At 44.5% G+C, this 121,896-nt stretch overlaps 1 protein-coding gene across 1 annotated transcript; it reads left to right on the top strand.

Moving 5' to 3' along the window:
• The first annotated feature begins 378 nt into the window (after positions 1-378).
• On the top strand, positions 379-86,329 carry PTPN11 (protein tyrosine phosphatase non-receptor type 11). Its single transcript, XM_066370870.1, has 16 exons — positions 379-605; positions 19,437-19,559; positions 23,268-23,462; positions 25,570-25,762; positions 27,650-27,766; positions 28,406-28,519; positions 43,474-43,570; positions 45,903-45,982; positions 46,106-46,264; positions 51,248-51,379; positions 54,799-54,953; positions 56,292-56,359; positions 56,874-57,025; positions 79,429-79,541; positions 81,459-81,558; positions 82,274-86,329. Exons 1-15 carry the CDS (start codon positions 592-594, stop codon positions 81,526-81,528), a joined length of 1,782 nt encoding a protein of 593 aa, XP_066226967.1. The 5' UTR covers positions 379-591; the 3' UTR covers positions 81,529-81,558; positions 82,274-86,329.
• The last annotated feature ends 35,567 nt before the right edge of the window (positions 86,330-121,896 follow it).

Below are 121,896 nucleotides of genomic sequence, written 5' to 3'. Positions count from 1 at the left end.
CATTTTAAAGAAATGAAAGAATGAAGGAAATCGAGGCTCAGAGAAATTAAGCAACTTTCCAAAGGTTATATAGCTCCTTGAGCAGAGTGGCGATTTGTGGGAATGAAATGAATGAAATTACTGGATTTGGCAGTGGGCGCAGGGATGGAAATTGACATGATGGGAGCGGAAGCGATGGGTTCCTGGCAGTGAGGACAAAAGTGAGCACGTCCTGCAGCCAAGGTCTAAAGGAGGACGTGAGGTGCTTTGGGGACTGGGAGGTGGCGGCTCCACCGAGACACCAAACTCCCATTATTAGCCGTCGGTCGGTACCCGACGACTGGAAGCAGGAAGTTGCGGGCGACGCGCGGGTGACGTCACGATGGCGCCGGCGACGAAGGGCGGGGGAGGAGGAGGAGCGAACGGGGTTTGGGGGGCGGCTGCACAGTCTCCGGGAACCCCAGGCCTGGAGGGGGGTCTGCGCGCGGCCGGCTGGCTCTGCCCCGCGACCGGTCCCGAGCGGGCCTCCCTCGGGCCATCCCGATGGTGACCGGGCCCAGAGGAGCCTGAGCAAGGAGCGGGTCCGTCGCGGAGCCGGAGGGCGGGAGGAACATGACATCGCGGAGGTGAGGAGCCCCGGGGGGCTCGGCGCGGGCCTCGGCCCGGCCCCTGTCGCGTTCGGCCAGCCCTGCCCGGGAGGGGGCGCCCCGGCCGGGCTTCAGCCGCTCGCCTAGGGGACAGGGCAGGCTTCCTCCCAACCTCCTTGCTCTCCCGGGGCCGGGGCCCGGGCCCGGCCCCACCGCGCCCCCACCCCTTTGGTCCCCATTCATTTCCTGCCTCCCCGAGTTCCGGCTCCAGCAGCCCTGGAGATGCCGGTCCGGACGGAGGCAGGTAGAACCGCCGCGGGAACGGCGGACGCCAGCAGCCCGGCTCGGCGCCGCATTCCTGACCCATTGCCTCATGAGAATTGCCTCATGGTGATTCCGAAATAACCCCGCTCACTCGGGGAGGCTCCTGGCCCCGGTACACGGGAGGGGAGAGGGGGTGTTGCGCGAGACCGGGCCCCCGACGCTGGAGCTGCTCGAGGTCACTGCCTCTCTCGCTCGCCTGGGGGCTTCACTCAGAATCCCTGACCCCTCTCTATGCGTCTTTGCATCACGCCCATCCCCCGTTTCACGTGCCAGAAATGGAAAAACTGACTGTATCTGCAGCTATTAGAAGTATTTCCTTCCTCTGCGATCTTCGCTTTGAGAAATGGAAGGGAAAGGAGCTGTGTCTCGAGTTATTTAATCCTTCAAGACAACCTTAAAAGTTAGGTAACATTAATCAACCTCCGTTTTACGAATGTGGAAACTGAGGCTCAGACGTAACATGCTAATAAATGACAGGATCTGAACCTACGAGTCAGAAGGAGAATTTGTGAATTAATGAAATCCTTTGGAAGTTCAGGGTAATACTAATAGCTAACGTTTATTAAGCTGTTTTTGTAAGCCAAACATATTTAGTCTTCACTATAACCCTATGAGCTAGGTACTATGATCTCCTTTTTAAAGATGAGTAAACTGAGTTTCAGAAGTTAGGCAACTTGCCTAAGGTCACTCAGCCAGTAAGTGGTGGAGCCAGAATCCCCACTCTTAATCACCGTGTTCCTCTTATTATTGTATAACTATTGCTAATCATTTTTAAGCCATAATTCTGTTGTTAAACAGTTGTGTGACCTGTTTTCAGATGATGATCCTGCTATTGTGGATAGCCACTCTTTACATACAATTCACGTATAGGACTCATTGTTTAGTCTTGATTGTCCTGGTATGGTCAACAGCTTAGACATTTGAAAAACTGTTTCAAGCTGTTGTGGTTATTTGAATGAGAAACTTTTCAAAATGTTAGGAATGTTTTCTCAAAATACACCTGCACATTATTCATTGGTGGATCTGGAACGAAAACTAGAAACTTAGGAAGTGACTTGGACAGATCTGGTTGGCAAGTGCTTACAGATCTAGGTTGTATATAACTGCATTTCAATAGAACTGTGTATAGACCCAAATGTTGTAAATCTTTAGGGAGGTTTTAAAGAAAGTAGTTGCCTATTCTTTAATCTGTCAAATAGTCATTGAGCCTTTTGTTCCTTGTGTCTGCTTTTTAGGCAAGTGAGGATCTGCTTCTTTAAAGATTTTTTTTTTTTTTTTTTTTTTTTTACAGGGACAGAGAGAGAGTCAGAGGGATAGACAGGGACAGACAGGAATGGAGAGAGATGAGAAGCATCAATCATCAGTGTCTTGTTGCGACACCTTAGTTGTTCATTGATTGCTTTCTCATATGTGCCTTGACCGTGGGCCTTCAGCAGACCGAGTGACCCCTTGCTCAGGGACCTTAGGTCCAAGCTGCTGAGTTTTTTTTGCTCAACCCAGATGAGCTCGTGCTCAAGCTGGCAACTTCGGGGTCTCGAACCTGGGTCTTCCGCATCCCAGTCTGACACTCTATCCACTGCGCCACCGCCTGGCCAGGCTAAAGATTATTATTTTTTTAAAGACTTTATTTATTCAATTTTCAGAGAGGAGAGAGAAAGAGAGGGAGGAGGAACAGGAAGCATCAACTTCCCATATATGCCTTGACCAGGCAAGCCCAGGGTTTCGAACCGGCGACCTCAGTGTTCCATCCAGATCGAGGCTTTATCCCACTGCACCACCACAGGTCAGGCAGGATCTGCTTCTTTAGGAGACAAAATGACTGGGGACTGTGGCAGGGTAGTAATAGACCCTATGTTGTCCAACTTGTTAGTCTAGATAAAAGCAGGGAAGTATCGGTATAGCCAAAGCAGCAAGTGATAAAGATGACAGTTTGAAATGGAGTAATTCCTCCTCTCTTCCAGCCTTCCCTGACTCACCTGTTCTAAAAAAGAAATGCCTGACCCTGACCAGATAGTTGGTTAGAGTGTTGACCTGATGTGCAGAGGTTGCGGGTTTGGTTCCCGGTCAAGGCACATAAAGGAACAGATCGATGTTTATGTCTCTCTCTCTAAAAAAAACCAAAAACAAACAATAAATAAATTTAAAAAATATATTTGCCATCTAAAAAGGCAAATTATGAACATAACACACATAATTGGGAATTATCTTTTTTCAGATTGTACGTCTGTTTTATTATTTTTAACCAGCTTTATTGAGGTGTAAATGACATGTAATAAATTGCATCTATTTAAGTGTACAATTTGATACATTTTGACATATGTATACACTTGTAAAACCATCCCCACAATCAAGATAACGAACTTATCCATCACTGTTTGAGATTGTTCCTGTGACCTTTATAATCCTTTCCTTGTCAGGCAGCCACTGTCTGCTTCATGTCCCTACACATTAGTTTGCATTCCCTAGAATTTTATATTAACAGAATTTTGTATGTGGCTTTTTATGCTCAGCATAGTTATGTTGAGATTTATCCATATTATAGTATGAGTCAAATAGTTCATTACTTGATTTTATTGCTTAGCAATATGACATTGTATGGACATACCACCAATTGTTTATCCATCCACCTGTTGATGGACATTTGGGTTGTTTTCCGAGTTTGGCTATCACTAATCTGCTTTGATCAATCATGTACAAGAGTTTATATGAACATATCAGTGAACACCTATCAGTGGTATGGCTGTGTCATATATATAATAGATGTATATTTCACTTTTCCGTAAATTGCCAAACTTTTTCAAAGTGGTATACCATTTACATGCCCACCAGCAGTATATATGAGTTACAGTTCTTCCACATACTAGTCAGCACTTGGTATGATCAGTTTTTAAATTTTAGCCATTTTAATGGGTGTGTCATGATATCTTACTGTGGTTTTAATTTGTATTTTCCTTGGTGACTAATCATGTTGATCATTTTTTCATGTGCTTATTTACTGTCTATACTATCTTCTTTGGTATGTGGTTAGTTGATCAAATATTTTCCCTTTTTTAAATTTAATTGTTTTCGTAGCATTGAGATTTGAGAGTTCTTTATTCTGGATACAAGTCCTTTATCAGCATTGCAAATATTTTCTCTTAGGCTGTGGCTTGTCTTTTCACTTTTTTTAAACAGTGTCTTTTGAAGAACAGGTTTATAATTTGGATGAGGTCCAATGTATCCAATGGATAGTACTTTTGGTGTCATTACTAAAAAATCTTTGCTTAACCCAAGGTCTCAAATGTTTTCTACGAGTGTTAATAGTTTTAGGTTTCTGATTGACTTTGAGTTGATTTTTATATGTGGTATGAGGTATGGATGCATGTTCTCTTTTTGACGTATGGATATCCAGTTGTTCAGCACCATTTGTTGAAAAGACTGCCTTTGTTGAAAAGCAGTTGTCCATTTATATGTGGGTCTATTTCTGCACTCTATTCTGTTACATTGATCTATTTGTCTATCCTTATGCTAATACCATATGGTCTTGGTTAGTGTAGCTTTATAACAAGTCTTGAAGTCAGAGTGTTCGTCTTCCAACTTCATCCTTCTTTTTCAAATTATTATTTTTTAAAAATATTTTTTACTTATTAATTTTTAGAGGGAGGAGAGAGAGAGAGAGACAGAAAGAGAAGCAAGAGTGGGGAGGAACGGGAAGCATCAACTCGTAGAAGTTGCTTCTTAAATGTGCCTGGACCGGGCAAGTTCGGGGTTTCTAACTGGCAACCTCAGCATTCCAGGTTGATGCTTTATCCACTGCGCTACCGCAGGTCAGGCTTCTTTCCAAATTATTTTTAACCTTCGTACTAATTCATTCAACAAGTAGTTATTCAACCAGGCAGATTGAAACAATAAAGTGGGCAAAGCTTGCTATTCTTACAGCTGGGAGAGAAAGTAGACAAACACATGAATAAGTAAGACAGTTTCAGGTCGTAAGTAAAAACTACTGGCCGGGGAAAAAATAAACCAGAAATGGGGAGAATGTGGTTAGTTTTGATAAGAGGTTTAGGAAGAGTCTTGCTGAAGAAATGATCTTAGGAACTGACTCCTGAATGACAGGTATTATTCTGAATTTGTTTTGCTTAATTATTAATTTTTATTAATTGATTGATTTTTAGAGAGAGAGAAAGAGAGAGAGAAAGTAACATCAATTTGTTCCACTTATTTTTGCATTCATTGGCTGATTCTTATATGTGCCCTGACTGGGGGTCAAACCTGCAACCTTGGCATACCAGGAGGGTGCTCTAGTCAACTGAGCTACCTGGGCAGGGCTAAAATAATTCTTTTTGGTTAGCATGTTTAGGGTTTAGATTTTGTACACATTCAGTAATTAAAATGTCAGTGTATTCAGTAAACTGATAACTCTCAACATCATAGGTACAGAAAGGAAGACACTGAGAAATTAAATGACATTTCCCCAGATAACTCAGCGATTGTCGTACCGAATTTAGATTTTTTTTTATTTATTTTTTTTATTCATTTTAGAGGGGAGAGAGAGAGACAGAGAGGGAGAGAGAGAGGAAAGAGAAACAGAGAGAGAAGGTGGGGAGGAGCTGGAAGCATCAACTCCCATATGTGCCTTGACCAGGCAAGGCCAGGGTTTCGAACCGGCAACCTCAGCATTTCCAGGTCGACGCTTTATCCACTGCGCCACCACAGGTCAGGCCCGAATTTAGATTTTGAGATTACTTGTCTGCCCTCCTCCGCCTTGTTAAGCTGACAACCCTGGCTGTATTTTCCATCTTCCTTCAGCACGTGCCACATCCTTGACATTTGATTTTGTTCCATGGAAGGATGTAATGTACTATGACTTGAGCTGAGTGGAGCAGAAAATTTAGCTTGTCCTGGGACTCTTGGCTTTTGGTTTATCTATTGCAGGTCAAGTACGTCTTGTCCCAGGCTCTCCCTGGTGGCCATGTTTGTTTATCTCCTATGGGAATAAATAAACTTGCCTTGCTGGAAAATAACAGTTCTGTGTCTTCCCCGTTGAAACGTGTTTGTCTTTATTCTAATGTTGCGACCCGCTGTAAGTGCAGGGTTTTGGCCAGAACTGCTCAAGTGCAAGGGCCACCGCTAAGATTACTTACCCTTCCTGCACATGGTCAATGTGGAGACTGTTAGTGAGGCGGGCAGGATCCTGGGAAAGCAGAGCCAGCTCCTGTTGTATTTGTTACTCAACAGAACAATAGAGGACACTGTGCTTATTCCTCTTTCCCTTTGGGAAAAACAGACAGCCCTTGCCATTCAGTGTTGACCTTTTTAAGGAAAGGAAAGACAAATAAGGCGAGTAAAGGCGAATAGAAAATAAATTGATTCACTTGAAGGATGGTGTTGGAGGAAAGCTCTGGGGACGCACTGGGCAGCCAGAAAGATGAAGGAGTAGGTCTGAGAGCAAATTAGGCCTGAAACATCGCTAGAGGCACAAGTGACAAAACTGAAGCCGTCCTCCTTCTAGCACATGATGAGAAGGGAGGGTTCTTTGGAAAGGACAATAATGCTGGGGAAAATAGAAGGCAGCGGGAAAGGAGGGAGACCGAATATGAGATGGATTGACTCCATAAAAGAAGAAGCCGGAGGCGTGAGCCCGCAGGAGCTGAGCAAGGGCTGTTGAAGACAGACCTTGGGGACATCACTCATTCGTAGGATCGCCAGGAGTTTGGCCGACTCAGCTGTGGCGGGGAGTACACAAAGTCAAATGCTGATGTTTGGCAGGTTCTGTGTGAGGTGTAGATGGCAACCAAGGGTTTGAGACCCCAGAGATGGATTCAAACACACTAAAATGCAGCCCTGTTCATTACCGGGTATTGGACGGGTTGGCGTGTATTTAGCACACTTGTCTGTGCTGTGATTCCAGGCAACACTGAAATGTGAAATACAGTTCATGTTTGCACAGACCATTGAATTTAGAGAGGGAGACAGGCTTTGCATGCAGGCCTCAAATGAGTTTTATGAAGGTAGCACCAAACTGAAATGGAAATTTGTCAATATATCAATAGAATATTACTGTTCAGACTATACAAATGTTACAAATACTTGTATCTGATATATACATGCAGACACACTGTTTATATTTGTCTGTTTATACACATATGCATATACATATACACCCATGCAACATGTTTATTTTAAAGATAAAGGACTATAGATTCAAGTCTTGATTATCCCATTGACCCACTTTAATGAAACATGGATCCATTCATTCAAGAACTATTGAGTGTGGGATCGCGAAGCACCAGGCAGTGTGTGTAGTAGGCGGTGGGTATTCCAGGTGTTAGGAAACAGCAAATGAGAAAGTGTTGAGGTGGGGGAAGTCCTTGGAGTGCTTGAAGAACAGAAGGGAGCACATGCAGGAGCCATGAGACTGAGGACATAGGTGGCGACTAGACCACACAGGGAATGTTAAGGTCCTCAGTATCCTGTGGATCACAGAGAGTAGTAGGGATTGTATTTTAAGAGCAGTGCAGAATCACGGAAGGATGTGATCAGGAGAGTAGCATGGGCTGATCTGTGTAAAAGCATCGCTTTGGCTGATGTGAGGCGTAGTAGGAGGCCGGAGTGGACTCTGAGAGCAGACAGGCGAGAGAGAGGCCTTGAACTAAGTGAGAAGCCATTTGTGGAAAGACTTTTGGAGGCACCTTCCCTTTATTGTCTTGTCAACAGGGCAGAGATGCTGACTAGTGAAACTCCATGAGAAGGTTATTATTTAAAAGACATAGCTGTCCAGTACCATTAAAAAGCTGCCTTGCCTGACCTGTGGTGGTGCAGTGGATAAAGCGTCGACCTGGAAATGCTGAGGTCGCCGGTTCAAAACCCTGGGCTTGCCTGGTCAAGGCACATATGAGTTGATGCTTCCAGCTCCTCCCCCCTGTCTCTCTCTCTGTCTCTCTCTCTCTCTCCTCTCTAAAATAAAAAAAAATAAAATAATTAAAAAAAAAAAAAAAGAACAAAAAGCTGCCTTAACTAACAGCTTTTTTCCCTAGCCTCTGCTACTTAGAACGCTTGTCTCTATTGGCCGCCCCTTTCTTCATGACTTATCCTTTTCCTATAGAATATTGAATTTTAATCAGAAATGATGAAAATTCTTATAATTTGCAGAAACAAACTCTAAACTTTCTTCCCGAGGACAAAGATAATGATGGTTCTGGAGCTATGAGTAAGAAAGATATACCCAGTGTCACTTTATATTGAGGCAAGAAACTGAAATTAGACTTTGGGTCTCTGGTTTAAACTCCCTTCTAGGCATAGCTGCCTTGAGAATAAGTTCCTGAAATTATTGGCCTGCTTGACTGTTTCCCCACATTACTGGGGGAAGGGAGGGCATAGATAAAACAAAATATTCAGCGTCATTATATTTTATTTTTGGTCCATCAGCATTTTTTTAAAGGACTCACTTGATATAAGTAAGTTCCTAGCTTCAGAGAGCTCAGTCTTTGCAGAATCTGCATTCGCTAATGAGTGAATTTGATTTCTGATGTGATTTCCTGGCAAACGGTTTGGGTTTATAAACTCTTGCAGGCAGGAATTCTGTCTCGTTTCTTCAAGCCCACTCAGCACAGAGCTCATGTGTTTTAGACGTTTTGTTTAGACATTGATTTGAGGCTCTTTTTTCACAAGTGGTGGTGGTGGTGGTGGTGAGTGTGCTTTCAGCGCTTTCTGTGAGCTGAGTGTTACCCACCTGCAGCATGTTACAACCCGAGATCCTTACTAATGAGACAATGACCAGAGTATGACTGGTCGGGAGGAAGGGTCAGGCTGGCAGGTTTGCAGATAGATGTTAAAAGCCTGCAAGAGGAGGATGCGGTCCCTCCCCTCCCCTGTCTCCATGTGACTTTTTCTCCTCCCTACCTCCACCTCTCAGTGTTTTAGCCTACCTGGTTTTTCTTCACTTCCCACAAATGTATTCATTCAACAGCTCTTCAACAAGCACCTATTGTATACATGTGGGGAGAGGGACACTGGACATTTATGTTTCTTCTCGTCCTGTCAGGACACACTGTATTAATCACCTTGTTAAAGTCAAATGGAGCCATGCTAATTTGCCTTTCCCTCTTCTTTCAGGTAATACAGGTTCATTTACATACCCCCCATCTCTGTTCTTTGCATTCACATTAGATGGGAGATGGAGTGGGGCTTAGAGAGGTGTGGCCTTCATACCCAATATTGCAAATGTTTATAACCCTGGAGGCCAGCGCTGTAATGTAATATTAATTCTGTTAATCCCACTGTTCTTGACCTTCACTGCAGTCTCAGGGGTTGAATGTGCTCTATCTGCTCCTTATTAAGTCACAGGCATACTATAATTCACAAAATTGTCAGTGATTAGACATGAATATTAAATGTATAATTGGGAAAGAAAATTTTAAAAAATTTTTCTGTAGTGAGAAGTGGGGAGACAGAGAGACTCCCGCATGCGCCTGACCACCTGGCATGCCCACTAGGGGCCGATGCTCTGCCCATCTGGAGCATTGCTCCTTTGCAACCGGAGCCATTCTAGCGCCTGAGGTGGAGGCCATGGAGCTGTCCTCAGCGCCCAGGCCAACTTTGCTCCAATGGAGCCTTGTCTGTGAGAGGGGAAGAGAGAGAGAGAGAGAGAGAGAGAGAGAGAGAGAGAGAAGAGAGAAGGGGAAGGGTGGAGAAGGAGATGGGTGCTTCTCCTGTGTGCCCTGGCCGGGAATCAAACCTGGGACTTCCACACACCAGGCTGACGCTCTTCCGCTGAGCCAACCCGTCAGGGCCGAGAAACAATTTTAGATAATTATAAATGCTTTTTGAAAAAAAATCTAAGGAAGGAGAATTTATACTCTATCAAAGTTCAAGTAGATGGGTTATGGAATAGAACTTTTAATTTAAAAAAAAATATTTTTTTATTTTTTGACAGGGACAGAGAGAGGGACAGATAGGGACAGACAGACAGGAAGGGAGAGATATAAGAAGCATCAACTCTTTGTTGAGGCACCTTAGTTTTTCTATTTTTTATTATTTTTTTCAAAATTTATTTTATTTATTCATTTTAGATAGGAGAGAGAGGGGGGGGGAGAGAGAGAGAGAGAGAGAGAGAGAGAGAGAGAGAGAGAAGGGGAGGAGGAGCAGGAAGCATCAACTCCCATATGTGCCTTGACCAGGCAAGCCCAGGGTTTCGAACCGCGACCTCAGCATTTCCAGGTCGACGCTTTATCCACTGTGCTACCACAGGTCAGGCCGAGGCACCTTAGTTTTTCAATGATTGCTTTCTCATATGTGCCTTGACTGGGGGGCTACAGCAGAGTGTGCTACCCTTTGCTCAAGTCAGTGACCTTGGGATCAAGCCAGCGACGTTGGGCTTCAAGCCAGTGACCATGGGGTCATGTTCATGATCCCATACTCAAGCTGGTGAGCCCATGCTCAAGCTGAATGACCCTGCGTTCAAGCCAGTGACTTCAGGATTTCAAACCTGGGTCCTCTGCATCCCAGTCCAACACTCCATCCACTGCGCCACAGCCTGATCAGGCTAGAACATTTAATTTTTAATTCTTTGCCCTTTGAAATAATGTAGGGCCTGGCCTGTAATGGTGCAGTGGCTAAAGCATCAACTTGGACCGCTGAGGTTGCTGGTTTGAAACCCTGGACTTAGCCGGTCAACAAACACGTGGGAGTTAATGCTTCCTGTTCCTCCCCCCTTCTCTTTTCCTTATCTCTCCCTCTCTCTTCTCTAAAATGAATAAATAAAATCTAAAAAAAGAAAAGAAAAGGCTTCCTTTTAAGCATAACTTGTGGTGGCGCAGGAGGTAAAATGACAACCTGGAACCAGATTTCTGGTTCAAAACTCTGGCCTTGCCTGGTCAAGGCACATACAGGAAGCAACTACTATGAGTTGATGCTTCCTGTTCCTCCCCCGCCTTTCTCTATCTCCTCTCTCTAAAATCAATAAATAAAATCTTTAAAATTTTTTTTTAAAGAAATAATGTGGGGACAGCCCCTGAAGCTATGAAGTTAAGTTTATGAAAAGGCAGTGTAATTAATGTAAATGGTACCTATGTCAAAATGGCCTATGTGAAACTCACATAATTATGCAGGAGAAGAATCTGTCCTGCGTGTCTTCTACCAAAAATAATAGTGATGACAACAGTGATAACAAATGTTTATTAAGCCCTTCCTCTGTCCAGCCTCTGTGCTAAGTACTGGTTACCAAGTTGCCCCTGTAAACATCACGCACACGCACCTCTGTTCACTCTTAATAGCATGATAGGTATAATTATACGTTGTAGATGAAATAATAGAATTTATTTAATAAATGGGTGAAGAGACCACCCTTTCCTTAGCTCCCGTTGCCAGTTGCTGATGGTGTAAGTAGTTAGTTGGTCACTGCCTCTCCTTTCAACGTCATTATTTCTGGAACTCAGTCGCTCTTACCCGATTGGTGGTGCCGAGGAGGAGATCCCCTTATCTGTAGGCTACTAATTCCAGTAATTTTAATAAGAATTTTCAAAGTGAATGTGTAAGGCACCCGAAGAAAAGCCAGAAAGTTGTCCCAGAGCCTTCCCAGGCATTTTGAATCACCAAATATTGATGTTTTAATTGAGAAGAGAGCCTTGGCCAGCTGACGTCTGTGCCTCTTCCTGCCTGTGCAGGAGTCCTCCTGGGGCATCATCCAGGTCAGGTGGGGAACCACGTGGATGCGGGAGAGAGCCGTGGTGGGGTTCAGTCCGAGGCTGCTCGCTCCCTCCCTTCCAGCCACAGACATTTAATAAGGACTAACGTGCTGACGTGACTCCCATGCCAGGGGCTGGAGGCACACGCTGGGAGAGAGCTGGAGAGCTTCTCTGCCCCCTGGAGCTGCCTGTCTTGGTGGTAACCTGGCATATGTGGAACTGTGTGGTTGGAAGCCATGTTGGTGCCGTCCAGCGAAGCTGGTGGTGCACAGAGAAGGTGGGGTGTGGGGGGGATCGGAACGTGGGGAAGAGGAAGAGTAAAGGCCACGTGTTGCACGTTTGAGGGAAACAGAAAGGTCACCAGGACAGAAGAGTCAAGTAGGGGCCAGACCTTGCAGGTGCTGTTAACATCCGTGACTTTATTGTATTTTTCCCTGAGTAAAAATGAAATCTCTAGTTCCTAAGGTGAAATTTACAGGCTGGCTGTGTACTATGCATTTATGCATGGTAATTTATTTCTGTTGCACTGCAGTGCTGTGAGTTAAGTTTTTCTGAGCACAACCGGAAGGGGAGAATCTGCTCACTTGAATCACGCCCAGGTGAATTTCTGTGGGGAGAAGGATACCACAGGCAGAATAAAAGGGCATAAGCCTAAGGCAGATTTGCCACACATGTAATAGAGGATTGTTTTCTGGTTATATCAAGAGCTCCTATAAATCAGTAACAAAAACATCCAATAGAAAACGAGCAGTGACCACTGGGAGCTCCAGAAAAGGGGGGGAAAAGTAGACTGAAATCATGAAAAAGTGCTTAGTTGTACATATAATTCCAAACCAGAACAGGACCATTTTCTGTGAAGGATAGGCAGAGATGAGAGAGTTTGGTAACGTGTAGTACTGGCAAAAGGGAGAGAAAGCAGGGACTTTCACACACAATTTGTAAAAGTCGAAATTGGTGTCTTCCATTGAGCGCAGTTTAGCAAATTGGTCAAAGTATAAAAAAAATAAAGTCTTGACAAAGCAATTTTATTTCTAAAAACTTAATTTAGAAATTCACTTGTAAAAGTGTGTAAAGATAATTGGGAAGGATGAGTTTGTGTTATTTGTAATAACAAAAACCTAGAAATAATATTAATGTCCTAGAATAGAAATTAAATTATGGATGCTGTCTTCATAGTATGGAACATTGTGTAGGTATGAAAAAGAATGTACTGAGCTAGAAAGATCTTCAAGTTGTAGTAAGTAAAAAAAAAACTGGGGTGTAGATCAGGAGGATTCCGTGTGTGTATTTCACACAAGTGGGCCTGGAGGCAGTAGTGTGTTTGCACACATGCGCACATAGATAAGTATGTACCATATGTGTGTATGCATGAGACATTTCTTTAAAAATTTTTTAAAATTTATTGATTTTAGAGAGAAAGAAACATCCATTGCCTGACCAGGCGGTGGCGCAGTGGATAGAGTGTTGGACTGGGATGCGGAGGACCCAGGTTCGAGACCCCGAGGTCGCCAGCTTGAGCGCGGGCTCATCTGGTTTGAGCAAGGCTCACCAGCTTGGACCCAAGGTCACTGGCTCGAGCAAGGGGTTACTCGGTCTGCTGAAGGCCCACGGTCAAGGCACATATGAGAAAGCAATCAATGAACCACTAAGGTGTCGCAACGAAAAACTGATGATTGATGCTTCTCATCTCTCTCCATTCCTGTCTGTCTGTCCCTATCTATCCCTCTCTCTGACTCTCTCTCTGTTTCTGTAAAAAAAAAAAAGAAAGAAAAAAGAATCATCGATTTATTTACACATTCATTTGGTTGAATGTTGTATGTCCCCTGACTGGGGATCGAACCCACAATCTTGGTGTATTGGAATGATGCTCTAACCAACAGAGATATCCGGCCAGGGCTATCATCAGAGCTGGGCTTTGTCTGGCTCCAGAGTCTGTACTCCCATCCATAAAGCTTTGCCACCACATGTCACACGTGCTAGTGATTTCTAACCTTTTCATCCTGAGGAATCTTTTTAATTCTTTTTACCCTAAATCTAATATTTAGAAAAATTTTATTTCCAAACCTGTATTTGTTATATAATAGTTTTCCCATTCTTTTTTCTTGGTAGATGACGACATATGTGCCACTTAGCTTCAGACTACTACCTAAGTAACATAATTGTTTTGCAGCCAAAAGCAAAAGAGATTTGACATTTTAATTAGCTTATGTAGATAGACAAATTGAGAGTTAATGTAAGATTTCAATTATACTTTTTGAAAAGTTATAAATAACTGGAAGCTCTCTGTTACCACTTTTTGATTCCCCAGGGCTGTAGGGAGTTAGGTGGGAACTATCAATCAAAGAAGCTGTGGACAAGATTTTTTTTTAAAAGTGGATATTAAATGATCACACCGGATGCCAAAGTGTTGGGTGCTGGAATGATAGGTATCATATAAATGTAGGTTGAGTTTTCCCTGGGCAAAATTCTGTCTTGATCTGACAAGCTCTCAGAGGCAATCAAAAGCAAACATTTTTTCTTTTTGATCTTGGCCTGATGATTTCTTGAGGACAATCAGAAAGATGTTTAGAAACTCTCTCCCCTCCAAACTTTAGTAAGATGCTATAGGAAAAATTAAAAATGAAATAAATTTCAGTTTATATAAACAATAGGGATGTCAACAGGGACTAGATTTTTGTTTTGTTTAACACCAAATCCAACATTTGATTTCTCTCTCCCCACCTTTTCCACGTCTGCATACGTGGTACTTCCACCCTAGTTGCGTAGGCCCAAAACCTAGGAGTCATTCTTGCTTTTTCTTTCTTTCCCATCCTACGTGTCGTCCATTAGGAAATTCTGTTGGCTACCCTTCAAGTCTTCCTATTTATCACGACTGCTGCCACATTGTCACCATCATTTCTTGCCTGATCACAGTAGCTTTAACTGATCTGTGTGCTTCCCTTGCATGGTAGCTTGAAAGATGATTTTAAAATGTCAGATAATGTTGCTCCTCTGCTGAAAACCTCCCATCTTTTCCCATTTCACAAAATAATAAAGGCTGAAGTTTTATAGTGTCATCCTAGGGCCTGCGTCATCTGGCTTTTTATTACTTCATTGACTCGCATCCTGTCCCTCTGTCCCTTGCTAGTTCCGCTCCAACCACACCGGCCTCTTGTGGATGTGAGCATGTCATCTATGTCCATCCCTGCGTCCTTGGTCTTGCCCCTCTCCTTGCCTGGTCTGCTTCTCGCCTATGTGTCTGCATGTTGCTGCCTCGCTTCTTGCAGATCTGATCAAATGTTACTTAATTGCTGAACCCCCCCAACCACTCTATATAAATATCCACCATGCTGTCTCTCTATTCCTCTCCAGCTGCTTTATTCTTCTTTGTAGCATTTATCACCATCTGACTTTTTTTTTTTTTACAGAGACAGAGAGAGAGTCAGAGAGAGGGATAGACAGGGACAGACAGGCAGAATGGAGAGCGATGAGAAGCATCAATCATCAGTTTTTCGTTGCAACACCTTAGTTGTTCATTGATTGCTTTCTCATATGTGCCTTGACTGCAGGCCTTCAGCAGACCAAGCAACTTCTTGCTCGAGCCAGTGACCCTGGGTCCAAGCTAGCGAGCCCCCTGCTCAAACCAGATGAGCCCGCGCTCAAGCCGGCGACCTCTGGGTCTCGAACCTGGGTCCTCTGCATCCCAGTCCGATGCTCTATCCACTGTGCCACCGCCTGGTCAGGCCCATCTGACATTTTATTAATTTTAATTTTTATTTAGTTTTAAGTACCAACTCATAGTTGCGTCACTTTAGTTGTTCATTGGTTGCTTGTCACATGTGCTTTGACCCGGTAAGCCTAGGGTTTCGAACTAGTGACCTAAGCATTACCGGTCCATGATCTATTTACTGCGCCACCACAGTCCAGGCTATTTTTATTTCTTAAGTGTCTCCTCCAGTATAAAGCTTGAGGGTAGGGCTGTTATTCTTACTGCTATGTCCTCAGTACTTAGATGCCATGCCTGGGATAGGCACTCAGTAAAGATTTGTTGAATAAATAAATTTAATAAGCCTTCTCTTTTATTATCCCAGTTTATTCTTTTTTTATTTTTTAAAAACCGCTTTAATGAGATATAATTCACATATCATGCAGTTAATTCATTTAACATATACAGTTCAGTGTTTTTAGTATATGCACATACTGCAATGATCACTACAATTATAGGATGTCTTTTTCACCTCAAAAAGGAACCCTGGTTAGCTTTTTCCCCCACTGCATCCCACCCCATGCAAGCACTAATCTACTTTCTGTCTCCACGGACTTGCTTATTTTGGACGTTTCACATCAATGGAATCACATAACGTGTGGCCTTTTTGTGTCTAGCTTTTTTTTTTTTTAACTAATACACTTTATTTTATTTATGTTTTTTACAGAGACAGAGAGAGAGTCAGAGAGAGGGATAGATAGGGACAGACAGACAGGAAGGGAGAGAGATGAGAAGCATCAATCATTAGTTTTTCATTGCGACACCTTAGTTGTTCATTGATTACTTCTCATACGTGCCTTGACCGCAGGTTTTCAACAGACCAAGTAACCCCTTGCTCGAGCCAGCGACCTTGGGTCCAAGCTGGTGAGCTTTTGCTCAAGCCAGTTGATCCCGCACTCAAACTGGTGACCTCTCGGGGTCTCGAACCTGGGTTCGATGCTCTATCCACTGTGCCACCACTGGGTTAGGCTGTCTAGCTTTTATTTAGCATGATTTTGAGGTTCATCTCAACTGTAGCATGTATCAGTACTTCATTCTTTTTGATGGCTAAATAATGTTCTAGGGTATGGATTCTCATTGTAGTCTTAAAATGAACCTACGAACAATCATTTCCATTTTGCAGAGGAGGAATGTGAGGGGAAAAGAACCAAGTCACAGAGCTAGTAAGGGGTAGAGCTCAGATGTGCACCCATCTGTGTGATCCGAGTCCTAATCCGAACGCGGCAGGACTCGTCCTCCGCACGATTTATGACAGCCCTTCACCCTGGTGCCCTCGTCTCCTTTACGGTTGTAAAACACTTTAATTGGACTGTTATTTGTTGAGCAGTCTCTTAAAAGTTCACTTGATTTTTAAAAGGTACCAGGACTCTACCTTTAATATTGACTTATGTTCCTGGGAGCATTGAATTAGCCTATAAAGGTCCAGGATATTTGGACTTTAGAAATTACTCTTGTTAACACGGATCTTGGTGACTTTTGGAGTCTGTGAAGGAAACCTTTCTGGAAACTAGAGAGGAAGTTTTTGAAGCGGATGCCGTTTGAACTATTTGAGAGTAAGTTGCAGACTTGATGCCTAATTATTCTAAAAGTCTTCTCTGTCGATTTCCTAAAAACAAGGGCACTCACACATCATCACCCTATGCTCATCAAAATCAGGGACATTTACATTTTAACAGTACTATCATCGAATTCCTATCCCCCTTTCAAATGGCTTTTGTAAAGTCCTTTATAGCAAAGGACAAAACAACAGTAACCCTTCCTTTCCCTTGTCTCCCTTTCCTCTGCTCCAGGACGCAGATCAGAATGAGCCCTGCATTGTGTTACTTGTGTGTGGTTATTGGCCTGTAATCTGACCACCCAGCCTTCGTTCACGGTTTTCACATTTTCGAAGAGTACATGCCAGTTAGTAGAATGCCACTCACTCAGGGTTTGTCTGAGGTGCCTCATAATTAGATTAGGTAACGCATTTTTGTCAGGAAAATCACACAAGTGACACTATTCTCCTCAGTGCGTGTCAGGAGACATGTGATGTCAGAACTGGTGATGTTAACTTTCACCAGTTGATGAAGATAGTATCTATCAAATTCTCTACTGTGAACTTTGTTAGTGTATTTTACTTGTTTATTAACATGTAATTAATAAGCATTTCGTGGGGATTGCTGTAAATATTTTACCTCTCCTGAAATGTTCAATGTTAGTTTAAACATTTATTGGTGATTCTTGCCTGAACTATTACTATGATGGTTGCCAAATGTTACTTGTCCTATACTTAATGTGTGATTCTTTGTGATTCTACTGCAGAGAGCTTTCTCTTTCTCCATGTATCTTTTTAAAAATTATGGTTAAATGTACATAACATAAAATGATCATTTTAACCATTTAAAATTTTTAAATCACATTTTGTTATTTTTATTTTATTTATTTTTAAATTTATTTTTAATGGTTTTATAATTTATTTTTTTATTATTACATTTTAACTTTTTTTTTTTAATTCAGCAAGAGGAGGGGAGGCAGAGACTTGACTCCCGCATGTGCTCTGACTGAGATCCACCTGGCCAACCCACTAGGAGGCAATGCTCTGCCCATTTGGGGTGTTGCTCCAGTGCTCAGTAACCAAGCTCTTAGTGCCTGAGGCAGAGGCAATGGAGCCTTAGTGCCTGGGGCCAACTCAGTCATTCTGATCAAGCCATGCATGCCTGCAGGAGAGGAAAAGGAGAGAGAGAGAGAGAAGAGAGAGGGGGAGAAGTGGAGTAGCAGATGGTCACCTCTCCTGGGTGCCCTGACCAGGAATTGAACCTGGAACATCTACACGCTGGGCCAACGTTCTACCACTGAGCAAAACAGCCAGGGCCATATTTTAATTATTTTTAAGAGTATAGTTTATTGGTATTAAGTACATTCACAGTGCTGTGCAGCCATCACCACCACCATCTCCAGAATTTTTTTTTTTTTTTCCATTTTTCTGAAGCTGGAAACAGGGAGAGACAGTCAGACAGACTCCCGCATGCGCCCGACCGGGATCCACCCGGCACGCCCACCAGGGGCGACGCTCTGCCCACCAGGGGGCGATGCTCTGCCCATCCTGGGCGTCGCCATGTTGTGACCAGAGCCACTCTAGCGCCTGGGGCAGAGGCCACAGAGCCATCCCCAGCGCCTGGGCCATCTTTGCTCCAATGGAGCCTTGGCTGCAGGAGGGGAAGAGAGAGACAGAGAGGGAAAGTGCGGCGGAGGGGTGGAGAAGCAAATGGGCGCTTCTCCTGTGTGCCCTGGCCGGGAATCGAACCCGGGTCCTCCGCACGCTAGGCCGACGCTCTACCGCTGAGCCAACCGGCCAGGGCCAGAATTTTTTCATCTTCCCAAACTGCAATTCTGTCCCATCAAATGCTAACTACCCCTTTCCCCTCCCTGTAGCCCCTGGCAACCACCATTCTGTTTTCTGTCTCAGTGAAGTTGGCTACTCCAGGTACCTCGTATGAAGTACAATCATACAGTATTTGTCTTCTGTGACTAGTGTATTTCACTTAGCTTGATGTTTCCAAGGTTCTCCCATGTAGTAGTGTGTGACAGAACTTCCGTTTTAAGGCTGACTAAGATTCTCTTGATGTGTGTAATTCACATCTTTATTCCTGTATCGGTAGCTCTATCTCCATATGTATATTAAAAACTAGAGTTTGCATTGATACCTTCAATTCCTAACTAACACCATAGGGTTGATTATGGCTTTCTTCCTTCCCAAATTTGTATCTCCCTTTCCAACACCGAGAAACTTGGATCCCACTGTCTTTGATATATTTACTTATTTGTTAAGTAGCTTATTTATTTATTTACTTATTTATTTAGTTTCTCTCCCTTTGTTCAATCTTCTGACCATGTGGACTGTCATTTTGGGCTTGGTCCACTGACTGACTGGCTTAATACCCATGTTCCCAGCCTTGCCTACTGTGCTAGCAGGCTCTTAGCCCTTACCAAGAGAAGGCAAGGAGGGGGCAGTGACCAAGGAGAAAAAGGGGACAGGGCAGGGGAGGTTTTGACTTGTTTTTCATTAGCCACTCAACTTGGGCATTTCAGCGGTGACAGGGTAGAATGTCGTGCTGACAGAATGCATTGTTCATTGTTCTCTTTCTCTTCTCTCTCAAGATGGTTTCACCCAAATATCACTGGCGTGGAGGCCGAAAACCTACTGTTGACCAGAGGAGTTGATGGCAGTTTTCTGGCAAGGCCCAGTAAAAGCAACCCTGGAGACTTCACACTTTCCGTTAGGTAAGTGGAAGGGGCAGAGAGACTCTCGAGCTGTGTTCCAGGCAGGAAGTGTCCAGACCGCACTTGGACTACTTGCTGCCCTTGTTTCAAGTTTGAAGGCTGCCGGCTGGCCTGTGCTGAGGCCTGGCCCGTAGGTCGGACCTGATTCAAGGCTGCTTGTGGGCTCAGAACATAGCCTCCTGAGAGGGAGAGCCTGAGAATTCAACAGAAGGTGGGGGATGACAGCCATTTCTTGTCCCCTGAGAGACTGCTGAAGATGAGTTAGTTAGAGCACAGTATAACCAGTTGCTAAGCCACCCCCTGCTTGATTTCTCTCATCCTGAACCTGGCTTCTTGCATTTTGCCCTCTCTTCCATTGATATCTTAGTGGGAAAAATATTTCTAAAGAGTTTCTTCAGATCATTTGTCTTTTTCAAGAAATAAGACAGCACTGAGGAAGTTGTGGTCCCATGTGTTCCCCTGCCCAATCCCGTTCCCCTCCCTCTTTCCCCCGGGGAAACCGTCAAGAGCTTGGCACGTCTCCTTCCTGCCCGTGGTTTTATACTTGTACTGTATGTGAACACTGTCAGATGGGTGTGTTTTTAGAATTCACATCCATGGCTTTATAATGTATATATTATTCTGCCACTTTAAAAAATTTTCAAGTTCTGTGCTGGTACCTATAGACCTAATTATTAATCTTAATGGCTCTATAATATTTGAATGGTGTGAACACATCACATTTTTTCCAGTCCCCTATTGTTGGATATTGGGTTGCTTTTAGTTTGTTTAAAAGGTGTTTTGTTTTGTTTTTAGCACACAAGAGAGACAGATAGACAGGGACAGATAAGAAGGGAGATAAGAAGCATCATCTCATAGTTGCAACACCTTAGTTGTTCATTGATTGCTTTCTCATATGTGTCTTGACCGAGGTGGGGCCCCAGCCAACCCAGTGACCCCTTGCTCAAGCCAGCAACCTTAGGCTTCAAGCCAGCAACCATGAGGTCATGTCTATGATCCCACACTCAGGCCAGCCACCCTGCATTCAAGCTGGTAAGCCCGCGCTCAAGTCAGTGACCTTAGGGTTTCGAACCTGGGTCCTCAGTGTCCCAGGCCGATGCTCTGTCCACTGTACCACTGCCTGGTCAGGTGATGATGATCTTGATGATAGCAACCATTATTGAGGACTTGACATATTCTAGGCTGTCGTGCTAAGCACTCTACCCACATCATTTTATTTAATTTTCCCAATAATCTATGAATAAGTACCACTATTATCTTCATCCTATAGGTAAGCTCAACACAGAGGTTAAGTTAGTAAGCTAGTCTTATGGCTTGTAAGTAGCAGACCCAAGACTATAGAATTAGTGGCTTTTTTTCCCTCCACTTTTTTTTTTTTTTTTTTGTAGCAGAGACAGAGAGAGTCAGAGAGGGACAGAGAGGGACAGAGAGGGACAGAGAGGGACAGACAGGAAGGGAGATGAGAAACATCAGTTCTTCATTGTGGCTCCTTAGTTGTTCATTGATTGGTTTCTTATATGTGCCTTGACCGGGGGGCTACAGCAGACCAAGTGACCTCTTGCTTGAGCCAACGACCTTGGGCTCAAGCTGGTGAGCCTTGCTCAAACCAGATGAGCCCGTGCTCAAGCTGGCGACCTCGGGGTCTCAAACCTGGGTCCTCTGCATCCCAGTCCGACGCTCTATCCACTGTGCCACTGCCTGGTCAGGCTTTCTTCTACTTTTTGTTTTGAGAAATTTCAGACCTATAAAGAAGTTCATAGATGAAAACAATAAACACCCCCATTCCCTTTACCTGTTGCCATTTTGCCATGTTTTCTCTTTCTCTTTATGGGTGTGTGTTTGTGTGTATTATTTACTTTTATCTCCTGAACCACTTGAAAGTTAGTTGTAGATACCAGGACACTGACTTTTACCTCTAAATACTTAAGTGTGCAAGTTCTAGGAAGAAGGACATTTCATATAACTACAATATCATTATATATGAGATAATTTAACACTGATTCAATAATATTATCTCACATATATAGTCCATACTCAAATTTCTCTGATTGGTTAATACAGGCTTTGGAAGCCATCCAATTATTTGCCACCGGGAAGCACGTAATATCTGTTTGCTCCATCTTTTGGTGTTTATGCCCCTGAGGGTCATTGCTCCTAGGCCCTTACAGCAGACAGAGCGGGAAATAAATATTTACATATTGAAAACCGAATGTTCATACTGATAGTTCCAGTTCAACTCAACTTCCTCACCTTTTCCCATTCCATAGTTGTGTTTCTCTTGAGTAGAACCCTGTTCCACAACCACATCACCATATGACCTCATGTGCCCAAGCCTAAGGACACAAAAATAGACTCAGAATGGCTATATCATTGTCATTCCTAAAACCCCTTAAGTAAAGTTCATGACTTCTTTGGAGTGTGTTTGTTCTTAGAATACACTCATTAAGGGTGTACAATCAGCACAGTGTTCAAAGTCACAGGAATTCATTTTTCTGTGTAGTTATGAACTTACTACAAAGTTAGATTAATTTCCTTGTGTTCAGTTTTTTTTTTAATCTTTGTCAATTTAATTTTATTTTTTGACTGTGAAACATTTACAAGATATAAAAGTCACACTGGATAAAAAGGTGTCTTCTGCAAGAATTTAGTTTAAGTATTTTACAACGCTATCTAATGCTGCAGTGACTAGGTAATGTTTTGCATGTGTTTTGTGCTTTTGGAAATGTATCTTCAGGGTGAGTTTCTGGGAGTGAGATGCTTGGAGCAGAGAGGAAATGTATCCATAGTCTAGCTTTTCCAAACTCCCCTCCTGGTGATGGTGCCGTTTGCACGCCCGCCGGCAGTGCGTGAGAGTGTGTTTCCCATAGCGTCACTAGTTGAGTGTGGTTGTGTTTTTCATTTTCACCAGTATGATAGGTGAGAAATGGTATCTTGGGGACTTTTAATATTCATTTCTCTTATGATTGAAGCTGAACGTCTTTTCATAAGTTTAAAGGCCACTTAAATATCTTTTTTGTGAACTGTCTTAGAACCAGTTATTTTGAACAACTCTGCAGTACTACCAAGTTTCACTTTTTATGGTTCCTCATATATAATAATGGTATAGACACTCTTTTGTGCCCTCATATATGATATATGGTTTAGACTTATATAGGTACATGGTATACGGTATATACGTGTGTGTGTGTGTGCAACGTCTGTGTATTCGTGCGCACGTGCATGTGTGACATGTTCGTTATCTGGTTCTCTGTAGGCAGTCTAACCTTTTTGTTATGCACCCATGCTAAAAAGTTGATGATTATGGTGCCTTATATTCATTTATTCATAGGAGATCCTCCTTTTTTAATTTTGAGGAAAAAATACAGAAGTACACCAAAATGTATGTGTACTCATCCATGTTGTATTTATTGCCAATTTTTCTTTAAAATAAAATATAAAATAAAGCAAAATTTCCCTTTACTTGCCATCCTTGCTCTTGTTTTTCCCATTGTCCCAGAGGCAGCTAGTATCATGACTTTCTGTCTAGTTCATAGGAAAATGTATCTATTTATAATATAATATGTAAATATCTATAATGAAATATACACATAAAGTCATTTCTTGGGTTTGTTGTAATGCTTAGGTGACATCTGATTATGGAGATGGCATCCATTTTTACCAGTGTAGCGCTTTATTTGTTTCCTCCCCCTTTCTAATGGACTATTTTAGAAGAAATGGCGCTGTCACCCACATCAAGATTCAGAACACTGGTGATTACTATGACCTGTATGGAGGGGAGAAGTTTGCCACGTTGGCTGAGTTGGTTCAATACTACATGGAACATCACGGGCAATTAAAAGAGAAGAATGGAGACGTTATTGAGCTCAAATATCCTTTGAACTGTGCAGATCCTACCTCTGAAAGGTCAGTAGCGTTTCATAACTGTGGGGCCTCTGCATCTCTCCTGTACCATAGGGGCCATAGGGGTTATGTGAATGTGTTATCAGGGTTTAGCTTGCACTTGTTTCTCAAGCTGCAGTCTGCTTTTGAAAACTAAAAACAATGTTTTCAATTACAGTTGACATTCAATATTGTATTAGTTTCAGATGTGCAGCATAGTGGTTAGACATTTATAGAACTTAAGAGGTGATCCCAACAATGTCTTGCATTCACCCGATACCGTGTATAGTTATTACAATGTTACCGACTGCATTCCCTAAAGCTGTACTTGAAGTTCCTGTAACTATTTTGGAACTGCCAATTTATGCATCTTCATCCCTTTGCTTGTTTCACCCCAAGCTGCAGTCTAAAGTTTTATTAAAATAAGAATAATAGGATCAGATTATTCTCAGAGGGTACTTTCCTTGCAAAAGCTTCAGTCATTGTTACTTACACACATTCTAGGGGGATCTCAGACTAGTCCTGTACATCCTTAGTACGTGCATTTTATTTATTTTTAATTTTATTTATTGATTTGAGCGGGAGAAACTTTGATTTGTTGTTCCATATGTGCCCTGTTGGGATGAGACCCGCAACCTTGGTTTCTCAGGATACTGCTCTCACTAACTGAGCTACCCAGCCAGGGCTGCAGTAGTTTCCAGTTATTGAATTCCAGCTGATAATCTTTGAGAATGATGAGAGGAAAACAAATGATAACGGCGACAGCAAAGTCGCAGCTGTTCTGGGGAGCAGCTCCTGACCAGTTATTCCGCAGTGCCACCAACAGATGTCAGTTTAAGCTCAGAAGTGGAAAAGCAGAGAACCCCAAGGGTCTGATGTTTCAGCAGCTTATTTTCATCAGGTCCACAGATGTGTGAGGATGACCTTGTATTGCGGGGATCGTATTATTTCAGAGCTCTCCCTCGCCCGCCTCCCCCTCCCCCCATCGCTGTGTTGGAACTCAGCTGATGTAAGCTGGGACTTGACTTAATTTGTATTGATTTTATGGCTTTTCCGCATTCCCAGTCTCCTCTGACTCAGTACAAATTCAGGGTCTCTTAATTAGGTTTGTGTCTGCTCAGGTAGTTCTCTTCAACTTGCACATCTGAGTCAATGCTATTATAGGCTGATAATTTGTTTCTCCACCTGCCTCTCTACCTTCGAGCAAAAGGCTGTCTGCCAGCGCTGTGTGGTTTATTTCTACATTTTACTCTGTTCAGTTGAGGGCGGATGAAAAATAACTCAACGCATATTCTTTTAGTGATGAGCCATTAGCATCATCTGCCATGAGAGTGCTTGTTTTCTTACCAGATCCAGAGGGAAAAGCCACCTTAGCAGCATGAGTCTGTTAAGCTTTTCCTATAGTATGTATCACAAAGTCTGTCCTTGATGGCCTATGTCAGGACTCTGGCCTGCTGGTTACAAATGCAGATTGCTGGGCCCCATTCAGTGGTCTATTGGTATCTCTGGTTGTAAGCAATGGGAATTCACATTTTTAGCAAAATCCCTCAGCCCTATTGTAAGTTTGATAGGCATTAAAATTTGAAATGATAACCCAACATTACAGCCCAAAGATGTTGAGGGCAAACTTGGAGGCTGTGTACGTATAGGTTGGAAATATGGAAACACTTGAAATGCTTGAATTGATTTATAATGAAGATCTATTTTGCATACTGTTCACCTGCAAGAGCAAGGGCAAACACTTACATCATGCTCTGTCTCTACCATAACTTTCTGTGGTAATTTCTTTAAATGGCTATGATGAAATAGTTGGTCCTTTTAATGTTGGGCTTGGAGAACTGACAAATTATATTTTTAAAAGGCAGGAGATGGAAAAGAAAATATGAAAGATTGAGGACATTTGTTCCCAGGCGACTGGGGGAGCATTTTAGAAGTTTAATTGTCATTCTTGACACCTTTGTCATGCCTCCTGCCTGCCTGGGCGGCAAATTCTGATGTGCTATGGCTCCATCTCTTAGAGGTGTGTGTTTGTTTTTTAATCGTGTTCAGGAGAGCTGACTAAATATGGTGGTTCTGGGAAAGGGTATTATGATCCCGTGGCAGAATTCAATTTTTTCTTTTCAAAATTTAGGTGGTTTCATGGGCACCTCTCTGGGAAAGAAGCAGAGAAGTTACTCACTGAGAAGGGAAAACATGGTAGCTTTCTGGTGCGAGAGAGCCAGAGTCACCCCGGGGACTTTGTCCTGTCCGTCCGCACTGGCGACGACAAGGGGGAGAGCAACGACGGCAAGTCCAAAGTGACCCATGTCATGATCCGCTGTCAGGTAAAGCCTCACTTGACCCTGGGTCTGGCAAAATGTCATCTTTGGGTGACTTTTCTGCTTGGAGAAGACAAGACGCCATTACTACTTCCAACCTCAGATGTTCTTTGCCCACTTAGCCAAGGGCTTCTATACTTTATTAATTCTAATCATTTCACCATTTCAGAATTTTATTAAATTATTTATTTCTAGTCTCTCTGGCAGATCAAGTCATGCCTCTGCATCCCCTTCTGCCCTTCAGTATCTAGCCTAATTGAGTTTCTGATTGATTGTAGTTGGTATTGGCATCAGTCTCTATCTCTGAAGTAATAATGGTCTCAGTTCTGCCTTACAATTGGCCCAGTCTAGCCTGTGACTGCATGTGCCTTCGTATCACACAGAGTTCCTCCATTAAGCATGGGAGACTTGAACTCAGTATTTCCTACTTTTAATGTGGTGATGGGACCAAGGACATTGATTCTTGGTCAACTACATCACATTCTGTTTTGGCATAGTTTTCTGAATAGAAACTGTCTATTCACTATTGCTTTAGTTTTTAAATTAAATTAAAAAAAAAATCCCTATTGAGATGTCATCCACACACCATACAATTTACACTTTAAGAGTGGACAATTTAATGGTTTTTAGTATATTCACGGATTATACAACCTCCAATACTATCTAATTTCAGAACATTTCATCACCACAGAAAGAAACCCTGTGTTCATTACCACTTACCCCACCCCAACTCTTGGCAGCCACCAGTCTACTTTTTGTTTCTATGGATTTGTCTGTTTTAGATACTTCATATAGATAGAATTGTATAAAATCTGGCCTTGTGTGTCTGGCTTCTTTTACTTAGCATAACCTTTTCAAGGTTTATCTGTGTTCTAGCACAGATCATTAAACTCTTTGTATTGTCAAATAAAAGATCGTGCCCACATATCTTCATATATATTATTTCTAGTGTTTTATGTTTTTCTGAGTCCAACCATTTTCCTGTTGTTTCCCTTAAATAGCCTATTCTGTTCTCCTTATTAGAAAAAGTTTTCTGGTCTCTGTTTATAATTTTCTCTAGTAGATGAAAGTAAGACATGCATATTGGGCTTCTGCACTGCCTCGCTGGCCTTGGAACTCGGTGTGTTTCAGAGAGTTACCTTCTATTCAGCGCCTTATGTATTGTTGTGTAGCCTACAATATAAGTAGAGAATGAAAAATACTGTTTTTCATTTTTTCTTTCTTTCTTTCTTTTTTTTGTATTTTTCTGAAGCTGGAAATGGGAAGAGACAGTCAGACAGACTCCCGCATGCGCCCGACCGGGATCCACCCGGCACGCCCACCAGGGGGCGACGCTCTGCCCCTCTGCCCCTCCGGGGCGTCGCTCTGTCACCACCAGAGCCACTCTAGCGCCTGGGGCAGAGGCCAAGGAGCCATCCCCAGCGCCCGGGCCATCTTTGCTCCAATGGAGCCTCGGCTGCGGGAGGGGAAGAGAGAGACAGAGAGGAAGGAGAGGGGGAGGGGTGGAGAATCAGATGGGCACTTCTCCTGTGTGCCCTGGCCGGGAATCGAACCCGGGTCCCCCACACGCCAGGCCAACGCTCTACCGCTGAGCCAACCGGCCAGGGCCCTGTTTTTCATTTTTAAAAAACTAGTTAACTTATGAATGAGAAACTTGCTTGTGGCCTAGTTGGTGTTAGATACTTGCTCTTGAGTCTCATGCCTCACAATGAACTCTGGGGCAGCCATTCTGTTCTCACCATCCTTACTGCATCCTCTCCTTGGTATGATCACAGCTGTTCCATCCTTCCATTATTGGGTGTCGGGGGTGGGGCAGGGTGGGCGGAGTTTGTCCCTGCTCTTCAGCTGGGAAAATATGATTTAACATAAACGTAATTTTTTGTGTATTGAAAGGAACTGAAATATGATGTTGGTGGAGGAGAACGGTTCGACTCTTTGACAGATCTCGTGGAGCATTACAAGAAGAATCCCATGGTGGAAACATTGGGCACAGTTCTGCAACTCAAGCAGGTGAGTGTGTTAGAAAGCTAAAGCTCCATCTCCTTATAGAGTTGAAAACCCCCCCAGTATAGGGTATTCCAAATATACAGGAGTAGGACTGACATCATGGACCTCTGTGTACCCGTCACCCAGCTTCAGTTATGATCACCGGTCAGATCTAACTGTGTTTATTACTCCACTCACTGCCCGTCTCCTGTGGTATTTGGGAACAAATTCCAGATGTCATATCATTTCCATGACTCTCTAAAAGGCCTTCAGACTTCCTAAAGCAAGTTTTCATTGTAGGTGCGCCTTTGGTGATCATACTTACTCATTTTGGAGTTATTGCTATGTCAGACTTCACTCTTATCACTTAGTGGTAAATTATATTATCTCTAATATTTTGGTCAACTTATAAAGAAAAAAAAGATGCAATTTATAACAGCAAAGAGTGTGTAGAGATTGGAGAAATGTATTTTTTTGTCAGAACAGAAAAGAAAGTGAAACTGTATTTGAAAATGTTTATTGAGAATGACTATGTCCTGTGAACTTCCTGTCATTTGCCTTCATGAAGACCAAAATAGATGTCCTCTTTGTTGTTTTTTTGCATTAACACTTTTTTTTCTGTAATACCTTCTTTATTTCTCGCCAATGGCTGAATTTGGTTAGCCCCTCAACACAACTCGGATCAATGCCGCCGAGATTGAGAGCCGGGTTCGAGAACTGAGCAAATTAGCTGAGACCACAGATAAAGTCAAACAAGGCTTTTGGGAAGAATTTGAGGTGAGTTCTTTTTTTTAAATTATTTTTATAGACGTTATTAAGGCCTATTTTTAATAGATGAGAAGTTGGTCTTGTGTTTGCATTTGGATCTGAAAGACTTGATACTGTGTCCTAATTCGGCCATTGATTTACATGGAGCAAGCTGCCGAGGGCCCTTTGAAATAGAGGGGCATTGTGTTCTGGGGAAGGGAGTTGGCAGTTAATATGAAATGGGTGAGCCAGTGGCTCCATTTGGCTCTTTTGATTTGCTGACAGAAACCGAGGCAAACATAAGGATCCAGTTCCTTTGGAAGATGTCCCACATTGGCTGGGGTCTTCAGAAAGAATCTAGAGCCTTTTTTCAGTGAATAAGTAAAAGAAATACCTCCTATTGGCTATAGTTTGGGTGTTGACATTTGTAATATTGGGAAGTGAACCAATTTCTTCCCTGAAACCAACTTAAGTAGGAGAATGTTCCCCAGTGGGAATATGCAGTATTCCTGCTGTTCTCTGGTGTGTCACTTACCAGCTCATATTAGTATCTTGTCTTCTCACGTTTTATCCATTTGATAGAAAACGTCCTCAAAAACAAGGATTGTGCCATATTTACCTTTGTGTAGTTATCCTTAGCATGTGTCACAGTGCTTGGCACACAGCCGACACTCCATAAATGTTCTGTCATTCCATATTTTTGTAGGACTTTAGAATTTATAAGTATTTGTGGAATGAATGGATGAATGAATGGTCAAATAAGGCCATTTTAGGCATAGCGTATCATATCGCCTTGTTGAGATATTATTTCAGTTTTACAGATGAAATTTAAGTAAATTAAATTTTACAGACAATTTTAAGTAAATTGTCTTCCCACAGATACTAATTGAATCATGGCGGTGGGGCTGGGTACAGAACAGAACACTCACAGTCCCTGCTCAACATTGCTGAACAGAGGCTTGAACTCAGGTTTATTCTTTTATATCAGGCAGTGGGTTAGTCACCGAGGATCCCATGGCAACAAGACAAACAGGGTTTCTGTCTTGAAAGTTCCAGTTGAGAGAGAGAAGACAGTGATGGAATCAAATCTAAAAAATATACTCAGCCTGACCAGGCGGTGGCGCAGTGGATAGAGCGTTGGACTAGGACGTGGAGGACCCAGGTTCGAGACCCCAAGGTCGCCAGCTTGAGCACGGGCTCATCTGGTTTGAGCAAGGCTCACCAGCTTGAACCCAAGGTCGCTGGCTCGAGCAAGGGGTCACTCGGTCTGTTGTAGCCCCCCGGTCAAGGCACATATGAGAAACCAATCAATGAACAACTAAGGAACCACAATGAAGAATTGATGTTTCTCATCTCTCTCCTTTTCTGTCTGTCTGTCCCTATCCGTCCCTCTCTCTGACTCTCTGTCTCTGCCACAAAAAATAAAAATAGAAGTATATTCAAAGAAGTCTACCTTCTATTCCTGTCTTTTTCTCCCTATATGTATAGACTTTTTTAAAAAAGTTATAGTTTACATTTTAAAAATACTGTATACACAAATATATATCTATATATCTGTTTTTATATTCTGCTCTTTCATGGATAAATAGTAGTATATAACTTTACACACTTTTCTTCAACTTTGCTTTTTTCAATATCCTGGAGGTTCCTCCATAGTAGTATCTAGATAGAACTAGTCTTCATTCATTTCTCTTATGGAGTTTTTCATTTTGTGGATGGACTGTTATTTATTCAGCCTGTTGGTGGGCATTTGGATAGTTTCCAGATGTATTACAAATAGGACACAATGAATATAGCTTGTGCATACATCTTTTCCTATTTTTACTGACATTTGTTAATAACAACAATTTTTTAATGTTTCATGTTGAAAAAATGATGGTTGTTACTCATCTTTCACTTTTATTTTATAGCATACATGATTTGGGGTAGCATATTTAAAGTCTAACATACTGTTTTTAATAAAAATTGAAAAATGTTAAACCGTTTTGGTAAGTATAAGAAATAAGAAAAAACGAAACCAAAACCAGAAAAGATATAGTGAGCTATTTTGTAATGTAGATCCATTTTAGTACTGTATGCTCTTTTAAAATGGTAGCTGAGGTGATCATTTGTATAGACCACTGAATTTTAAAAAAATTACCACATGTAAGTTGAGTATCTGGTCCAGGGCTTCCTTCTTTAACACTAACTTCCAGAGCAGTGCCTAGGGACACAAAGTCAAATCTGCTCAAGCAGCTTGTGGCAGAAGGGGTGTTTTTCATGCTTCTTTTGGTGGCTTCAAGATAAGAACTTAGAAGGAGGTCCCAGCTTGGGGACCTCCTGGCCATGGTAAAGAAGTCTGACTGGAAATGCTGGCCAGGTGGGTTCACTCTGTAACGTCTCAGAGTCAAGTCGTCTTTTCTACATTATTAACAACAAAAGGCTAGGGGGCCTGAATTGGCTTTTGGGGGAAAATGAAGAAAAACAACGTCATGTCTATACTCTACAGGTTCTCTGTAGAGGTCAGGCCGAGGAGATAAATCGTCTCGCACTAAAATCAGGGCATTAACGTTTCATTTAAATGAAAGCCAGATCTAAAGAGCTAATGACCTGCTCTCCAGATCTCTCTTGTACCTGCTTCTCAGACCCAGTCAATTAAAAAAAAAATTGCCCTTTATGGTTGGGGCCAGGGGAATAAGCCTGAGCACTGGACAAACCATTATGGGAAAAATTAGATAGGTGGGAGCAGAGACTCATTATAACCTAAATCCTCTGAAACCGGAGTTTGATCTGCAGCAGCAAGTCATTGTTATTTTAGTGACTGTCCTTAGTTGGCTCCCAGGAAGCGACACATTTGGGATCAGGTCCTTCTTACTGTGTGTTCTGATGGTTTTTAAAGTGAAGCAGAGCTCTAAATTGCAGTGTCATTGGCAGTTTAACTCTGACAGCTCTGTTTTGTTTGTCTTTGTGCCCAACTCCTGGTTGTCTGTCTGTAACACCCTACGTGTCCTTCAGGTATGTTTCCCCAAAGGGACTTAAACAATTGTTTTCACTTAAAATACAGTCTCTTGTGAAGCTCTGGGTCTTTTCTCCTTTGCTCCTGGGATTAATGCAGGTTGATGCTTTTCTTCCAGGATATGTTGTATGAGCAAGACATTGTAAACCCAAGTCTTCGATTTTTCTAGAGATTGCCCATTTCTTTTTTAATTTTTTTTTCAATTTTATTTATTCATTTTAGAGAGGAGAGAGAGAGACAGAGAGAGAGAGAGAGAGAGAGAGAGAGAGAGAGGGAAGGGGGGAGGAGCTGAAAGCATCAACTCCCATATGTGCCTTGACCAGGCAAGCCCAGGGTTTTGAACCGGCGACCTCAGCATTTCCAGGTTGACGCTTTATCCACTGCGCCACCACAGCTCAGGCTGAGATTGCCCATTTCTGATATGTGTAAACCTCTTGTGTCTCCCGCATATCTCTTCTTGCGAATGTAAAGAGGTAGATAATATTTCTAGGCTTGTTGAAGGAGAGTTCTGGTAAAACGAGATTGACACTAAAGGAGTGAAGGCGAGCTATGACCCTGTAACCCTGTGCCTGTGACGTGCAGGTCACCTGAAACCTGCACTCAGCCCCTGTGCAGCAGGGTGAGCGGTATCGTGTATCATGTGGCGGCGTCACAGGGGTCTGCCCCCTTTCCAGGCCTGTTTCTCCCTCTGGAGCCCTCTGCGCCTGAGCTGCCAGGGGGCACGTGGGCAGAGTCTGGACACCGCATCTGACTTCAGGACCCCAGTTGAAGATGGAAATTTTGCCATCGACAGCCCTTTGATCCCCCAGCCTTCCCATCACCCTCCTTCTCTATCTTGCCGCCCTCTCTGCTTCCAGTCTCCCTGCTCTCCACATGCTCACTTTATCCTTTTCCTTCAGCACATTTCTCTGCTTCTTGACTCACGAAGCTTACCTCTCGCCCCTTTCAGATACAGTAACTGGTAACTCTCTGTCTTCATACCAAAGCCTCAGAAATTCTCATTGGCTCAGATACCATCCATTTTTGGTCCCAGGAGCCGTGCCAATGTCATGATCACATAGAACAGATATGTCTGCATGGACCACCCTGTTTGGGAAAAAATAGTTCTCAGAGATGAGGATTGTAGGGAGTTGGGCAAATGTCCCAAAACTGTCCACCACACACAGAAGACACTGGTGGTGGCAGTGATTTATTCCTTCCATTCATTCAGCAAATATTTGTCAAACACAGACTGCATGCTGGAATCTCTGTTCTAGGCTCTGGCAATGTATCAGAGAACAAATCAGAGTCTGTCCTGGAGCTTATGGTCAGCTGAGAGAGACAATAAACAAAGACACAGGTAAATATTCAGTACATGAGATGCCAGTAAGTGCTGTGGAGAAAATTAAGTGGGGCAAGACAAAGGGATGAGCTGCTGATGGAGATGGTAGCCATTTCACACAGGTCTCTGTCACACGGTGGCATTTGAACAGAGACCTGAAGGAAACAAGGAGCAAGCCATGCAGATGACCTCAGGAAGAGCCTTCTAGGCAGAGGGGACAGCAAGTGCAAAGGCCCTGAAGTGGGAATGCCCTTAATACATGGCACGGTCAGCAAACAGGCCGGTACAGTCAGAGAGGCGTGGGCAGCAGGGAAGCAGAGAGGAGCGGCTGCAGGGGTGTGGTCAGGTCACACAGGCCACTCAGGGTTCGTGTGGGGCCATTGGCTTTTACTTGGAGAAGGTGGAGAGTCTCCAGAGAGTGTTGATCTGCTGAGTGGAGGACAGCCTGTAAGGGGGAGATAGAAGAAGGGGAACCAGGCTGGCGCAGATGGCAACAGCTTGAGCAGAGGAATGACAGTGGCTTGGAGCAGAGTAGCAGCAGCGGTGGATAGAGGTAGTTGGGTCCTCGAGATATTTCGAAGGTAGAATCGTCAGTATTTGAAAGCAGTGTTGACAGATTGTACGATAAGACAGAACTGAGGCAAAGATAAGGTGAGAGTTTGTGGCTTGAGCAATTCGTCGGATAGAGTGACCAGTTGCTTAGATGGGGAAGGCTAGGAGGAACCGGTTTGGGGGCAGGTGATCAACTTTCTTTTTGGACACATTAAAGGTTGAACTGCCTACTAGACATCTAACTGGAATATGATTCTCCAGCTAATTCTGTGGTGTTGCAGGCAAGATTGTACTAGAATAGTCTTCCTTCCTCGCTTCTCTGCATTCTTCAGTTCCCAGACTCAGGGGTGTTTTCTCAGGGAAACCTTCCTTGATCCCTGTCCCTGTGCCTGGGTTAATTCTTCCTGTTACGTGTGCACATAGTGGCAAATCCATTCCTTTCCATCCTTGGAATTCATGAATAACTTGGGTGGTTATTGGTTTAATGTTTGTCTTTTGTACTGCGAGTTCATAGAAACAGATAACACTACTAGGTCTGTTGGAATAAAGAGAGGTTTTGCTCAAACGAAACCAATGGTGAACAAATAAAGAGAGACACACTTTGATTCTGTGATTTTATGTCTGCGGTGTGCATATCATCTAAGAAAATAGCCTGGAGCAGTTGGGGGGGACCCCACAAAGCCAGGGGGTCCTGCTTTGTTTTCCGTAGTGCCTGTATCTGGCAAAAAGTCTGGCACACAGAGGCACAAAATAGGTATTTGTGTTGTGTTGACTCTGAGCTGCTTTTAATGGTGAGAGCTGTACTGAAGTCAGACCATTTGTGTATATTTCAAGAGAAAACAGCTTTCTGATGCTTAAAATGTGTGGGGGAATGTTCCAGGCTCTGCTTTGACATACTCCTCTTCACTCCTATACAGTTTATTTTTATTTGGAACCACTGTTTGGGGCTTGTGACTGCCCATTGTAGCCTTGGAGAACCCTGGACCTGCTAGCCCTAGAGCAGGGGTCCCCAAACTATGGCCCGTGGGCGGCATGCGGCCCCCTGAGGCCATTTATCCGGCCTCTGCCGCACTTCCGGAAGGGACACCTCTTTCATTGGTGGTCAGTGAGAGCAGCATAGTTCCCATTGAAATACTGGTCAGTTTGTTGATTTAAATTTACTTGGTCTTCATTTTAAATATTGTATTTGTTCCTGTTTTGTTTTTTTACTTTAAAATAAGATATATGCAGTGTGCATAGGGATTTGTTCATAGTTTTTTTATAGTCCGGCCCTCCAACGGTTTGAGGGACAGTGAACTGGCCCCCTGTGTAAAAAGTTTGGGGACCCTGCCCTAGAGGATCTATAGTAATTCAGGGTTTCAATGGTGAATCTCAGAAAGCTTTTAGTTTCAAACCTTTTGTTTCTGATTAAAAAGACAAAACGAATATAACACACACATATGCAAACCCCACACAACATTTATTAACTGGTGGCCCTGGCCGGTTGGCTCAGTGGTAGAGTGTTGGCCTGGCATGCAGAAGTCCCGGGTTTGATTCCCGGCCAGGGCACACAGGAGAAGCGCCCATTTGCTTCTCCACCCCTCCCCTTCTCTTTCCTCTCTGTTTCTCTCTTCTCCTCCCGCAGCCGAGGCTCCATTGGAGCAGAGATGGCCCGGGCGCTGGGGATGGCTCCTTGGCCATCTGCCCCAGGCGCTAGAGTGGCTCTGGTTGCAACAGAGCGATGCCCCGGAGGGGCAGAGCATCACCCCCTGGTGGGCAGAGCTTCGCCCCTGGTGGGCGTGCCGGGTGGATCCCGGTCGGGCGCATGCGGGAGTCTGACTGACTGTCCCCGTTTCCAGCTTCAGTAGGAAAAAAACCCAAAAAACCCCCACAAAACATTTATTAACTGGGGTTATTTTTTCCCTAGCACTTTAAAGCTTGTTTTCCTTGGTAATTTGATTTGTATTTAAAGCCTAGCCTTCTTTTGTTATCAAGCCATCCTCTGTCGGGGTCTTAAGGTGTTTGCTGCTGTTTGCCACTCACAGGGGCAGTTCAGTCCCTGCATGGCAGCTCTGCGGATGTCCCTGCTCTGCCAGCCACGGGGCTCCAGGCGGAGCACGTGCCTGTCTTCCTTCCAGCCCACAGTCCAGTTTGATTCTTTAAAGGGATTACATCCTGCTCAGGGGAACTATAAATTCTACTTCGAGTTGCTTAGGTTTTATGGAAACAAGACTTTAACTGCACCCCAAAGCTGTGTCTAGAATAATAATTCTTTCCGGTGATCTTTAGTGGAAATCTTCCTCTTAGTGACTAAGCAGTGCCACATTGAACAGCAGTCCCATGCCAGCCTCCAGCCTTGGGCTTAAACGTGCTCCGGGATGGCAGGCGTGCGCTGTAACCACAATTTCCCATGGAGGCCTGGGCTCCCAGGAGCTAAGAGAACGGCTGTTATCTTCCTGTGGGCAGAGCGCTGCAGTGGTTAGAGGTTTCATTCCCAAAGCTTCATTCTGGAGAAATGCCTCTGTTTCCTTTGGACTGATTCTCTCTCCGTCTCTCCTCTTGTTCTCTGCCCCTCCGGTGTCATGCTTTTGTCTTTAGAATTATTATGTTTTTGGCTGGCTTTTCTTGACATCTTTGCAGAGGATTGAAGAAGCAGAGGTGCTTTTGCATCTCTGCCTCGCCTTTTCCCTTTGCCTCTGAACGACCTTGCTCCTCTCTGCGTCTGCTGTTGTCCCGTCTTCCTTGTCAGCGGGCCTGTGCCATGTCCTCCGTTTCTTGTTAGCGCCTTCTTTCTTTAACCCTGGAATGTGACTTCTTCTCTCAAGGTACTGAAATAACTCTTTCAGGAGACACCAGCAGCTTTCTTACTGTGATACAAGCTGTCTTTTCTCTAGCCTCTTTCCTGGGGCTGCTCCTGAGACAGCCGTCCAGCTCCTCGTCCCTAGTTCTCCTGGTTACTCTGATCAGCGCAGCACCTGCCTGCTTTATTTTTTCTTCCCCTCCCTTGTGCTCCTCTCGCTGTTCTTTGCCTTTTTTTCTCTCAACCGGTGAGCTCTGGTGGTTCTCCAAGGTATGGTCTGGGCCTCTGCTCATCTTGCTTTAAATACACGTTTCTTTGGAACATGTCCATTCTCATCTTGTTCTGAGTACCCCTACCTATGTTTATATTGCTTCTAGTTCTGGTTTTGCCTTTTGAGTTGTGCCTTCTACATTTCTTCTTGGCTGTCGTATCTCCTCAAACTCGGGCATGCAGAACGGGACCTGTTATTTCCCCTTCAAACCAAATATCCCCCTTTACTTCTCTGTCTCTGGTGGTAGTTGTGCTGTTTATTCTTTGGCCCTGTAAGGCTAGACTGTCAGAGCGTCCCTTACTCATCTTTCTGTTTTCTTCCATCCCTTGCCGTTCACCACGCTCTGTTGATTTTGCTGGGCTTAGAGGAGGGAAGGAAAGTACTGGTGCTGCATTGTGGGCGAGGGAGGTCATCTCCTGGCATCCCCTGATCTTGTGGGGAAGGGAGTCATCCCAGGATCTCTGACACATCGGCAGGACCACTCAAGTGGGCAGCTATAGACACAGGAGTCTCGCCTGCTGCTGGGGTGCAGGCTCTTGTCTCCCGGGAGACATGAGCCACTCACTGACCCAACCTCTCTGCCTCTGACCCTTCATATGTATCTGCTCTCAGCCTTCCTCCTGTCACTCTTCTGCTCAGACACCTCAGTGGCTCCCTATTTCCTTCCAGAGATACAGCATTTTCATTTTGAAGATGAAGTAACTGAAGCCCAGGAGGAGTGAGAAAGTTGTCCCCAGAGAGGGACTGGCAAACAGTTGGCTACGGTGAACTTTGGGACTTCTGACTGCAAGTCTACCGCACTGCACTTCTTTCCACCTGGCCGATCGTGACCTTCCGCCTGGTTCTCAAGGTCCCCCATTGCTTCCCTTCTTCTCTCCATCTGAGGTTTTTCCCACCATTGTTGGCACACAGAGTCCAGGTTGTTGGCCAGTCTCCCTGCCCTCTCACAGACTCTGGCCTCTTAGCCACCTTTACTTAAGTTCCCCAACTTGCTGGATGGCTTCCTTTCTTAATTGCACCCAACTCAATCCTTCACCTGCTCCTTCCAGAAACTCCACGCCACGTATTTTATCCCACACTTACTGACGTATTGGTTTTGTGCTGTTTGCTGCTGTTTCCTCTGTCACAACCTGTTCTCCTCCAGGGACCCTGCCTTTTAATTTGCTTTTCTGCTTATACTCCGCCTTGTTGGAAGAAGGCGATGGCTTGGCTTACACCAGGCACCAGGGCGGGACCAAATCTTGAGTCGGTTTTGCTTTCGATCAGTTGGCATTTCTCTGGTGATGGAGTCTCCAGCTGCCCCTTCGTTCCTGGACGGGGTTGTGGACTCGGGCAGGACAAGCTGCCCCAAACCACTGCAGAGAAATGGTGACAGGCTGTGCTGAGTGGCTGGTCACACCGCATAGTGTGCAGTGAAGAGGGCGGAATGAGAAATGGCAGTTCCTCTGCATAGAGACAGCCGCCAAAGGAAAACAGAAGTGCATTCAGCTCAGCAGAGGGCTGGGTTTGGAGCCTGTGCAGGTGGTTACCGCTGTCTTCATAATTATTCAGGGCATCCACACTGGAGAGGCCATCTGTCTAACAGCCCTTCTCGCTCCTTTTCTCTCCATTGTGGGGGGAGTGTTAGTAGGAGCTTTTACATTTTTGTGCATTATTAATTTGTGTATAAAAACCCTTTATTGGGATTTTCAAACACCTGGAAGTAGAGAAAATAGGAACCCCCCTCCCCCCAGCACCTAGCTCTAACACTTACCAGTGTTTGTTAACGTTGTTTCCTGCTTCCGGGCCCTCCCAGCCCCACCGTGTGTATATACCTGATTGCTTTGTTTTTGAAAGTAAACTAACTGCAGCTTGGTCCGGCCTTAATGGTCAGTGGCTCTGCTTTTCCCCCTAGGACTTTGTGCTTGTTGCTCAGAACAGTGCCAGCGACATGGTCACTGGGCCATTGTTATGGTGGCTGGTGATGCCTGACTCAGCCATTTTGTTGTTGCCTGCCCATCTCTCCTTGATCTTGTCCCTCCACTTGTGTTCGTGACAGTCTGGTCAAGAGCCAGGCCCACTGGTTTTCAGACAGGGCTTTGGGAGCCTGTGGGGGTCTCGTTCTATCTTCACAGTGACTGGGGATACCGCGGCTGGCATGCTGGCTGGCAGGATCCAGGGGTGGGAGCAGGACTACTTACTGGCCCTAAAGGTAAGGGATGGTTTTGCACACGAATACCTTTCCCATCTGCAGTCCAAATGCACAGCACCGATCAGGGGATTGATGCCTTTTTTTTCTTTTTGTATTTTTCTGAAGCTGGAAACGGGGAGAGACAGTCAGACAGACTCCCGCAAGCGCCTGACGGGGATCCACCTGGTACACCCACCAGGGGTTGACGCTCTGCCCACCAGAGGGCGATGCTCTGCCCCTCCAGGGCGTCGCTCTGTCGCGACCAGAGCCACTCTAGCGCCTGGGGCAGAGGCCAAGGAGCCATCCCCAGCGCCCGGGCCATCTTTGCTCCAATGGAGCCTCGGCTGCGGGAGGGGAAGAGAGAGACAGAGAGGAAGGAGAGGGGGAGGGGTGGAGAAGCAGATGGGTGCTTCTCCTGTGAGCCCTGGCCAGGAATTGAACCCAGGACTTCTGCACGCCAGGCCAACGCTCTACCACTGAGCCAACCGGCCAGGGCCGGGATTGATGCCTTTTAAGGTTTAATAGTTTGATACAATCCCTTTGGCTCTAGATCTGCTTTGGCTCTTGCAGTCAGGTGGCTGGAACTAGCCTCTGGCCCTTTCTAAGGGTTCATCTCTTGCAGCAAACCCTCCAGCTGTATTGCTGGGGGGAGGGGACAGTGTGTCTTGAGCCTGTGTCCCACTTGACATAGTCCTTTTTGCTCCTGTCCCAGCCTTATTGCTGGAGATACAGTGATGTTCAGCCTGACAGGGCCTTCCCAGCTTTTGGTGCCCCAGCTGCCGGTGAGGAGGAGGCTATGGAAGGTAAGCCAGGTGAGGAATGGAGCTTCCTGGGAGCGGGGCTTGTTGGACAGTCTTCTGCCTCTTGCCATTGGCCTGGTTCTGGGAGGAAGCGCCCCTAGCAGGTGCTCGCTGATGTTCTCGGAGCTGTTGGGGCGCCTCTGAGGGCAGAGCACTGGGAGTCACAGCCTCTTGAGTTCCTCTCATTTTCTGTCTCCTCTAGATGGATGACAGCCTTTCACTGTGGGAAATGAAATGTGTTCAGGCAACTTGGGCCCCAGGCACAGACGAGAATGGGCTAATGGGCACTGAGGAAGGAGCTGCAGGGAGAGATGCACTGTTAGTCATTATTAATCTGTGACAGCTGCCAGCCCCAGGCACTTAGCACCTGACTGTGCCTGGGATGCAGGGGCTCTGTGCCTGGCCTTTCTGGAAGACTCCAGGGTCTAAAGGCCTCTCTCCATGTGTGTGCTGTTCACATCCCAAATCCATGCGGAAGAGGAGAGTGGGCACTTAATGTGGGATTGGGGAAGCTTCTGGCTGAGTGTCCCTTTGTGTGTGAGGTGATTTTTGCCGGGACCGCATTATATTATAGTAAGTAAAATAGAATAGGCAGATGGGAAAGGGGTTCTTTTTTAACCCTTATGCAATCCTTTTAACGAGGCTTCAGGCTCGGAGGAGGTCTCAGTGTAGGACTAACAGGTCTTTAACTTCTGCGTCTGACACCTGCCAGTGCCCCTTGTTTACAGAGCCGCAGGCATTCTGCAGCATCTAAGTAGAACTTGTTACTATTTTCTTTTTTTCCTGGCTACCTTCTATATATATGGCAAGTGATAGAAATTTTCATGTGTGCTAGTACTAGGAGGTTTCCTTTGAAAATACATTTTATGAAGGGGAAAAAGAGAAGGGGAATTTAAGAAAACGACTGATATGACAGGTGGTGTGCCAGGACGGCAGGCATCTTGAAGATGCCTTCCAGATGACTCACAACGGAAACGTTCCTGTATTCTTCCTCCAGCACTTTTCCTTTAAGTTGACGTCCTGGGTTCGCAGCACCAGATGGGATTCTAGGCGTGGGGCTGGAGCGCCGAGGCCAGGACTGGTGGTGATCTGCGGCTTGTTTGTCTCCTCCCTTTTTCCCGGTTTTTCATCAGCTTATTCAGCAAACACATTTCGAATGCCTCCTATGAGCCTGATGCTGTGCTGGTTGCAGGCTTAGTGAGGTGGTTCCTGCTCTGCAGAGGACCTGGATGGAATGCATCTTTTGTTGAGATGGCTCTAGCCATGCACCCTCTGCAGGTGAAGTGTCAGTGAAGTTTGTTCCTTAAGTGAACATGCCTTTGCTTTACTATCGAGTTTTTTTTAATTACTTATTGATTTTAGAAAGAGAGGAAGGGAAGGAGGGAGAGAGAAATAAACACTGATTTCTTGTTTCACCTTTCCATGAATTCATTGTTTGACTCCTGTATGTGCCCTGACCAGGGATTGAACCTGCAACCTGGCTTATTGGGTGACGCTCTAACCAACTGAACCACCTGGCCAGGGTCATCAAGTTTGTTTTGAATCAAGAGCTAATTATCCCCAATTGTAGCTTTTGTTGATGTTGTTTTTTCTTTGTTGATTTTTAAGTGCTTGAGTCAGTTCATAGTATTTGGACTTGTTGAACTTCACCTTAATGTCTGAAAGTCAAAATCGAACCCTCTTCCTAATAACACAGGAACTGAGACTGGCTCACAGTTCAGAGGACCTGCCAGCTCAGAGAAGGCAAAATGGCTTTATTTAACCTGCACTCATTTCAGAAATTTGAATGACCATTTCATTGTCAGAGTGCTGTGTCCACTGTGCTTTCCCCTGCCCAGGTTTCAGCTGGCTAACCACTTCTGTTAGGCGCGGTGTGTCAAGGCTAAATATTATGTTTTGAAACCGAGAGTCAAATAGCAATTTAAACTCCTGGCTTTCATACCTGTCTGGGAAATTAAGATAAATGAAATGGAAATAACAGGGCTGCTGTGCTGTAAAATATTGACTCTGTCACTTCTTGTAGAAACTTTTAAGGGTAACCATTTTGGCATTTATTTATATTAAATATTATACATATCTATATATTTCCTTTTTAGCCTGCCTTTCACTGTCTTGATTTGCCCATTTGTGATTTCCCGTAACAGATTAGGCTTGTTTGAAACAGTCCCTTGAAGAGAGGCTTTCTGTAATTTTGAAAATGAAACCTACCCCTTGAAAAAAAATGTTTCAGCCTGGCTGGTCCATCTTTCTGTGTGTTTCTGCAGCTGCTCCTTCTCTCCACTTCCCTACATCTCCAGTCCCTGGGGCCGGTCCCGCCACAGCTGCGTGCTGTAGTCGCTTCTTTCCCCGATGGCGTGCCCCACTGCCTTCCCTGGCAGAGGCGACCTTCCTGACACAGGAGGACTTTCAAGTCTTGCTAACAAAGCTTGCATGCCCATGGCCCAGTCTCCAAACCGCTTCTACTGTCCTCTGTTTTTTTTTTTTTGTATTTTTCTGAAGCTGGAAACGGGGAGAGACAGACAGACTCCCGCATGCGCCTGACCGACCGGGATCCACCCGGCACGCCCACCAGGGGCGATGCTCTGCCCCTCCGGGGCATTGCTCTGCCGCGACCAGAGCCACTCTAGTGCCTGGGGCAGAGGCCAAGGAGCCATCCCCAGCGCCCGGGCCATCTTTGCTCCAATGGAGCCTTGGCTGCGGGAGGGGAAGAGAGAGACAGAGAGGAAGGAGGGGGGGGGTGGAGAAGCAAATGGGAGCTTCTTCTATGTGCCCTGGCCGGGCATCGAACCCGGGTCCCCCGCACGCCAGGCCATCACTCTACCGCTGAGCCAACCGGCCAGGGCCTCTACTGTCCTCTGGTATTTAAATTTGACAACTGATGAATACATGGCTTGCTCTGAAGTAGACAGCAGCGAAAGGAGGCAGATCAGAAATTCCTTGCGAATGGGGATCGCATCTGTTTATTTGTATACTGTATAACACTACCCGCTGGCTCTCATTCTTTATTTTAGAATTAAGTTTATTGGGGTAACGTTGGTTAATGACATAAATTTCAGGTCTCCAACCTTATGATATGACATCTATACACTCAGTTGTGTGCTCACTGCCCGAGTCTAGTCTCTTATCATCATATATTTGGTCCTTTTTACTCATTTTGTCCTCCACCTGGCTTTTATTCTTAATATTGTTACTTTAAAAGGTTTCTCTTTTTTTTTCTTTTTTTAAAAATTCATTTTAGAGAGGAGAGAGAGAGAGAGAGAGAGAGAGAGAGAGAGAGAGAAGGGGAGAGGAGCAGGAAGCATCAACTCCCATATGTGCCTTGACCAGATACGTGCAGGGTTTTGAACCGGCGACCTCAGTGTTCCAGGTCAACACTTTATCCACTGCGCCACCATAGGTCAGGCAAAAGGTTTCTCTTTTTATAAATACTTATTTATTGTAGAAAATTTAACCAAAAAGAAAATGAGGGGGTTAAAAATGGAGAAAAAGCCAGACCTGTGGTGGCGCAGTGGATAAAGCATCGACCTGGAAATGCTGAGGTCGCCGGTTCGAAACCCTGGGCTTGCCTGGTCAAGGCACATATGGGAGTTGATGCTTCCAGCTCCTCCCCCCTTCTCTCTCTCTGTTTCTCTCTCTCCTCTCTAAAAAAATGAATAAATAAAAAAAATTTAAAAAAAAATGGAGAAAAGGCCTTTCTAATCTCACTAATCTGAAAAAGAACCTTATTACTTCTTTAGAGTATATTGTACCATGTCTTACAGGCGACTGCAAACACATGGCTTATGTCATACACTGTGTTGCAAGATTGAGTTTTTTTTTAGCGCCTAGAACACCTTTGAAATGGCTGTAGAAGGTTCTTTCATATGCATGAACAATAGTGTTATTTAGGCAGCTGTTTCCTGCTGGGCATTTATGTTGTTTCGAATGTTTCTGCCACTGTTGGTACAGTGTTAACATGGGTGTTCTTACAGCTATTGCACAGGACTGGGAGCATTTCCTTGGACAAATTCCTGAAAGCAAAAATCGAGCCAGGCTTTTTTTTTCTCTTTCTTTTAGACTTTTGAGGCATAACAATATTTACTTTTGCTTCCTCTAGACGCTACAACAACAGGAGTGCAAACTTCTCTATAGCCGAAAAGAAGGCCAGAGACAAGAAAATAAAAACAAAAATAGATATAAAAACATCCTTCCCTGTAAGTATCAATATTCTGCTCAGTCATTGTTCCTCTTGGAGATTTTTTTTTTTTTTTCTTTTTTCTGAAGCTGGAAACGGGGAGAGACAGTAAGACAGACTCCCGCATGCGCCCGACCGGGATCCACCCGGCACACCCACCAGGGGGCGATGCTCTGCCCCTTCGGGGTGTCGCTCTGTTGCAACCAGAGCCACTCTAGCGCCTGGGGCAGAGGCCAAGGAGCCATCCCCAGTGCCCGGGCCATCTTTGCTCCACTGGAGCCTCGCTGCGGGAGGGGAAGAGAGAGACAGAGAGGAAGGAGTGGGGGAGGGGTGGAGAAGCAGATGGGCGCTTCTCCTGTGTGCCCTGGCCGGGAATCGAACCCGGGACTTCTGCATGCCAGGCCGACGCTCTACCACTGAGCCAACCGGCCAGGGCCTCCTCTTGGAGATTTTGATTCCTGGCGTCCCTGTAACTTTTCCTGAGGACCATATGCCCTCCTCAGCAGATCTGAGGCCTCAGCCTCTTAATTGTGAGCAGTGTGTGTGTGTGTGTGTGTGTGTGTGCGTAGCACTCTTTCTCTTTCTGTGTACATATGCACACTTACATGGTGTATATGTATGTCACGTCCATGTGGATTATGTGTGATATGTGTAGGTCAGGGTGGGAGGCTGTTGGAGGCATTTATAATGCTGAGAAGGCAATGAAGAATTAGCAGAGAATCGGTTTGAGTCACAGCAGGGTCCTAATGACCTTGGGGAAGCCTCATCCTTTTGTATGTGTAAGTTTTTGTTTCTGCTCAGGAGGTCTAATGGTGCTCATTAGTAAGATGTTGGGATATAGAGAATGATGGAAGGGAACAGTGGTATGCAGCATCTAAATAGAATATGACTGCCCTTTTCTCTTTTAAAGATCCCAATTAGACATTTCCTCTGATTAAAAGATTCTTTCTTTAAAGATCAGGAGTCTAAGGCAAAAGAATATTATGTTTTCTTTTTTTGAGAGAGAGAAGAAGGGAGAAAGAAAGAGAGAAAGGAGGAGAGAGAGAGAAGGACCAGCTCATTGTTCCATGTAGTTTTGTACTCATTGGTTGCTTGTAATACATGCCTGACCAGTGCTTGAACAGGCAACCTCAGGGCTGAGCTGGGGCCCTTGGAATTGAGCTGGCATACTCTGATTGTGCTGGCGACCTCGGTGCTCCAGGACGTTCTCTCCACTGTGGCACCAGCCAGGGCAACTTTATTTATTTATTTAGTATTTTTCTGAAGTGAGAAGCGGGGAGGCAGACAGACAGACTCCCATATGTGCCCGGCCGGGATTCACCCGGCATGCCCACCAGGGGACGATGCTCTGCTCATCTGGGGCGTTGCTCCATTGCAACCAGAGCCATTCTAGTGCCTGAGGTGGAGGCCACGGAGCCATCCTCAGTGCCCTGGCCAACTTTGCTCCAATGGAGTCTTGGCTGTGGGAGGGGAAGAGAGAGACAGAGAGAAAGGAGAAGGGGAGGAGTGGAGAAGCAGATGGGCACTTCTCCTGTGTGCCCTGGCCAGGAATCGAACCTGGGACTTCACATGCCGGGACGACGCTCTACAGCTGAGCCAACCAGCCAGGACAGGCAACATTATTTTTTAAGATACACCACTATGTTGCTAATTCCCATTGTTGGTTAATTGATACATCAAAGTGTTGTCTTCTAGATACTGTATTTCATTCTGCTTCATTAAAAAAAAACCTTTTCTTATGAAAAATTTTAAATGTCTTCAAAAGTAGACAGAATAGTGTGAAGAATTCACATGTATCCTCACCCAGCTCCAATAATTGTCACCTTGTGTCCAGTCATTTCATCTATGCTATGTCCACTTCTCCTCTCTCTCCAAATTAGTTTGAAGCAAATAGACATTATGCCATTTATTTATATTTCACTCTTCCTTTTTTAAAAAAAAAAACTTTAAAAAAATTTTAGGTTCACAAGTTATAAAAATATATACACTAGAAGGTTCTCATGTCCCCTTATCCAGCTTCTCCCAGTGATATCCTATAGATCCATAGGACATTATCAAAGCCAGGAAAGTGACATCACTGCTTTATTCTTCTTGAGGAAAGCATTCTTAAGCATCATGTGGTCAGATTATTGTTGTGTTTACTTAGAATTTAACCCTTTGAGTAGTGAGTTTTTTAACCCTTTAAGTGAGGACGTACATGAATGTTTGTACTACTCAAAAGGTTAATTTTTTTATGTGGTTTCATCATTAAATGACCATAACTTGGACTAGGTTGAGGATGAACTGATTTGAACTGATTTGTCTCAAAGGGGGCTCAGTAGTTTTGTGACTGTGGTCTCTTTTCCTTCCAGTTGACCATACGAGGGTTGTTCTACATGATGGTGATCCCAATGAGCCTGTTTCTGATTACATCAATGCAAATATCATCATGGTAAATGTAGCTTTTCAGTGTCTTCTGACTATACATTGCTAGCCTACTTTTTATTTGAAATTCTTTCTTGTGTTCTGAAAGCAGCTTTTGAATGTTTGACTGATATTCTTCTTCCACTTCTAGCCTGAATTTGAAACTAAGTGTAACAATTCAAAGCCCAAAAAGAGTTACATTGCCACACAAGGCTGTCTGCAAAATACAGTGAATGACTTTTGGCGGATGGTGTTTCAAGAGAACTCTCGAGTGATTGTCATGACAACGAAAGAAGTAGAGAGAGGGAAGGTATATTGCATACTCTTCTGCTAAAATATTTAAAAATTATTGCTTACATCAGGTTGACCATTAACCTTAATGTTATTCATTCTTAATATTAGGTTAAGAAGTGAACAAACCAGTTAAGCTTAAGCCACCTTGACACTCTGGAAAAAGGTAGCATTGAAGAAATTTCATGATGACATGCCTTAGTGTAGTTTTCTTTAGGTTTCTTCTGTTTTGGGTTCATTGAGCCACATTTGGATATATGGATTTACGTGTTTTTTGTTTATTTTCAAATTTGGATGGTATTTACTATTTCGTCAAATACACATCCCCAGCCTACCTTGTCCTGGGACACCAGTTACATGTAATTAGGCAGTTTGAAGTTGTCTTCAAGCTCATTGAAGTTTTGTTCATTGTTCATCTCTTTTTTTTTTTTTTTTTTGTATTTTTCTGAAGCTAGAAACGGGGAGAGATAGTCAGACAGACTCCCGCATGCGCCCGACCGGGATCCACCCGGCACACCCACCAGGGGCGACACTCTGCCCACCAGGGGACGATGCTCTGCTCCTCCGGGGAGTCGCTCTGCCGTGACCAGAGCCACTCTAGCGCCTGGGGCAGCGGCCAAGGAGCCATCCCCAGCGCCCGGGCCATCTTTGCTCCAATGGAGCCTCGGCTGCGGGAGGGGAAGAGAGAGACAGAGAGGAAGGAGGGGGGGGGGTAGAGAAGCAAATGGGCGCTTCTCCTATGTGCCCTGGCCGGGAATCGAACCCTGGTCCCCCGCACGCCAGGCCGACGCTCTACCGCTGAGCCAACCGGCCAAGGCCTCTTTTTTTTTTTTTTTTTAATGTTCTCTTTTTTTCCTCCCAGGTTTCATTTTGGGTAGGTTCTTTTGCTCTATGTCTTTAAGTTAATCTTTCCTTCAGCAGTGTAATCTGTTAGTCCCGTTCAGTGTGCTGTCCCTTCAGACATTGTCCTTTTCATTTCTAGTAGTTTTACTCAAGTCTTTTTAGTATCATCCATGTTTTATTCACACGTGCATCATTCTCTATACCTTTGCACATGTGGAGTGCATTTATAACACAGTGGTACCTTGAGATATGAACAGACCAACATACAAATATTTTAAGATATGGGCTGCAACTTGGTCCATAATTTTGTTCGAGATCCGAGCGAAATTCTGAGATAGGAGTGGTGATTTGGGAAGCTGCTGCTAGTTGGCGCGTTGGCGCACGGGTCCAGTATTGGCAGTTTGATTGATATACGAATTGACTGACTTACGAGCTCCGTTACAGAATGAATTAAATTCGTATCTCAAGGTACCACTGTAACTCCTTTAATGTCCTTGTCACTAATCCTATTATAAGTATCATTTCATTTTCCCAGTTTTTCAGTTATTTAAGATGGGAAGGTCAACCCAGTCTTGTTACTCCATTGTAGCTAGAAGCAGCGGTCAAAAAGGGAGTGTTAGAGGGCCTGTCTAGTACTTCCAGGTGGTTAGAGTACTAGTAAATCAATAGTAACTTCACTGGTCATGTAAACCACTCATCATGACTTTTAAGCATTTAAACATTAATTTTAATTATCTGAACAATATATTCATATAAATATTCAAACGCAGGGTTAAAGTTGCCTTTATCACCATCGCTTGTCCACCCATTTTAGCCCCCTCCTCCAATATAAACCCTGTGTGATGTGCATTGTTCTACACTTTCTAATTGTCATTGAAGAAGTACTTTCATACAGTCACTTGATTGTGCATCTTGGATTTTTTCCCCCCACTAAATCTAGGTTTTAATTTCTGTTAGCATGTGTTGGTCTATCTCATAGTAATTGCATGACATTTCATGGTATGTACGTGTCATAAATTATTTAACCATTACGCCCTGAGCTTTTAAGTGTTTCGGATTTTGCTTTTATAAACAGTGCTGAAGTGTTCAGTCTTGTTCTTGCTTTTGTCTTTATGTGGCAAGTGTTTCTCGAGGACAGATGTCAAGAATTGCTAGGTGCTACATAAATTTATGTAAGTTCTGCCAAACTGCCTTCCAGAGTGGTTGTGCCAGGTCACACTCCCCCCAGCTGCATGTGCCTGGTGCCTGTCTCCCCACACTCTTCACACGATGACAGAGAAGCAGACAGAGTTCACCAAGTGATGGCCTTCTGGGTTATCCCAAAGCAGGTTTATCCGCACAGGGTTTTTTTTAATATGGAAGAGTTCTGTGTTTTTGTTTGTGTTCTAGTTAAAGTGCTTTTTTAGATATATTTGAATTGGTTTATGTAAGAGTTGCATGGAATGTAGCAGTCGTACAATTCAGTTAAACCTAAGAAAGATGGGTGATTTTAGATTTTAGTCCTGCTACTGTACTTTTCTTATAGTTGTGAGGGTCAGTGCGACTTTGTAAGATTTTCATCATTGTACTAGGAGTTGGTATGCTTCTGAATACCTCAGAACTGGGCTGGTCGTTGTGAAACGAAGGCCTCCTGCAGTAACATTAGTTGGTATTGAATTCATGGATGAGTTACAATGTGGTCATAATTTCTGCTTCAGGTGTCACCAGCCCTGCGTATGGAAAGAAAGGTAAACCGAAACCTCTGTCCTACGTACTGCCTACTGGTAGTTCCAGGAGGCCACCTATTTCTCCGAGGACTTGGGGGCTGTGAAGACAGGATGCTCGTGTCACTTCAGCGGAGTCAGGACTGGTCCCTTACATAAGAGCTGTTGGAAGCTCCTAGAACAGACAGACATTGGGCCAGATCCCTGTGCCCGCCCCTCGCCCCCTCCCCCTAGACCGAGCCTGCTTTTCCCTTCTTCTGCTTCCCCGTGTGGTAGAGGGGTGGCCTGAGGGGCTTTCATCTTCTCCTAGACCTCTCTGACACCCTGTTTTCTCAGTGTCGCACCCCCATACCCTGTAGAGAATAAAACCCAGACTCTGGGTCCCTTTTGATCCCTCTGCTTTCATTTAAAAGCTGAAGTATTAGCCCTCACAGTTTAGAATTTATTTTTTTTTGGTCAAGATTTACATCAGAGTTTGGAAAAGTGGGAGGCAGGCTGCCGTCGCTAGCAGCTGTTTGAGGTCAGCTCGCACGTTTTTAGAGTTGTGATTTAATGTTGCGTTCTCTTGAGCGACAGCAGTCCTTAGAATCAATTAGCCAGTAACAGGCTTGAGTACAATTAGTATTGAAAATGTGTATTTGGGGGAAAATTGTATGAAATCTGTCACAGGGTATTTGGATCTACAAAACACTGGAGGGAAAGCTGTATTCAAAATACTAATAACTGAAAGACCCCTAGCTGTGCCAAGCAAAAGAGTTGCACCATCCTTTAAACTCTTCTGAAGTTTCCTCCTCCCATGTTTTTCTTTTCTTTCAGTTGGCAGTTGACTGTGGGGCTAGTCTGCAGCTGCTTTTTTACTTCTAGTTTTTTTTTTTTGTATTTTTCTGAAGCTGGAAATGGGGAGAGACAGACAGACTCCCGCGCCCGACCGGGATCCACCTGGCACGCCCACCAGGGGGCGATGCTCTGCCCCTCCGGGCGTCGCTCTGTTGCGACCAGAGCCACTCCAGCGCCTGGGGCAGAGGCCAAGGAGCCATCCCCAGCGCCCGGGCCATCTTTGCTCCAATGGAGCCTTGGGTGCGGGAGGGGAAGAGAGAGAGAGGAAGGAGAGGGGGAGGGGTGGAGAAGCAGATGGGTGCCTCTCCTGTGTGCCCTGGCCGGGAATTGAACCCGGGACTTCTGCACGCCAGGCCAACACTCTACCACTGAGCCAACCGTCCAGGGCCTTACTTCTAGTTTTATAACTGGGAATTTCCTAATATACAAATAAATTTTCTTTTGCTGATATTTGTGTCTCAGTTGTGGCGGAAAGGGAGTGGTGTTGGTGACCGCGCCCAGAAAATAACCAAAACACAAAATCATTCTTTGCCCAGAACACGTCACCCTATGTATGCAGACTCGTCCCTCATTGAGCGGAATATCTTCCTCTTTGGCAGCAAGGATGATTTTCTTGGTGCCGTATTTTCCCATCTGCCTGTTCTGAAGCCAGCAGCTTTTGCAGGCTTGGCATCCCCGGGCAGCCAGTTAGGCAAAGGTGACATGTGCAGTAGGTAGCACACAGATCTGGATATAGAAAAAGCAGCTGGTTCAGAGCCCATCAGCTGCCTTTCTGTGCTGGAGGTATTCGCACTTGGGTTAGATAAGACCCAGGATCCTCCCACACTGGGGTGGAAGTGAACCAGACTGTCTGGCTTCCTGGGTGGCCCAGCCACCTCCAGAGTCCTTGCTTGCCTTCCCTGCGGAGAGACCGGCAGATTTCTAGAATTCAAAACTGGTTGCTAGACTGCACCCTCAACCTGGTCATTTATTCGCTTGGCATCTTTGATTATTGTTTTGTTATTTTTTTTTTTACAGAGACATAGAGTCAGGGAGAGGGATAGATAGGGGCAGACAGACAGGAACGGAGAGAGATGAGAAGCATCAATCATCAGTTTTTCGTTGCGACACCTTAGTTGTTCATTGATTGCTTTTTCATATGTGCCTTGACCGGGGGCTACAGCAGACTGAGTAACCCCTTGCTCGAGCCAGCGACCTTGGGTCCAAGCTGATGAGCTTTTGCTCAAACCAGGTGAGCCCGCGCTCAAGCTGGCGACCTCAGGGTCTCAAACCTGGATCCTCCGCATCCCAGTCCGACGCTCTATCCACTGCACCACCAACTGGTCAGGCATCTTTGATTGTTTAGAGACAAGCAAACACACATTCAATTCTCCTTTGACCTGTGTGGGACTGGACAGCTCTGCATAGACGGCTCTCTTTCCCCACTTCTCCCTGGTTCTCCAAGCTCCTGCTTTTTAAATTTGGACAGTTGCCTTTGGAAATCCAACAGTTCAATGTGAGTCGGGCCATTTTCCATGTTAGTGGTCATTAAGCAAGACTTGAACATTTGCTTTCTGCCAGTTTAAGCTTTCCTTGCAGAGTTCACAGAGATTAACTGTCCTTTTTTTGATCCCTTCCAGAGTAAGTGTGTCAAGTACTGGCCTGACGAGTATGCTCTGAAAGAATACGGGGTCATGCGCGTTAGGAATGTCAAAGAGAGCGCCGCTCATGACTATACGTTAAGAGAACTCAAACTTTCAAAGGTTGGACAAGTAAGTATATTGTCGTATTTTAGAAACTTTGGGAACTCTGTACAGCATGCAGCAACCCAGGGCCTTGCTGTTACTCATGTTTGCATACATTCATCCCTTCGTTCACTCATTGATTCAGGAGCCACTTGTTGGGTGCCTTCTATGTACCAGGTCCTCTTGAGGCACTGCTGGTACCTTGTAGACAAGACAGGTACAGCCTCTCTTCTTGTGAGCCTGGGAAGACCAAAAGTTAAAAAGTAAATAACCAACTAAGCTGATCGTGCTGTCTGGAAGGCCCAGGGTGGTGTGCTGGGGGGATGGGTACTTGGAACAGAGTAACAGGGAGGGCCATTCTGAGGGTGTGTAGCTTGAGCTGAGACTGAAGACGGAGAAGCCAGGCATCCAGAGAGTCAGGAGAAGACGGTCCCGAACACAAGGAGCAGTAGGTGCAGAGACCTTGAGGCCTATTTAGTGACCACATTCCATGGCATTAGATCTTAATTGCATATCGTTCAGTTTGCCTCCGGGATGCCCACCTTTACAAATAGCCATGCTCCAGAGCAGACATGGGCATTCCCACAGATCTGAAGTGCCATGGTATGGCAGAGGCTGGGCTTTCTTCCAGCTTGGGCACTAGAGAGACTGTCTCAGAAGAGGTTGGGCCCTTAAGGGTGGGAATTCCGTGGGAGAAGAGGGCCTCCTGGCAGAGGTGTCATTGTGAGTTCAGCACTGAGGTGCAAACTGTGGTTTGCACTTTCATGGGAAGTGGAGGCAAGTAGGGACTGTCAGAGATAAATTTCTGCTGAGACAGGATGTGACTGAGTCGGGATGAGACTCACCACCACGCTGAGAAATGTGAACTTTACTTACTTGTTGGCGTAAAACACGTGAGGATTCTTGAGCCTAGTGAACATGCATAGATAGCATCGAGTGCCAGGAAGGTGTCTAACAGCTGGGAGGAGTGGCGAGAGGGGTTGGGCCTGGTTGGAGGCCTCTGCAGTGGGCTAGGGGAAGGGGTGGAGATTGGAGGGGGGGGCGGGATCCAGAACATGATGGATGGAGGGCGGTTGCTTCTGTGGCAAGGGGAGGGACAGAGGCAAAGGTGCAGGTAGGGGAGCTGGAATGGATTTCCTCTGTATGAGCCAAGCCATCAATTGACACTTGAAGGGAGTAAGAAGAGACGAAATATCGTAGGAAAATGGGAAAAGTATGAGATAGTAATTGTATAGAAAAGGCAAGAAATCCATTAAATTTCTGGGCAGTGCTGAGTGCCTAACTGAGGTGGCAAACATGAATATTTAGTGACACCGGTCACCTGGTTGTGTGATTTGTCTCCGTGGGCTCTTTTCTGTGGGGTGGTTGGGTCTGTGCAGGCTTGGTGCCTTTCCCAGGGTCACAGTGCGTGGAGACAGTGGTGGGTGTCAGGAGAGTGCGGGGACTCCGAGCGTGTGGGGTGAAAGGGCCCAGGACCGGAGGAGGCGGGCAGAGCGGGGAGAGGCTCAGGGAGCTGGGCTGTGGTGGGGGCTCAAGCTGGAAACCTCCAAGGCCGTGGTCGGGGAGGAGGGATGCTGGGACTTCTGATGTCAGTCAGGGTGCAGTGCCCCTGAGGGTGGAAAGAGGGTGGAAGGTTCAGTCTATCACAGAGGCTGTGACAGGAGCTGGGAAAATGTAGCTGTTGAGCAGATATGCAGAGATTTAGAGGACACTGGATGAAGATTCCAGGTAGGGTTTTCTTTAGTTTTGGTGATAAACTCCCTATCTTCTCGTTGTCAGTTGTTTCTGAGTAGCAGGTCGATTTTTCTTCAGTTTTAGTGAGTCACCATCCATCTTATTGTTATCGGAGATATTTGAGTAGCAGGTACAGGAAGTGTTGGCATTTGGGTGTCTGTGTTGTACCCTCGGATGTAGGTGACATGGGACCCATCATTTCTCCAGAATTGCTGTCACAGATTATCTGCTTTTTATGTAATATGTTACATTTTATCTAAAGAGCTGTCACATGATCTGATTTAAGCCTCCTAACTGACTGGGAAGGAGGAGTTGGGGTGGAGACCTCAGGGACCTTTTACTGAGGAGGAGGAGGAGCATGGAGGAGCAGGGTGGCGGAGGTCATTCTCGCTCCCTGACTGTCCTCCTTGTGACTGTCGCTCTTTGCTTTTTAGCTCACCAGTAACATCCAGAAAAATCTTCATAACTTCAGCAAATTAAATGCAATTGATTCCAGAAAAGATCTTAATTGTGGTTCAGATTCCTTGGCTGTCCTGAAGGTGACTCGCTGAGGACACTGGTCTAGTTACTCTTTCCTTTTTTAAAAGTCCCCTTTGCCTGACCTGTGGTGGCGCAGTGGATAAAGCGTCGACCTGGAAATGCTGAGGTCGCCGGTTCGAGGCCCTGGGCTTGCCCGGTCAAGGCACATATGGGAGTTGATGCTTCCAGCTCCTCCCCCCTTCTCTCTCTCTGTCTCTCTCTCCTCTCTCTCCTTCTCTCTCTCCTCTCTAAAAATGAATAAATTAAAAAAAAATTAAATTAAAAAAAAAAAAGTCCCCTTTAAAAATGTCACCTAGCTTGGATTACCTCCAGATACATAGGAGGAAGATGTAACAAAGACTAGTGCTGCTCAGTGACCTGCACTGGGTGGGAGGTCTTGGGACCATTGTTCTACAGTCTTGGTACCATGGTTGGCCTTTATTAGTGACCACTGTCCTTCAAGAAGTTTGTGTGCTGAGTCTCGTCCCGTTTGCAGAGCAGTGGCTGTGTGTTTCATTGCTCGTGTTTAATCCTCCCAGTGGTGTTATGAGAGAGAGAGATTATTATTATTATTTGCAAAGGAAGAAATGGAGGCCTAGAGATGTCCAGGCGCCACAGTGAGTGTGCATGCTGGGACTTGGGCCAAAATCCAGCCATCTGATTGCAAAGCCTGTCTTCTCATTTACTTTGTATCCAACGGAAGTTTCAAGTATCATGATATTATAATAAAAGTGTGTGACTGGGAGAGGAGAGGAGCTTTGGGTCCAAACGGTCAAAGAAGAACGAGGGACTTGAGGGAATACCTGTTTTGTCATGTGGGGGGAGCAGAGCCCGGGTCCCAGGGCCTCCGTTTCCTCCTGGGTTGAGCCCCACACAGACGAGGTGGGCCGGGGATGCTGCCTGCTGCTGGTAACTCAGATGGCTGATGTGGGTTGGCGTTTCCTGAAGAACAGATTGCTGCACTGGACATCTGGGTTCTTATGGCAGAGGCAGAGAGTTCCCTCTGTGATTACTCAGCCAGATCCAAAAGGAGACGAGATCTGGGAAACCCTGCAAAGGACCTTTCGATGGGGTGTGAGGGGGCCGGCTGGCTCCTTTGGCTCCCGTTGGGGCCGAGAAAGATCGAAGCCGGACAGTGCCTCGATCCCTTGATTTATTTAATTCTTTTCTGGTTTTTCTTGGCTCTACTCCAGGGGAATACGGAGAGAACGGTCTGGCAATACCACTTTCGGACCTGGCCGGACCATGGAGTGCCCAGTGACCCCGGGGGCGTGCTGGACTTCCTGGAGGAGGTGCACCATAAGCAGGAGAGCATCATGGATGCGGGGCCAGTGGTGGTTCACTGCAGGTGACCAGCTCCAACCGCCCCCCGGTCCACAGCCTGTCCCGCTTCCTAACGCCCAGGGCTGCTTCTTACCAGCCCAGCTAACTGTAGGAAAAATTCAGTCTGTCTGAGTCATGGATCAACGGCATTAAGGGACACTTTGACCCCAAAAAGTATTTCTATAGACCCTACAGGACTGCTGGGTACTGGGGGTGGCAGGACAAGGAGTGGTGAGTGGAGTCCTTGCTCAAGGAGCCCCAAGTCTGGTCATGCTTGCTTGGTTTTCTTTTTTTAATAGAGTTTTAGAGTTCATCTCCGTGGTTGCGATTCTCTTCTCATCTACCGTAGAAGTAAGATATAAATTTTCCCCCAACAATGCATTTGTTTGCTTCAAAAGATGAGGACCCCTGAAAGCTGTCCCATGGCCTCTGCCTGGAGGTTGTGGCTGCCGGTGCCCAGGTTTGGGTTTCACAGCTATATGGGGCAAAGCTTGGTTTCCTAAGTCTCGTTTCTATGTTGGGCAAGCAGATATGTGGGGAACTTTCTTTGTTTATTTTTAAAAGACTACCGCTTATTGAGCATATGCTTTATGCCAGCCTCTGGGCCCAGTGTTTTTTTGTGTGTTTTGTTTTGTTTTTTGTATTTTTCTGAAGCTGGAAACGGGGAGAGACAGTCAGACAGACTCCCGCATGCGCCCGACCGGGATCCACCCAGCACGCCCACCAGGGGCGATGCTCTGCCCACCAGGGGACGATGCTCTGCCCCTCCGGGGGTTGCTCTGTCGCGACCAGAGCCACTTTAGCGCCTGGGGCAGAGGCCAAGGAGCCATCCCAGCGCCCGGGACATCTCTGCTCCAATGGAGCCTTGGCTGCGGGAGGGGAAGAGAGAGACAGAGAGGAAGGAGAGGGGGAGGGGTGGAGAAGCAGATGGGCGCCTCTCCTGTGTGCCCTGGCCGGGAATCGAACCCGGGACCCCTGCATGCCAGGCCGACGCTCTACCACTGAGCCAACCGGCCAGGGCCTGGGCCCAGTGTTTTTTATATGTGACTCACGTTTTATGCTCACAGCAATCCTGTAAGATGTATACTGTTATACCCATTTCTAGATGAGGAAACTGAGGGTCAGGGAGGTTAAGAGACTTGGCCTCAGGCACACTGTACTGGAGAAGCTGGGCTCCAAGTGCAGGTTGGATGGACTCCAGAGCCCTGTGCTGTTAGCAAATGTGTTTTCCAATATTAATAGACAATCTTCTAAATACTCCCAAGAGCAGATACTGGTTTTGTTAATATTAATAGCTTGGTTTTGAGAATAAAACCCCTGTGAATTAGTTCATTGTCATTGCTTTTTGTCCTTCTGCCCACAGTGCTGGAATTGGCCGGACAGGGACATTCATTGTGATTGATATCCTTATTGACATCATCAGAGAGAAAGGTAGGTCATCTGGAGGGCAAGAAGCTATGGTTCCTGTTTTTAGTTTATGGACAGAAAGTGCTATTGAAAATAGCCTGGGGAAGAAAATTTGAATGTTAAAATTTTCACAAAAATCTCAGCTGAAGATTTCAACTTTCAACATACATATTTGCCAGAGGACAAAAATGATACTGTCTGAGCTTTTGGCATAAGATGAAGCCTAGAACCTGTGGATCCCACCACTGTGGTCTTCTGTGTAATATGTGCTGGTGGTCTCTACCAAGCCACCAAATCCTTGCTGACGGAACAGTGTGGGGTATTGGAAAGTGGGGGAACCTGACCTCTGAGACGTTAACATGTAACCACATGGGATCATTGGTATTGATCGAAAGACCAGGGCTGTAGCCCTTGGAACATGTTTGGTCAGAACATTAAAGACGGCAATTGCTTTACGTCTAAGCCTGCTGAAAGCTGTGTGTTAAACCACTTTACCCTGGCTCTGCCGTTCTCCTGATGCGTCATGGTTCTTTTGTAGGCGTCGACTGTGACATCGATGTTCCCAAAACGATACAGATGGTGCGATCTCAGAGGTCAGGGATGGTCCAGACAGAAGCACAGTACCGGTTCATCTACATGGCTGTCCAGCATTATATCGAAACACTACAGCGCAGGATTGAGGAAGAGCAGGTACCAAGCCTAGACGGGCTGGCATGCAGGCTTCCACTTTCTTCCGGGTGGCTGGCCAACACTCCTCTCACAGTTAGGACAGGCTCTGATAGGTGACTCTCTTTGTTTGGGAATGGGAAACAAGTCCCCAGCCAGGAAGGGCCTCTCTGAGAACTCTTCCCTACTTCACAGCCCCAAGTTTGCCGTCTGGAGGAGCTCGGGGAGGGGCCCCGTGCTGCTGTCCCAGCCTGACCTGGTGGGGAAGCGCCACATAGGAAGGGGGGAGGCCTTTCCCAGGCTCACACGGCATGCATGGAGCTCAGAGCCTAAAAGTTCCAGCCTGTTTCAGTTTAATCCAGGCCATATTTGTCCTGAGTCCATCTCCTAAATGAATGCTTCATTCTTAATAGCATACGGTGGTGGTTTGAACCACCAGTTTGGTTGAGCTGGAAACAGTGAAATTTCAGTTTTAATAAGCATGCATAATGAAGAGGAATGTGGTGCTTGGAGCCTTTCCAAATGAAGCTATTCATGACAGACATGAAGCTGCGTTAATTAGGAATAAGTTGAGACAATGGAATTGAGGAGACCGCTCTTTTGGCAAGCTGGGCTTGTCTCCTGCCCCACCCCCACCCAAGGCCCCCTGTGCTGCGAGCCAGCCGGTGTCTGAACGTCACTGACATTTACCTGCTGTCCCCTCTGGTCATTGCCTTCCACGAAACTCAGCTTCTCAAAACGGGAACTAAGCTCTTCTTGAAGTGGGACCTGCTACCTACCTGAATGATTTCTAGCCTAGCAGAACCACAGCCACATGAGCCAAGCTGGTTAGCTAGCACTTGTTAATTAGTTTGGTGGGTTCTCCATTCACCCACAAACACTCATTAGGCTGTTTCGTTGTAGAAAAACATCTTCAGAAACAGTGTATTATAGGAATGTGAGGTCACATAACACTGGGGAACAAAATTTTTGTTGCATCCACAAAAACACTTGTTCTTACCTAATTCAAGTGTGCTGATCTCAAATCTGACATTAGTTTTTCTCTGTAAGCTACATTTTTTTTGCAATTCAAGATTTTAGGTTTCATCTTATTGTAAAATTTTCAACATTTAGTTTAACATAATGAAGTAGAATGTCTTCTTGGGCATCATCTTTGTGAAAATATAATAATTTATATAATGCAGTAAATACACTAATACACTAAAAGATATGAGTGCATCAGAATTTGTCTACAATTTCAAAATAGAACATATTAAAACACTTATTTTAATCATAAAATTTACGCAAAACTTATTTAAATTCTATTCAAGCAATAGTTTGCATTTATAGCTCTTGCGTTTGTGTACTTGTTGAGGACAATCTCGTTTGATGCTCCAGCAGTAGTCTGCTCATCACTAACAGCTCCAAGATTTTCGGGAAACTTATCAAGGTGACTGTTCAGGAAGTGAATCTTAACACTCATGTTACATCCAATGTCGCGGAAAGCCAACAGCATCCTTTGAACCAGAAGTTCATAGTTTTCTGCTTTTTTGTTGCCAAGGAAGTTCTTTGTAACTGCCACAAAAGACTGCCATGCTGCTTTCTCCTCCTTATTCATCTTCCTGGCAAATTCTTTGTCATGTATAAGAGTTCGAATTTGAGGTTCCATCGAATACACCTGCTTTTATCTTCTCGACAGACAAGGCAGGAAAAGCAGAAATAATATGTTGAAAGCATTCACTTTCTCTATTCAAAGCCTGAACAAACTGCTTCATTAAGCCAAGTTTGATGTGAAGTGGGGGAAAAATGATCCTGTCTCGATTAACTACAGGTTCATTCACAATATATATATATTTTTTTCATTCACAATGTTTTGCATCCCTACTTCCAGAGCTTCACGTTTTGGCCACTCCTGTGTCCAGTGTTTCTCCCGAGCTCGACTGTCCCACAAACACAGAAAGCAAGGATACTTTGTGAAACCTCTCTGTTGTCCTAGCAGGAAATTTACCATTTCAAGATCCACACAAATGATCCAGTTATGCTCCTCATACTTCAGAAAGTCAAGGACAATTTTTTATGTCATTATAATCTTGTTGCAGATGAGTTGGATAACCAGTTGGAACCGCTGCATAAACATTACCGTTGTGTAGGAGAACACATTTCAGACTCGTTTAGAGCTGTCAAGAAATAGCTGCCATTCTGTTGGATTGTAAGTGGTAACACCTAGCTGGCTGAGAAGACTACTGATATCATGACAATAAACAAAGTGTTTGTCTTTGGAAAAAAAGTCCACAGAAATTTGTTCACGTTTCCTGAAATGGGATACTTTAGCTGACCGGTAAAATACATTCTCTTCTTGAAGCCTGGAGGCTAATAACTCAGCTGCTTTCTTTGATAGGCCCAAATCTCTTACTAAGTCATTCAATTCGGGTTGGCTAAACTGCTGAGGGGTTAATGACTGCTTGGCATCAGAAGAAGACCCTTCAGACTCTACAACCATTTCCTCATGCATCTTATCAAAATATACTTGATCACCATGTTCACTTTCTTCATCCTTACAAGAAATAAAACCATTTCAAACTGGAACCGGGAGTGTCTCAAAGTGTGGGATAGGTCGTATTGCTGAAGGAATATTAGGATATGCAATCATGTGCCGTTTTTTCTTGCCGATGCCCTTTGTATGGATCAGACAGAAATAACAGTCACTGCTGTGGTCCTTAGGTTCATGCCAAACCATGGGAATACCAAAAGGCATTCCTTTGCATTTTTCTTTTGTCCAGTCACAAAGCATTTCCTCACAATTATGACACACAATATGAGGAGCCCAATTCTTGTCTTGATCGCCAGTGGAACTTGAAAATAGGCAATATATGCACATGTCACAAATGATGAAATATTGTGCCTTTGACATTGAAGTGTGTAACAGCCACATATATAACACAAGGTGTTACATTTATGCCTATTCGAAGAAGCCATGATTCAATCTTAAAACAAAATAAGAGGGTATTTTTATCAGATAATAATTTTTTACATTTAAAAACAACTACAATTATGTAAAAGTGATGTTTGTAAAACATTAATTGCCTCGTGGTTATGTTCAATCCAAGAGTTGCTGCCCTTTAACTCCAATTTAAAAACCAATGCATGCCATTAACTGTAACAAGAAGAAATTAAAATTGCATTAAAAACTAGAGCATGCACCAAAAAACGGATTTCAGATTTGGAATCAGCGATGCAGAAATATATAGAAAAAGTTTTAAAACCTCATGCAACAGAAAATAAAAAAAAAAATTGTTCCCCAGGGAATTAACAATCTACCTGTTTTGAAATTTCGGGCTTTGAATCTTCCTGTGTTATTTTAAGTGCTGTGAAGTATTTAGATAGCTACTACAGGCCATTGAATAGTTAGTTACCTTTCAGTTACATCTCATTGGGGCCCAGAATAGTTATTTGCCAGAAGAGAATGACTCCTGATAAGCACCAAGAGGAGGCAGCAGGCAGCAGCGTTGGTACAAACGGGGAAGTGCTTGGGAAAGTCCTGAAGCACAGTTACTCTCTGTGGGAGAAGCTGGGGGAAGCGCTCGATGTTTCCTTCAGAGCCTTTGGTTTTTATCTTCACTTTGGAAAACTCAGGGACTTCCCCTTCCGCGTTGGTAGCACCCCAGATCTAGTTACCGAATGTGGTCTCTCTCTGACCCTGAATCTGAGGTCAGAATTTGGATCCACAAACTGAACAAAATCTTTTATGAGTGCCCTTCTTTTGGGGGGAAAGAAGTAGACAAAAGCAAAACGTATTCTCTAATATAAGTATTTTAGAATATTGAATAAAGAAACTGAAAATAAACTAGAGAAACTGAATGTCCCCGGTAATCCCACCCCCAGAACGCTTGGAGGTGTGCATTCATTCATTCATTCATTCAGCCAGTGCTTTCCTGGTGTCATATGTGCCGGCCCCTTGCTCAGCACATTCACTGCATATGATATATGAGCCTTCGTATTGTAAAAACGTGTTGGCTTACATCATTTATTTTAAAAACTGGGTTCCTGTAATATGTAGGTTTCTGCATTGTGTTGTTTGATTCATTGTAGGAACTTGCTACCTGATTTCATGGTAAAGTAAGAAGTGCTTTCAGTTAGCAAAAGGTTAAAGGTAGCCCTTAAAAACATCAAACCTGCTTGACCAGGCAGTGGGGCGCAGTGGATAGAGTTGGAGTCCGAGAGGACCCAGGTTTGAGACCCCAAGGGCACCAGCTTGAGCGCGGTTTGAGCAAGGCTCACCAGCTTGAGCCTAAGGTCGCTGGCTTGAGCAAGGGGTCACTTTGTCTGCTGTAGCCCCCCCCCCCCCTCAAGGCATATATGAGAAAGCAATCAATGAACAACTAAGGTGCCGCAATGAGGAATTGATGCCTCTCATCTCCATTCCTGTCTCTCTGTCCATATGTGTCCCTCTCTCTGTCTCTCGCAAAAAAACCCCACCAAAAAACATCAAACCCACCTGATTTTTTTTTTTAAATAAATTTTTATTTTAATGGGGTGACATCAATAAATCAGGGTACATACATTCAAAGAAAACATTTCCAGGTTATCTTGTCATTTAGTTCTGTTGCATACCCATCACCCGAAGAGAGATCGTCCTCCGCCACCCTCCATCCAGTTCTCTCTGTACCCCTCCCCCTCCCCATCCCCCTCTCCCTCTTTCCCTCCCCCCACCCCCCATAGCCACCACACTCCTATCCATGCCTCTTAGTCTCGCTTTTATGTCCCACCAATGTATGGAATCCTGCAGTTCCTGTTTTTTTCTGATTCGCTTATTTCACCCCGCACAATGCTACCAAGACTCCACCATTCCTCTATAAGTGATCCGATGTCACCATTTCTCCTAGCTGAATAATATACCATGGTGTATATGTGCCCCATCTTCTTCATCCAGTCCTCTATTTTTTTTACAGTGGTTAAAAGCCTTTAAGCAAACTCTTGGCCAATACAGCAAGAATCCCTAAAAGAGTAGTGTCCTTAACATGTTCCCCAAGTCCAAGTTGGCCCCATCACCATGCCAAATCCCTGAAAAATGCAACCCAACCACAGTTCAGTCTGTTAGGAGCTGTCACAGGGAGCAGGAGTCCAGGAAAGTTCCCCACAGGAAAAGTCCGCATGGCACTGGAATTGTTGTCACCATTCTATACTTTGCAGCTCATGTCCAATCCCAATGACCGCTGCTTCTAGCTGGTAATGATTCAGGTAGACTGGAAAAAGCCATTTGCAGCATGCGTGGATATGAAGCTTCTGTTCTCCTCTGCCTGGAGAGTTGAGACCAGGTTGCTTTTTCCTGGAGCTCTGTGACTGTGGCCTGGTAAAGAGAACCTTGGGATACACTAAGCTGGGTGGCAAAGGTAAATTCATAATACAAGTTAGCAAAAGGAGGAAAGAGAGCTCTAAATTAGGAGTAGGTCCCAGCCTGAAATATGAGTGGGACATTGAGGTAGGAGGGATAAAGGAAACACTATATATTAAGCAAAGCAGCAGAAAATAGGACTATCAACGCCCACAACAGAGATCTTTGAGGGAAGAATAAAAAACCTGACTATTCAGGCAAAACATAGTTAAGTGGCCCTTGTGCGAATGAGATCAGTTTACCTGCTTCTTGGAAGAAATACCCTAGGCTCGTCCACAGTGTCGTAGATGGGGCCAACGGCCCTGGGCACCTTTAGCCTTCAGTGGCAAACCCCAGCTTTCTGGGCAAGGTTAGGTCATAGGTGGCTGGAGCAGGACTGGAAGAGACTGAACCCTCCCTTAGAGGAGCGAGGGGGAAGCCCACCTTCCAGTGTCCCTGTTTCCTCACAGCAGAGGCGTGTAAGCCTGGCAGGCTTTAGCTCAATGACCTTCCTTTCCACTATTGAAGCAGGACCCAGATGGCATCCTATGAGACCCCTTTGGGGTGTTGGAGCCTTTAAGGGTGTATCCTAAAAGCTGGTAGTTCCCCTGATCTCTATTGGGCTTTTTCTGCCTCTAGGTATCTTAAAAGCCATTCTCAGAAGATCTCGCTGAGGGGTTTGAGGATCCCCATCCGCCTATATAAATCTTTTCCATATATCTGGAGCTGTTTGGAAAAAAGACAGAACAGTGTTATTAGCTAGATCTAATAAAGAAGGTAGTAGTTTGCAGACGAAAAAGATTTGGTGTCTCCTGTTCATCAGCATTCAAAAGAAATGTAAATTTTTTTTTTTTTTTTTTTTAAGTAAAAAGCATGATATGGTAGACCCGTCGGAGTCATTGGCCTGGTGTGCAGGATTCCCGGGTTCGATTCCTGGCCAGAGCACACAGGAGAAGTGCCCATCTACCTCTCCACTCCTCCCTCTCTCCTTTTCGTTTCTCTCCTCCCGCCCGCAGCCAAGGCTCCACCGGAGCAAATCCACCCTGGGCACTAAGGATGGCCCCACGGCCTCTGCCCCAGTTGCTAGAATGGCTCGGGTTGTAACAGAGCAACATCCCAGATGGGCAGAGCATTCCCCCCGGTAGGCATGCCAGGTGGATCCCAGTCAGGCGCATGCAGGAGTCTGTCTGACTGCCTCCCCATCCCCATCCTCAGAAATATACAAAAAATAAATAAATAAAAGAAAAAATACTAAAAAAAAAATAATAATAAAATAAAATAAAATAAAATAAATAAAATAAAAAAATAAATTAAAAAAAAAAAAAAAGGGAGGGGGCATTCCCTTGTGCTAAAGCTCCAGGGAGCATGGAGTGAGCTTGAGTATGTCCTATGAAACATGGAGCTCTATGTTTACATATAAGTCTTTGAAGAAGGAGGAACTGCTGAAGTAGTTTATCAGCATTTGTCCCTAAGACAGCAGTCTTTGTAGTGGGAACACCATACGTAAATATTTGCTGTCTGTCTATAGATTAAGGGGGGAATATGGCAAATGCTGAAAAGCCATGATCTTTGTGACCCTCCCCTCCCCCAACCCCCTCCCTCTTCTCCTCCCACCCTGTAACCCCAACACTGTTGTTCATGTCTCTGAGTCTCATCTTTATGTCCCACCTATGTATGGAAACATATAGTTCTTAGTTTTTCTGATTTACTTCTTTCACTCAGTATAATGTTATCAAGGCCCATCCATGTTGTTGTAAAAGATCCTATGTCATCATTTCTTATGGCTGAGTAGTATTCCATAGTATATATATACCAAAGCTTTTTAATCCACTCGTCCTCTGATGGACATTTGGGCTGTTTCCAAATCTTTGCTATTGTGAACAATGCTGCCATAAACATGGGGGTGCATTTCTTCTTTTCAAACAGTGCTATGGTGTTCTTGGGGTATATTCCTAACAGTGGTATAGCTGGGTCAAAAGGCAGTTCGATTTTTAATTTCTTGAGGAATCTCCATACTGTTTTCCACAGTGGCTGCACCAGTCTGCATTCCCACCAGCAGTGCAGGAGGGTTCCCTTTTCTCCACATCCTCGCCAGCACTTATTCTGTGTTGTTTTATTGATGAGCGCCATTCTGACTGGTGTGAGGTGATATCTCATTGTGGTTTTAATTTGCATTTCTCTAATCATTAGTGATGTTGAACATTTTTTCATATGCCTATTGGCCATCTGTGTGTCCTCTTTGGAGAAGTGTCTATTCATTTCTTTTGCCCATTTTTGGATTGGATTGTTTGTCTTCCTGGTATTAAGTTTTACAAGTTCTTTATAAATTTTGGCTATTAACCCCTTGTCAGACGCTATGTCAAATATATTCTCCCATTGTGTAGTTTGTCTTTTTATTCTGTTCTTATTGTCTTTAGCTGTGCAGAAGCTTTTTAGTTTGATAAAGTCCCATTTGTTTATCCTGTCTTTTATTTCACTTGCCTGTGGAGACAAATCAGCAAATATATTGCTGCGAGAGATGTCAGAGAGCTTACTGCCTATGTTTTCTTCTAAGATGCTTATGGTTTCACGGCTTACATTCAAGTCTTTTATCCATTTTGAGTTTATTTTTGTGAGTGGTGTAAGTTGGTGGTCTAGTTTCATTTTTTTGCAGGTAGCTGTCCAGTTTTCCCAACACCATTTGTTGAAGAGGCTGTCTTTACTCCATTGTATTGTCTTACCTCCTTTGTCAAATATCAGTTGTCCATAGAGCTGTGGGTTTATTTCTGAGTTCTCTGTTCTGTTCCATTGATCTATGTGCCTGTTCTTATGCCAGTACCATGCTGTTTTGAGTACAATGGCCTTATAATATAACTTGATATGTGGAAGTGTGATACCTCCTGCTTTTTTCTTCCTTTTCAGGATTGCTGAGGCTATTCGTGTTCTTTTTTGGTTCCATATAAATTTTTGGAATATGTGTTCTATGTCTTTGAAGTAAGTTATTGGTATTTTCATTGGTATTGCATTGAATTTATAAATTGCTTTGGGTAATATAGACATTTTAATGATGTTTATTCTTCCTAATCATGAGCTCGGTATATGCCTCCACTTACTCGTATCTTCCCTGATTTCTTTTATCAATGTTTTATAATTTTCCACATACAAGTCTTTAATCTCCTTGGTTAGATTTATTCCTAGGTACTTTATTTTTTTGGTTGCAATGGTAAAGGGGATTGATTCCCTGATTTCTCTTTCTGACAGTTCATTATTAGTGTATAAAAATGCCTCTGATTTCTGAGTGTTGATTTTATATCCTGCCACCTTGCCAAATTCTTTGATCAGGTCTAGTAGTTTTTTGACTGAGACTTTAGGGTTTTCTATATACAATATCATGTCATCTGCAAATAATGATAGTTTTACTTCTTCTTTTCCAATTTGGATGCCTTTTATTTCTTTTTCTTGTCTGATTGCCGTGGCGAGGACTTCCAGAACTATGTTGAATAAGAGTGGTGAAAGGGGGCACCCCTGCCTTGTTCCTGATCTTAAGGGGATTGCTTTTAATTTTTGCCCATTGAGTATGATGTTGGCTGTGGGTTTGTCATAGATGGCCTTTATCATGTTGAGGTATGTTCCCTGTATTCCCACTTTGCTGAGAGTTTTGATCATGAATGGGTGCTGGACTTTATCAAATGCCTTTTCTGCATCTATTGAAATTATCATGTGGTTTTTCTCCTTTCTTTTGTTTATGTGATGAATCACATTGATTGATTTGCGAATATTGTACCAGCCTTGCCTCCCAAGAATAAATCTCACTTGATCATTGTGTATGATTTTTTCCATATATTGCTGGATCCGGTTTGCTAATATTTTGTTGAGGATTTTTGCATCTAAGTTCATCAGGGATATTGGCCTATAATTTTATTTTTTTGTGTTGTCTTTGCCTGGTTTTGGAATCAGAATTATGCTCGCCTCATAAAAGGAGTTTGGAAGTCTTCCTTCCTCTTGAATTTTTTGAAATAGCTTGAGAAGGATAGAAGTTAGTTCTTTTTTGAATATTTGGTAGAATTCACTTGTGAAGCCATCAGGCCCAGGACTTTTCTTTTTTGGGAGTTTTTTGATAGCTGTTTCAATCTCATTTGTTGTAATTGGTCTGTTTAGGTTTTCTGATTCTTCCAGATTGATTTTTGGAAGATTATATGATTCAAAGAATTTGTCCATTTCATCTAGGTTGTCTAGTTTTTTGGCGTACAGTTCTTCATAGTATTTTCTTACAAAATTTTGTATTTCTGTTGTGTCAGTTGTTATTTCTCCACTCTCGTTTCTAATTTTATTTATTTGAGTCCTCTCTCTTTTTTTTTTGGTGAGTCTTGTTAAAGGTTCATCGATCTTGTTTACCTTTTCAAAGAACCAGCTCCTGGTTTCATTGATCCTCTGTATTGTTTCTTTAGCCTCTATGTCATTTATTTCTGCTCTGATCTTTATTATTTCCTTCCTTCTACTAGTTCTGGGCTTTACTTGCTGTTCTTTTTCTAGTTCTTTTAGATGCAGGGTTAAGTTGTTTATTTGAGCTTTTTCTAGCTTCTTGAGGTATGCCTGTAATGCTATAAACTTCCCTCTCAGGACTGCTTTTGCTGTGTCCCATAAATTTTGAGTTGATGTATGCTCATTATCGTTTGTTTCTAGGAATTTTTTAATTTCTTCTTTGATCTCAATGTTAACCCATTCATTGTTTAACAACGTGCTATTTAGTTTCCAAGTATTTGAATGTTTTTCAATTTTTCTATTGTGGTTGATTTCTAGTTTAATGCCATTGTGATCAGAGAAAGTGCTCGATATGGTTTCAATCTTCTTAAATTTGTTGAGCCCGCTTTTGTGCCCTAACATGTGGTCTATTCTAGAGAATATACCATGAGCGCTTGAAAAGAATGTATATTCTGCTGCTTTAGGATGAAAGGTTCTGAAGATATCTATTAAATCCAGTTGATCTAATATGTCCTTTAAGTCTGCTGTTTCTTTGTTAATTTTCTTTCTTGAGGATCTATCTAATGATGTTAATGGGGTATTGAAATCTCCTACTATTATAGTATTGCTGTTGATCTCGCCCTTTAAGTCTATCAAAGTCTGCTTTATATATTTAGGTGCTCCTATTTTAGGTGCGTAGATATTTATAATGGTTATATCTTCCTTTTGGATTGCTCCCTTTATCATTATGTAGTGACTTTCTTTATCTCTAACTATGGTCTTTGTTTTAAAGTCCATTTTGTCTGATATAAGTATTGCTACCCCAGCCTTTTTTTCATTTCCATTTGCGTGAAATATTTTTTTCCATCCTTTTATCTTCAGTCTGTGTGCATCTTTTGATTTAAGGTGTGTCTCTTGTAGACAGCATATGCATGGGTCCTGTTTTCTTATCCACGCAGCTACCCTATGTCTCTTGATCGGGTCGTTTAATCCATTAACATTTAAGGTTATTACTGATATGTAATTGTTTATTGCCATTTTTTTTCTTTAAAACTGTTTTTCTCTTTTGCTATATTCTTTTTTTCCTTTGACCTGTTTACAACAGGTCCCTTACTATTTCTTGCAGCCTTGGTTTGGTTGCAGTGAAATCCTTGAGGTTTTTTTTGTCTGTAAAGCTTTTTATTTCTCCTTCAATTTTAAATGATAGCCTTGCTGGATAAAGTAGTCTTGGTTGTAGGTTCTTGTTCTGCATTACTTTGAATATTTCTTGCCATTCCCTTCTGGCCTCAAGTGTTTCTGTTGAGAAGTCGGAAGTCATCCTTATGGGGGCTCCTTTGTAGGTGATAGTCTTTTTTTCTCTCGCAGCTTTTAGTATTTTCTCTTTATCATTTAGCTTTGGTAATTTAATTATGATGTGTCTTGGTGTTGGTTTCTTTGGGTTTCTCCTTAATGGAGTTCTCTGTGCTTCCTGAACATGTGAAATGTTTTCCTGCCTTAATTGGGGGAAGTTTTCTGCTATAATATGTTTGAACAAAGTCTCTATCCCTTGTTCTTTCTCTTCTTCTTCAGGAACCCCTATGATGCGGATGTTATTTCTCTTCATGTTGTCACAGAGCTCTCTTAGAGTTTCCTCAGACTTTTTAAGTCTCTTTTCTTTTTTCTGCTCTGCTTCCGTGCCTTTATTTATTGTGTCCTCTAACTCACTGATTCGATTTTCTGCTTCATCCATCCTGCTTTTAATTCCTTCCATTGTATTCTTTATTTCAGATATTGTATTTGTCATTTCTGTCTGGTTCTTTTTTATTATTTCAATGTCCTTTTTTATATTTGTTATCTCTTTATTTAGGTTTTCGTAATGGCCATCTATGGTGGTTCTATTATCTTTGAGCATCCTAACAATCGTTATTTTAAACTCTGCATCTGGTAATTTGGTTATATCTGATTCACTTAAGTCCTTTTCTGGGGATTTCTCTTGGTTTATTTGTGTTGTATTTCTCTGCCTCCGCATTTTCTCTTCACGGGAGTGGCTGTGATCACGTGCTCGGGTGCACAAGGGTTGGTGGCCTTGGCCTTTGCCCCGCCCCCTGTGTGATGTTATGCTCGGTCCTGAGGGCACTGGCGAGCACCTTTGCTCAGCTGCGGGTCTCCGCCTGTTTCCGAGCTTTCGCCCTGCCTTTGCAGGATGATCCCACTCAAGGAACAGCTGCTAGCCTTGGCTCTACCACCAGTCAGAGCTGCGTGCCCAAGCTTAGCTCCGTAGCGAAACTCCGCCTCTTCTGGGCTTTTGGCTCCACCCCCGCGGGAGGAGCCGGCTACCAAGTCAGACCGCAAGCCTGAGTTGCATGGGCGGGGCAGGGATGTGCTCCTCTGCCCTTGCTCCGGGACTGGTTTCTACCCTTTCCGGGTTTCCCGCCCTTCTCCCAGAGGCTGGATTACAGGCTGCCAGCAGCTGAGCTTGGCTGCTTTTGCATGCCCCCTTCTCCCTAGCCGGGCAAGATTGAGCTCACACCTGAGCCCAGTGGTGGCCAGCCGGCTTCCAACCCTGCCAGCAGAACCGCGCTTTTGTTTCCCGCTGCCGCCCGCCCTCAGGCTCGCCCTCAGCCGCGTGGGTGGGGTCGTTGCAGCTCAGACCCTAAGACTCACTACTGTAGACCCGAAAGCTCCCTCCTTCTATGCGATTCTGCTCTGAATGCCGCGGGGGAGCTTGTTTGGCTGCTCTTCTGCTTCCCTTTGCTGGTATTGCTGTTTCCGGGGGAAATATTCACTTCAGCTTTGGGGAGTGACTCGTCCCAGGGGTTAGGGTGGCTATCTCCCAAAATGTTTCTCCCTGTGCCTCCTAGATTATACTCTCTTCCTGTTACTGTGGTTCTCTCCCCTCTCCCTCCGTTTCCAGGAGCCCCGGGTGAGTGTTTGTGAGAGAGATGTTCTGCGTGGTCCCTTTAAGAAGGATCCTGGGTCTGAGAAATCAGACTCTCTCACAAACAGTATCCTGACTTGTTTCCGGCTAAATACTGTCCTTACGCCTCTTCTGGGGTCTGGGGCTGCAGGCTGGGTCTTTGTTCCTGGGGTTCAGGACCCTTTCCCTTCTGCTAAACTCACTTCCCGCCACGCGAGTCTCTCCCTGCTGCCGTTCGCTCCGAGGAGCTGGGCAACCCTCTCCGCATTTCCGCTTTTCCTACCAGTCTCTGTGTGGCTTCTTCAGCATTCCTTGGTTGAAGAGGCCTTTTAGTTTAGTCCAATTTGGTTTTTCCAGCTGATAGTTCATAAAATTAGTTTGTAATCCACTTTGGTTCTGGGAGGTAGATGCTGGTACGTCCGCCTACTCCAGCGCCATCTTGTCTCCCCCCACCTGATTTTTAAATTAAGCAAAAGAACAAAACTCATTTAGTATAATTGATTATGTTGTAATAACATGCATTTCCAAAACTTAGGAAGCTTTAGGAAATTTTGGGAGCAGAAGAATTTGCTAAAGAGGGATAAATGAAGAAAAAAAAGAAAGAAAGAAAATAAGTGGTGGGGGAGTGGTGGAGGGGGTGGGGAAGGAAGCCTCCTGGAACTAGAGACTGCCTGGGAGGGAGGAAATGAGAAGCGAGGTGGCCTCCAGGGGAAAGTGCAAATAAAGCAAAACTGAGGACAGGCTCAAGTTTTATAAGCCATTCTTCTCATACTGTCTTCCATTCCGAAGTAGATTTCTTTGTTAACTTCCTTTTACAGTATTAAGATTCTCTTATTTGCAAAAAACAGTATGTGGAATTTTCTTCACCCAGTTCTCCTGTTAACATTTTAACACAATTTATTCTTCATTCATACCCCCACCTCTTTCTCTTTCTCTCTCCCTCTAACCGTAGTAAAATTATCAAAATCAGAAAATTAACATTGATGTAATACTATCTTGTTAATCTACAGACCATATTCATATTTTGCCAATTTGTCTTGCTAATATCCTTTATGTGGTCCTGGGTCACATGGTGCATCTCATTGTCATGTGTCTTTAGCTCCTTTACCCTGGAATAGTTTCTCAGGCCTTATCTTTCATGACCTTTATGGTTTGTTTTTGTTGTTGTTGTTTTTGACAGAGACAGAAGGGGTGGTGGACGGGGACAGATAGGGACAGTCAGGAAGGGAGATGAGAAGTGTCAGTTCTTCATTGTGGCCCCTTAGTTGTTCATTGATTGATTTCTCATATGTGCCTTGACTGGAGGGCTACAGCAGAGTGAGTGACCCCTGTTCATGCCAGTGATCTTGGGCTCAAGCCAGCAACCTTTGGGTTCAAGCCAGTGATCATGGGGTCATGTCTATGATCCTATGCTCAAGCCACCACCCTGCGCTCAAGCTGGTGACCTCGGGATTTCAAACCTGGGTCCTCCATGTCCCAGTCCGACGCTCTATCGACACTGTTCCACTACCTGGTCAGGCATGACCTTTACGTTTTTGAAGAGTTCAGGCCAGCTGTTCGGTGGAATGCCCCTCCGTTTGGAATTGTGTGGTCTTTTTTCTTGATTAGACTCAGGCCATGCATTTTTGACAGGACTGATGTGTCCCTCACGTGGCACCATCTGTTGATTTGTTTCATTACTGGTGGCGTTAACTTGGGCCCTTGATGAAGGTGCTGTCAGTCAGATTTCTCCACTGTCAGCTTACCATTTTCCCCTTTTTAACTAATACTAAGACTATATGAATAACTGATTTTCCATCATACTTTCTGCCTACGAATTGAACATTCATTTCACCGCCTGGATAATGACTCTTGTGAGAGGTACCCAGCAGTCATTTTCTCTTTCCAGCATACCCTTTCGTTCAGTTGTTGGAAGCCTAGTATCAAGGAAAAGCTTCCCCTTCCTTAATTATTTAGTTATTTAGTTATTCGTTTATTTATTTATGTCAGAATGGCTTAGAATCTCTTACTTTTAATTATTTTGCTGCTTAAACTGTCCACATTTGGCGAGTGCAAACCTTTTCAAGTTGGCGCCTGTGTACTTAGCTGTGTCCCATTTCTGAGCCCTTGCTTACACTTTCCGACAACACAAGATGGTCCCGGTTGACCTTATACTTTCCCAGCCATTTTTCAAAGGATTCCTGATTCTTCTTATTGAAGAGTTTGGTATTTTGAAGCCAAGATCTGGGTACTGGGTATGCTTGTTTGTACTGGTATACCATTTTTTGGAATTGCTGCTTAGCTAATTACTGCTCTCTCTCTCTCTCTCTCTATAACCTCCCGTACATGTATGCAACTCTTTGTCCCCCCTCCGTACCCCCATATGTCAAGACTATTTTGTTTCCCTAGACTTGTGCTTCTTCACATACCTTCCTTAATCTCTTTGGTCCAATAAATGCATTTATTTTCACATTTGTGCACTTGGTTATTCATTCCCACATTAAAGTCGGTTGTACTTTGTGCCGGGCACTGTGCTGGGTACTGGGCACATAGCTGGTCATGTGTGTGGATTGGAAATAGATTGGTGTGGCTGGAGCAGAGGGAGTGAGGAGAGGAGCAGGGAGTGTGACGGTGGGGTTGGAAACGTATGCAGGGACCAGATTTTGAGGGGGAAGGCTTGCAGGGGAGTGACATCAAAAGATCCTCATTTAAAAAAGAGGGAGAAGAATGGGTGGGCTCTAGGCTTGAGCAGCTGCAGGGGATCCAGGGGGAGAATTGATGGTGGTTTGCATGGGCGGGGCCAGTAGTCACCACAGAGAGAAGTAGAACCAGATTCTGGGATTAGATGTGGAAGGCGCAGGGCGTTTGTTTTCCTGATGTTGGAACCCAGAGCACGCGGGTCAAGTCGTCCTGCTGCTCTGTAACCTGGACAAGAGCATTTTCAGTTTATGCTTGTCCTGCTTTTGGCTTTTGGGCTTCTTTGTAATTTATAGTTCAAGAATGTAATTACTGGGGTTACTTCACATGGAAAGATATTTAATACCAGTTGACTTTAGAGCCTTGTGGTCAGTCTCTTCTCTCAACCTTGGCGCTGTGTCAGTTGGCAAAGCCGTAAGCTTTACTGCAAACATTGCAAAAGGCCTGGTAACTATGCTATGTCATTGAATTCAGGTGGGGATAGATCAGTTTCAGGTCGCTTTTAAGCCTCTGAAACAAATTTCTCTCCACCTGTCTCCCCAAAAAACAAATCAAAACAACACCTATGTACTGAGAACAAACTTGTCTGATTTCTGAATCTGTTTTATTTCCTGTTCTTCCTAAATCAGCTGAAAAGCTCCAGCATTGCACTTGGCCCCACGGCTCAGGGCTGAGAGCACTGGTCATATAAAAAGCTCTGTGTGTTCATGCTTTTCCAAGTAGAGCTCCTTTGATTCATTGAAATAATTCCTGCCCCATTTGTATTAATTCTCATTATAAAATTCTCTTGTAATCACTTCATGTAGAAATACTGGTTTTGAGTTTCAAGAAACTATTTAGTAGGAAGGGAGAAATGGGGAGTTGCTGTTCAGTGAGCATACAGTTTCAGTCGTGGAAGATGCAAACATTCTTGGGATGTGCTGTTTAACAACAGCATATAGTCAACAATCCTCGACTGGACACTTAAAATTTTAACAGGCTGGCCCTGGCCAGTTGGATCAGCAGTAGAGCGTCGGCCTGGCGTGTGGAAGTCCCGGGTTCGATTCCCGGTCAGGGCACACGGGAGAAGTGCCCATCTGCTTCTCCACCCTCCCCCCCTCCTTCCTCTCTGTCTCTCTCTTCCACTCCCGAAGCCAAGGCTCCATTGGTGCAAAGTTGGCCCAGGCACTGAAGCCGGCTCCATGGCCTCCACCTCGGGTGTTAGAATGGCTCCGGCTGCAATGGAGCAAAGCCCCAGATGGGCAGAGCGTTGCCCCCTGGTGGGCATGCTGGGTGGATCCCGGTCAGGTGTATGCAGGAGTCTGTCTGACCTCCTCCCCGCTTCTAACTTTGGAAAAAGACAAAAAAAAATTTTTTTAACAGGCTGTATCTTGTGTAATGTGCTTTTTCACCATGATTTTTAAAATGGTCTGAGCAGAAAGCAAGTTTATGCTTCAGTTGACTTATTTTTGTATTTTTAATTTTTATTCAAAAAATTAGTTAAGATTTTTAAGCCTTAGCCCTGGCCGGTTGGCTCAGTGGTAGAGCGTTGGCCTGGCGTGCAGGAGTCCCGGGTTTGATTCCCGGCCAGGGCACACAGGAGAAGCGCCCATCTGCTTCTCCACCCCTCCCCCTCTCCTTCCTCTCTGTCTCTCTCTTCCCCTCCCGCAGTCGAGGCTCCATTGGAGCAAATATGGCCCCGGGCTCTGGGGATGGCTCTGTGGCCTCTGCCTCAGGCGCTTGAGTGGCTCTGGATGCAACAGAGCGGCGCCCCAGAGAGGCAGAACATTGCCCCCTGGTGGGCATGCCGGGTGGATCCCGGTCAGGCACATGCAGGAGTCTGTCTGACTGCCTTCCTGTTTCCAGCTTGGGAAAAATGGAAAAACAAAAAAACAAAAACAAAACAAAACAAAAAAGATTTTTAAGCCTTAGAATGAAATTTAAAATTATGTTCTCTGCCAATTCTTCCATTTCCTATTTCATTTTAAATTATATTGTCTCTTTTAAAAAATTGCTTTCAACTTAAGTCAGTATTTCAGTGCTAAAAATTGGTGGCTGGGACTCAGGTGATTATTCACAAGGCCTTTAGATTTTTAAAAAGTGGTCCGGAAAAGGTAAAACACTCTGTAGGCAAGACAACACATTTTCTCTTTGGGTTTCTGTTTTGTAACTTCTTCCCCAGACCATTAAGTTCTGAAATGACTTTTATCAGTTAGTAAATTGGCTTGGCTGCTTTAACGAAGCCTCAATAATAGTGATTTAAACAAGAGATAGGTTATTTCTCTTCAACATAAAAGTCTGAGTTGGCAGGGGTTTGGGGTGAGGGGGCGTAGGGCAGCTCTGTGCAGTGGGGTCATGCAGGGACCTGGGTCCATTCTTTTCTGGTTTAACTGTCCTGTAGGATGTTTCCTTTTCCACGTGGTCTCAGGGAGCGGAACGAATGGAGGGCACCAGCTGCCTGTTAATGTGGGAGTCAAGCGTTTTCAACTATTCTTATTTCACAGCCTTATAAAAAGGTGTCAGACTAGATTTGTCCTGCAGGCCATTAGTTTACCAACACCCGTTTTAAAGCTAGGACATATAAATCGCTCACTTCCTCATTTGTAAAACAGGGGCAATAATAGTTTCTATTTCAAGAGGTTGTTATGAGGATTAAAATGAGATAATTTATTTAAAGTATTGCCTGGCACAAAGTAAGTGCTTAGAAAATGCTAACTGCTTTTATTATTATCATGATGTTTAGCTTTGTCTGTGAAAGAGAATTAGCACTTTTTTCTCTTCCTGATTTTCGACATGATTTGTTACATTCATATATTTACAATGACCACAGTCGTCTAGTGTTAGCATTGTATGTAAATCAGTGCTCTAATTCTCTTACCATAAGTTGACCAACATTTTTACAATGAAAAGGAGGACAAAAATAAATTGAAGAAAACAATATCATAAATAAAAGAAACATTTTACTCATTGCAACAGTAATACACTATAATATGCTAAATGTATAATAAAAACATTTGTAATTTATATTGTAATTATGCTTACATGTCTATTAATTTTTAATAATTGTAAGAAAAAAGTATTTATTTAGATACAAATATGTCACATCACACGCAGTGGATCGACTCTGCATCAATCTAATATGGACATTTATAGATTAGTCTTCCAATATCAAAAAGGAGGACATGTAGGAGGACACTTTTCAAGGGAGGACAGAACTTACAAAAGGAGGACTGTCTTCCCTAAAGGAGGATGATTGGTCACCTTACTTACCATGATCTCTATTTCTTTGAATTCTTTTTTTAAATTTTCATTTGGTATCTCTGTTGGCTAGATTTCATTATCTAGCAGTTGTTTAAAAGAGGGTATTGTATTCTAAGTTTTTACATGCTTGAAAATGTCTGACCACTGGGTTTATATATAAAGGATAGCATAGCAGGGTATAAGATTCTTGGGTCATTTTGTCCCCTCCCCCACAGGATTTTTAAGAACTCTCTGGCTGTATTGAAGTCTAAAGTCAATTCAGTTATCTCTTATATGTCACAGACTTTTTCTGTCTGGAGATCTAATTCAGGCAGATTTTTTATTGTTGATGTTTGGGAGATTGTGAAGATTTTCCCTATATTAAGTGCCTTTTAAAAATGTGAATTCAGCCTGACCAGACGGTGGCGCAGTGGATAGAATGTCGGACTGGGATTGGGAAGACCCAGGTTCGAGACCCCGAGGTCGCCAGCTTGAGCATGGGCTCATCTGGTTTGAGCAAAAGTTCACCAGCTTGGACCCAAGGTCGCTGGTTCGAGCAAGGGGTTACTGGGTCTGCTGAAGGCCCACAGTCAAGGCACATATGAGAAAGCAATCAATGAGCAACTAAGGTGTCACAACGAAAAACTGATGATTGATGCTTCTCATCTCTCTCCATTCCTGTCTGTCCCTATCTATCCCTCTTTCTGACTCTCTGTCTCTGTAAAATAAATAAATAAATAAACAAAATGTGAATTCGGGGTTGTTTTTTTTGTTGGTTTTGTTTTGTTTTAAATCTCAGGAACATTTTCTTGCATTATGTCTTAGACTATTTTTTCTGTTCTATTTGTTCCTGTCTTTAGGAATTCCACTATTCATATCAAATCTCTTTTCTTTTTCTTTTTTTTCTTTTTTTTTTCATTTTTCTGAAGCTGGAAACAGGGAGAGACAGTCAGACAGACTCCCGCATGCACCCGGCACGCCCACCAGGGGCGACGCTCTGCCCACCAGGGGGCGATGCTCTGCCCATCCTGGGCGTCGCCATGTTGCGACCAGAGCCACTCTAGCGCCTGAGGCAGAGGCCACAGAGCCATCCCCAGCGCCCGGGCCATCTTTGCTCCAATGGAACCTTGGCTGCGGGAGGGGAAGAGAGAGACAGAGAGGAAAGCGCGGCGGAGGGGTGGAGAAGCAAATGGGCGCTTCTCCTGTGTGCCCTGGCCGGGAATTGAACCGGGGTCCTCCGCACGCTAGGCCGACGCTCTACCGCTGAGCCAACCGGCCAGGGCTCAAATCTCTTTTCTTTTTACATCATTTTTATGTATTTTATTGATACGTTTTTTAGTGTGTTTTCTACTAACCTGTCTACAATGTCCCCTTTCTATGTTGGGAAGCAGAAGTGCTTTATCCAAGGCTTTCCCCACCTCTCCTGGACTGGCAATGGCTCCCCCACACCACCAGGCCTTGCACTTGTCTGAAAGTGACATTCAGGGTTTCCTTTTCCTGCTGTCGTCTGAGTGGGTGTGTATCAGTTCTCAGCTCCCTCTTTGTTTTGGTCCAGCTTTCAACTATTACCGTAGAGATGCCTCAGAGTTGTGACATTTCCTTGTTTTATGTGTAATAACATTTGCAATTTTTATTAGCTGTTGTTTTGAGTAAGGAAAGGAGAAAGAAACTTCAGTAGCTTTACATTTCTTTCATGCTTTATGTTTTATTTTGAAACATTTTTTAAACTCTGCCTCACACTTCTCATGGACTATTGGGTTTTGTCCCATTTCTTTTAAGGCCATTTTCTAAAAGTAAACAAATGTAACAGTTCAGCTGAGGTTCCCTTTGCTCCACCCCTTATCTCCACCCTCAGAACCCCAAAGGCCATTGCGAGCCTTGCAGTCTCTTTATATTTGAGAATACAAGCACAGAATTATTTGGCTACTCACAGTGTAACAGCTAGACAATTGCAAAATCATAAATCAAACCCTGATTTATAGAATTTTTAGGTTTCCATGGTGTTGATGTTTCCACCATGGCCAATGGTAAGCTAAAAATGCGACATCATTGCAGACACAGTGGGGGAGAGAGGTGTAGCAGTTACCAATATACAGTATTTCCACTATATGGATGCAACTGATGTAAATAACCCCAAGAGTATAGATAACAGAAAAATGGAATAGTGAGGAAGTAATAAGCTTATTTACCTTTGTTTTAAATATTTAATTCATTTAATTGTAAGTTTATAGAAGTTAACATATTTTAAGAGAACTTTAAATTTTCTTTTCTTTTCTTTTTTAATTGAGAGGCTGGGAGGCAGAAACAGACTCCCACCTGTGCCCTGATGCGATCTACCCAGCAAGAACCCCACCAGGGGATGCTCTGCCATGTGGGTCCACTGCTCCATGGCTCGGTAACTGAGCTACTCCAGCACCTAAGACAAGGCTGTGGAGCCATCCTCAGCACCTGGGACCAACCTGTTCCAATCATTTGAGCCATAGCTGTGGGAGGGAGGGGGTGAGTTGAGAAGCAGATGGTTGTTTCTCCTGTGTGCCCTGACTGGGAATCAAACCTGGGACTTCCACATGCCAGGCTGACAATCTACTTCTGAGCCAATTGGCCAGGGCCAAATTTTATTTTTCAAACTACAGTTTACATTCAGTGTTACTTTGTATTAATTTTAGCAGAGTGGTTAGACAATCATATACTTTCAAAGTGTTTTTATAACATTGTTTTATATGTTTAGAATGCTTAGACAGATGGTATCATTCTATTTTATTCTCCTGCAATTTGTGATTTCCCACTTACCATTGTTTATGAAATCTGTTTTGACACGTGTGTGCACACACTCACATTTTGTTGTTCCTCTGTGCTGTTGCATGTTATTTCATGATACGAATACATCGCATTTGTTTGTTCTCTTGGTGAATGTTATTTGCATAGCATGTCACCGGACATTCTTATACAGCTCTCCCAGGCTTGTGTGCATGAGTTTCTCAAGAAGTAAACGTTCAAGGTTGTAGGAGATAATGCCTTTTCTTTGTCACTGGACACTAACTAGTTATTACTGCCAGTACTGACTGACTGCACACCTGAGTAATAGTACCAGCTTATCTTCTATCCCGCAGTGTACATCGGTATGTGGTATGGATACCCATTCTAACACATGCTCTTTCCTGAGCCATCCTATAGTGAATGCAGCATTATATAATGATGGCGATCAAGTGGACTCGGTTTCTGGGCTTGGTTATTTCTAGATGAATTCTAACTGGAATCCTACCAAATGTAGTTCACTCTGCGTCTGAGATGAAATTGCCTTCTACTAGTATTCTTTGCCATCCTTCCCCACCCCCAGGGTATCTGGAACCAAAAAGAAAGTTTTAAAGTTGTTAAGGTCTTTAGGGTGGCATGGGGTTTTGGGAAAGATATGATGAAATGCTTTATTGCTTCTGATAAGTGCACTGCCATCTCTGTGCTGTTGTGCCATTTTGACTTGGAGTAAATCTATTTCTGGACCTCTTTTCTCAGCGGTTTACCTGCACATCATTACATGTGGTGCCAGAAAACTATGAAATGATTAGATGCTAATGTGACAGAGAAAGTGTGATTTCTCTCCTAGCTCAAAAACAGATACATTTGGTTTACTACAATAGGTTTTCAATGCGTGACTCTCTGTGCTTTTGAATTGTATGGTTCATAAGTACTTTTCATCCGTAGGGTATATTTATCTTGAGGAGGTGAATTCCCTAATATTTAGTCAACATTTCGGTATTCAGGGTCCAACCTGTTTCTCCCTCTGTTTGCAATTTTATTCCTTTTTAAAAAAACTCACATTTCCTCACATACGCATTTTTCACCTTTCAGAAAAGCAAGAGGAAAGGTCACGAGTATACGAATATTAAGTATTCCCTAACGGACCAGACAAGTGGAGAGCAGAGCCCCCTCCCGCCCTGTACCCCAACGCCATCCTGTGCAGAGTAAGTAGCAATGGGGGAAATTCTCTTTGCCTGAACATAATTGAATAGACAAGCTCGCAAACCTACAAGTCTATAGCAGCACACCACCTTCAATTGAACTTTTGCCCAAGTGTCGTGAGTATATTGGTGGCTATCTAAATTTTAATTTACCTATGCTAAAGGCTGATTGGTACACAAGCTAGGGTTCTGTGGAGTTGTTAGTATATCAGGTTGAGATTTTTTAAGAGGAATCTAATTTTTCTTTTGATGGGGTAGGATTTGTTGCAGATGTGGATAGAACCCGTTTTGATGTAGAGACTGCTAAGTAGAAGTAAATTGACCATTAATGTGGCATCACAATCATGATCTGCTCATTTGCCAGAATCAACAGAAATCTGCTTTGGAGTTTAAACCGGGAGTCAGCCAACTACAGCCCCCAGGCCAGGTCCTGCCCACGGCCTGCTTATATGCAGCTTGTGAAAGGTTTATAAAGGGTTATAAACACAAACACACCCAAGAATAATATATGATAGAGACTGTATGGCTTGCAGAGACTGAATTATTTACCCTGGTTCTTTATAGAAAAACTTTGCCAGCTCCTTGTTTAAACTAGAACATGATAGGAAACCATTGATGAAATTGATTACGTGAATGGCAGTTGTAAGTTATTATTTTCTGTATATTCTAGTCATTCTCTGGTATGACATTGGCTCCCCCCACCACCAAGAGTTTTATCTCTATTTGCTTCTGATGTGCATTTTAAACCCCCTGTTGACTTTAATACTCTCTCTTATAAACGTATTAGATAGCGTACACGAGGCTTGTGTTTGTATTTGCTTTCTGTTTGACACTGAAGTGAAATTGCATGACAACAGTATTCCCTCCACTGCGCTGCGTCTTCCTTCTGTCTGCTCTTCCCTTCCCGGGCGGACAGACTGGGAAATTGGTATTGGAAATTGCCATCTGCAGTGATTTGCAGTGGAACCAGCATGTCAGGACTCTGAGTCCTTGCCAGCAAACTTCCCTCGTGTTGGCCCAACAGAATCAGCTCTGATGACTCCCGTGTTACTAACCAGTGCCTGCCTGTGGCCAGTGCTTCTCTGTCTCTGTTCTCATCGTTCCCTTTGCAAGGATACAGACCCAGGTCCCGAGTCCCTTCTGCTTGTTTTGTCTCACCCCTCTTGGGCTGGCGTCCCCGGCAGACAGAGTCAGGGCTCTGCACTGGCCTTTATCCCACCTTTATCCCTGAAACCCATCATTGAGCTCATGTTCACTATCCCCTTTATGTAGACAGACTCGGGATCCGACTGCTCCTACACTTTCCCGCTTTCAAACTTTTGCCCGTTCAGGTCCTTCTGCTTCAGATTAGAACCATGGCCTTCTTCTTTTTTTTTTTTTTTTTTTTTTTTAATTATTTTTATTTATTCATTTTAGAAGGGGGGGGGGGAGAGAGAGAGAGAGAGAAAGAGAGAGAAAGAAGAGGGGAGGAGCAGGAAGCTTCAACTCCCATATGTGCCTTGACCAGGCAAGCCCAGGGTTTTGAACCGGCAACCTCAGTATTCCAGGTCAACGCTTTTATCCACTGCGCCACCACAGGTCAGGCAAACCATGGCCTTCTGTGTGGACATGTCTCACCCTCTTCCAAGGTCTCGCTCAGAGGCCTCATCCTACAGGCCGCCCTGGCTTTGCCTGCCTGGAAACAATTCCCTCTCCTCCAAACCCCCAAGAACAGGGGCTCGAGTCTCAGTTCACTTTAACTTCACAGTTACATTGCTGTATGTTGACATCTTATGTCCTGTTCTAGCATGCCAGCTCTGGGGGCAGGAACTATGTCTGCACAATGGCTGGTCCCCAGAGAACGTACTCTGAGCCTTACAAATGTTATGTAAGCTTGAAGAGCACGGACTGCATTTCTCTTAATGTCGCCTTTCTTTTCAGAATGAGAGAAGATAATGCCAGAGTCTATGAAAACGTGGGTCTGATGCAGCAGCAGAAGAGCTTCAGATGAGATGACCCGCTGAGACTGCAGCACAGAGAGGTATTTAGGCGGAAGTGCTGTGTTGATTCATTGTTTGTAGTGCTTGTGGCATTGTTCAGCAGGCAGATAACTTGCGAGTGTTTCAGCAAAGTGCACCATAATTGAGTTGTACAAATCGGCCTCCTTTTCCCTCTCCCTGAACTTCTTTTTTCCAAGATGGCTTAATTTTGGAGTTCATTTCCTATTAAAACCAAATGCAGAATTAATTCTGCGAAGGTCAAGTTAGCACTTATTTTAGAGAAATGGTTGATATTGGTGATGGACACAGATATCACTGTTGCTGCAATTTTTGTTAGAGTTGGTTAATCCAGGCTGTGCTGGGAGATGATCTGCAGGGATGTGGGAAGTGTGGAGACATAGCACAGGATGGTTGGACTATGGATGCCTCAGTTCTCATCCCCGGTGGCCTCTGGCTGGGTGACACAGGGTACTGGACAGCCAGTGCTCCGACTGCGGCACTTCACATCCCTTCCAGCTCTGCTGTTGGAAATTTGTCTCCCTTGTCTGTCTCCTCCTGCCAGTCACCTTTTTAGGCCCATGTGTGATGTGCATTTTAATGATAAGTTAGAAACTCATAATTTCAGTATTTCACGTGGAAACTCTCATTTTAATGAGAAGTATATTTAAAAGCTTTAAATCTACTTCTAAGTGGTATAGTGCCCTGCCAGACTTTTAGGCATATGCTCCTAAAAATTTTGACTTATTTCTTCCCCAGATGTGGACTTCACCCTCTCCATTGGAAAGACCAAGAACAGGTGCAAGAAAGTTTATGTGAAGAATGAACTTGAAATTCAAAGGCTTGCGTTGTGGTCCCTTTTGATGGGCAGGATCTGAAACCATTCACAGACCACTGTATTCTAAATACCAACACTCAGTTCCCAGTGACACATTTCCTCAGATAAGAAGTCATCTCTACAATGTAGACAGTGTTGTATTTTATAGAGTTTTATTTTAAATTGAGGAAGCAGTTAAATTGTGCTCTATACTTCGCAGATGGCGGTGATTCGCATTCTAGCTATTGGCATTTTCTTTCTTTTTTTTTAATCTTCACAAATTTAATTTTTTCCTCTCTTTGTGGAAGATGATAGGGCACTTGTTAGAGGAAAAATGGGGAAAATTAAGTGACAACCTCCTGTAGAACTGAGAACAATTTCATTTATCATTACTTATCCAGTAGTGGAGAGTCCATTTTTGGGGGCTAAATGATAATTAAGGCAGTGCCCCAGACTGTCAGAAGTTGACTGTCTTCCTTTGCGTTGCCAATAAAAAAAATCATGCGGGGAAAAATCATGGGAATTTAGGATAAAAGGCATGCTTTTTTCTTAGCAGATGACCAGTGACCATTCATCCTGTTGACCGAGAAGGTTGTGGTAGGGAAACGTTTGCTATATATGTTTATTTTTCTTTCCATTTGGGCATTGTCTTGTATTTAAGAAAAAAATGCATCCGTGATAACCGGTGATTTGGTTATTGATTGTTGCTGACAAACCACCCAAAAACATAGTGGCTTAAAATATAATTCTTTATATTTTCCTTACTGTTGTTCAGTCAAGACTGGGCTTAGCCAGGCTGCCCCTCTGCTGGTCTTGCTGGTGTCACTCGAGGATTGGCAGTTTGGCTGAGACATTGGGTGTCTGGGCCTCTCTGCATATATGCAGTCTTGGGTCTCTCCTCCACGTCATCTCTCCATGCGGCCTTGCCAGCACGGTCACTGGACCTCGTACGTGGCAGCTCAGAGCTCCCAGGAGTATAAGGCAGTAGTGGCCAGGCCTTCTTACACCTTAAACCCAGAACTGTCACAGTGTCACTTCCACTGCCCTCTGTTGATTAGAGCAAGTCACAGGCCCAGCCCAGATTCAGGAAGAGGGGACGACAGCAGGGCATGAAGCAGAGTGTGGTTCATTGGTGGTCCCCAGCCTAACAGACTGTCAGAACCAATGCTCAGGAAAAATAAACCGGTTGTTAGCAGAAGTAGAAGCTGCTAGCGAGTGACCTTGGGAAGCTGACACTGCTTGTGGTCGCTGGTGTGAGTGGAAAAGTCAGACTGAGGGAGAGAGGGCCTTCAGAAGCTATTGCAACCGGCTCTGCGAGCTCTGAGCATCTTTTCTGAACCATCCCTTGGGAAGGCTGGTCTTGTAAGGATGGATGTATCCAGGGGGACAGAGCATAGGAAAGCACCACCCCATCACTGCGCCCCCTTCCAGAGGGAGGCGACTGTGGTGCTTGCTTCATGCCGCTGGTGTCAGTCCGGCCTCTGCGCATGAGTGCGTGCAGTCCGGCTGCCATGAGCAGGAGCCGTCCTGCCAAGGCCGCTCATCAGACCGAAGCAGCAGGAGCTCATTCAGTTTTCACCAGGCAGTAAGCTTTGCTAACGTGCTACCTGAAGTGCCTTCTCCAGATACATCCCTCTGTGCCCCGTGTGTTGAATCATCGGTGAGTGTGTTTTGGTTACAGTCTGGCTGCTTGACTTTGTGAAGATATAAAATGCTACGACAGCTTTGCCTTTGAAGCACGGTCTCCTTTCTGGAATTCTCCCAGCTTTTGCTGCCGAAAAGAAGGTCCAGAACCAGCCCTGAATGTGGTTCCCGTCTGAGGTCTTTAACTCCCTTAAAACCCTGAGGTCTTTTGGGGTGAGCAGTGACTGCCATTTTCACAAACAAAATGTATAGCGTTCCCACCACATTACCCCCGTCCCCTCCCTCCCAGAATTGCTTCCGAACACAGGAGTGGCCCGAAGATGATTCCCTTCTTAGAGGAATGGAAATGACTACTGTCTTCTTGTCAAGCCTGTAAAGAAAGAGATTCAAGTTCAGTATTTGCAACACGGATCTTGACCCCTGTTCCTTTTATTGCATCGTCATACTGAATGGTTCTCCGTTTTGCCTCAATTTCGTGGAAATGTTTTGACTCTGGACTCGGGGTCAAAGGCTTTCGCCAGCTTACGAGAGTTTGCTTATATAAATACACCCGCTGCACCTAGTCTTTGCCTGTCGCTTTGGGTCGGTGGTTCTTATACTTGGATTGGAAGCCCCTGATCTTGGCTAGCTAGCTAGCTCTGTGTTACAGAACATTGATTTCATTTAGATTTCCCTCCATGAGGTCAGCAGACTGTCGTGTTAGGTCAGTTCATGCCAAGACAAGATTACGAATGTCCCTAGGTTGCTAAGGCCTATTGTGTATTTGCAGAAAGTGGAGTGCAGCTTCTCAGATGAGATTTCTCTCTGTGGGATGGAATCGGGCAGGTGACGGTGAGGGGAGCTCGGGGTGCAGGTGTAAAAAATAGTGGAAATGAAGGTTCCAAAGGGGTGGTTTCTGAGGAAGTGAAAGGGCCCAGGGCCAAAGCAGGCAGAGATGGTGAATCAGGTTACCTGGAAAATCGGTGTGATACATGCATGCGGTTGGCATCTGGGTTGCTGGTGGACATAAAATTTGCACAATATCTCCTACCTGGTTGAGTATTTTAAAATTATAAGTGTAGGATTTTATATTTGGGGCGAAAAAATTATCTGGCACACATGGTGTTTGGGTTTTTTAAAAAGGCCAAATTTCAGTCTTAGTAACTTTTATAAAAAAAAATAATAAAAACAACCTCATATCCAGTGTGTGGCCCTCCTGAAAATTATGGTCATCTGTTCCATCAAAATCAATGACTTTTCAACTATGGTTAAATGAGGTTGAGAAAAATATATGTACGAATTTCTTGGTGTTTTGTATTCCTCAAGGAGCCCAGTTGCTTTGGGAAAGCCAAGAAAAATCATCAAGATCATGTTTAGGGTTTTTGTTTTTCTGGGGATTTTTAAGGATAAGATAAGGTCTGGGGTTATTTCTAGTTCAGGGGAACGTGGCAAGGTATGCAGTTGTGAAATGTGTCATTGTAGCTTACTAACCCCTAAGGGACACTTAGACTGTAGGCAGAAGTACAAACCCAGTACAGCTTCTGTTTTCTGTGTGTTGTTGGGGGAAGGAAGTTTTCTATAGCAAGCACGTGGCCTCCCCTACTTCACGATGCCTTTATTAGGATCTGTGTTAGCCTTTAATTTTGTTGAAATCTCTTTCCCTCTTCCTCTTGAAAAATAAGTTCCAAAATAGAGTTTCTTGTATCTTCCGTCATTGAAACGTTTGCTTTCTATTCTTTTTCACTACGGGCAGTTCACACAAGGCAAAAAAATTTAAACTGTTTGGTTTCCGTGTGGCGTATAACTTTGCTGTATATCAAACTAATCTTTACAGGTTTTCATTCTAAACCTCAAATCATATAATTAATAATTTGCCTGTTTATTTATGACCTGATTGTGATTCTTTTATTAATAAAAGCTAATGGAAAAGGATCCTTTATTAAGCTGATGACTAGACCTACATTAATTTTCCTGCAGTATATGAAGTACCAGAGTATTAAAAGATATGTAATATTTTATTGATAAATCTATCCTTTAAAAGGAATATGTTTTAGGATGTCATCATTTTGATGTGAATCATGTAAATGTTGATAATATGCACTGTTTATTATACATTTAGTGTTTCAAGAGATTCACTTAATTGCCTTTTTGCCCACGTATATTATGTAGCCTATTTGCAATTGTTTTTAAAAAGTGACATTAAAAGACTAGTTTATGTAGAGAAACATTAGCAGATGTTCATTGTCCCCCCACCTGTATTTATGGGTATTAGTTCAGCTGCTTTGCTAGCTGTAAAGTCATACTGTCAGAGTCAAAGTGTATTTGTAAACTGTACGGGAACTAAAAATTAGGAATAAAACCATTTTCTTATATTATGGTATTTGTCATTTACTTCATCAGACATGTCCAGGGAAAACCTTGGATAATAGGTCACACCGCATCTTACTTACAAGTGCTGATAGTCAGCAGCTCTTACCTCGAAGGTAAATGGGAACGTAGGATGGATGGACCAGATCCTCAAGAACTGACTGTGTGCCTACTCTCTATTTTGGGAGACAGAAAGGGAATTCTTATTGGAAGAACTTACAAGTAAGTAACAAATAAACGGTATGTCTTTGTAAACTATACAGAAAATGATTATTTGCAGAGAACTGAATGTAAATAGAGTTGAGGGGGATATGAAGTAGAGATGGGAGGGAGGCTTGGAGGAGGAGTGAGTCATGAGCTCTAGGCTGTCAGCACTTCCCTTCCCCGTAGAGTAGGGTTAGCCCATGTACAAATGCGCCACTCACTTCTTCTGACAGCGCTGCATTCACATCAGCAGAAGGAAGTCATAGAACAACTGGTTATTTTCAATTGTGAGTCAAGGAAAACACTATTGCTTACGTCTCAGCTGGGTTACTTAATACAACTAATCAGATGCAGCGATTTTGTTGGTTAGACCAGTCACCCATCCATTCAGAAAATGTGGAGCACCTTCAAAGTGCCAGGCACTATGTCTTGCTGGACATGGGGGAACAGCAGTGCACATAGTGGTCATTGTCATGAGGACATTCCAACAGCACAGCTGGGCTTTGTTGCAGTCAGAAGGCAGTTAATTATACTTGGGACAAAGCAGGAAGGACAGGAGGTAGACCAGGGGTCCCCAAACTACGGCCCGCGGGCTGCATGCGGCCCCCTGAGGCCATTTATCTGGCCCCTGCGCACTTCTGGAAGGGGCACCTCTTTCATTGGTGGTCAGTGAGAGGACCAACTCATTAGCCAAAAGCAGGCCCATAGTTCTCATTGGAATACTGGTCAGTTTGTTGATTTAAATTTACTTGTTCTTTATTTTATATATTGTATTTGTTCCTGTTTTGTTTTTTTACTTTAAATTAAGATATGTGCAGTGTGCATAGGGATTTGTTCATAGTTTTTTTTATAGTCTGGCCCTCCAACGGTCTGAGGGACAGTGAACTGGCCCCTTGTGTAAAAAGTTTGGGGACCCCTGAGGTAGACGATTCCAGATGGGATGAGGATTCTGGAGGGGGCTGAGGGTGTATGTCACAGGGGAACAACTTTCTGCAGGTGGGGGACATCTGCTGGGTTTTCATACTGTGGAACTGGTGTTTACCAGTCTGGGGTGTCACAAGAGGTGCTATATACATTGTTGTCCTGGAGACACCTCATCCCCCATAACCCTTCCTGAAATCCTGGGCTGTACATCAGAGAGCAGCGGCCATATCTTGTCTTTGACATGTCAAGAAACAACCTTTTCTTTCTATAGCTCCTACTCACAGAAAAATCCCTAAGAGAATGTGTGGATTCAAGACAAGGAATCCCCATAACAAATCAATTGTGGACAGAGAGCTAAGGGCTCATTTAACGTGGTTGTCTTATTGAATCACATTACATGCACGCTGTGCCTCCAACCATTCACTTTAAGGTGAAAAAGGGACTGTGATCTCCATCTCCAGTAAGTGCTTTTAGTGAAGGTGCTCCCCCCTACCCCCCCACCCCCCACCTCCCCAGGAACTAGCTGAAATTCCAAACACTGAATTTGCAAAATGGTAATGAGCCAGAAATAGAAATTGCCTATTTTATCAATAGCCACCATTACCAGTCAGTTAATATTCATGTCATTTGAGGTCCCAACAATTTAAACCTTGATATAAAATAGAGCAACTAAAAGAAGGATTTGTTAGAGCCACATGATAGTGCATGACCTGGGCAGTTTGTGGACAGAAGAATTGTTTTTGTTGCTGACTGGCCATCTGTACCTGGTAAGACCATAGTTATGCTGGCCTGGAAAGAATTTGGGGTTCAGATTCTCCTCCATTTACCAAAGATTAAATCCCCATGAGGTTGCAGGCACTGGAAAATAAAACAGTTCCTGTACGTGTATAAATGTGTGTGCGTGTGTGTGTGGGTTCAGTCGAGGCCAGTTTCTTCATCTCTTTCTAGAAATGAATGTGCATGGCAGATACCTGTTTCTCTATTCAGCTCATCTCTGAACAATGGAGAATAATTCTCTTTACGGTGATCTATACTGATGGCCTTTCTAGCACTCTTCAATACATTTTGCAACAAAATATAGCACATAGTTTTAGTGCTTTCCATTATCTATGCATCTGTCCACTTATTTTTAACCATTTGGTTCTTGATGCAAATTGTTGACTAAATTCACTATATTGAGTCATCTAGGCCCATTTTGCTAGGACTTCCAAGTATAATTTGGAGTATGCATTATGGTTTGGAATGAGCCATTTCATTCTGAATGTAATCATTACTGAGATCACATTTTTTCAAGGGAAAAATCAAGTCCAGGTAGTGGGGCAAAAGACTTTTTTTCTGCATTGTGTTTTCACATAAATTCACGAAGGCAACGAAGTTAAATTGCAGTTTGGTTTTATAATAAATCCATTACCTTTATTAAGAAAGAGAATATTATATTCACTCAGTATTATTTTAGAAAATAGTAGGCTATGCCCCTGAGTTTTAGCAGCTCAGCAGAGTGTATCTTCCAAGTGGTATTTGAATGTGGCCTCCTGACTCAGTCTTTTTTTTTTTTTAATTTATTGATTGATTTTAGAGAGGGAGGAAGAGAGAGAGAGTGAGAGAAACATCTATTTGTTGTTCCACTTATTTATGCTTTGATTGATTGATTCTTGTATGTGCCCCTACCAGGGATCAAACCCACAATAATGTTTCTCATTATACTAGGAGCAACTTAGAACTATGTACTTTATCTCCTCCCCCTCGCCCCCAGAAAAGGCTGGTTCCAAAGGCTTTACATTTGTTACTGTTAGTGCCAGACTGTTCCCAGTGAGGTTGAACCTAGTTATAGCTCTATCAGGCTGTTCCTGCACCTTTATTAGATTATTATGTTGTCATGCACCCTTGTCGGTCTATTAGGTGAAAAATGGTAGTTCAAAGTAATGAAGTTTGCATTTCTTTTAAAAGGAAGGCTGAGCATCTTTTCGGTTGCTTTGTGCGGGGTCTATGCCTTTCTGTGAACTTGGCCGCTTGATATATCTATCTATCTATCTATCTATATATATATAGATATATATATATATATCATATATATATATATTTGATAGATAGATAGATAGATATATTTTTTTCTTATTAAATCCTGGATCTGTCTTGTTTTGAGTTTGGGAATGAAAATATTTAATTCTCTACGACAGATGGTCATGACTGGAATTAATTACTGAGTCCCCAGGATCAATTTCTATGAAATGCTCCTCTTTAGGTGCATGTGGGGTACCCCTGTCTGTGAGTCATGATTCGGGTCTTGCTGGGATTGTAGATCTCAGTGGGGATGGGGAGAACAGGATGGGAAACACACTCTAGCACCCCAGGGTGCTGAAGCCACCGGCAGGAGACCAGTCATAATTATACTGGTGAGTAAGGTGCGAATTCGTCTATTTTTTTCAGATTCCAGAGTGTCTGACAGTATGCATGCCTGCATCCACATAGCCACTTTTTAACTCAGGCATTGGGCAAGGTGCTATGGGGAATACAGAACAAATCTTCCTCTTAATCCCTGTCTTAAAGGACTTTGTGGCCCATTTAGGGTAAGGAGACACACAGGGTGAATACAAGATGTAATGAAACTGCTATGCATGAGGCCTGGCCAGGGACTAAGAGTAGGAGGAAATGACACTAACGCACTAAATGACAGTAACGTGCCAAATGTTATTGGAGGGTGTATACAGCTTATTTCTAAACCTGTGAGGTATACATCTTCCCCTGCCTGTATTGCTCACTAGCTAGCGACCTGCATCTGTAACAAATGCATATAATAAATGAATACAGACTTAAAACTGTTTTACAGTTCTGGAGGTCAAAAATCTGAAATGAGTTTCCCCCAGCTGGAGTCAAGGAGTTAGCAGGGATTCATTCCTTCTGCGGGCTCTCGGGGAGACTACCCCCTTGCTTTTCCTAGTTCTAGAAGCTTCCCATGCTCTTGGCCTCCTGGCCCCTTCCTCCATCTTCAAAGCCAGCAAAGGCTGGTCAAGCCTGACGCTGACAATTCTTCTGACATCACCTAGCTTGGACATTCCTGCCTCCCCCTTCCACAAATAAGAACCCTGATGATTATACTGGGTCACCTAGTTAATTCGGAATCTTCTCTACATCTTGAGATCCTTAATTTAATCACACCTGCGAAGAGCCCTTTGCCATGTAAAGCACCATATTACCATGTTGCAGGGATTAGGATGTAGACATTTTTGGGGGGAGTTCATTAGCCTGCCTTCTGTGGCACTTTTAGGCCTCAAGGTCACGGTGGTGGGGGGGGGGGGTGGAGGACAGTGTCCCTGGGAGGAGAAGTCCTCAGCAGGGGGTTGCTGGCAACAGTAGGGAAGGAAGGAAGAAATACCTTGACCACTCCTCCTTCCCTTTGATCTCTGGCTGACTCCTATTGGCCCAAGCCCTTGACCCAACTTCCCATTGGCTTAACCCATCTCCAAGCCAGAGGGCCAAGGTGTCCGGGTGCTGCGTCCATAGCGCAGAGGATGGATCTGGAGCAGGGACAGGGTGCGAATAAAGAACAGCAAGCCAACGAGAGCCTCGCCACTCAAGGTGCAATCACTGGGGACTGTTGGAAATGCAGTCTCAGGCCCCACTGAGCCCTAGGATGTCAGAATTTGCCTTTTTTTTTGCATGATCACCAGAGGATGCGTAGGCACATTTGTAGTCTAAGATGGGCTGCACCAGAGGATTTCCGTCCATGTGGAGATAAAGGTTGTTGGAAATCATACCCGAGCTGGGTTAGCTCCTGTCTGCAGACACAGATATGAGACTGACTTCACAAGAGTAGCCATGAAGAGGAAGAAAAATCCAAAGAGTGGATCTCAAAGAACAAAGGAAGTGTCCCTACACATTGTCATGAAGACAGCTCAGATATTCTTAGACATTACACCTACTAAAACTGTGTTTGTGAAATCCCAAGCATATGTTAGATCCGTGGTCGGCAAACTGCGGCTCGAGAGCCACATGCGGCTCTTTGGCCCCTTGCGTGTGGCTCAAAGGCCAGCTTAGGAGTACCCTAATTGAGTTAATAACAATGTACCTACCTATATAGTTTAAGTTTAAAAAATTTGGCTCTCAAAAGAAATTTCAATGGTTGTACTGTTGATATTTGGCTCTGTTGACTAATGAGTTTGCCAACCACTATGTTAGACCCATCTAACGATGGAAAGAGAAAGGGAAGAAAAGTAAAGGAAGCAACCGCTAAAATCGATGTCAGTTCAGGGGGTGACAATGTCTGGGTCTTCATAGATTTCTAGACTCTTAAAAAGTTATTTTTCATCTTGATTCATCCATGTCTGACGGGTGCTTTTGATATTACCATTATTTTTTCCCCCACATACTGTAATTTATTTCCTTCTTTCTAAAGAGTTGATTCCCTCAAGTGTTACTTTGAAGGCTTTAGAAAATGTTTAACAAAGGTTTGAATTACAGACAAAAAAAAAGCCTCTCCATTCACACAAATGATCTTCTAGCTGTGCCCTGTTGTGAATTGATTTATTGTGTTCAGTGCCTTTTCCACACTTGAAAATGGACTGATATCCTTGTTTGGGACCATATAATTCCTATCTCTAGATTTCACAAAAAGCCATCAGGGTTTCTCCTATGGGTAAGTAAAAATATATGTTTTGGTTCAACGTGTTAAATACGTTTGAGGTTTGTAGTCTCCAGGCAGAGACGGAGCATTCCGTTCTACGCATGTTGATTTAGCAGGACAGTCAGGGCTTTGGGACCCCACAGGCTCAGGTTTGTCTTCTGGCTTTGCCACTTACTAGCTGTGTGACCTTGGACAAGTCAGTGAAGACCTTGATCCTCAGATCCCTCTTTAGGAAAATGGAAGTAATGGCACCTGCCTTGTTGTGAAGGGTTGTTGAGAAGTTTAGTGGCAGTAGATGACCTGGCACTTAGTAGGTGCTCAATAAACACCCATGTTCTTCCTCTAGCACTCAGGAACGTCTTGCAGGCCCTTGACATAGCCTGTTCCTGTGTTTTATGAATTTCCCGGTTGATGGCATTTAGCCAGGAAGACATGAATAAAATTCAGAGATTTCATCAGACTTGACAGTTTCTTTGAGGTAATTGCTGAGCAAAAATCTTACTTTCTTTCACAGTTACTATTAGAAATCCTCAGCTAGCCTTCCTCCTTGGCATGGAACACAAAGCAATTTAAACACACTTGGGAAGTGCAAACATGTTTTTATTTGCTGGTGGCTTTTAATCTCAGTAACAGGAATAGGTTGATCATGGCATCTGCTTTGTATAACTGAGAAATGGCTTCCATTTGGGAAGGGAGTAATTTGAAAGAGATGAAAATGGGGAGAAAGAAGTGAGAATAAAGATCTAGTCATGAGCCTTGCCTGTGTAACTTTGGTGACAGGTTCCTTCCGGAAGAATGGGGCTACCGGTGCAGCTTGAAGGGTAAATGTGGATGCCCCCCAAAGACTCCTCCATGAAGAACAGAAAGATTCAATTATGTTTTTCATACACCGTGATACAGCATAGGGTTGTTGAGAAGTCTAACGGCAGTGGAGGACCTGGCACATAGTAGGCATAGTAGGTGCTCAATTAAACATAAAAACGGAAGCAGCGTACAAACGGACTAGCAAGCATGGAAGAACATGAACAGAATGAGCCCATTTATTTGGCATGTTCAGCACCATGCAAAAACAAAGAATACATACAATGTTTGGAGAAAAAAATGATTTGCAGTAACACTACAAAGGAAAGCATGGGAACAATCACACCCACTTTGCAGATAGTTTATTCCTTTGGCACAAGGAAGGGAAGAGGCTGGGAGAGGGCAGAGAGGCGTGTTCCAATGCCTTCAGAAAGGCTTATTTTAGCTAAGTTTCCCCATGTTATTTGTGTATCTTCTGAGATAACCTATTTACGTTATAAGATTATATGTCCCATATATTTTGATGGATTTTATAACACTTCATAATATGCTTAGATTAGAAGATCATCTGTTCCATATATTCTCTGAAACGCTTGAAATATTTAGGACGAAACATTATAAAGATGAACAGGGGTGATAAACGTGACAATCACCCTGTAAGTAGAAAGGAAAGCGCCTTGCTGGAGTCGGCTTGGGTAACAGCCAGTGTTAGTTACTGCTGATGGAGTGATGACTGGATGTGGGCACCATGCCAAGTGCTTGGCATGGATTCTCTTATTATACCCACACAACCAGCCGACCAGGTTATTATTATCTTCATTTTACAGACGAATAAATTGAGGCAGTTAGCCAACACACATCGATTGAGTGCTTGTTATGTGCCAGGCGCCATACTGTACTACTTGCATCATTGGAGTTCCTCTTCCAGTGATTTCTGGGAACTACACTGAAAACACAACTTCGAACCAGGGGTGGGCAAATATTTTCTGACTAGGGCCAGATAGTAAACATATTACGCTTTGTAGGCCATATGGTCTTTGTTGTGATGGTTCAACTCAGCTCTTGGTGTGGGACAGTAGCCAGAGATCATGCCTAAATCAAATAGAGGGGCCGTGTGCCAATAAAACTTTATTGATGGGCACTGATGTTTAAATGGCATGTAGGTTTCACGTGTCACAAGGTATCACTTTGCTTTTGATTTTTCCCCCCAACCATTTAAAAATGTAAAATTTTTTCTTAGCTCACGGGTTATAAAAAAAACACACCACCAGGCAGGGGGCTGGATCTGGCCCATGGGCTATCGTTTGCCAAGCGTGGCTTTACACCGTGGCTTTAGACCATCTGTTCTTGGGGGGCAGGAACCTTGTTGACTTTGCTCAGAATTTATATTCAGCTTCTGGTACACTACTTGGTGCTCAGTACACATTTGGTGGATGAATGAATAAATATAAGCTGACATCTCAGAAGTCCTATGATAGTGATGTTTTTGCTTTTGGCCACAACCCTGGACATAACTAAGTGAGTCTTTTTGGGGGGTGGGGGGCAGTATTAATAATGCTGCTGGGATTAAAGGTGTAGGCTGGGGCTGTCCCAGGCAAACTGGGATACGTGATTATTCCAGTGGTTCCCACCAGCGAGATGATTCTTCACCATAGCGATAGCCAGATATTGGCCTCTGTGTATGTGTGTGTTTGCACATGTACACCTGTGTGTGTTGAACAAAGTTACGGATTTCCCCCCACGACTTTTAATTTGAAAGATTTCAAGCCTGCAAAAGAATTTGCAAGAAGAATGGAAGGACACTGAACATTCACAGACTTGTTACCGCAGTGGCGCCGTTTTTGGCATTGCGTCATGTTTGTTCTATTACCGATCTATGTATCCATATATCTGTGTATCACTCATTATTTTTCTCAAGAATCAGGTGCAGACAGCATGACTTTACCCTTGAATACTGCAGTGTACAAATCCTAAGAACAGAGACATCCATTTGCATAACCACAGTATAGTGTTCACACTCAGGAAATTTAACATTGATTGTCTATCATGCAATCCATATTTTAATTTCCCCAATTGTTGCAAAATGCTTTTTTAGAGCTGAGTGATTTTTTTTTTTTTTTTTTTTGAACCAGGACCCAACCAAAGATGACGCATGGCATTTAGCAGTCGTTTCAATTCAGTCTCCTGGAAGCCAGAACAGCTCCCTGGCCTCTTTCTGTCTCGCCTGGCGCTAGTATTTGCAGAGCAGAGGCCATTTGTTTTGTATAAAGTGTCCATTTGAATTTGCTTGATTGCTTCTTGTGATTAGATTCGGGTTAAACAACTTTGGCAAAAATACTATATGGCTACTGGGTCGTTGGTGGGTCGGTCCCACTGGAGGCATGAGGTGTCATTTGTCGCACTATTGATGATGTTAACCTTGGACCTGCGGTTAAGGGAAATATCACTCAGAACAAGAAATCATTGGAGAGTGTGAACAGGACAAGAAACAGGTACAGGGAGTCCTGTCTGGCGGACACAGCCTGCCCAGCTTCCAGGTTCCTACAGGCTTCAGGGTGACTGAATTCAACCAGTGAAATCACTCGCTGCCCCTTGCTCCATGGCCATATGGATGCAAAGCAACGTTCTTGCTCAACAGCTATAGATTTATTGATTGTGTTACTGCCCATGATTTGGTGCTTAGGCGGGCTGCTGGGGTGTGGCAAATCTTGCCTTGGCATTTGCGTTAGTGTTTGCGTCGTGTCCAACAGAGAGAGAGGACGTGGCCAGCCTCCCCTCCTCTGTATGGTCTTTCCAAGGGCAGCAGTTTGGATACATGCCACTGTGTTATATCCCCCCCTTTCTCTCACCCAATGATGACAATAGTCTCCTAATGATCCCTCCAACATCTGCCGTCCTCGTTTCCTTCCCTCAGTCCATTCTCCATAAAACTGCCTCAGGGAATTTTTCAAAATTCAAATCAGATGACCAACCCTCTCTTTCTTGAAACTTTGCCCATTGTCCTTAGAATAAATATCTAAATATTTACTCTGGTCTACCTTTACCTTTCTCTTGGACTGCATTTTCTCCCACTCTCTGGTCTCTGAACACCAGCCAAAATGGCTTTCTTTTTGTTTCACCCAAATGCTTCTGCCTCGGGGCCTTTGCATATGCTTTACAGTTCTTTTACCTAAGACATTTTTTTTTCACTCTCACACTAAGGTAAATACTTGTATTGCATGCTCACTGGAGTTTATGAATGGCTGGATCCAGAGGCTCCAGAAAAGTTGCTAGGGACCTGGCCTGGTAGCTCAGTTGGTTATAGCATCGTTCTGGAATGTCAAGGTTGCAGATTTGATTCCAGGTCAGGGCACATACAAGAATCAACCAATAAATGCATAAATAAGTGGTACAATAAATCACTGTTTCTCTTTCTCTCTCTCAAATCAATAAACACAAATTTTTTAAAAAGTTACTAGGGATTCATGTCTTGACTTGGTGTGGACTTTATTTAGGCTTTTTTTTCCTCATTGTGGCAAAATGGCTGCCAATATTGCCAGGCTTACATCCTCGCCCCTCAGCAACTCCTATGAAAAGAGAGTAATTTTTTTCCCTAATAGTTCTTACAGAAATTATGAGATTGACTTTAACTAGATCACCCCAGGCCGCATGCCTGTTCCTGAGCCAGTCTTGTGGATAGGAGGATGGGATACACTCACTGGTCAGGCCTGGGTCTCGCGACCACCCCTCCCCAAGTCTCGTGGACTGAGAGCGGGAGAGGGCTCCCCAAAGAAAACAGTGTCCTGTTTCCAGAAGAAGGGGTATGAGAGCTGAGAAGGAAAATGAAAGGTGCCCACTACTGACTCTTGTCAGGACGTAAGGAGATAATGGTCGAAGTACCTAGCCTAGCCCATTGACCTGGAAGATAAAAAGCATCGTATCAGTAAAAACAGAAAGAATGAGCAACATGAGAGCATATTTGATAGGATGTTGGGATGCGAATGATGGCAGAGGTAAGGAGCTTGGAGGTCTCAAGTCTAGAGTCTGGGTTTCTGGGAAGAAAGTCTACCTTAAACCAAGAATTGTGTGGGGAAGGGCTGGGTGGGAGGGAGGAGCAGGTAATGTGGTCTTTAGAGCTTGTGTGTGTGTGTGTGTGTGTGTGTGTGTGTGTGTGTGTTGCAGTTGGTGGGTGTTTAGACTCCATTAGTTTCAATTCCCTATTTTTTAGGTGAGTGAGGAACCCAGACCCTGAAAGGAGAAATGATTGGCCTGCCCTCCCACAGTGATGACCCTATCCCCAAATACCACACCCCTGAGCCTGGCATTATTTCATTTGTAACTTTTCCTTCATCTTGAGGAAAGCACATTTGAATTAATTTTGAAAACCAAAGGAGACTATCGCAGGCATCTTTAGTGGCAAAAGCAATTGAGTTTCCTAAGAGCCAACTGCAACCCTGATTGAAAAATGCCTGCGGTCACCACCCCTGGGAGGGCTATGGAAGCTTTTACTTGTAGGGTTGTCTCTTTCAAAAATGCAATTTGGCGAAGGTGAAAATATTTGAGGCTTCTGCCAATCATGTTGTGTAATGGTCACTGACTGCCTCCCCGGTATTTATAGACTTGTCTAAAAGCCTTCCTCTACGCTCCAGGGCTTCCATGTCAGATGCCCCATGATATGAACCCATTCAACAGAGCTGGACTGAAGCTTTCGGTTCTTCAAGTCTACGAGAGGCTCCAAGAGTCCTTCTGTTCAAAGACCCTCCAGCTGGGTGGAGGGTGACTTCTGAATTAATCTGCTTGTGCTTTTGGGCAGGCAGGCTGTCTCTTCTTCTGAACCCCTATTTGCCCCTGTAATAGGGAGAAAACCAGAGTGGAATACAGTGTCTAGTACCCAGAATGATTTTAAATGATACAGGATGAAGCTTTGAATACCATTGAATCATCTGACTGATGATGGCGTAATGGAATGCTGTGGTCACCGGTTCAAAACCCAAGGTCGCTAGCTTGAGCCCAAGGTCACTGTCTTAAGCCCAAGGTCACCAGCTTGAATGATGGTGACCTTGCTGGCTTGACTTGAGCCCCGAGATACAAAAAAACAATCAAGGCACAACAAAAGTGAAGCAACTATGAGTTGATGCTTCTCACTCTCTCTTTCCCTTTCTCTTTCTCCCTTCCTGTCTTTCTCAAAAAACAAAAACACAAAAAAACCCTGCTTTAAATACTTTGAATCACCTGGCTAAAACATTCTTTTTTGTTCAAGTCTCTTTCGGTCTTTTGATTACCATATAAATTAAAATTCAGCCTCATGCTAATATAGCTTTAATGCCTGGGATTTACTAACTTCTCTAACAATAAAAATTTAACATTGCTTTTTAAAATTTTGTATTTATGGTTTCCCTTTACCTTCTTTCTACGTGGCCAGTGATAACTAGTTTTTCATTTATAATAACACTATCACTTAGTGCAGGGGTCGGGAACCTTTTTGGCTGAGAGAGCCATGAACACCACATATTTTAAAATGTAATTCCATGAGAGCCATACAACGACCCGTGTACATTACGCATTATCCAATAAAAATTTGGTGTTGTCCCAGAGGACAGCTGTGATTGGCTCCAGCCACCCGCAACCACTAACATGAGCGTTAGGAAATGAATGGATTGTAATACATGAGAATGTTATATATATATATATATATTTTTTTTTTTTTTAGGGACAGAGAGAGTCAGAGAGAGGGATAGATAGGGACAGACAGACAGGAATAGAGAGATGAGAAGCATCAATCATCAGTTTTTCGTTGCGAGACTTTAGTTGTTCATTGATTGCTTTCTCATATGTGCCTTGACCGCGGGCCTTCAGCAGACCAAGTAACCCCTTGCTCGAGCCAGCGAGCTTGGGTCCAAGCTGGTGAGCTTTTGCTCAAACCAGATGAGCCCGTGCTCAAGCTGGTGACCTCGGGGTCTCGAACCTGGGTCCTCTGCATCCCAGTTCGATGTTCTATCCACTGCGCCACTGCCTGGTCAGGTGAGAATGTTTTATATTTTTAACGTTGTTATTATTATTTTTATTAAAAATTTGTCTGTGAGCCAGATGCAGCCATCAAAAGAGCCACATCTGGCTCACGAGCCATAGGTTCCCGACCCCTGACTTAGTGCTTACTAAATCCAGGTACTGTTCTAAAGGTTTTTATTTTATACAAATAACTCTCTTAATTCTCTTCCCAGATACTATTATTATTTCCACCTTATAGATGACAGAATTGAATCACAGAGAGGTTAAAGCACTTGCCTGAGGTCACACAGCTAGTTGGCACCAGAGGCGGGATTTGAACCCAGGAAGTCAGCCTCCAGAGCCTGTGCCCTTCACCGTTCTCCTTTGCTGATGCGTGTATAATGTTTCCTTCTAAAATGTATTTAGGAAAAGAAAGGGGCAGGTCTGGGTGAGAATCAATTTAAAGAAAACCATTAAATAAATAATAAAGCATGTACAACGGGGATATGCAGGCAAAATGGCGATGTGGTTTTGAATGACCAAAGCTTGGGAAATACTCTAGAAATCTACAATTCTGTAAATGAGGAAAATGCCTGCATTAGTCATGGGAAGAAGCCAGGTGGGGCTCCTAAGTCTATACGGAGTCACAGCGCTGGTAGCTAACAAAATTGCTTGTCTAGAATGAGAAATGTCTTCCTTCCATAGCCACAGAGCCCATAACTTCCTCTAAGGGCAACTGGCCTTCTGGACTCCTTAGATCTGACCTTGCTGGAGGCTGAGGTCCAGTGTCCTTTCGCGAGGTGACGGCTGCCTCCCAGAGGGCCATCATTTAGAGGGTGGTTTAATGTACTGTCTGTGGAATGAGTGTGCAGTGTGCCGGCTGACCTTCGGCCAAAGTAATTAATGGGGTTTTTGCACAGTACTGTCACCTCCGGTTGCCTGTGGTGACAGAGACAAGGGTGAAGAGTCTGCATACAGCAGCAGAGACAGCTGTGGGCAGCTTACCTTGACTTCTGTGTCATCCCTCTCCCTCTGCTTTGCAAACAAACCCTAGCTCTAATCCTTATCCTCACCCCTACCCTCACCAGAACATTTACTCTAACCTAAATCCACATCCTAACCCTAACCCTACCCTAACCCTAACCCTAATCCTAACCCTACCCTCACAGGAACCTTTACTCTAACTCAAATCCATAGTGGTTGGCAAACTGCGGCTCGCGAGCCACATGCGGCTCTTTGGCCCCTTGAGTGTGGCTCTTCCACAAAATACCACGTGCGGGCGCTACCTTGATAAGGAATGTACCTACCTATATAGTTTAAGTTTAAAAAATTTGGCTCTCAAAAGAAATTTCAATCATTGTACTGTAGATATTTGGCTCTGTTGACTAATGAGTTTGCCGATCCTAACCCTAATCCTAACTCTTTCCTAGTCCTCACCCTAACTCTAACCCTTATCCTAACACTCTTACCCTTAACTCTATACCTAACCATAACCTTTATCCTTACCTGAATCTGCTATTTCTCTCCTTCATCTACTTTATTCCCCCCAGCTTTGTTGAGGTATAACTGCAAACAGAAATGATATATACATGTAAGATGTGCCCGATGACTTGATACACATATACGTTGTGAAATGATGATCACAGTCAAGTTAGCAAACATACCCATCACCTCATATACTTGCCATTTTCATCCACTCGTTTATTTACTGATTTATTTATTTTTCACTCACGTTTATTGAGCACCTACTATATCAACAGGGGATCCAGCAGGAAAGAGAAGGCACATCTTCACTGGGTGATTAAGGAGACATTAGTAAGAAGACTTCATAATGATGTAGGTGCGATCAATGTAACTAAGGGGTATATTGAGGCACAGGGAGGGAGGAGTTACCACCTCTGGGGCATGGAGCTGGCGGACCCAGTGACAGGTAGCGCTGTGGAGGAGGGACCAGAAACAGGAGCTCCTGCTAGGTCAGGGAGTCCTAGTGGCTCTCAGAGCAGGGAGGGGTCGGGAAAGAAACACACTGAGGTCTTCCTCCCCCTGCGTTCCTGGTTCCTCCCAGAACACCTGTCAGCACAGACCTGCTGTTACAGTAGAGTTAAGAGGAACATGAAGTCTTTCTTTGACCAAATGCCCCTTCAACCAAGGAAGAGCAACAAGTAGACTGAGAGGGCTTTGTCTTCGAAGCCAATGAAGAATGAACAGTTTTCTTTGTGGAAATAATGGTCTTTCTAGGGGTTTATTGGGCCAACAAAGCAAGATTGTGACAAAATAATAGCTCACTCTCACCACGGTTCAGAGAGGGTGAGTGGCTTGCTCAAGGATGCACAGCATGATTGTCAATGCAACGCTGGACCTGGAACTGAGGCCTCCGGCTTCCTCACTGTGTTCTTGTTCTATTTTGTCCTCATCTGGGAAACTGTCTTCAACTGTCACCTCTCTCTGGGGACAAGTCTGAGTTCTCACAGTCCCTGGAAGGAAGTGCAATGTTGCTCTCTCATCTCCCTGATGGTGTTCCATCTTTTCTGAGTGTTAATGGCATTTCCCATCATGCAATGCTCCACACAAACTCTGGGTTATCTTTCCTGGCCCTTTGCCATCTCAGAGTTCAAAACATGCTGTTTTCGTCATCTTTCCCTGAATGCAAAAATTTGTCCTAGCAACCTCTGCCACGGGCAGCTCGATCAGCTCTGAAGCTGCCACCCCTTCTCCCTCCTGTGGCTCCACAGCCCAGCCTTCCGGTTTGTTGGGGATGACATCATATATTCAGACCCCAGGCTGTCAGATCTCGGACTGATAAGTTGTTGAATCTTTTCCTTTTTTTCCTCCTATCCAAGTCATTGTAAACTCCTTTGCCTTTTGCTTTTTACTGAGCAGTAGATAAGTGGTGAAAATAAGAAGGGGCGGGGGGGGGGAATGTGGCATCATACAGATCTGGGTTCAGATCCTACCTCTGCTACTTTCTGTCTGTGAGACATTGGGCACGTTGTATAAGGTCATCAAGCCTCAGTTCCCTGGGCCACCCAGATCCCCCTTCAATGGAAGACTGTTGCCCCAGCTGCTGGGGGTGCTGGCAGCAGATGGCCCTCAGCTGTTAACTCCTTCACGGACCCTCCGCTGCAAGGCCACCTTGCCCTTTTCCCTTTTCTGAATCCGCTCACAGTTTAAGACCCATCAAGGTAAAGTACAAAGACCTGGTCATCTGGACCCAAACTGAAACATCGCCAAATGAGCTCAGGACTACCGGGGGGGGGGGGGGGGGGTAGGCTGAGGATGTGGTTGGGTCCTGCATCATAGCTCAACTCCCCCCTCTGTCCTGTCCTGTTTCCTTCCCCAACCCTCCACAGATATTGACTCCATGGGTCGTCCTTAACAAGTAGCCTGTGTGCCAAACTTGGTCCTGCAGGAGGGTCTCTGGAGAGTCCAATCTGGGACTGGGTGATCCTCACACCTACTCCCAGTTAACGGACCCTGTGACCTTGGCCGAGTCTCTTTCCTCCTATCTGTGCGAGGGGGGTGAGGACGCCTCCGTCTCACTGTGCTTGTGAGGACCCAATGCAACCACGTACGGGAGGCATCCGGGCCACAGAGGCTCCTTCGCCTCCTTGGACGAGGGATTGTTCTTCTTTGGGCCTCGGTTTCCCCATCTGTCAAATGAAAGGGTGGGGTTAGATCAGGGGTTTCCTCTTTGCTATACATCAGGATCACCTAGGTCCAATTCCACGGGAACAGAGACTGGCGCAGAGTAGAGACCATTGAATCGTGAATGAATGGCTGAATGAATGAATGCTTCCTGAGTGCTTGAGGGCCTTTGAAAACACATCATTCCTTCAAACATTTCCATTCTTATTTACAAATACTCATCTGAACTCTGACTGAAGGAAAGGTTTACTAGATTCAGTGGGATTTGAATTAATGAGGTGACCAGGACCCAGGCAGCACGTGTGACCTGCAGAAGGGACCCTGGATTTTGAATTGGTCAGAAAACCTGCATTCTACTGTCTGCTCGTAATTAAATACGTCCGTGAGTATGGGCCTCAGGCATCTATCTGCAAAATGGGGGTAATTTATATCTGCCTGGCTTAACTCTCAGCTTTGTTGTGAGGTTCAAGAGCATTGCAGAAGTACTTTGGAGACTATAGAATGCCCTCTCGATTCATGGACTATTAGTAAACTAGTTACTTTATTCTGTAGTGCCTGTTTACTCTGCACCAGGCCCTTTGCTAGGTGCTGGAAATTGGCTGTGACCAAGACAGACCTGGTCTCTGCCTTGCTGGGGTTTATTGCCTGGTGGGGAAGACAGAACAACAACAAAAACAACAACAACACAAAAAAATATAAATTTGTCTGCTCTGGCTGTATAGCTTGGTTGGTTAGAGCGTCATCCCAAAGTGCAGAGGTTGCTGGTTCATTCCCTGGTCAGGGCATGTACAGGAAAAGATCAGTGTTTCTGTTTCTCTCTCCCTTCCTCTATCACTAACATCAATAAAGATACAAATTCATTTATAATTGCATCTTGTGAAGGAAAAAATGGTGAGGGTGAGGAAGAGGAAGCCTATGTGTCCAGCAGTGGTAGATGTTATTTCAGGGGTGTGGGGTGGGTGGCACCCGTTCTAGGATGTCGTGGGGGCTTCTGAGGAAGTGACATACAGCAGTGGTCCCCAACCCCTGGGCCGCAGACCGGTAGCGGTCCGTGGGCCATTTGGTACCGGTCCACAGAGAAAGAATAAATAACATTATTTTCACTTTATTTATATTTAAGTCTGAACGATGTTTTATTTTTTAAAAATGACCAGATTCCCTCTGTTACATCCGTCTAAGACTCACTCTTGACGCTTGTCTCGGTCACGTGATACATTTATCCGTCCCACCCTAAAGGCTGGTCTGTGAAAATATTTTCTGACATTAAACCGGTCCGTGGCCCAAAAAAGGTTGGGGACCACTGACATATAGGATGAAGCCTTATCTCCCAGCTTTGTTGTTAGGGTCAAGAGCATTGCAAACAAATGGGGTTCTTACTAGCGGTGTCAACATCCACAGTTAGGATAATGGATGCTGCTCCCTGTTGTATCAAGCATTCTGTCCCGTCCTCTTTTACCCTGAAAGTTAACCTTTTTTTTCAGATTGTCTCATCTTTACAAGACACCCTGCTGGGAGGGAATTCTATCCTTATCGGGTCTGTTACTAGCATCCTTGATCTACAGCGACAGCATCTGAGGGGTTCATTTTCTGTGATTTTCGAGAATGACCGAGACTTGAATATTTTAAGTGAGGGAGAGAGAGATGCACCAGCAAGCTTAATGAACAAGGTCTATGCCACCATGGACCATTCCAAGGTTTTGGTACCTTCTTAGGATCCTGACTCTCTTTCCCTACCCCACAAAGCTGGCCTGCCCCCAGCTGGAGCCAGTTCAACCACTAGAGAGGATGGTGTTTGCATAATTTGAACAAAACTTTGCATAATAAAGGATGGTATTTGAATGATGTAAATGTCCTCAGTCCTCTCTCTAGAATCTAGATGATTATTCATCCAGTCAGTGAGATCACCACTATTAGGGGCTGAGAGAGAAATATTGACAGAAGCCAGAGAATCAAGTGTGAAGGCTTTGATGATTTCCTGGTTTTGTTTGATACTTTTTTTTTTTCTTTTTTTCCATTTTTCTGAAGCTGGAAACAGGGAGAGACAGTCAGACAGACTCCCGCATGCGCCCGACCGGGATCCACCCGGCACGCCCACCAGGGGCGACGCTCTGCCCACCAGGGGGCGATGCTCTGCCCATCCTGGGCGTCGCCATGTTGCGACCAGAGCCACTCTAGCGCCTGAGGCAGAGGCCACAGAGCCATCCCCAGCGCCCGGGCCATCTTTGCTCCAATGGAGCCTTGGCTGCGGGAGGGGAAGAGAGAGACAGAGAGGAAAGCGCGGCAGAGGGGTGGAGAAGCAAATGGGCGCTTCTCCTGTGTGCCCTGGCCGGGAATCGAACCCGGGTCCTCCGCACGCTAGGCCGACACTCTACCGCTGAGCCAACCGGCCAGGGCTGTTTGATACTTTTTAAAAAAAAATGTTTATTTCATTAATTTTTAGAGAGAGGAAGAGAGAGAGCAGGAGAGAGATAGGAACTTCTGTTCCTGTAGTTGCCCTGCCCAGGGATTGAACTGGCACCCCCTGCACTTCAGGACAATGCTCTAACTAACCGAGCTATCTGGCCAGGGCACTGTTTGAGGACTCAGGCTGGAGCAGAAGGCACAAGCTTGTGACTCAGTGGATCGTCATGCACAGTTTGCCCTGAGTCAGTTGGGGATGGAGGGTGGGGACTAAGAGTGAGGTCTAAGCCTAACTTAGAGTCTAAGGGGAGGGTGGGAGCAGCGTGTCTGAATTAGAGTCTGGATAGTCTGGTGAGATAGATGTCCCTGAGGGTGCCAACCCACCCTCCACTTCCCCCCTCTCTAGATCCTCTATGTCTTCATGGACGCAGGCCTGGTGTGTGTTTGCCTCCTTTTCTCATGGAAAGAAAACGAACTTGGGGTGGGGCAGACCTGGTGTGTCTGTCTGAGTTCTTTGATCGCAAGCAACAGAAGACCCTTCGGGCTTAGTGAAGTCACAGGCATTGATGAGAAAATTCAAGATGTGGACTGTGGGGAGGGGGCATCCAGCCAGCCCAGCAGGGTTCCATGCCCACTTCTTGGCTTGGGAGTCTGGGGGCCCCTTGCAGGCCTCCTCCTAACCCCCCAAGGCAAGTTTTCTACAGAGAAGCCCCTATTTCGTTTCTTCACATATTGCGAAATTATAAATCAAGCAAACAAACTGAAATGAAAACTGATCTGCCCTCCTACCTTGGCACATACACTTGAAGAAGGCTCTGGAAGGCTGGAAGACCAGGTTCGAGGTGAGGATCTTGGGATCCTCTGGGTGTGGCCAGAATGTGGTGGTTCAGGAGGAGCTGGTTCTTCACACTCAGCCCAACCCTCCTTCTCTGCTAACCCTTGGCTGTGTCGCCAGCACTTGTGTCCATGTTCTATTTTCCAACCTCCAATGAACTGCTGCCCCTTGGCTACCCTGCAAGCCTCAAGATGCCCTTGGTGGTGGCATGGTTCATTCTTAGGAAGACACCCCAGGAAAGAGGCTCAGGCCGGTTCTGCTTGCGGAGTCCTGGGCACCTGGCATGAGGTCTAGAAGGAGGTCCATGGACTCCAGATGGGCATATCCCCTTGCTCCCACAAACTCTTCACACACAGGAGGGGCATGAGCAGAGGGTCAGAGCAGTGTCCTTTAAGAGCAGCCCCAGGGGCAGGGCGGTATGGCACCTAGAGGACAGCCCCTAGATTGATTGCATGTTAGATGGGCGAGGTAATCCCCCCAAGCGAAAGGGAAGTGGATGCTGGGTAGCATGAAGATGACAAGGGTCTACCCCCCTGCGTGACTTTTCTCTGGCCAATTCTGCAGTTGCTGATCTTTGGTAGTAAGAAAGAGTGGCCCACTCCCACTCTAGCTCAGGGACATTGGGGGACCTGTGGGGTGGTGGCATCCATGCCTGTTCTTCCCTCTGGGTCTTTGTGCTTTCTCCTTTACCTAACAACACAGAGTCCCTTCTAGTTCAAGGGCCCAAAAGAGACACTACATTGGGGTCTCAAACTCAGACGCTTCAGGGGTCAGGCAGGGGGTGTTGATGGGAACAATGGCCTTCTTGGTCACCTTTCATATCCTCCCTCTTGATGGACACACAGCGTGTCAGTCCATCCTGTCCGTCCCATCAGGAAGCGGAGGGTGGAACTGGGCACTTCAGGAGGGTTGGACAAAGGGGCTGTGACAAAGGTGTGTGAGGCCGTAGGAAGCTGTAGGCCAGTGCCACCCCCAGGGCTAGTGAGGCAGAGCTGTCAGCACTCCCACCCCGAAGGGCTGCAGAGGGAGTGTGTCTGTGGGAGCAGAGGGTGGCATGGAGTTTCAGCGTTCCAGCGGAGGGCGACAGTCAGCCCTAGTGACCCCACAGGAAGGGAACCAGTAGAACCTAACAACACAGGTGTGTTGTTAACTTTTGAGGGGAATACGGGGGAGGGTGGATGCATTCGGGGCAACACTAGAATCTATGTAAACACAATAAATTAAAATCAATCAATCAATAAATAAATAAAAATAAAAATAAAGATCAAGGTTAGGTGTGTTGTTAAAAGTTGTGTCAGGTCAATAGCCCCCTCTTACTGCCCTCTGATTCTTTCTGGCACCTCCTTTGGCCAAACCCAACAGAAATCCAGAGGGCATGGGAGCCCACCGCTGCCATCCACAGACAAAGCCTGTGGGGTGACAGGCAGGGTAGGGAAGGGGGACAATTGGTGTATGCAAGGTCATTTCCCTGTTGTAAGGTGAACAATGATGCGGGCATGAAGGTGGAGTTTGATGGACGGCTGCTCTTAGTGTTTGCTGGGAGGCAAATAGGGGTGGCAGGATGTGGGGGAAGAGGAGCGTGCAGACCCCTTTTAGAGACAGGAGCAGCAACCCAGCTCTGGTCCATCCCTGCTGTGCAGGGCTGTGAGCTCCGATTGCCAGGTGTTCTGAGCTTTGAAGAGCAGCAGGTAATCCAGATCTTTAAAATAGGAAATGTCAAGATTTCAACACACTGGCAACTAATTAAAAATATATATATATTTTAAAGCACAGTGTGGGCCCAATAAATACCATTCACAAGCCCGATTTGGCCTGAGGCTGCTCTGAACTGTTTTAAATAGGTCAGAAAAAGCATATCTGAGTGACAAGAGATGATGGAGAATGTTTGTTGATTGACTTAATGACATAAGCTGAGAGGTACAGCTTGATTATGTAGAAGTGCAAAAGCTGATTTTTGGTAATCAAAGTGAATTATTTAAGATTCCTTTCACAAACATTTTCAGGTTTTCTGGCTTCCTTTTTCCTGTGTTGAATGTTACCTTTTTTTTTAAAAAGAAGTGATCCAAATGATAGATTCACCTATTCTTTTTGATGGGGATGAAATTCCTCTGAATTAGCTCATATTCCTCCTGAGGGCTCTCAAGGCAGCAGAAAGAGAGACCCTGACAGCCTGGTCCCCGGCTCTGTGACCTCCCCCCAGCGCTCAGCTGCTGGGAGCCTCCGTGGTTTCATTACTGTTGCAAAAGCACTTTGGGTCTCTAGCCGAAAGCTACCAGGAAAGGCAGGGCATAATTATTTTGTTTTTCTCACATTTTCAGGGCGAAGAAAGCCCATCAGAGGCAACCCAAACCTTCTTCATCGAGAATGAGAGGCTGTAGTTAATGGAGGGGGTGGGTGGGGGGATGGCAGGAGGCAGAGAGAGAGAGAGAGAGAGAGAGAGAGAGAGAGAAGGGTGAGAAGGCTGGAGAGAGAGAAGGAGGGACTAAGGGGTTGCTTCTGCTTTAAAAATCATCCAGAATCCGCCCACTTCCCCCACCCCCACTGCTACCTGAACCAATGCATTGCTTCTTCTCTGGTCTCCCTGATTACATCCTCCTCACCACCCTTCACCCTACAGTCTGTTTTCAACCCAGCAGTCCCAGTGATGCCAAGTTCCTTCTCTGCTCAAAATGCTCCTTATCATCACGTAAAAGCCAAAATCCTCACGCTGGTTTACAAGCCCCTTATGTTCCTTTTTTCCCCTCACTTTCTGACATTTGTCGCCTTGCTCACTATAGTGCAGTCACATGGCCTCCTTGCTCTTCCTTAATTGTATCAGGCAGGCGCCTACCTCAGGGCCTTTGCACTGGTTGTTCTTGCTGCCTAGAATACTGAATACTCTTACCCAAATATCCACATAGGCTTGTTTCAAGTCTTTGTTCAGAAGTCCCCTCATTGATCCTTCTCTGACAACCCTTTTGAAAATTGCATTTCCCTGCCCCCAATTCTTTCCCCTTTCTTTTTCTCCCTAGTCTTCTCATTATCTAACATTCTCTACTACTTGTTTAGTTTGTGGTCCACCCCCTACCAGATGTCAGCTCCACAAAGCAAGATGTTTTGTCTGTCATACTCTCTGCTGCATTGCCAGCATCGAAACAGTGCCTGGTACATGGTAGGGGCTAAATAAATCCTTGTTGAATGAATGACTCTAAGGTTATCATTCTGTCCGACACACACACTGCTTTCCTGGACTGCTTTCTTATCAGTAAGAATTCCACATTTTTGCCAACACTTGCTACAGTCAGACATTTCTATTTTCTCCAGTGGGTGGGTATAAAACTGTGGTTTTCATATACACATCTCCATGTGCCTGGACACTCAGGTGTTGACGTGTCTAAGGGACATTAGGTCTGTGTCCCCCTCTGTCTGGAAGCTCAACACTCCAAAGTGGACCATCTCCTGGCATTTCTTGAGAAAATGGGAAATGGGTCCTGGTTTGGGGTTATAATAAGACAAGTGACTCATGTAATACAAAAGTTAGCATCTGCTCTGCATACCAGGTTTAATAGTTGGGATAATTTAAACTCAAGGCAAAGGCAGAGTTATTAATAAACGGTAGAGGGGAAGTGTGAAAAGAGCATATGAGAATTTTCAATTGAAAAGCTACTGTAGTTAGCATCCAAAATAAGACCCGGCTTAGCATGCCATTCTGCTCATTTGCGAAATAAGAGATGTATTGTTTTAAAAATAATTAAGTCTAATTTTGCATGTTTGGGAGACTGCTGGCCACTGCCTTTAGAATCTTTCTTTATTTGCAATGCTCTGAATGCATATAAATCTCCATCTCTAAACTAAGCATTTGCTGCTTAATGTGCACTCAAACACTTGCCAAGGCAAAGATGGTACCACCAGAAAAGTGATGTCTGGGGCCCTCGGGAATTATATTTGGGGTTCTCTGTGGACCACAGAATTCCTTTCATTTAGAGCAGGGATCTTAGCACCCATTGAGCCCAGTTTTCTTCAACTTATATGTAAGGCAACAGAGGCCCAGAGAGGTGAAGAAACTTGTCTAAGGACACACAGAAAATCAGTGGCAGAACTGGATTGGAATTCAGGCCTTTCCCAGCTTCAGCAGTTCTACTTTCCACCAATCTGTGTGCCCCGCATTTAGTCATGCTTTTAACACATACACATACCACCTGGACTATTGTTTACTTCGTGTGTTTTTTTTCCCTCCACAAATCAATTTACCTTAAAAATTACAAAGACATTTCTTTCAAAGGAAAATGCATCACAAGTGTAAATGGAAAATCTTACTACTCACCAAAATACCTAGAAAGTAAACACAAATTAATACAAGGCCAACAAAAACAATGTAATTAAGCTCTAGGAAGGCAAATGTGGCTGATAAGATAGTGACTCACATAAAATGAAAGTTAGTATTTGCTCTGCACATCAGGTTGAAGATTTAGGGATACTTAATGATACTTACAGCCCTGGCTGAGACCTGCTTTCTTTTGGTTTAAAGGAGACAATAGCAAACGTGAGAGAGGTGTTCAGGACCAGTAGCACCAACCTGAGATTTTCTCCTTGTCATACTCGGGAATGGGGAAGGGGTGGGTCTTTTCCAAGGTGAATATGCACCATCTAACACCATCTCAAGAACCAGCACAGTCATCACTTTAGATGAACCTGGATAGTCATAGCTTCTCTCTTTTCTTCTTTCCCTCCCTCCTTTGCTACTAGGTGAGGCCCTGTAGTAGAGGATGTAGAGGGAAGGTCAAGTGTCAGGTAGTGGCTTCCAGGAACCATCTTTTTAAAAATGGCTGTTTGGGCTCTTTGCTTTTATTTATTCATCTCTTCTACTTTCCTGTTAGGTGGAATTTGGATGTGATGGCTGGAATTAGGCAGCCATAGTGGATAATGAGGTGACCATGAGAATGGATTCTACAGATATGAGTCTTTCTTTCTTTCTTTCTTTCTTTCTTTCTTTCTTTCTTTCTTTCTTTCTTTCTTCTTTCTTTTTCTTTTTTTGTAAAAGAAATAAGCTTCCATCTTGTTAAAGTTGGATCTTTGCTGTTCATAGCCAAAGATCATTCTAATAAAAAGGGAACAAGTGAACTCTGGGTGAAAAATGAGAAGACCTGGGTCTAATCCCATTTCCCCAACTCATATTTCATGTGAATTTGGGATGAAAAAAGAAATAGTCCCTGCTTTGCAATCCCTAGCCCCTATTCTAAGCTTCCAGTGAGCTTCGCCCCTGGGCACTTCTCAGTTCTGCTCAGAGGTCTGTGTGTCTCTACACCCAGGCAGCAGTGGGGGCAGCATGCCCAGGGAAGTAGCAAGGCGGGGCTGGTTTCTGCCTGAATTACCCTGTTGAGTCGGCGACCGAGGTACAAATGGGACTGAGAGGTGTGAGGGCATTCTGTGTTGAGGGATAGCTGTCCTTGATAACTGCTAGATAGCATCACACAGGGAGCATGTCTGTCCTTAAACCACCTTACCTTCTTCCTCTGAACCACACCAAGCACGTGTCCATAAAAGTGCCAACAGCCCATTCCTCTCTTCCCCTCATAACATCCTCAGCAGCTGCACAGTTGTTATATATTTCAAATAAAGCAAGGAAAACCTCTCAGAATTTAGCAACAATCACCATGGATACTCATCACTGAAATCCCTTGTCACCATGGCAACATTCCACCCTTTACCTCACCCCCAACCCACCCCCCATCTTGCCTGTTTACCCTGAGATTGACATATTGGTTATGGTGAATGATAGGGGGAAAAATTGGAGAGAAACTTCCAAGGGCACAGAAGCATGAAATGTCTTGCCAGAAAAATAGGTATTTTTCCATTATCGTAATAAGTAGGTTTCACACTCCTATTTTTATCAAGGAAAGATGACTATTATAGATTGCAGGGGGGAAGAGGAAGATCAGTGTTGAACTAAAGCTTAAACAATCCCTTTTGTCATATCCTGTAGAGGTAGAGGTGATTTTTAACAGGCGTTCCTGCAGCATTGAGAACGTGGTCAGTAGCAATCCAGGAATATTGAACCGTTTGTCGGTACCATTTGACCCACTTCTTGCAGTTCTCAAAAACACTCCAAGAAACCTTTCAGAAGGAATAGACACTCTGTGCACCGGTATTCCTTGCAGGTTTTATGGAATGGCAGGGAACGGGAAAGCGTGTGTGTGCCTGCTGTCAGGTGCGGGGTTACACAAAGCGATCAGAGTGACATGGCGCGATCGTCTGTAGCATTTTCAAATGACAAGTGGGACATGGCTGTACATATACTGGTTCAGAGAAATAATGGTAAGCTTACCAAACATAATACGCACTTGATCCCAATGATTGTAGGCATGTGTCTGAAAATGTTTGTGTGCCCCTGAAGCAAGATTGGAGAGAACCTGAGGATTCTGAACTCCTTTTGGGCCAATGACCTTTTTAAGAGTCCAAGAATGCCTTGGGTCATCTCCCCAGAAAAATCCCCAGGCAGATGACATTTTGCACATACTTCTAGGAGATTCCTTGGCCCCTTGATGTGCAATCGAGGGTCACTCCTCCCTACCAAGGCCCATCAACTTCAGGCTTAAAGCATAATGTTCCTTAGTTCAATCTTGGTCATTAAGTTACTAGAACGTGTTCAGAGATTTTGAATAGAGGACTTGTTTGCTGTCTGTTCCTCCCACTAGAGTGTAAGTTCCATGAGGGCAAGGGTTCCTAGTAGTTTTGTTTACTGTCTGTATTTCCAGTGCCTAGAACAGTGCCCATTCTAGTAGCAACTACTCAATATTTCCCAAACAAAGGAATTATATATTTAACAGCATACCCAAATGCAAAGTGTTATTATTAGAATTGTTACTTTGAATGGGAAGCATCTGTGGTACTGCCATGTTGTATAACTCATTTATTCCTTTTGCTACACAGGGCACAGTACTCCATTGTGTAAACATCCCACAATTTATTATCCATTCTACAATGGCAGGCATTTGGATTGTTTCCAGTTTATTTTGTTTTGATTTTTTGCACCTGGAATGTTCTCACGCATGCCTTTAAGTGAACAGATGGACTCATTTCTCTTTGGAATACGGCTAGGAATGGAATTGCTAGATTGGAGGGTGTATGTCTGTTTCATTCTAATAGGTACTCTTACTCTTACCCTGAGGGCTTTATCTGGCTATTATAGGGCAGGCTAGAAGTGCCAGGGGTCCACCTTCTGCCCCTGGAGCATGTCTCACCCAGTGACTGGTGATGGTTGAAGGGGTTGATACCCCAGATCCCTCGCCCCTTGGTTGGGGTTTGCGTTGAGTGGGGATTTGGGCTCTGGTACCAAAGACAATCTGCTTAATAATGCACTCCATACGTGCTTCCTTTCTTTGCCTCTTCCTCACCTCTCTCAGCACCCCTGAGGTCATCTCCTCACCTCCCAAATTACTTGCACTGACATCTTTGTCTCAGAGTGTGCTGGAGGAGACGGTCATCGGGAGGACATGACCACCGCTTGATCCTCGAGCTGGACTCAGATGACCCGAGGCTCCTCACCCTGTCCTCTGCCCACAGAATGTCCCTTCTGCTCACGATCCTCCAGCCGGAGCCCTTTTCAAGGACACGATCTTAAAAGAGCAACGTTTTGTTGAGACCATCTGGATGGTACATGTGACCGAACCTGTCATTGTCCCCTCCATTAGCCTGAAGGATATTATAGCACACGTAGAAAATCCTTACTAAATTCACCCAGCCTAAAATGAGAGCTGACAAAGTCTGTCCTTATAGAACACCGAAATGTCTCTAATGAGAAAAGCTGTCATCTGAAATAGCCTGGACCATTATTACCGCCTCGCAAGGAGGCACCTGTGAGAGAGAGAGAGACAGAGACAGAGACAGTAAAACATTGATTTGTTGCTCCACTTACTTATGCATTCATTGGTTGATTCCTGTATGTGCTCTGACTGGGAATTGAACCTGCAACCTTGGTATATCAGACGATGCTCTCACCAGCTGAGCTACCTGGCCAGGGCTCTAACGTATCATCTCTATTCAATCACATGAAGATACAAGTGAGCCCCTGAGTGATACGACCTCCAGCCCAGGGTTCAGATCATGGGGCTTCTGGTGGAAAAAAAATTGTTAATCATTTTGGGAATCATTATCTTAATCTATGTTTTTGCTTGTTTGTGTGCCTATGTTGTTGCTGTGGCCTCTGCCTCCAGTGCAGCCACACAGCACCCAGAGAGGCACTTCCACGCTGATAAAAACTCCTTGCTGATGGCTCTGGGCGCATGGAGGAAGAGGTGATGGTAAGATGCTAAGAGCGTCCAGGAGGGGTGCAGTGTTGTAGGGGATCATGGAGAGGATACAACAGCAGGTTTACCCACGAACTGGCCCATTCCAAGCAGAGGCTGCTCACCCTTCGCTGTCCTTGGAATGACCCCTCTGCCCACCGTCCCACAGCCGGAGCCGTTTGCATAGACGCAGCGCGTTGGAGAGAGCCAAGTGGTGTTGAGACCATCTGGGCGGTGCCCGGGACTGAACCCAGGTAGCGCCTCTATGGAAAGTTTTAAGATTCTGGCTGGCCAGTGCAGAGACTGACCTGTCTGGCAGTGCCCAAGACAAGCCTTGGAGAGGTAAGTTCCTTCGCTTATTAAAACCGCCACGCACTAAAGTGGAGTGACCTGCTGTCCTTGACCTCCGAGCATGGGCAAGTGTACAAATCCCCCCTCTGCTTCAGGGGGACCCAAGTCAGGAGCCTCCCCACTGCATTTAAGATGGTACCCCCATTCCTCGGCTGGTCTGCCCAGCAGGTGTACTCAGGTTCCTGGCTACTGCCTTCTTCCCTGTTCCAGCTCTTCAGACATGCTCTGGCTCCGTGGCCTCTGGGCCTTCCCGCCTGCTTTCTGTCCTCCTGGTTCCATTCATGGGCCATTTCCCTGGAAGAGCCTTTTCTTACTCCTCAATCTAAACTCAGCACCCCACGTGCCCCCTCTGTCAGTTCCCTGTTTCTGTCCTTCCTAGTATCCCTTAGCATTTGATATTTTTGTCTGCTTATTTGTCCAATGCCTACATTCCTTCCCAAACTGTCAGCCTCTCTGAGGATAACTGTATCTGTCTCATTCGCGGCTGTATGCCCAGCGCCAAGTTCACAGAGACGCTCAGTAACTACTTACTAAACAAATGAATAAAGTGTCATTCTTCTCCCCACTTTGCAGATGAGGAAGCTGACGTTCAGAGGGGCTGAATCGTTGGCTCAGGGTCACGCATTTGGAAAGCAGAAGAGTCTGGACTCAAACCCAGCACTGGCTCATCAGTCAAAGCTTAGAAGTGGAATTGCCGAGTCATATGGTAAGGGCTTCTTTAACTTCCTAATGGACTATAGGTTGTTTTCCAAAGTCATTTTCCCACTTCGCATTCCCACCAGCAAAGTATGAGAGTTCCAGTTGCTTTACACCCTTGCCAGCACTTGATGTTGTTAGCCTTGTTCATTGTAACCATTCTAGTGGGAGTATTGGGATATCTCATTGTGGTTTTAAGATGCATTTCCCTAATAATGAATGATTTGAGTATCTTTCCTTGGGCTTATTGGCTACTTACACAGCTTTTTGAGTGAATTGTCTTTTTAAAAAACCCTAATTTGCTGGTTAGATAAATGGCACAATCATGGAACAGGATGGAAGCAAAGTGTGAAATGGGAGAGAAGAAACCAGGCCAACTTGGGGTGGGGGAGGGTTGAAGGAGCTAAGGGTGTTGTGTAATTAAAAATTAAAAAATTTTGAAGGAGCGAAAAATAAGGATTGTTATGGTAGGAAAATTTGTCCACTGCGGTATCTCCAGCTTTGACCCTGCTTGCCACATAGTAATTACTCCCGAGGTGTTTGTTGAATAAGTGACAGCAGCCTTATGCTCCTTTTATTGTTTGTCCAGTGGCTGCCCTCCATCCTTCCTTCCACCTTCCTCTCCTTTGGTGTCAGAGAGCATGTCCTTCACCCACGGAACCAGCTGGAGGCGTGGGCAGTGGCTGCATAGTCAGAGGGAGGTGCTGCAGACTGATGCTTGCGTCCCCCCAAATTCATAGGTGGAAGCCCTAATCCCCAATGTGACGGTATTTTGAGGGGGCCTTTGAGAAGTTATTAGCTTAAGTCAGGTCATGACAGTGGGACCCTTGCGATGACATTAGTGTTCTTGTCAAAAGAGAAAGAGACACGAGATATCTCCGTGTATGTGCACACACACCAAGGAAAGGCCGTGTGAGGACATAGCCAGGAAGAGGACCCTCGTTAGGAGCTTGACCGTACTGGCTCTCAGACTTCTGGCCTCCAGAACTGTGGGAAATAACTCTTGTTGTTTAATCTGCCTGATGGGTGGTGTTCTGTTGAGTGGCAGAACCGACTAAGAGAGGGCAGTGGGGAGAATCCAGACAGCATGGACTCATCCTCCAAGGAACTCACACCCCGCTCACCTCCTGGAACTGAGGCACAGGCTTAAAGGGGCCTGTAACACCCAATTGTTCACTACTTCGTGAACGGATCAGGAAGATGTGATATGTATCCATGTATTTATGGCGGAATACTATTCAGCCATAAAAAGGAACGGAATGCTGACACATGCTGCACCATGACTGACACTTGAAAACATGAGGCAGAGTAAAGGAAGCCAGACACAAAAGACCACATGTGTTAGATGACTCCACTTATGAGAAATGTTCAGAGACAGAAAGTGCCTCAGTGGTTGCAAGGGGCTGGGGGGAGAGAGGAGGGGTGGGGAGGGCTCTTGAATGGGTATAGAAATGGTTTGGAACTAGATGGTGGTGATGGTTGCACAATATTGTTCATATACAAAATGTTTCTGAATTGAACACTTTAAAATGATTAATTCTAGGCTATGTGAATTTTACACACACACACACACACAAAAGTGCCTGTAAACAGAAAACTGATTCCTTATGGGGATTATTCTAGTTAATGCCAGAAACCTTTTGCAGCTGGTGACCAGTTCCATGCCTCAAGTGGGGCTGCAGAGGTTGCTACCCAGTTCAGGTAGTGCCATTCCGGGGAATTTATTCTATGTGAGTGGCGCCCCCTACAGTTGGGAGACGCAGCAGCTCTGCTTTCTGGTGCGAAGCCAGCCTCATCGGTCTGCTCAGGCCCTGTGGCTTTCTTCCCTCTCCAAAAGGCTCAGGAACCGCGGAATTGGCCCTAATGATCCTCATTCCAGTTAGGAAAGCAGCTTAGAGGCTGGAGCACAGGTGCCTGCAGGTGGCTGGTGAGAGTCCCCAGACAGCCCGGAGGATGACTCTTTACTGAATCTCTCCCCCCCTCGCCCCCACCAGCGTTGTCACGCTGGTTCAAGGGGCAGAGTGAGGAGTGCTTGGTAATTGCATTGAGCCAGGGACGCTGGCTTCCTGATTTCCCGGCATTTGAAGTTATTTGGTGTGGGACAGACCTCTGTCCTGCTGAACTGCCTCCACGCTGCAGCGGGAACAAATACAGGCTCAGCGCTAAGATAGACCCGATGACAGAGAGCCTTCTGCCCTTTCTGATGTTAGTGATCTCCTCCTGGGCACAGCTGGGCCAGGATGGTCACTTAAAAATAATCACCCTTGCCTAACCTGTGGTGGCGCTGTGGATCAAGCATCGACCTGGAATGCTGAGGTCGCTGGTTCAAAACCCTCGGCTTGCCTGGTCAAGGCACATATGGGAGTTGATGCTTCCTGCTCTCCCCCCTTCTCTCCCTCCCTCTCTCTCTCTCTCTCTCTCTACTCTAAAATGAATAAATAAATAAAAATTTTAAAAAATAATCACCCTTATCCAAGTGTCATTTACATGCAATAATGCTAAAAATAATCGACTTTAGGGAGGGGCAATTTTATGAGCAGCAATGCACTCATTTTTAGTGGCCACTGTCTGCCACCACCCCCAACCCCCAGACTACCACTGACTACCCTGCTTTCTACCCCTATAGCTTGCTGGAATTCCTTATAAATGGAATCATATAATACACAACATTTTCTCTCTGGCTTTTTTAAAAAAGCTCAACATAATGTTTGTGATATTCATCTGTGTTGTGGCGTGTATCAGTAGTCCATTCCCCTTTCATTGCTAAATAGTACTCCATTATATGGCTATACCACAGTTTGTTTATCTAGGCACATATTGATGGCTATTTGGGTTGCTTCTACTTTGAGGCTTTTATGAATAAAGCTGTGTGCAAGTCTTTGTGTGGGCATATATTTTCATTCCTCTTGTGTAAAGGACTAGGAGTGGAAGGGGTGGATCATGTGATAAGTGTATGTTGAGCTTTCTAAGAAATTGCTAAACTGTTTTCCAACTTTGTTGTACCATTTTGCATTCTTATCAGAAGTTCCATTTGCTCCACATCCTCCAAACCTTTGATCTTGTATTAACTTTAGCCATTCTGAGAGGTATATAGTGGTATCTCCTTAGGTTTAATTTTATTTCCCTAATGATTAATAGTGTGGTACACCTTTTCATGTACTTATTGACTATTTATTTATTTATTTATTTTGGAGAGGAGAGAGAGAGAGACAGAGAGAGAGAGAGAGAGAGAGAGAGAGAGAGAGAGACAGGGAGGAGGAGCTGGAAGCATCAACTCCCATATGTGCCTTGACCAGGCAAGCCCAGGGTTTTGAACCGGCGACCTCAGCACTTCCAGGTCGACGCTTTATCCACTGTACCACCACAGGTCAGGCCCTTATTGACTCTTTATATAGCTTCTTTTGGGGAACTGTCTGTTCAAATATTTTGCCCACATTTTAATTGGGTTATTTGCTTATGATTGAATTATAAGATGATATATTCCAAAAGCAAGGGATGAAGTTATTCAAGATTTTCAGTGTGGTGAGAGGGGTTCTTAGTTTCCCTTTCTCTCTGGGGTCTGGCCAGGGTAATGGGGAGGGGGGCTTTGGTGAGGTGACTATGGTAGAGAAAGAGACAGAGATGATTTTAGCATAAAACCTCAAACTTTAGTACACATGAGAATCACTTGGAGACCCACAAGTTTCTTGGGAGCCCCGCCCCATCGTGTCTGATTCACCAGGTCTGGGAGGGGGCCTGAGGATCTGCTTCTCTAACAGGCTCCCAGGTGATGCTGACATCAGCTGCTGGACTATGGACCACACTTGAGCAACTCCTTAAAGATGCTCCTTGAGGCTGCCCTGGCCGGTTGGCTCAGCGGTAGAGCGTTGGCCTGACGTGCGGGGGACCCGGGTTGGATTCCCAGCCAGGGCACATAGGAGAAGCGCCCATTTGCTTCTTCACCCCACCCTTCCTCTCTGTCTCTCTCTTCCCCTCCCGCAGCCAAGGCTCCATTGGAGCAAAGATGGCCCGGGCGCTGGGGATGGCTCCTTGGCCTCTGCCCCAGGTGCTAGAGTGCGTCGCCCCCTGGTGGGCAGAGCGTTGCCCCCTGGTAGGCGTGCCGGGTGGATCCCGGTCGGGCGCATGCGGGAGTCTGTCTGACTGTCTCTCCCCGTTTCCAGCTTCAGAAAAATACAAAAAAAAAAAAAAAAAAAAAGATGCTTGAGGCTAAAGTTAGACCCCAATGAGAACCTCTTACTTCTTCCCTCGTCTTCATTTTGTAATCTCTGGAGCCCCTCCCTCTTCCTCTGCCCACCCAACCGTACTACCCTATAGAGTAATCAGAAGCAATGGGATTATTGACAATGCACATTGTCCACCAGGAGAAGATCAAAGGGGTCTAGGGGCCCAATGAATAAGGAAGAGGAAAAAACATCAAGGAGGAGAGCTTTTCCCACTGACCCCCAAGGGGTAGATGCACTGGTTGAAAGTTAGTCAGTCATACATGCAGCCCCATGTTCATTGCAGCATTGTTCACAGTGGCCAGGACATGGAAACAACCAAAAAGCCCGTCAATAGATGACTGGATAAAGAAGATGTGGCACATATACACTATGGAATACTACTCAGCCATAAGAAATGATGACATCGGATCATTTACAGCAAAATGGTGGGATCTTGATAACATGATACGAAGCGAAATAAGTAAATCAGAAAAAACCAGGAACTGCATTATTCCATACGTAGGTGGGACATAAAAGTGAAACTAAGAGACATTGATAAGAGTGTGGTGGTTACGGGGGGAGGGGGGAAAGGGAGAGGGAAAGGGGGAGGGGGAGGGGCACAAAGAAAACTAGATAGAAGGTGACAGAGGACAATCTGACTTTGGGTGATGGGTATGCAACATAATTGAACGACAAGATAACCTGGACTTGTTCTCTTTGAATATATGTATCCTGATTTATTGATGTCGCCCCATTGAAAAAAATAAGATTATTTAAAAAAAAAAACAAAGAAAGAAAGTTAGTCATAAATTCATTGCATTGGCCTGGATATCTGTCTCTCTCTTTTTTTTTGGGGGGGGGGGAGTTATCTCTACTGTGTTTTAAATTTCTTTGAAATTAGTTGCCAACGTCTGCCTATACGTTGGCAGTAATGTAGGATCATTTTTATGGCTAATGGTTGTAACCAAACCTTTCTAAAATTTTCATGTGTAAGGTACAATTATGCTCACTAAAAAAACCATTAGTGACTTTGGTGTATGACTTTTAAGATCCATAATTACATTTGGGGGCAATGAGACCTGGAGAGACGCCAAGGCCCTACTGGGAGTGGGAGTGTGTAATATATAGGTGTGTATGTGCACGGCACACGTTTCTTTTTATGTGTGTGTTTATTCAGCCCAAAGACTGCACAACCCTAATTGGAAACTTTGCAGCAAAGACACTTTGATTTTGCAAGCAGCTGGCAAGAGGGAATTTACAAACTACAAGAGTAAAATATAAATAAAGAGGCTTAAAAAAATAGAGAGAAAGAAACGGAAAAGAAAGAACACCTACAGTGCCAGTAACTAGGGATGGATAAAATAAGAAACATTTTTGATGTTAGTTAAAGCTTTAGAATTTTTCAAAGTGCTTAAATGAGAAAAATAAGGAGGTAGACTAAGTGAGTGTGGGAGAGGGTACTGCCAATTTAGAGGAAGCTAAACATTTCAATTCTTGTTAAGCAATCCCAACAAATCGGCAAAAAGTGCTGTTTGTAACAATGCTTCTTTCAGAAAGATGGTCTGGTGTCAGCCACTTTCCCCCCTTTCTGCGTTTCCTTACCATGCTGAGGCCGTTGGGAGGCTTCACATTTCAGTTTGGCTCTTTATTAGCTGTGTACCTAGACTTTTCTGAGTCTCAGTTTTCTTATCAGTAAAATGGGGATAAGGACGGCTATTTCTTGGGGAAACTCAGCATTGGGCCTTATGCCAAACTCATCTCCAGGGGCCCACAGATCTTAGAAATAAGGGAAGTGAGTCTCTGTGGAAACTGACCAATCAGAGGAAACAGCTGTTTAAAGAGCCCACTGTTTGTGAGCTCTAGCCTCCAGGAGAGTGGACTCAGTGTGTTCCCAACTTTCTATTTTTCAAAGAGTTACTGAAAACGCCCACAGTTATGTGATCTCTCAGTTTTTAAGTGTTGGCAATTAATTCACTTTTATTTTTATTTTTATGAAACACAGACTAAACCAGACAGAACATATTCTGCAGGCCACAGTCCTTTGGTGACATCAGTGCCTTAAAGAGGAAGGAAAGGGGACGGTGTCCATGCTGCTCTGTTCCATTTCACCTTTGGGGAGGGTGTCATGTTGTATGCAGGCAGACAATAATAATAGCTACCATTATGGAGTGCGTACTATGTGCCAGACACAGTTCTAAGCACTTCACCAAAGGCAATTCGTTTGCTGCTTCCAACCACGACCCTATTTCATTTGGGTCACAAAGGGGTTAAATAAACCGGCTGAGAATCCACTTTGAGGCAACTTTAAACCACTGATTAAAAACCCTGCGCGTTGGAGCTGGCCATTTCTTTAATGACTAGAGATGGAGGTTGACTCCCCAGCCCCCACACCTTGATTTTCCTTTGAAGACCCTTAGAAGACGGGAAAAATGTTCCTAGCGGAGGAACAGCAGGTGCAAGCGCCCAGGGGCACTCGGAATCTGAGAATCAGCAGTGAATGAATGCGTGGGGGAGGGAGGAACGTGAGAATGGGTTCTGCCAGCTGAGATAGACATAACTGCAGAGACAACTTTTCCCGTGGTGGTGGCGGTGGAGGAGGAGGGAGAAGGAGCGGTGGTCTTCCTAACCCTTGAACGCGGCTCGTTAACCCTTTGTGAGTGGAATT

This window comes from Saccopteryx leptura, chromosome 2, assembly GCF_036850995.1.
Source record: "Saccopteryx leptura isolate mSacLep1 chromosome 2, mSacLep1_pri_phased_curated, whole genome shotgun sequence".
NCBI classification, from domain to species: Eukaryota; Metazoa; Chordata; class Mammalia; order Chiroptera; family Emballonuridae; genus Saccopteryx; species Saccopteryx leptura.
Note: the sequence above shows the minus strand (reverse complement) of the source record. Positions and strands in the feature narration are given on the sequence as shown.

Coding starts and splice junctions, on each gene's coding strand:
- PTPN11 (XM_066370870.1), top strand. Junction 25,763..27,649: donor ATGTCATGATCCGCTGTCAG/GTAAAGCCTCAC, acceptor GTGTATTGAAAG/GAACTGAAATATGATGTTGG. Junction 54,954..56,291: donor CCAGTGGTGGTTCACTGCAG/GTGACCAGCTCC, acceptor TTCTGCCCACAG/TGCTGGAATTGGCCGGACAG.